Source organism: Phyllobates terribilis, unplaced genomic scaffold (genome assembly GCF_046119375.1).
Source record: "Phyllobates terribilis strain yellow unplaced genomic scaffold, ASM4611937v1 Scaffold_2__4_contigs__length_985480577, whole genome shotgun sequence".
NCBI lineage: Eukaryota > Metazoa > Chordata > Amphibia > Anura > Dendrobatidae > Phyllobates > Phyllobates terribilis.
In genome coordinates this window covers 199,226,103-199,370,281 of record NW_027362762.1, presented here as the reverse complement: position 1 = coordinate 199,370,281, position 144,179 = coordinate 199,226,103, and the positions used below count along the sequence as shown (strand labels likewise).

The window sequence follows — 144,179 nt, the reverse complement described above, 5'->3', positions numbered from 1 at the left end:
CCTTCAGCCGGGTTAGTATCCCTGCGACAGTCTTCCTCCCAGGTGGCCAGGATTTTACTTCCCTTTTGGCTGCCCCGGTTAGTTGGGCCACCAGGATGCTCACTTTTTGCTCTTCTGTGAGGGGGTACACCTGGAAGAGGCTATCCAGCTTTTCTCTAAAGTCATGCAGGGTATGTGACTCCCCTGAGTACTGGGGTAGCCAGGCTGCTCCCGGGATATAGGGCATGGTGAAGGGCATAACTGCAGCAGCGGTAGCGCTGGCGGGGGTTGGGGCAGTGAAGCTCTCCTCCGTATCCGACATCTTCCTCCCCCCTAGTGGACCGTGGCCTACCTTGCGATGATCCTCTTCCGTAGGCCGCGGCTCCGCAGTGGATCGTCAGGGTTGAGGACCTTCCGTCGCGCTCCTGTGACGTCGGCGTCTGCTGGGCTCCTTCCAGGACCTTACGCAACGTCCGGACGTGAGGCGGGGCTTCAGTTCTCGCGCGCTTTCAGAGTCCACGCCCCTCTTCTTCCCGCGCGGCGTCCCCAAGATGGCGTCCAACGGCGGGAAAACTCCACGGATGGCGGGAAGAAGGCCGAAGATGGCGCCGGATGGCGGGAAACTTCACCGATGGCGGGAAGAAGGTAGAAGATGGCGCCGGATGGCGGGAAACCTCCACGGATAGCGGGAATCTTCACCACTGGTAAGTTTGAACAGTCTTTGCTTTTCAGGCACGCAGTACCCGGTGGTTGCGGGCACGAGATCCTGCCGACTACGCCAAAGTTGACGCGCCCCTGGGCCTGTGTCGCGCTGCGTTGCGCATGCGGGAGCCTACCCGGAGCCGGATCAGTAGAGGGTTGTAGTCTCGTGGCGGTGACCCGGTCCGTGCCCAGGGAGTCAAACTAGACGGCAGTCTATTAGTAGTAAATAGTTGATGACTACGCCACCCGTTGAGTGCAGCCAGGGAGCTGCTGCTGCAGGGCAGACCACTGAGGCCGGTGGTAGGATTGTGCAGCGTGATAGTATAACCCCCAACGGGAGGGGTATGGCCTCAGGGCAGCCGACGTGGATGATGGGGGTAGCAGGAACCACTCAGAGACGGTACGGTGTAGTTCAGGGTCTTTACTGGTAACAACGATAGACCCTCCCGGAGTACTTGCTAGCAAACGGGGCCTGGTCAGTCTTTGAGCAGATGGGATCTCCCCTGGCCAGGCGTAGTTGTAGGCCTCACAAACTGACTGTACTCTTCTGGCTACCTTGCTAGAAGCTGATGTAAGTAGCCCACGTCCCTGAGTGTACCGTGTGGTGCTCACCCGTATGGCCGGTGACTCGGGGCCTTCTAATGGCTTCCGCTCCACGATGGCGGTGCTGGTCCCACGCGTGTGACCGTGCCTTCGGGCTTCTGGGCCAGAGGACCTGAAATCCCCTGCCTGACGGATTCTGCTGCTGGGTAGAAGTTAGTCCCCACAGCCTCGGACTCCGGGTCCGGTAAAGAATCTTCTTAGTCAGGGCGAGCGCTGCAGCTGCCAGCCCCTGACTCCTTGGAACTCTGCTGTTTCCTTTGCTGCTTCTTGTCTCCACTCTCCTTGTCTCACTCTCCCTGCCTCAGCCCCGGGTTTATACAGGGGAAGTTCTTCCCCTCCCAAGACTGGGCAGGAGGTGTGGCATGCACAGGATCCCTGACCAAAGGACCTCCCACCTGCTCTCAGACATAACATTACATTACTGTGGAAAACCAGACCCCTGGGGTGCCACACATGCGCAGAGAAATGTGGTGCAGAAAGCGCAGTGGATAAATGTGATTTGATGACACACCAACACAACCGAAGAAGGAAACCTCTGTCTCCCATGTAAAGCTATTTCAACAAATCATCAAAGGTGCAATAACTACAGGACTTCTGGAAATACAACTGTATCAGGGAATTGGCGCACTATAGCAAGCAGAAGTATACAAGTGATTCATCTAATATAGTGTAATGTACACATAGAATATAATTTCTAGAGAGTGCTTTGTTCCAAATTACAATTGTTAGTATCTAGGTAAGAGACACCAGTTAGCTCCAGATGAAATAGCATAGAAAATAAGGCATCAAACTCATGACGAATTACATGCTGTAACCATACATAGCTGCTAAGGAAGACAGGCATCCAAAGCATGTACAGTACCTGTGGAGAATCAGCAGACGTCATAAACCGCTTCCAGCATCTTATTTGCAGCCTCACAGTGTTATCACTTTTTCTAGTTGGTTATGTCTGTTAGAGCTAATAGATGTAAATGTAGCCACCCAGCTTACTAGCCTCTAGCCTTTCACTGACATGTTGTGATGTCTGATAATCTGCATTATTTCTTCTACAGTCATTGGACATTTACATTTTTCTCTCTGTTTTAAGCTTGACAATTTGACTTTTTGATTGCACTTTAAGTTGAACTTCAGTAGTATTGCCCTTAGCAATACCCCTTTTAACAATTATACCTGTCCCTATTGCTATGTGACTTCATAGCCATCACTCGGATATGTCTCAGCTTGCAGTCTGCATCCATGCTGAAGCTGTCAGATGTATCATTTGGAAGCTGCGGCCACTGTATGTGCTGTGGGCCATTTGCCTCATATTTGAGTGGCTGAATTTCATCTTCAAAAGCAATCAGTCTTTTAGCACTTCTAGTCTCTGCTTCAGGCCATTGGATCATCCATTTAAATGCAAAGCCTGGCTCATGCCACCTGTTTAAACTGCAGAAGGATGACAGTCCACGTTATGCATCTGTCCTTTGCTCAGGACTACACTCCACTCCACACAAGTTCAAAAGACTAGCAAAATTTGGTTTCTATCCTTCCTCTACCATAAATAAACATAGGCTGGGTACAGTCGTGAGGACTTATTAAGGATTTACATTTTATATACTTTTATATTTGAAAGTCATGAAATATAAAACGACATACGCCATGAGCCCCCATTGATTCTTTTCTTTATACAATAAAAATAGAAAAAATAATTCTACATATGAAACTTTGAATTTGTTGTGTTTTTATTATTATTGATATATTATAATTGTTTTTTAATCCTCATCTTCCAAAAGCTGCAACTACTTTTTTATTTCTCTACTGTCATAGATATTCCAGGGGTTGTTTTTTGTGGGACAGGTTATATTTTTTAATGGCAAAGCTGAGGAATTTTTTTAGCTTACCATAAGATGTGTTGAAAAACAAGAACAAAATCATAGTTGGGTTTCATTTTTACACCATTCACTGTGCGGTAAATATGACATATCAGTTTCAGTCAATGGAGCTGTGTAGAGGCTTATACGTTTTTATAAGTGTTAATTAGGGTTAACTCCACCCACACCACTGATTGGCAACTTTCTGTTTACACTGTGCATAGCCAGAAAGGAAAGCTGCCAATCAATGGTGGGGGCGGGGTTATACAGAATATGGAGGACTACTTGGCAGCAAGTTTACTAGCCCTCTAGTGATAATCTCCTGCTGATAAAACTGATTTTATCAAAACTACAGAAAGCAGCAGTAAATGACACTACTGGAATCAGCTTCTCTGTCTCTACATTATGCTGCTCTCAGTTTAGGTAGCAAAAACCTGGTGACAGATTCCCTATAAGCAAGATCTGAACAATGAAAAGTTGTCCAGGTGTGCAGATACTTCTGCCCATGGCTTTCTGGTTCTGAGAAGAAGAACAAGGAATAATGAGCAATTGCACTTGGTATCTAGCTCCTAGTCTTCACCTGTATGTTACTATCAAATAGTTTATGTATCATTTTTTATTATGCAATTATTTTCTTTAGGTAGCTAGCCATGGCACCAAAGGTTTACTTTTGGCTCAATCACTTCATCTATCAGGGACAGGGACCATCATAGCCCACAATAGCACTTTTCTGCACCCATCAAATACCACTGTGTATGGTGTGGAAAGTAATACTGTACAGGTATATATCTATTTATTATGCTTTGCTTATATTGCTCCATCATTTTCCGCAGCACTTTAAAGTTGTTATCATCACTGTCCCCATTAGGGCTCACAATCTAGATTCCCTATCAGCATGTCTTTGGAATGTGGGAGGAAACTGGAGAACCTGGAGGAAACCCACACAACACGGGGAGAACATACAAACTCCTTGCAGATGTTGTCCTTGGTGGGATTTGAACCCAGGACCCAGCGCTGTAAAGCTGCAGTGCTAACCACTGAGCCACCATGCTGCCCACATATTGAATATATTCCGGTTTCTTGAGTATATAGCATCTCATAGCTGTAGTTAATATAACCAGCTGCAATGACAGCTTATAATCGTTGCACCAATTACATAGTCCAAATTCCATGAAAACATAATCTGCTTTTGTCACAGGTTAAGACATTTATTCTCCCTCTTCCACTTCTCCTCCACTGTTCCTTTCCACCACCTGTCTTTTTGAAGTCTGGCTATGAAGAGTATACAAACCCTGTATTTGTCATTAATGCTTATCAAGAGCTTTGTTGTTCTGGGCTGAATAATAGACATCAAACAACTGAGAGAATTGTACTTGAGTGAGAAGTCAAGATATATGTATTTCCGATGTGTTTATTTATTTGCTGTGTATACAATTATTATATCATAATCCATTTTCAAAGGCCCTTTGAAATGGTGTAATGCGTACCTGTCATTATAATACTTTTGTATTACGTACATGTGAAACGTTATATTTTATTTGGGGAAAATGGCCACTCCCTCACCCTTTGTAAGTACAAAATATATCTTTAATAATGCTGAAAATGAAGACACAGGGATAAATAGAGAAAGTAAGATGCTGCCCAGCATCTCTCCTTCAGTGTTTGTAAAAGTCATGCAGTTCAAGGGCAGAGAAAGGAGCATGTCACAGTCACAGTCACTTTGCTTTAACATCAACCTCATGCTGCCAGAAGGGAAGGGGACTCAACCTCATGCTGCCAGATGGGAAGGGAACTCAACCTCATGCTGCCAGAAGGTAAGGGGACTCAACCTCATGCTGCCAGAAGGGAAAGGGACACAACCTCATGCTGACAGAAGGGAAGGGGACTCAACCTCATGCTGCTGGAAGGGAAGGGAACTCAACCTCATGCTGCCAGATGGGAAGGGAACTCAACCTCATGCTGCCAGAAGGGAAGGGGACTCAACCTCATGCTGCCAGATGGGAAGGGAACTCAACCTCATGCTGCCAGAAGGGAAAGGGACCCAACCTCATGCTGCCAGAAGGGAAGGGAACTCAACCTCATGCTGCCAGAAGGGAAAGGGACTCAATCTCATGCTGCCAGATGGTAAGGGGACTCAATATCATGCTGCCAGAAGAGAAGGGAACTCAGCCTCATTCTGCCAGAAGGGAAAGGGACTCAACCTCATGCTGCCAGAAGGAAAGAGGAGCAGTAGGAGAAGAGGCAGCTTACAGTCTCAGAGCACACAGCACTGCTCTGACATTTCTGCCTACTTCACAAGTATTTACAGAAACCAAGAAAGTAAAGAAATAAAGTCCAAATTGTGCAGGATACATACATTTCAGACTGCACACCACTTAATATACATCTACAGCTGCCTAATCCATTAGAATATTGCTGGTTATTTTTAACTTTACATTTATCTTTCTTTTTCAGGTAGAAAAGGAATAAAAGTTAAAAAGTGAACCTTCTCCTTATATTCGCTTCAAAGAGTATTCTGAAGGATTGAATAAATTACAAAGCCTAATATGATGGCAATTTCTGATTGATTCATTTACATGGCAATATTGCATCTCCAGATAAGCTGTGTTATTGCATGGTGCCATAGCGCAGAGCACATAGAAACAATCGTATAATGGTGGAATGGAAAGGACCCGCAGGGGCAGTATCCCAGGGTGCCAAATTCTATCTCACTCTGCCCCCACAGTGACCGTGATGACAAAGTGCTTGGTGCAATGAAGTGAGCTTTGTCATCTTGGTCACAGCCTATGCAGTGACAAACTCATCATGACTGCTGTGCTCTGCAAAGCTGTTACAAATCTAAAATTGTACTGTGTACAGTCCACAATACTTGCTTTACCCCACACTTTGCCACTGCATAGAAGTGGCCCTTATTAAAGCTATGTATGTTTTTTTACTTTATATGGAAGAATAAAGAGAGTTATCTCAGATTCATACGGAATCCAACAGAAAAAAAGTCTAATTTTCAAGTGACAATGTATTATAGAGGTATTGTATCCAAGGATAAATGAAAGAACATTAAGATTAAAATGTTCGTGTGATGCACCATCTCCTCACACCCTGTGCAAGCCACAACACATTGGGGGGAATTTATTATTCCCTCTATGCCAGAAACCGAATGACATAAAGTTGCAATACTATTTTTCGCTCTGCTGTGCGGACACTGTCCCTTTTTTCCAAAGTGGAAGGGGCTTTGCAACAGAGAACGATGCCTATACCCATGCAACAAATGTATTATGATGTATGCCATAAAATTTGCATACATTTTAGCTAAAAATCTATGAGAGTTAATAAAATGTTCATTTTCTGTCACACAGACAATCCAAAAATGTGCCAAATTTATTAATACAATTGGCACACCTTACTCCAGCAGGGCTATAAGATCAAGACTGGCATACAAAATATCAGTCTTCGTAATTTCCCCGATTGTTTCACTTTTCCCACAAGTTAAATACCATATATAAGCTTATTTTTACGTTAGTAAGCAGAAGAAAACTTAATAACAATCACTTGCAAATTATTATCATATGGCTGGGCTGATAGGAATTGGAAAAATGTTTGGATAGCTGTAAATCAAAATGTTATCTTTTTGTATTTGAATTTTTCCCTGGAGTTAAGCTTATCTAGTGCTCCTCTATGGAACAGTGCTTGTTCCATTGTATTTAGTTAATATGGAAACTAAAGGAGCAGAAGCAGGATAACCCACCACCACCCCCTTGTTTTTTAATAACTGCTGTTTTTACATTATTCTTTTTTTTCTGTTGTCTATGACAGGTTCTAATCAAATCAGTTTACAGACATAGATCTGTTATTTTTCTTTAGCGTAATATAACCATTTTACAGGGCCGGCGTCAGCACCCGGCGCACCCGGGCAAATGCCGGGGCCCTGAGCAGGCAGAGGGGCCCACTGGCGGTCGCGCACCCCGCTGGGCTATGGGCGGAGGAGAGCGGTGTCAGCGCCCGCCCTTCTCCGCCGCTTGCACAGGGCCCCGGCAGCCCGATACTTACCTCTCCCCGTGCCTCCGCAGATCAGCTGTCTTCCTGCTCTGCGCTCCCTGTGACGTCTCAGGTCAGAGGGCGCGGTGACGTCTTTACACCGCGCCCTCCCCTGAGCCGTCACAGGGAGCGCTGAGCGGGAAGACGCCGACAACGCTGGAGTTCGGAGCCGAGCAGCGAGCGGCGGGCAGCAGGTAGCAGGTGAGGAGAAGGGAGGTGAGTATTTGATTTTTTTTTTTTTTTTTAATGTATGGAGGCATGGGGCATTATAAAGAGGGGAGGGGGGGCATCCTGCATGGGGCATTATAAAGAGGAGGGGTGACAGCCTGCATGGGGCATTATAAGGTGGGGACCAGCCTGCATGGGGCATTATAAGATGGGGAACAGCCTGCACGGGGCATTATAAAGAGAGGGGGGGCATCCTGCATGGGGCATTATAAAGAGGAGGGGTGACAGCCTGCATGGGGCATTATAAGGTGGGGAACAGCCTGCATGGGGCATTATAAAGAGGGGGGGATTCCTGCTTGGGGCATTATAATGAGGAGGGGTGACAGCCTGCATGGGGCATTATAAGGTGGGGACAAGCCTGCATGGGGCATTATAAGGTGGGGAACAGCCTGCACGGGGCATTATAAAGAGAGGGGGGGACATCCTGCATGGGGCATTATAAAGAGGAGGGGTGACAGCCTGCATGGGGCAGTATAAAGAGGAGGGGTGACAGCCTGCATGGGGCATTATAAAGAGGAGGGGTGACAGCCTGCATGGGGCAATATAAAGAGGAGGGGTGACAGCCTGCATGGGGCATTATAAGGTGGGGAACAGCCTGCATGGGGCATTATAAAGAGGGGGGGATTCCTGCTTGGGGCATTATAATGAGGAGGGGTGACAGCCTGCATGGGGCATTAAAAGGTGGGGACCAGCCTGCATGGGGCATTATAAGGTGGGGAACAGCCTGCACGGGGCATTATAAAGAGAGGGGGGGACATCCTGCATGGGGCATTATAAAGAGGAGGGGTGACAGCCTGCATGGGGCAGTATAAAGAGGAGGGGTGACAGCCTGCATGGAGCATTATAAAGAGGAGGGGTGACAGCCTGCATGGGGCATTATAAAGAGGGGGGGGCAGCCTGTATGGGGCATTATGTGGGGGGTAACAGCCTGCATGGAGCATTAAAAGGGGGGGGCCTGTATGGGGCATTATGTGGGGGGGAACAGCCTGCATGGAGCATTATAAGGGGGGGGGCAGCCTATATGGGGCATTATGTGGGGGGTAACAGCCTGCATGGAGCATTAAAAGGGGGGGCCTGTATGGGGCATTATGTGGGGGGGAACAGCCTGCATGGAGCATTATAAGGGGGGGGCAGCCTGTATGGGGCATTATGTGGGGGGTAACAGCCTGCATGGAGCATTAAAAGGGAGGGGCCTGTATGGGGCATTATGTGGGGGGTAACAGCCTGCATGGAGCATTATAAGGGGGGGACAGCCTGTATGGGGCATTATGTGGGGGGTAACAGCCTGCATGCAGCATTATATGGGGACTGGTATCCTGTATGGAGCGTTATATGGGGGCCAGTATCCTGTATGGAGCGTTATATGGGGGCCAGTATTCTGTATGGAGCCTTATATGGGGGCCAGTATTCCGTATGGAGCCTTATATGGAAGCCAGTATTCCGTATGGAGCCTTATATGGGGGCCAGTATTCCCTATGGGGGCCAGTATTCCGTATGGAGCCTTATATGGGGGCCAGTATTCCGTATGGAGCCTTATATGGGGGCCAGTATTCCTTATGGAGCCTTATATGGGGGCCAGTATTCCATATGGAGCCTTATATAGGGGCCAGTATTCCATATGGGGCCTTATATGGGGGCCAGTATTCCGTATGGAGCCTTATATGGGGGCCAGTATTCCGTATGGAGCCTTATATGGGGGCCAGTATTCCGCATGGAGCCTTATATGGGGGTCAGTATTCCGCATGGAGCCTTATATGGGGGTCAGTATTCCGCATGGAGCCTTATATGGGGGTCAGTATTCCGCATGGAGCCTTATATGGGGGTCAGTATTCCGCATGGAGCCTTATATGGGGGTCAGTATTCCGTATGGGGCCTTATATGGGGGCCAGTATTCCGTATGGGGTCTTATATGGGGGCCAGTATTCCGTATGGGGTCTTATATGGGGGCCAGTATTCCGTATGGGGTCTTATATGGGGGCCAGTATTCCGTATGGGGCCTTATATGGGGGCCAGTATTCCGTATGGGGCCTTATATGGGGGCCAGTATTCCGTATGGGGTCTTATATGGGGGTCAGTATTCCGTATGGGGTCTTATATGGGGGCCAGTATTCCGTATGGGGTCTTATATGGGGGCCAGTATTCCGTATGGGGTCTTATATGGGGGCCAGTATTCCGTATGGGGCCTTATATGGGGGCCAGTATTCCGTATGGGGCCTTATATGGGGGCCAGTATTCCGTATGGGGTCTTATATGGGGGCCAGTATTCCGTATGGGGTCTTATATGGGGGCCAGTATTCCGTATGGGGCCTTATATGGGGGCCAGTATTCCGTATGGGGTCTTATATGGGGGCCAGTATTCCGTATGGGGCCTTATATGGGGGCCAGTATTCCGTATGGGGCCTTATATGGGGGCCAGTATTCCGTATGGGGTCTTATATGGGGGCCAGTATTCCGTATGGGGTCTTATATGGGGGCAAGTATTCCGTATGGGGCCTTATATGGGGGCCAGTATTCCGTATGAAGCGTTATATGGGGGCCAGTATTCCGTATGGGCGTTATATGGGGACCAGTATTCCGTATGGAGCCTTATATGGGGGCCACTATTCTGTGTGGAGCGATTCACCGGTTTCTGAGCTATTGTGGAATTTACAATAGATATCACTCATGAAGTGAAATCTTTGCATTGTACTATATATATATATTTCTCCGCCGTATCTCTGCATCATGAATCATGGTATGTGTTAAAGGGGCCCACTGAGACTCTTTCGCCCGGGGCCCAGAAAAACCTGGAGCCGGCCCTGACCATTCATGTGCTCAAGACATACTGGAAGGGTTTGTATGCTGGAAAAAAAAACATTATTTGCTTATACAAAGTTTGGCAAGCTGCTATTTATTCGATTATTTTAATAATATTTTTATTTGGGGCATTTTTTGGATATGAATGAAAATGTTATGTGTTTTTTAATTACAATACCAGCAGATGTAACGCACAGATTGTGGTGTATGAGTACTATACACAACAGACTTGTAGATGAAGCCTAGTTTACAATGTTTCATAAGGAAAAGTAATAACCATTGTGTGTTTTTGCTAAGTATAATTATTTTTGGATTGACTTTGCTTATAGAGAAGAATTGGGAACTATAATTTATGTATTCACTTATTGTTAAAGTTCAAAACTTCTTCTTTTTATAGGATTTCCTTCAGACTTCTGGCAGAAATGTAGCCAATCATAGAGCCGGTAATCAATCAGATGACGGATGGTAGCTGTCTAGCAGCCAATAGGGATGAATAAAGCATTGCATGTTCATGATGCTGTAGATCCAGTGTTGTTAGTTCTGTTACAGAAGTGTTAGGCTATGTGCCCACGATGCAGAAATGCTGCATATTTTTAACGCTTCTCCCTGGCAGGAAAAACGCATGCGGATTTTAAATGCGGTTTTCCCACCAGGTAGAAGCGTTTGTGAAGCGTTCTTCACATGCATTTCTGCAGGCGGGTTATCAAGCGCTTTTCCAAGCGATTTTAGCATCACTTGGAAAAGTGCTTGACAACTTGTTCACACTATATAAATCCATGCAACCGGCATGGATTTATAGTAGTGTGACCAAGTTAGTTAAAATAAAGAATAAGAATGGTGAAAAATAAAAAAAATAAAGTTTATACTCCCCTTCCGATGTCTTCCCGGTGTTTTGTCTGCTCCGTCCGGTGTCTTGCACTGCTTGCGGTAGTGTGAAGGACCTGCGGTGACGTCATTGAGCCATGTGATGGGTCACATGACTCAGTGACGTCATGGCAGGTCCTTCACATCAACCCGAACATTGCAAGACACCGTCCCGGAGCAGACAAAACACCGGGAAGACATCAGAAGGTGAGTATAAACTTTATTTTTTATTTTAAATTCTTTTTTTTACAGTTTTCTATGGTACCCAGGTCTGGATGAGAGTCTTCTCTCCTCCAGACTTGGGTATCATCCGCACATTGAACCGTGTGATATCCGCATGTGCAAATGCAGTGATGCGGATGTCACGCGGTCCAATGCAAGTCAATGGCGGCGATTACGCTGCGTGTCCGCAAAATTAATGGACATGCTGCGGATTTTTGAGCGCAGCATAAACGCTGCGGAAAAATCCGCAACATGGGCATTGAAAGTGTGGCTTGTCATTGGGGACCATGGGGGGCGGATTACCAAGCGTTTCCCAAGCGTTTATGCTGCGGAAATTCTGCAGCATAAACGCTTGTAAAACTCTACGTGGGCACCCAGCCTAAATAACATATCACCACCTGAACTTCAACTCTTACATAGAATGACCATGTACGCCGATTCATTCTCAGTGCTGGAGTAAGGAATTTTTAGAAAAGCACAGGTACAGTTTTTTAATTTTAGAAGGGTGATGGACAGGTCTGGTCTAACATGTTACTCCATCAGCAGCTATTTGGTGGACTGGAGAGCTGTGCAGTGTGAGAGGAAGCAAATACTAACAAGTGCAGGAGGAGAACTGATAATATTTATTAATAATAATACACAAAATCATGTCCCCAACATATTTTCTAAAATAAAGTGGTTAACCCCTTCAATAAATAATGTAGGTAGACACCTCCCATTGCCTTTTGTATAGTTGGTTCTAAAAAAACATATATATAGTATATATGCCTTACACAAATGTTTATCAAATGCAATATTTATCATACAATAAATATTGATAATAAGAGATATCAATAATTTAAACGGGTATTCCCCTCTTGAATGTTTATGCTGAGTGTGTGCTACATGAGGGCCCAACCAAAGGGACCCACATCTATTTCAATGACCAGGCCCCGTTGTATGCTGCTGTCAGTGAAGAGGTTGTCAGAGCCATACAAATGACCAGGAATGTAAACTATCTCTGCACTGACAGTGACATGGCTCAGGATCTCATCTCAGTCTCGAGATAGGTTTGTGGGACCCACAGCTACTACAATGGCATGTAAAAGTTTAGGCGCCCCTGAACATTTCATGGGTAGAGAGAATAATGGATTCAATGAAATTTCAACAAATTCTTGATGCAAACAAAACACTATCTGTAAAAAAGCTGAAGTTGAAAAGAGGATGGCTTCTACGAATGGATAATGATCCAAAACACACGTCAAAATCCACAATAGACTACATCAAAAGGTGCAAGCTAGAAAATCTGTGGCTAGATCTCAAAATAGCAGAGCATGCAAGACGACCCAGGAATCTCACAGAACTGGAAGAATTTTCCAAGGAAGAATGGATGAAAATCCCTCAAACAAGAACTGAAAGACTCTTGGGTGGCTATAAAAAGCATTTACAAGTAAGTTTAAAAAGGGGGTGCTACGAGGTACTAACCATGCAGGTGCCCAAACTTTTGCATTGGCCCATTTTCCTTTTTGTAATTTTTAAAAAGAAAAATATTTAGTTTTTAGGCCTAAAATACAAAGGAAATGTGTCATCTTTAACTTTAGCCCTTTTAGAGATCATTTCACCTTCAACTTGTTTAACTGATCACAATAATAGTAATTTTGACCAGGGGTGGCCAAACTTTTTCCTGACACTGTATACATTTATGGCATATCCTGCGTAGATCAGATAAATGTATAAATGTATGAGATAGGAATACCCATTTAAACGCAAATTTAAAACTTACATTGTCTATGCAACAAAATTATCGTTAATTCTAGAAATAGTAATATGATGTGCTCCATGTTTCATCAGAGTAGCTATATAATTAGACAATGTAAGTTTAAAATTTGCATTTAAATGGGGATTCCTATCTCACACACACTCCCTGATGAAGCAGGGTGAAACACGCATTGGGGCTCAGTCTATGTGGGTCTACACCATTGCAAAGTAAGGTTGGTTAATATGTCCTGATCTCCCTTTTCAATTCTGTGATTTTTTTACTCCATTTAACAATCTAAGATCACTATTATTATTGGAATTTAGAGGACTTATGCACTAGCACTTTATTTTTCTCCTCTATTATACTTTGACAATTGTTATTGTCATACAGCGCTATAGGACTTATGCACAAGCATTTTATACTATGATATCTGTTATTATCATTGGGAGTTTTGAGGATGTATGCACAGGAATCATTTATTTTGCTAACATAGAGACACATCGTGATACATGTGGGATGGTTTTAAGGCTACTATTTGTTATTCACTAAATAAATATATAGAGGGTGGTCCAAAAGTAGGTGGACAGAAAGTGTAATAAGGTTATGAAGGGAGAGATTTATCAAACACTAAATTGCAGCTGTCTGCCTGGATCATCCTCCAATAAACCATGAATTAGACGTGGACGATAAGCTTTCCACCCAATAGTTTTCAGGATTCGCATGATAGAAGCTCGTGAAATTCCCAATTCCAAAGAGGCTCTTCTGGTGGATTTTTTTGAAAAAATGTTTCAGCAACAAGTTGTTTATTATCTTCTGTACAGACTGTTTTGGGTCAACCAGTTTTTGGAGCATTAAGGATTGAGCCAGTGGCATTGAATTTGTCACGAATGCGGTAAATGGTTTGTCTCTTTGGGGCTTGAGTACCAAATGTTTCAACCCAATTTGCTCTAACGGTTTCAGCATTTTGAGATTTCCAATACTCTGTTAAAATCCATTTTCTTTGATCTGTATTTAAATTATTTGCCATTATGTGTTATCTGAATTATCTGAAAAGAAAACAGATTTGGGGGAGATCTATCTGTGAAAACTAGATCTGTGAAACTGGCTCAGTTGCCCTTAGCAACCAATAAGATTCCACCTTTCATTTTCCAAAAAGTCTGTGAGGAATGAAAAGTGGAATCTGATTGGTTGCTAAGGGCAACTGAGCCAGCTTCACTTTACACCATGTTTGATAAATCTCCACCTTCATAACCTTATTACACTTTCTGCCCACCTACTTTTGGACCACCCTGTATATATTTCATTATATGTTCCCTATCATCTATGCCATACATACAAACCTATCTTTATTTATTTTCTAGAGTTGTATTGCACATTATTGGTCTCCTTGGTATTTATTCAATTGGGAGCCCATTCCCCGGTTTCTCAAGGAGCGGATTCTTGTAATGACTACCTCCCCAAACTACAAGCAGGTTGCTGATTTTTTATATATTGTTCTGTTGGAAATGATAGTACCCCCTGGTGTTTTGTGTTTGTCCTGACTACAAGTCTGGGTTCCACTCACTACTGTAATTCTAGAATCCATTCTGAGAATGTGTGTCAGTAACATGAATGAAACTGGTCCTATGCTTTTTTGCTAGTATATTACTTTAAGCCACACATGGAGCCAAATTTCCCATTTTAGAGAACATGATAGAGATTAAACTAGAAATTGCTCTAGACTCTCCCAGAACTCATTTATTACATACATGTAGAAGAGCACACAACATCAAATATGTTTCCGTGCTTCTTCCTTGGTAATGGAAATTGATTTACTTTTCCTCTATACTTTTATGTAATGTTTTATTCCACGTTGTCCTAATTTACTAAGCAGAGGAGTAATGTTACAATTGGCCAGTAAAGAGAACCTTGAACTGACGTCACGTACGGTAGTTATGCACACTTGTGTGTTTCCAATTTTTTTGGGGATCTTGCACACTGCACATGCAACACATATAATTAATAATAATGTTGTTTATGTAAATATCTAATAATTAATTTAAACATTTAAAAACAAAAAGTATGTTTCCAACACATGTTATAGTCTAGTATGTGGATTCATGATTGGTAAAGAAAGCACCAGGAAACTGATGGACATCTCACTTTATCATCCTTATTACCAGCTTTTCACAGGCACAGTAAATTGCATGGTGGAGAATGAAAAACCAGTCACCCACTGGCTAAGCAAAGATCACTGGTGAAAGATATGCAGGTGCATCTCACTAAATTAGAATATCATCAAAAAGTTAATTTATTTCAGTTCTTCAATGCAAAAAGTGAAACTCATATTATATAGAGTCATTACAGAGTGATCTATTTCAAGGGTTTATTTCTGTTAATGCTGATTATTATCGCTTACAGCCAATGAAAACACAGAAGTCATTATCTCAGTAAATTAAAATAATTAACAAAAAACACCTGCAAAGGCTTCCTAAGCATTTAAAAATGCCTCTTAGTCTGTTTCAGTAGGCTCCACAATCATGGGGAAGACTGCTGACTTGACAGATGTCCATAAGGCAGTCATTGACACACTGCACAAGGTCCCAGAGTTCCAATTTTCATTTGGAAATCAAGGTCCCAGAGTCTGGAGGAAGAGTGGAGAGGCCACAATCCAAGCTGCTTGAGGTCTAGTGTGAAGTTTCCCCAATCAGTGATGGTTTGGGGAGCCATGTCATCTGCTGGTGTAGGTCCACTGTGTTTTATCAAGACCAAAGACAGCACAGCCGTCTACCAGGAAATTTCAGAGCACTTCATGCTCCCCTCTGCCGACAAGCTTTTTGGAGATGGAAATTTCATTCTCCAGCAGGACTTGGCACCGGTCCACACTGCCAAAAGTACCAATACCTGGTTTAAAAACAACAGCATCACTGTGCTTGATTGGCCAGCAAACTCACCTGACCTTACCCCACAGAGAATCTATGGGGTATTGTCAAGAGGAAGACGAAAGACACCAGACCCAACAATGCAGATGAGCTGAAGGCTGCTATCAAAGCAACCTGGGCTTCCATAACACCTCAGCAGTGCCACAGGCTGATCGCCTCCATGCCACGCCACATTGATGCAGTAATTGATGCAAAAGGAGCCGCGACCAAGTATTGAGTGCATTTACTGAACATACATTTCAGTAGGCCAACATTTCGGATTTTAAAATCATTTTTCAAGCTGTTGTTATAAAGTATTCTAATTTTCTGAGATAATGACTTTTGTGTTTTAATTGGCTATAAGCCATAACCATCAAGATTAACAGAAATAAACACTTGAAATCGATCACTCTGCTTGTAATGACTCTATATAATATATGAGTTTCACTTTTTGTATTGAAGAACTGAAATAAATGTACTTTTTGATGATATTCTAATTTAGTGAGATGCACCTGTATATCAGAGATACAGTACAGTTCGATTTTTACACATGCTGATTTATTATGGACAGATTTTTGCTAAGATTCTGAAAAAAAAATACAATTCATATTTTATTATGCTTTCTGCAAGTTTATATGACAATATCTATTAGGGCGTATTCAGACGGAAGTACAAATCAATCTGAGATCAGATCGCAATGCACGGACTGTCTGTCTCCCAACCTGAGCGTGACAGCTTCATATATTTCTATGAGGCCATCATGGTTGGGTTGGGAGACCCGCACCCAGTCTGTGCATCGAGGTCCAATCTTGGACCAATTTGTCCAGACATCTGAATGTGCTAATAGAGTATGACGCAATAGTAAGGCTGACAGCACATGGCGAAACCATGCCCACATGCAGAGGAGAATGGTCACACAACTTTACCTTAAATCATGCAGCCATTTGCCACTGAATGTAGTCATGTTTTGGCTGCTTCAGCAACGCAATCTGGTATCACCCATATATCTGCAAATCTAATCAAAGATATACAGTCTTCTAAGATGGCCATTTCCTAGACCAATGTCACTTAAGAAGAAAACTGTCTGTGTTTAAAAGCATGTCACCAGACCTAAGAAACTATCTATTATTGCTTTGGAATGTGTAATATTTCAGCCAGTTTCCCAAACCTAGCTTTCCTTGTTCAGAAAAAAAATCCAGATATCCACAAATGTTTTTGTTCTTTAATTAACATTACATGAACATCCACAATTCAGAATTTCCACGTCTGTATTTAAACACAGGTCTGAGATCAATATAAAATGTTACAAATAGAGATGAGCGGATCGATCCGTGGAGGATCAATTTCCTCAAATTCTCGGTCTCACATGAATTCGAACATTTGCGATTTGCAAAAGGAAAAAAGCTTACCTGGCACCATTATCCCACACTGCGGAAGCATCAGAGAGCAGGCTAATGTCATTTTGCATTGCTACACGGGCTTTCCCATAATGCCCTGCAGCTATGACCTCTTACAGATTATCACACCTTGTACATTGGTGGTCAGTACCTGGGCCATTAGAAGTCATCGGTTACCAGTGGAGCGCAGTTTGTATGGCAGAGTCATTTTCAATCTCCAGAGTCACTGGGAAAGTTTCTACTGTAGAGTGTAACTCATAGGCCAAGTTCACACGTTCAGTATTTGGTTAGTATTTTACATCAGTATTTGTAAGCCAAAACCACAAATGTAACAGAGGAAAAATATAATAGAAACACGTCACCACTTCTGTAATTCTCATCCACTCTTGGTTTTGGCTTACAAATACTGATGTAAAATGCTTACCAAATTCGGAACGTGTGAACATGGCCTTATGATCAGCAGGGTCTTATTTATTTCTTTAAAAAGCTAGGGACCCACTGAGATGTTCACCATGACGTGGCAGTGGGCTTAAACAAGTCTGATTAGAATGTTAATCTATGAACCTCATGTTCAGTTTTGTACGTTTTTGCCTGCAGCATTAGATCAACGTGTAATTTTTGAATCTATGGTCCATGTCTTTTTTCCACAATTCACCAAACCTAAAGTAATTTGCAGATTCGGACACCTTTTCTCTTATGTGCATGGGCACCTTCACCTTAAAATGACAGCCACTCACAGGAACAGGAAACAAAATGTGATCAGTATTTGGTGATTTTTTTTTTAAACTTCCTCCATGGACAGAAGTGAAAAAAGCAAAAATGTAGTGAGTATTACATAGTATACAAAGATAGTAGATAATAATCATTGGTGCACTAAGTGGATAGATGCACTAAAATAATGGAACGCTTTTAGAACATTGCTTAGCTCAAAAAACGGTGGAGAACAGAGCTGTCTATCAAGCAGATCTATGTAGACGCCCCCCACCCCATTTCACCAACTCATGTCTTCACAAACTGTAACTGTGTTTCCGATAATTTTTTTATAGTATTTATTATTTTATTGCAAAAATAGCTCATTAAAAACACTTACTGAATCATTGTTTTAAGTGTGTCCTTCGTTACCTCTAGAGTGAAGAGTTTCTTTGACATAGTTCTTTTAGGCCGGACAGTGAGGTCACAATTTCCTAAAATTTTCCTAAAATTTTCATGATTTATAAACACATACAGTACAGACCAAAAGTTTGGACACACCTTCTCATTTAAAGATTTTTCTGTATTTTCATGACTATGAAAATTGTACATTCACACTGAAGGCATCAAAACTATGAATTAACACATGTGGAATTATATACTTAACAAACCAGTGTGAAACAACTGAAAATATGTCTTATATTCTAGGTTCTTCAAAGTAGCCACCTTTTGCTTTGATGACTGCTTTGCACACTCTTGGCATTCTCTTGATGAGCTTCAAGAGGTAGTCACCGGAAATGGTCTTCCAACAATCTTGAAGGAGTTCCCGGAGATGCTTAGCACTTGTTGGCCCTTTTGCCTTCACTCTGCGGTCCAGCTCACCCCAAACCATCTTGATTGGGTTCAGGTCTGGTGACTGTGGAGGACAGGTCATCTGATGTAGCACCCCATCATTCTCCTTCTTGGTCAAATAGCCCTTACACAGCCTGGAGGTGTGTTTGGGGTCATAGTCCTGTTGAAAAATAAATGATGGTCCAACTAAACGCAAACCGGATGGAATAGCATGCCGCTGCAAAATGCTGTGGTAGCCATGCTGGTTCAGTATGCCTTCAATTTTGAATAAATCCCCAACAGTGTCACCAGCAAAGCACCCCCACACCATCACACCTCCTCCTCCATGCTTCACGGTGGGAACCAGGCATGGTGAGTCCATCCGTTCACCTTTTCTGCGTCGCACAAAGACACGGTGGTTGGAACCAAAGATCTCAAATTTGGACTCATCAGACAAAAGCACAGATTTCCACTGGTCTAATGTCCATTCCTTGTGTTCTTTAGCCAAAACAAGTCTCTTCTGCTTGTTGCCTGTCCTTAGCAGTGGTTTCCTAGCAGCTATTTTACCATGAAGGCCTGCTGCACAAAGTCTCCTCTTAACAGTTGTTGTAGAGATGTGTCTGTTGCTAGAACTCTGTGTGGCATTGACCTGGTCTCTAATCTGAGCTGCTGTTAACCTGCGATTTCTGAGGCTGGTGACTCGGATAAACTTATCCTCAGAAGCAGAGGTGACTCTTGGTTTTCCTTTCCTGGGGCGGTCCTCATGAGAGACAGTTTCTTTGTAGTGCTTGATGGTTTTTGCAACTGCACTTGGGGACACTTTCAAAGTTTTCCAAATTTTTCAGACTGACTGACCTTCATTTCTTAAAGTAATGATGACCACTCGTTTTTCTTTACTTAGCTGTTTTTTTCTTGCCATAATACAAATTCTAACAGTCTATTCAGTAGGACTATTAGCTGTGTATCCACCTAACTTCTGCACAACACAACTGATGGTCCCAACCCCATTTATAAGGCAAGAAATCCCACTTATTAAACCTGACAGCGCACACCTGTGAAGTGAAAACCATTTCTGGTGACTACCTCTTGAAGCTCATCAAGAGAATGCCAAGAGTGTGCAAAGCAGTCATCAAAGCAAAAGGAGGCTACTTTGAAGAACCTAGAATATGCCATATTTTCAGTTGTTTCACACTTTTTTGTTAAGTATATAATTCCACATATGTTAATTCATAGTTTTGATGCCTTCAGTGTGAATGTACAATTTTCATAGTCATGAAAATACAGAAAAATCTTTAAATGAGAAGGTGTGTCCAAACTTTTGGTCTGTACTGTATATATTTTTCAATCTAGAAAGATCTGCAACAAATGCACTTTTGTATATTGATACAGATTTATTATCTTTCAAAGAGCAAAATCTGCTGTTAAAATTCGTAGGATAGATTGACATGATGTGGATTTGAAATCTGCACCACACCCATAATCTAGATGGAAAGTCTGCAGCGTATTAGTTACATGTGAACATACCCTAACAATTTGAAGAAATTACAGATTTATCATTTTACATATATTATGATGCCATGCCACATCATCATACTGGTACAGGATGACTGTGCTATGCTATATTGAAGAATATTGGTTAGGTTTATGGCTTTGATAAAGGAAATTGGGGAATGGAGTGGTTTAATGTAAAAAATTCTAATGGAGGATTATTAGGTAACTTAATAAAAATTTCTGGAAAAGGTGTGCTTGACCTAGCACAAATGAAGGAATGCTGGTTGAAAGTGTAATGAACCATGAAAGTAAGTTCCATGGAATGGTTTCTATACAGGGAAAACTCTTGGAAATGAGCAGGTAATGAGGGAGGAGGACAGGAGGAGGTCATGGGAAGAACAGAGGGATCAAATTGGGAGATATTTGGAAACAAGTGAAGACACGTTCACCGATGCAATGTTGCTAATTGCTTTTTAAGTTAGAGTATTGGATTGGATTTACTATTGAACACACATTTTGGATAATAAATAGCAAAACAAAGAAATTTTGGGTACTTAATTAGCAAGATAGATGGCTAAAAGCCACCATGAAAGACTATTCAAAACTCTAGAGCTGTCCATACACATACAATAGCTGACAGCTAAGTGATCATTCGGCCAACAGCTATCTCTGCCAACTCCTCCATATGCACAAACACATGGGTTGGTCGAGCTTTCATGTGTTTTCAAAGGGAACAAATGAGAAAACTGTTACATGTTTCCAACCCTAGTCCATGGGTTCTCAATCATAACTGGAAAAACCGTCTGGCTAAAAAGGATATCCTTTTTTGCAGTTATGATTAAAAACCTATGAACTATTCACTATTCTTGTGCCATTGAGTTTTAATGAATCTAATAAATGGCAATTTTTTAAACTTTGGAATGAGTACTGTATACATCTTTTCTGAAAATACAAATTCTAGCAGATGTTGGCCTTGTCATACTGTATAAGGGAAGGTCTTAAGTAATTCTTCTATTGTGCAGAGCAGGCTGCTCCTACCTTGCTTTTGCTGCTTGAGAAGAAAAATTAAATGGCACCCAATCCTATCCATGAAAATGCACAGGAATCAAAGGCGGTACCCTACAAGTGGTACTGAAGTCAGGAATCAGATATTACAAGAAGCGGAATGAGACGCTGCTAATCAGAGCGTTCTACAGTTGGATAAGGGAAGGTCATAGAGAGTTTCTTTAGCATCAAGTTTAGGTTATGTTTGATGGTCCATGGTTGATATGTCTAGTTATCGTAATGTAGGATGCATACTCCCACCATTCCCTGCCCAATTTCTTACTTGTAAGTATTTTTAACTTTGAACTAAATCTTTATGTTCTATAGGTAAAGGATAAGATGTTTAAAACGTAAAATGCTTTCCTTCAATGGGCTTCATTACAATTAGCTTTGCATGGTAAAATCCCACACTGCAGATTTTGTTGAAGAAATTTCTGCATCAGCAAATTGGTTCAATTCATTTGGGCTTTTTTGGATGGGACAGTTTCTGAACTATCTTCCAAAACATCCGCAGTGTGTGAGTTCACCCTTACATTGAATTTCAATGGCTGTAGTTATTAAATTGGAGATAATATGGAAACGTCTTGAAGGAGTGCTTTTTATAATGCTGATATATAACACATTGTCAGGTTTATTAGCTGCCATGTAGGATATATGGCTATACTGTTGTGGGCAAATTTTAAAACTGTAAAGGGGCTAATCTTCTTGCACTTGGCTAATATTTTGGGTTCACGCTTCTTTTACGTTACCATTACATCCACTACATTTTTCTATCTAGACTAATTTTGACATTATTTAGTAAAGCAAAATGCTTCTTTTTCATCTTTTTAAGATATTACAATTTAGGATCAGAAGAAATTTTTATATGTTTGTAAATGAGATAAAAACAAAATGAGCAAATAGCCTGTAGTAAGTAAATGAATAAATAATAAATTAATAGGACATGTTAAAACATAGGATATTTACTTAACAACACTATTTTGATTAAAAAAGCATAAAAGATAGTCCACCGCGTCAAGGTGTACCCAATCGGAACGGTACCTAACTCTCGTAATTCTCTTCACTATGTGTCAGCAGACAGCAAAATAGATGAGGACAGAACAGGACCTGGGTCCTGACTGTTTAGACACCTGAATGTGGAATGCTATATAAACAAAATAAAAAGCCAAAAAAGGGGGAGACACGCCCCTGTTTGTTAAAAAAAAAACTAAAACAAAACCAAAAAAAATTAGAGCCGGAGTACATGTTGGTATAAGTGCAATGTGTAGGTGTGCATTCACACTGTGGTCATTTAACAGGGTATATGCTCATTTTGTTCTTAGGTTCTGTTTGTTAAATGGCCACAATGTGAATGCACACCAATGCATTGCACTTATATCAACATATACTCCGGCTCGATTTTTTGTTTATGCATGTATGTGTATATTGTAGGTTATTCTCTGTCTCAGTGAGATATCTTTATGTTTGGTATTGTTCTTACAACATGTTACCAGGCTGTAAAATGATGATATTCAACCACATGAAATTTCGAGAGGGCATTGCCAACAGCGAGTGGCTTTTGTGGTTGTGACCATGTTTGTCCATTGACCGGACAGGTTAGGTAAACAATACTTCTAATATGTAGTGAAATATATAGAATAGATTGTGTAAACTGAGCATCAGTACGAGCTATACAAGAAAAAACAAAAGGATTATCTACATTGTAAGTTTTCTCCTATATTTGAACGTAAGTATACTCTGATCCCCGCACAGCAATGTCTAATTTGTTTGCATGGTTAAATGGTTATATGACTAGTGGCACAAAAGATGCTTTGTAGTGCAAACTGGCCCTCTGAAGTACAATTTTGTTTTTACGGGAAAATATATGTAAAAAAGGACAAACCTTAGGAAAATAAACCCTTCCTTAGCTGACATGTTTACAACCGATTGATAAAGGGCACAAAAGCTAATGCTCACCAATGGCCTCTCTTCCCTAAGGCAATCCAGTAGGCTTATTTACTGAAGTCTATGTAATATAAAGCCAGAGAAAACAAATGACAGGTATTATGACAAAAAAGAACTACAGTAACAAAGCGGTGATTAAAAGAATGACTTTAAGTTTTTGCTAGTGATGTGGATTTTGAATGCAGGTGGCTACATTGGGTTATTTCATTGCTATAAATTTCAGGAGGTGTTTTAAGGGTATATTCACACATGGAATGTTTGTTGCAAAAACGTCTTTGGCTGCTTCATTCATCCGAAAGTGGTTTGCAGAATCCATTTACATACCGCAGAATCAAATCCATCCAGGTGTATGCAACAGCTTTTCAGTCATACAAATTTCTACAACTAATCTGCGGCAGGTGTATTTATTGTAATAAATCACGGTTAATCCTTTCACTCTGTTTGTTCATTTCATAAAAGGGGTGCACAACTTTTTTTTGGTTCTAAAGCCACATAAAACCTATAAAGGGAATCTGTCAGCAGGTTTTTGCTACCTCATCTGAGATCAGCATGAAGTAGGAAAAGAGACCCTGATTCCAGTGATATATCACTTAGTTTACTGGGTGCAAAAGTTGTGACACAATCAGAGTTTTTAGATGTAGCATAAAGCAGAGCTGAGAAAGCTGCCCACATCACTGATTAGCAGCTTACTGTGTACACAGTATATTGATAGTAAGTTGCTAATCAGTGCTGGGGGAGTGGTTGGACCAGGATGCACACAAGCTGTAGTCCGGGCAGTGATAAAAGACTGAATTGAAACAACAGCATACAGCCTAATAAGTGACACATCACTGAAATCAGTGTCTCAGCCCATACCTAATGCTGCCCTCAGATTAAATAGCAAAAAAATGCTGACATATTCCCCTTTTCACCATCTTACAGTAATTGATATATCTCATAAGCTGGGGTTACTTTCTTGAAACTGCTACATTTACAAAGCCAAAGAGTTCTGCTCATTTGGTACCCCAGTAAATAGTTGTTGAGGTGCCCACTCAAAGATATGGTGACTCATTCAGTCATCAGTTTCTGTTTACATACGAGGGAAAAAAAAACAGATAATTTTTTCAACAATGTGCTAGATTTGTTTTTCATTGATTTTTGATCCGTTTGTGGATTATTATTATTATCAGTATGACATCCATTTTTCTTATATGAAAAAAAATCATGCATCTTCCCATTATAGAATTAAATATTATCACTGTAATAACAGATAGATGACATTCATGTACAGTAGGGTGACAATGCGTTCTATAGAAAAAATAAAAATTAGTTTTATTCAAAGTCTCACCCCTATAATTGTTACACATAATAATCAGTAATATCCTTTAAAAAATAGTTTATTTTGGTTGTGTTTAAAAGGTGGCTCAATGTCAGCCTTTGAACACTTAGGCTATGTGCCCACGATGCAGAAATGCTCCGGATTTTTCCTGAGTGTTTCTGCAACTCCCTGGCAGAAAAAACGCATGCGGATTGTACATGCGGATTGTACATGCGGATTGTACATGCGTTTTCCTGCCAGGGACATGCAGATGTGAAGCGTTCTTCACATGCATTTCCGCATGCGGGTTGACAAGCTTGACAACCTGGTCACACAATATAAATCCATGCAAACGGCATGGAATAATATAGTGTGACTTTAAAGAATGGTAAAAAATAAATATATACTTATCTTCTGATGGCCCCCGGTGTCTTTATTCGATCCGTCCTGGCTTGCCGGTAGCTCGTGGTACACTGAAGGACCTGCCGTCACATGACTAAATGACGTCAGCGCAGGTCCTTGAGTCCACCGCGATCTGCGGGCAAGCCAAGACAAGCACACTGGGGGCCATCAGAAGGTAAGTATAATATTTATTTTTTATTTTATTCTTTTTTTTACAGGTACTATGGTACCCGGGTCTAGAGGAGAGTCTCCTCTTCTCCAGACCCGGGTACCATCCGCACATTGAAACGCATGTACAGATCCAGTGATGCGGATTCCATGCATTCCAATGCAAGTCAATGGCGGCGAAAACACAGCACTTCCGCAAAATAATTGGTAGTGCTGCGTTTTTTTCCGCAATCATAATCCGCAGCGGAAATTTCCGCAGCATATGCACAGCAGATGCGGATTATCATTGGGGAACATGGCAGGCCTTCTACCAAGCGTTTTTTGCAGCGTTTTTGCCGCTGCGGAAACGCTTAAAAAACACATCGTGGGCACACAGCCTTACTGTAATAGACGTTAAAATAGGATTTGGGTATTTTTAATATAGAGCAGCAAAAAGGGCCCCACTGCTGCTTGAAACGGCCTCCAATTTACTTATTTGTAATTTGTAAAGAATATTTAATATTACTAGTAGTAGATAAAGTGAAGTTTATGTCATTTGACAAGACCAGTAGTGACACTGATACAAAGTCTGCTACGTGTGTCCTCTTGCAACAGAAACTTCAGAAAGAACTACTGAGTTTGCCATGTAGGAACCAAATTCACAAGACAATTATTGCAAGCGTGTTTGATAAATTGTGGCCGGCATCAACAGGTCCAAATATAAAGTTGTTTGAGAGATTTTCAGCTGCCTGGAATCAACTGGATAAAACCAAGTTTTTGGCTGGCACAATGCCATCCAAGAGATTACGAGGAATGGTTAACACTTACAATCCTGTTCCTTGGTTCGCAGGCAAACGCAAACGTACAAATCAACACTGCAGGTGCCTACCATCTCAATAGATGGACAAAGTTATATACTCTCTGAAGATCTTCGTGTTTCATCACTAATTTCGTTTAACTTTGACAGAGTTAAAAAATCTGCGTCAATTTTGCACTTTTACTGTCCGATTATACTTGAAGGCTTGGTACCTCTGTCAGATCCCAGCCACATCACCGCAAAATGATTTGACATTACTCCAAGAACTCATAGTATACAAAGGAATTAATGCGTCTGTTGCTGAGGCAGCAATAAAAACTTTCAACAGACACCTAAGTGAGATTATGGGGGCTTTGGCTTTTTTTGCACAATGGGGTTCCAACTGCAGAAAACGTTGAGATGGTACTGGCTCTGCAGAAGGAAGGCAACGATGTCTGCTCAACTTGCGTGCAGCTTACCAAAGACAATGTGTCACACAAGAGGCTTCATCACTTCATGTCATCCAACACAAAAAAACTGTTCTTTGAACTGGAAAAAAACTGGAAATAAACCAAGATTTTCTTCATCAAGATCCTTGTCTATGGCACTAATGCAAGTTACATCAATGCATCCTCAAAAGTAGCCAGATTGAAAATCGTGAATGATGCCGCCGAACGCTCAATTGCTCTCATGATTGCATTTAATTTGAGACTGAGCACTCAAGAAGACAAGAAACAGTTTATTCTCCAGTGTGTGGAGAAACATCCTCAAGACTATCCTGAACCAAATAAAGAGTGTTTAGTTAAAAAAAAGTGAAACTGTGAAACTAATGTAAAATTGTACATTTACTTTGCTGCAAGAAGTTTATTACAAATAATTGTTTGTTTTGTGATGCTTGAGCCACCATTAAACACTGTTGCAATGTTATGAAATTTTGAGTATGTTACAATCACACCAAAGGGAATTATTCTCAGGGGTGCATCTAAAAATTTTCACTAAATATTTTTGACTGTCACCCTAATGTACAGCCCATTTTTTATTGATTTGGATGGATGAGTTTGACCTGTGACTTGGATCAAAAACTGACATGTTTTTATTTGTTGTAGGACGCTTGCTCTTCAAAAAAACACATGTGCACAGCCTTAGAATTTAATGGGTATGTGTTCTATCCAAGAATAACAAGGACAGAACAAATTCTTGAAACACAGATGTCTAAATGAGACTTTAAAGGAAACTTGTTGTTACGCTCATGCTCGGACTGTTAAGCGCGAGCGTGGATCGTGCTCCCACTGTGCCTTGGACCGAGTAGAGCCTGGAGGGGCGTAACTAAGTGCCACACCAGGACTGACCTCAGATACATAGCAGCTGATGATACTATGATCCAAGGAGAGCCCGGGAGAGGTGGGACCAGGTGCTTCTCCAGGAACGACTTCGGACGCATGGCAGCTGACCCTTCAGCGGGCATATAGACTGGCAATGTGATATACTGCCAGGCAGGCACTGGCAGATATGACTGGAATACAAGAACGGATAGGACCCAGTTCAGACTGAACGAACAGGAATGGCTTCAGGAAGAACTGGGTCTCTAGTAGGAAATCATAGGTGCGGACAGACAGGGAACCGCAGGTGCAGACAGACAGGAAACCACAGGTGTTGAAAGACAAGGAACCACAGGTGTGGACACACAAGGAACCGCAGACGTGGGAAGACAAGGAACCACAGGTGCGGACAGACAGGGAACCGCTGGTGTGGACAGACAGGGAACCGCCGCTGCAGACAGACAGGGAACCGCCGGTGCAGACAGAACGAACCATGAGCAGGTTCACTTAAAACAGACAGGTCAGGTTCACACAGGTTGAACACAAGGACAGGTACACACAGGACAGGCAGAGCCAACTTCACACAGGGTACTTACAATGAAGTAGCCAGTGTACTCACTAAACACTAATGTTGCACAGCGACAACAAATTAAAGATAGGCACTAGTTCAGACACTGCAGGTTTCTGAGATATGTACAGCTTCAGATACTGCAGGTTTCAGAGATAGGTACAGGTTCAGACACAAGAGGTTTTGGGAAAGATCCAGACACAGATACAAACAGGTTCAAGGTTAGGTCCTAATTCAGACAAGAACAGACACAATTACAGGTTCAGGGTTCAGGCCTGGGTATGCAGCCCCCAGGGTGGCAGAAACAGACTAGATAAGACACAGGTACAGGTTCACGGTTCAGGCCTGGGTACTCAGACCCCAGGGTGGCACAAACAGACAGGCCCTGGCCCTGATAACTAAGCAGTTGCCAACACACAGACTGAAAGAGAATGTTGCTCAGGCACCTCCTAACAGGTGGAGGTGCTTTAAGTACCCAGTGCCTCTCAGCAATAGGCTGGGGACACATTTGGAATGCGTGCACTGTTTATTTAAGAATCAGGAAGTGCACGCGCGGTCGCCCTAAGCATGCAGCCAGGAAACATGCACAGCAAGCAGAGGACAAGGAGCACACTGCACACAGCAAGCAGAGGACAAGGAACACACTGCACAGCCTGGAGTGGTAAGTAAGTCGGTGTCCCTGCATGGTGGGGGATGGGAAGCTATGCAGGGACGCAGGCAATAGTGTTACACTTGTCAGGTGAAATAATGCTATTAACCTGCAGATATAGGGTTAATCTTCAGTTTAATAGTGTTCTTGCACCATGCGACTGCCGCACTGAGAGCCCTGGTGCTGGGAGGGAATGAACTTTATTCTCCTCGGAAGCATTTGGCTTCCGGTCACAGGGATGGCACCAGTGCGGCTTCAGTGTATAGAGAGCGCCAGCTGTATCCTTGCCTCCTGCACCGACTGACAGCTGGCCCCAATACTGAGCGAGCTGTCAGTCAGTGCTTGGGGCATGGTTACCGTCGCCTCTCACTATGCACAGGGTGGTGACTGAAACCTTGCTAGCACTGCCCCTATGATTGGATGCCAAACGCTGCCAGGGGGAATAAAGTTAATTTCCTCCTGGTAGAGGGGCTCTCAGTGCTGGCTCTGCAGTGTCAGAAAGCTATTAACCTGCAGATTAACCCCGTACCTGTAGGTTAATAGTGTTATTTTACATGCCAGGTTCCCTTTAAAGGGAATCTGTCACCACATTTGACCTGTCTAAACTATTAATATGGGCATACAGGTTATAGACTGCTGAAAAAAAGTTATATATATATGTCTCATATGAGATGCCTTGCTGTTGAGACATCATCTTTTATCACTTTATGTAAATGACCTCTTCCAGGCTATGGGGAGGATGTTGCCTGGAAGATAACTCTGCCTCCAAAGATTATATTACATGAAGGAGAGTTTCCAGTTTGATGTGTAATGGTTACCAGTGTTACCAGTGTGATGTGTGATGGCCGCTCTCTGCTCTCCTGATCACTGCAGAGCTGTGTGTGATTATACCTGACACATCTGCAGGTTCCTCTCAGCTTCCATCTCACAGACCGACAGGATTGTAATATAGTAGAGCTGTGAGAGATGCAGCAAATGTGTTTGTAAGGAGACAAAGTACAGTTCTACTATTGTGTGTTAGTTACTAGTGATAAGCGAGTGTGCTCGTTTAACCTTTTCACCGAGTATGCTCGGGTGCTTTCCGAGTATCTTCGGCATGCTCGTATATTATGTTCCAGTCCCTGCGTCTGCATGATTTATAGCTGTTACACAGCCTCAACACATTTTAGGATTCCTTAACAAACTGACAATCCCTGCATGTGTTGAAGCTGTCTAGCAGCCATAAATGCTGACGCAGTGACTCGAACATAATTTACGAGCACGCCGAAGATACTCGGAAAGGACCCGAGCGTGCTCAGTGAAAGGGTTAAACGAGCACACTCACTTATCACTATTAGTTACATGTCTCACACTGGTAACTCCCGTTTGATGTAAAATTATCTCTGGAGGCAGAGTTATCTTCCAGGCAGTGTCCTCCCCATAGTCTGGAAGAGCTAAGTTAGATAAAGTGATAGATGATTTCTCAACAACACGGTATCTGATATTAGACATACAGGTAGGACTTTTTTTCAGCAGTCTATAGCCCGCATGCCCATATTAATAGTTTAGATAGGTCACATGTGGTGACAGATTCCCTTTAAAGGAAGTGTTTTAAATCCCTCATAAACTGCATAAACTATAATGGAGAGTCCATCTATTCATTCATAGTTCATGTACAAATATGTCTACTATCTAGAGTATTTCTGTAGTCTAAAATAGGAGAGTGACAGAGATGGATGGGGCCTCATAGAATAGCACTGTGGGCTACATGTGGGCACAGTTGTCTGGCCACAGGGTGTGCCCTTTCAGTCTATAAAGTATTTATCAATTTCAAAAAGCACTTAGACATTTGTTACTGTTTCCCTGTGGCACTGAGCTATTACTGCAATATGCAGATTGTAATTTACAAATGACTTTTAAGGGGAATCTGTCAGCAGGTTTCTGTTATGTTACCTGAGAGCAGCATGATGTAGGGGCAGAGACCCTAAGTCTAGCAATGTGTCACTTGCTGGACTCACAGAAGGCTGAGCTGTGAATAACTCTGCCCACATCCCTGATTGGCAGCTTACTGTGTTCACTGTACATTGTCAGCAAGCTGCCAATCAGTGGTGGGGGGCTGGGTTACCCAGATTAGCCTGACTGGCCTGCACTCATTATGTAGCTCAGTAGTGATAATCTCCTGCTGATAAAACACTGATTGTATTTAAACTACAGGGTGAGCCATTTATATGGATACACCTAAATTAAATGGGAATGGTTGGCGATATCAACTTCCTGTTTGTGGCACATTAGTATATAGGAGGGGGAAAACTTTTCCAGATGGGTGATGACCATTTTGAAGTTGGCCATTTTGGATCCAACTTTATTTTTTTCAATGGGAAGAGGGTCATGTGACACATCAAACTTATTGAGAATTTCATAAGAAAAACAATGTTGTGTTTGGTTTTAACATAACTTTATTCTTTCATGAGTTTTTTACAAGTTTATGACCACTTATAAAATGTGTTCAAAGTGCTGCCCATTGTGTTGGATTGTCAATGCAACCCTCTTCTCCCACTCTTGAAACACTGATAGCAACACCGCAGAAGAAATGCTAGCACAGGCTTCCAGTATCCGTTGTTTCAGATGCACATCTCATATCTTCACAGCATGGACAATTGCCTTCGGATGACCCCAAAGATAAAAGTCTAAGGGGGTCAGATCGGGAGACCTTGGTGGCCATTCAACTGCCCCATGATGACCAATCCACTTTCCAGGAAACTGTTCATGTAGGAATGCTCGGACCTGACACCTATAATGTGGTGGTGCACCATCTTGTTGGAAAAACTCAGGGAACGTGCCATCTTCAGTGCATAAAGAGGGCAACACATCATCATGTAGCAATTTCAGATATCCAGTGGCATTGAGGTTTCCATTGATGACTGGCTGGCTCCACAATCTTTGTACCCCATATACCACACCATACCATCAAGACACAAGATGTGCAGCATCTGAAACAACGGATACTGGAAGCCTGTGCTAGCATTTCTTCTGCGGTGTTGCTATCAGTGTGTCAAGAGTGGGAGAAGAGGGTTACATTGACAATCCAACACAATGGCAGCACTTTGAACACATTTTATAAGTGGTCATAAACTTGTAAAAAACTCATGAAAGAATAAAGTTACGTTAAAACCAAACACACCATTGTTTTTCTTATGAAATTCTCAATAAGTTTGATGTGTCACATGACCCTCTTCCCATTGAAAAAAATAAAGTTGGATCCAAAATGGCCGACTTCAAAATGGCCACCATAGTCACCACCCATCTGGAAAAGTTTTCCAACCCCCCATATACTAATGTGCCACAAACAGGAAGTTGATATCACCAACCATTCCCATTTAATTTAGGTGTATCCATATAAATGGCCCACCCTGTACAACACACAGCCTAATAAGTGAAATTGCTGGATTCAGGCTCTTAGTCCCTACATTATGCTACTCTTAAATAGCAAAAACCTGCTGAAAGATTCCCTTTAGGCTGGTCATTCACATTATCACAACTATCAGCTAAATGGTTATTCAGCTGCCAACACTCTCTCCTGATTCCCCCATACACAGGAATCCAGTGTTCTCCATGAGACAACCGCTGCCAGACTCATCTGGTTCCAGCTTACCTGCCTTTGAAGAAATGGATCAGGCAATTGAATTCCAAAAACTCTCTCCTTATGTCTCCTAACACAATCTGCCAGGGGAGAGTCGGTAGACCCTCGTACACTTTAACTGGTAGGCCCATCCCACTAAAATCATCGGGGTCGGCTTATTTTATCTAATGTGTATGGGGACCTTTACATTACATGATATATGTACATTATCAGTGACATCAGCAAGAAGAATTTCTTTGTGAAACTGAAAATCACAAATCGTGTTCAATACGAATGAATGTACTGTATAACACAATTTGTAAAGTATAATGACACTTGGCAGAAAAGTCCCATACGTCTGATTGTGGCTTATCTCTGTGCATATCGTAGACTTTTCCAAACACTATTTAGATTTATGGAACAGTCACAGAAATTTCTGCAGTTTGCAACATGTGAATATGTCTTTATGCTACATCGAGAAACCAGCAACATCATAATTATAGGCATCCAAATGATCTGTACCGAGCTAATAAGTCAAGCCAGACACGTCAGTAAATGACAGTAGCATTCGGAGTGTGCAATTTAGCAGAATGTGATGGGGAATCATTTCAAATTGCCTGAGGAAAACTATTTAAACCTTTCCGATTAATTAAAAGGTAACAATAACCATGCAATGACTTTAGATGTAGCAACGTGTACTTTTTGGTTTAGGAATTCCACGCTTCTAATAAGACGTATCCTGTAAAAAGCAATTTTAGTTCTACATGCAATAGCATTCGATCTTTTGTGCTCTTTTTTGCTTGTAGTTTGCCACCTAGAGCTTTGCAAATTGATGTTGAACTTTGCCCTGTGATCCCTCATTCACATGTCCCCCAAAGCAGCAGGGAAAAGGTAGAAGTCTGTTTGAACCCGTTACACCTTACAGATGGAAAACCGAAGACAGAAAGGAGGAGATGATGTGAAAGTTGATGGAAAGAGGTAAATCCTGGATGGATAGAAGGGGAGTGGAAAGTGACTTTCAGGGAGTGGCTGTGCATTCACTATCCAGATCAACTTCAGACACAGAGGAGAGATTCTGCCAGACACATCCCCATGGTGGCTGCTCATGGTGTGTCTGTCCCGATCACATCTGAGATCACTTGTGACCAGGTGACTAGGACAACGTCACTCAAGAGCGACAAGGGTAGCGGAGAAGTAGAAAAGCACCCACAGCATCCCAGTAGTAATGGAAAGCAACAATATATCCCGAGGAAGCATCTTCAGCACATAAAGAAGCAAGCACTGGAGAAGAAGGTAGGACAATAAGGGGCTTAAGGATAATAAAGAAGCTTTACAGAGGAAGGCGAAGTGAGGAGAACTATCTATCCAAACTGCATAAGTCACTGCCAAGTTATTAATTCTTTGTAACAATGTTACCATTATGTGAAAGTACTATAGGATATAAAGTGCTGCCGCTGTCAACACATTGACACCAGGGAAATACACCTGTCAACATAGTATACGTTCATAGCATACTGAGAGAAATGAGCAGAATGTGGCTTATTCTAGGAGCACATGAAGATTATGTATTTTCAGTGATTTTTACACAGATGTCTTGGCTAAATATACAAAATGTAGTAGAGATGACTTTGTCATCTGGAAGAACTCATCGTGATCTAATATGTTGTCTTTGATTTCATTTTCTAGAACTAAAGATTTTTTATATTACCTTGTACAAATAATGCAGCCCCAATGATCTACAGGACAAATTCATCACTGCTACATTTGTAAATGCAGGAGCTGGATGTTGACGTACAGACATGTCTGGAATATATGTCGACTCAGGGTGGCTGGTACGATGCCACTTGGTTAGGATTTGGCCCTTCTCTCGGGATTTGTGTGCCAAAGCTTTCGTCTGCTTTTGCAGCTGCAATATCCAAGACTCGGTAGTTCAGTAAGGGTTAAAAAATAATGACCACAGGTAGGAAATTGAAGGGAAAAGCAGAAAAGATGTTTGGAAAAACAGAGAAGATTTATAGTGGTCTTTTAATGAAGGCTCCCTGCTGCCATAGTAAAGCAGTCACTAGAGCCATGCTGCTGTAGGCCCATAAAAGGTCCATTTCATTCAGGTCAAAAACGTCTTAACAACTGTGCGGCAGGAATTCTTTACACATGATGTCCATGTCCTGACTACAAGTAACCCCCCATATAAAATGTAAGGTGCGGGGAGGAAATATCGGAAACGTAGTGACTACAATGTTTCATACAACGTACACTGTAGCTTGATCCAGAGTCATCCTTTCATATATCCCATTACGGGGCACACCTAAATACCTCCCACAGCTGGCACACAGTGTCAGTAGGTGTGAGAAACTACATTTGTTTTAATTTATTCAGAATGTCTTGAGAGTTATACAATCCCCAATCTATAGCTGCCATTCTCCTCGTCTCATAGGGAAATGTCCAGTTCTTCTGTGTAAAATGATTTTTAGCATGTATTATTGAATCATCAGACATTCCCTCTTCATGCTTGGTAGCTGCCTTGGATAATTGGATCATTCCTTCATCTCATCACTTTTATTAGATTTCAGTATTAAAGTTGGTTAGATAATTGTAGCCTCAGCCTTGAGGGGCATGCCTATATGATATTAGCATTGTGTGAGCCAGGAGGTATTACAGGACCAGGGTTATGGCTCAGCTCTATGTTAGAGGTGGACTACGTAGATTACGTAATATTTCACCTCTAAGTTTCAGTGGAGACAGGAAGGTTTCCATGTATTCCTTACTGCTAATTATTTTCTAGTTTCTGGTGACTAATAAACAGGAATTACAGCATAAATCATACATATAAAAGCTGGTTATTAAGCAGAAGCTAATACACTATACATACAAGTAACAAATTCAATGGAACCTGCTAGAAAAGGACAATTAGTGTGTGTTCAATTAGTGTATATAGGTTTATTCTCTATCAAATACTATTTGTAATGTCCTGCTTTTTATTGCCTATTATGTAAAAATAAATAGACAGATTTTAGATTGAGATAGATAATAGATATAGATGATAGATAGATGTAGAAACATGCTTGTTATTGCCTATTATACAAAAGTAAATACATAGATAGATTGAGGTAGAGATAGATAGATAGATAGATAGATAGATAGATAGATAGATGAAGAAAAATGTTTTATTGCGTATTATCTAAAAATAAATAGAACTATATAGTGATGATTAGAATCATAATAGGAAATGTATAACGAATGAATATACAATATAAGCTGTTATATCTATTGAAATGTACCAATGTTAAGACTATTTAAATAATTCAGTCAAAATGAGCTAGAAGATTGGTTGATCATTGTCTTTGGACATCTTTAAGAGAAACAAGTGTATTCCCAATTCTTTCATGTCACTCTGGTCATTTATGTGGGACAGAGACCAACAGATCAGAATTACCTTGTACTTTTCTACTTAAATATGACTTCTATAGCATGTACACATGACTTCTATAGGATTTACACATTTGTAGTCTATATTTGGTAGATGTATTTCACTCCAATTTATATATAAAAAAGTTACACTTAAGTATTGAAAAATTGTGATAAATCGTGATCACAATAAATGAATGAATGAATGAATGAATCCCCATGAAAAGTGTTTCACTATTTACTATACACCTGCTGACTGCACTGTCCACTAGCTAGATCTAGAGACGATCAATTGTATCTTTATCTGTAATAATTACACTATAAAGCCATCATCTCTACTAAACAAGAGCTCGTGTTAGTCAAGGCAACAAATATAAAATGGCTTTGTTTGACTTTTCAGCAATTTTGTCTATTTTTGCATTTTAATTCAAATGAAAATCAATGACATACATACACTAGAGGTTTCATTATATATATATATATATATATATATATATATATATATATATATATATATATATATATATATAAGCCAATATCTTCAATGTGTACAGCAGACAAATCTACTGGCAGGAACCCTAGAGTTAATAAGAATAGATCAATCACTTCAAATAGGAGAAGATGTGAAGAACATGAAAAATGCGACATGACTTTAACCAGTTAATCACATACAAAGCATATAAAACACATAAACATATGTATGGCTACTCCTCAAGAAGCTCATAGCAGATGTCTTTTGGGGGGGAAACTGTAACCAAACACCTTACAAGAAATGAGTCAGTTTGGAAGCGCTATTCCACTTTTTGTGCACACCCTCCCAGCATCAATGTAAACTTGGAAAACCTTCAGAGATTAGAAGACTTCTCCAAACTGTATATATCAAAGAATAACCATCACACTGGTTTGAAGATACATGATCCTTTGATATTTGTGAAGCAATTATCCAACCCAAAAATTGCTCCACTTTTGCTTTAATACATAATATTAAATGAGCATGTCCTATTACCGAGAACACATAACAAGATTAAACCTGCTCTAATGATACCTGCTGAGGATTACTCAAACCTCCAGCTAACCAGACAAGCAGGGACACCTGCAGAGGGTACTGAACGGCACTGGCTTTTCAGCAGCCCCATGCAGAGTACTTCTAGTGATGCATGCAGGGTACAGTTTACTATTAAGTCTTTCATAGGCTTACTTGGTGGTTAAGCATTACTTAGCTTTATAGTCATGCTGAGCCCTATTTACTTTCACCAGTGAGTCCCACAGAGCATCATTTAAATATATCAGCATGGAAGTGTTTCTCACATTGAAGCTACCACCATGGAAATACAAGTGGACATAGTCGAGCTTCAGATTTTACACTGATAATTGATGTTACACTTGTTAAATATTTTTTGTTCTATAAATCAAATATTTTGTGCTCCATGACATAAACCCAATTTAATTTATTCTAGGGTATTGATGAGAAATATCCAATTATTATTTATTAAAGTCTGTTTTTGGACCTAATAGAGTGCAGAAAATCGAGAAGAAAAAAAGTTAAATAATGAAACACAAACATGAATACATAAGTATGAACATTTCAGCTATGCAAAATTATATTAATTCATTCATATTAGGATGATGCAAATAAGACTTATCGAAAAGGTTTATATAGCTAATAGTGATGAGCGAGTATGGTTTGTTCACCCTTTCGCCGAGTATACTCGGACAAGCACCGAGTATTTACAGCGTGCTCGGGCTTTAAGTTTTCGTCGCACCGTGAACATGATTTGCAACTGTTTGACAGATTTAATACATGTAAGGAATGCTGGAAAAACAGGCATTCCTCACATGTATTAAATCTGTCAAACAGTTGCAAATCATGTTCACGGAGCGACGAAAACTTGAAGCCCGAGCACGCTCTAAATACTCGGTGCTCGGCCGAGTATACTTGGCGAAAGGGTTAACTGAACATACTCGCTCATCACTAATAGCTAAGGAATTGTATGGTCAAGAGAAACATTTAAGAGCAAAATGTGAGATATTTTAAAAGATCAGATCCAATGGGACAAAACAACCTTTGTGCTAAAATAGTATATAGAAGATGACTGAAGCTGCCCTTCATTACCTTTGGTGGCTGTGTGTTCTAAGTTTTGGAGTAAAAGTAAACAGTTGTGCTTGGATCCAAGCTTATACTAATTGTAAACCGTTTAATTTTGTTAAGGAAAATCAGTTTTGTCACCAAGATATTGTTATTTGTAGCCGAAGAACTGGTAATTGAGGTCACAACATATTGTAAATAATCTCAAAATTTTACAAAAGAAAAGGACACAAAAGCAATTCCAGAGACACAAATGTAACATATTGCATGCTTTATGGTAATCAAGGAATGGCAGAACGCTACTAAATACTAAATGTTTGCAAAGGTTTCAAAAAAATTGCCTATTAATGTATTGATGATGTATATTAAGTTAATTGATAGGAGATCAAAATCAGATTAATTCTGCATAGGCAATGGAAGCAATTTATTTATGAGTTTACTATTTATTTTACTGTCTGTCCTACCTGTGGAATGTAATAATTATCATATTCATGAGATTGTATGTGTGGAATAGAAGGGGTCTAGGGGCTTCCATGGATCATACTTTTCTTTTTTAGTCTACCTTTTGCAGGAATGCTAATATGAAACATTTAATTAAGTGTTCCAATATTTGTCTACAAAATTCCAAAATGTAATATCAGGAAATTAATTGGACTGACCAGTATATAGATTTTCAGGATCCCCTTGAAAAGAATAATTGACCATACTACATCAGTCAAGAACACTTTTTGGCATATTTTTGGCTATTAAATTCAATGAGCATTTAGGTGTTTAATGTGTACAGTATGTCAAGAGTCAACATATACCTTAACTCCAATTCCCTGGTATGCGCCAGTTTGGTTTGTCATTATCTTTGCTGGTCACTTTATATTACAGCATGTCAGCAGGACCTCCATAATCTGCTAGTCATAAGGAGACCTTCCTAATTAAAAGAAATGAATTAAGTGAAGAACGCCTATAAATACTCCAACCATTATTCATGCTTTGAAAGATTTTACAGACTTTTAGTAAACACATCTAGAATAACATTGGTGCTTATAAGAAACATTTCACGTAAAAAAAATTTAGTTTTCACATTGTGGTTCATGAAATACAGAGAAAACCAAAGGGAAGGTGACTAGAGCTTAGAAGTTTCATTAATAAACACATACAGGTCTTCTTTACCTGCATAAAATATCTCAGATAAACTGAGCTGCATTCTCAGTTGGCATCACCTCTAATGAAGATTCTGGCTTGAAAAGACATCCTCATTTGCTCACTGTGTTATGCTCTGCCCCTGAGCATCTCAGTTATTCACAATCCCACCCATATCTCCAATATACTTCCCTCAAGGAACCTTGCTCCTCTTCTCTATATGTCTAAGATTGGCTTCGAAAATATATGTGGAACTGACAAAAGTGCTATAATTTCTGTCCTTATGGATACAGTAGTTAAACACGCACTTACTGAGATAATAGTCCAGACTACTTGGGTAATTGAATGAAATGACTTCTTGTTTGAATTTGTTTGCTCCATTGTTACTGTAGTTTACTAGATAGCTATTTATATTATACTGGCAGCTTTTTTTATTACATTTTCCACTTCCTTTAGCATTTTGCATTTTATTCCCTTTGTTCTAGCACAATAATGCTCATGCAACATATTTGTGAGTGTATGCATTACAATTTACATCATTAGTGATAGGTTTACTTAGTGCTAAGTGTTCAGTTTCCTGCCCTGTTTGGGATTTTTTTCAGTTGCTTTATTGACCAGATGGCCCAATAGGGTCCTTCTGTTTGTTGTAACCTTACTATATCTTATTATGGTGGATTTTAGTGTTAGAGTTTATGAAAAATGAAAAAAAAAATACAGACCCACGTCTGCAAGCTGCAGATTACATAATTTAGCTAACCTGAAGAGGTGAACATCATACATCTCTTAATATATTATCCCTGGGAAACAAAGGCTCTAACCATATGTCTACAAAATCCCAGCTATATTATGATATATCAAACTTTGTTGATAACTTAATCCACAGCATAGTATTGGCATTCATGACCTTTTCTGTAAAGGATGAGCAAGCTTCTCATACCAATTGAAGACAACTCCTATATTAATGAGCCCCCTTGTGGCAAATGAGTGCAAAGGTTGGCCCTTCTATCATCAGTTAATTGCCAGTGATTGTGCGTTATATTCCATCCAAAAAGTAGAGCACCTCTGAACACATGGAAAATGTCTTTTTGATGATAAGTTTTTATTATAAGGCTTCATGAACACTGATTGCAAAATCTACAAGGCCATATAGTACCTCCATATAGCACCAGTACCATTCAAAGACATACTGAGGATTTTTTTAGCACATGAAAAAGTGGCATGTTCCATCACACGTCATATTATCACATGAGTCTAGTGGAGAATAGAGTGCAGTATTGAGGCACCATACGCCGGTAAACATAGAGTATACTATCATTTTACAATTCAACATACAGCACTCCTTAGGGATTACTGTGCAATGCTAATCCAGCAACATGTAATAACATTGCATTGTCAGTAATAAAACACAATTTTATCAACCTATTCTGTAGTAACAGTACATCGTCAGTAAAAAGTAACAATATTAAACTGTTCATGTGCAGTTTTTAAAAATTACAAATTATTGATCATGTTCAGTGTCAACATGCCTTAGTGCCAGCATTATTACTTATTTTGTCATTGGCAGGGTATATTGATAAATAGTGTTATTTTCCCCCAAAAAATGATTATTACTGGAAAAGCATGAAATTCAAGTGAATTTGACATAAATAAACAATAAAATGCACCACCCAGAAATATTATATATGTAAAAATTGAACATATTTTTAGAAAACCCTCCTAAAATGAACACCTATATTGACCTGGAATTGGCTAGAAATACCGTATTTTTCGGACTATAAGACGCACTTTTTTCCTCCAAAATTTTGGAGGAAAATGTGGGGTGCGTCTTATAGTCCAAATGTTGGGGGGTGTATATATATATATGGGGTGTGGGGGGAGCGGTAGCGGTGGAGGAGCGGGGCACAGGAGGCAGCAGCCGCCGCTGCAGCCTACACTGTCCCTGCTGCTAGAGAAAATGAATATTCACTGCTCCCCACGCCCATGGGCGTGGGGAGGGGTGAATATTCATGCCCTTTAATGAGCAGGCACATGAGAAAGCAGCGCGGCTATGCTGTGTGCCGGCTATGAAGGACAGTGAAGTCACTGCTCCCCGCGCACACAGTCCCAGCATGGGGAGCAGTGACTTCCGGCATCTGATCACTCCTTGTGAGCCGCGCTTGGTAATGACATCATGCGCGGCTCACATGGAGAGATCAGTGCAGACAGACAGGACGCAGCGCTGGAGGAGAGAAGAGAGGTGAGTAGGAGTGTTTATTTTTTTTTATGTGCAGCATGATGGGGATTAGGGGGACCATGCATACTAGGATAAGGATGAGGGGGCATACATACCAGGATATTGCTGAGGGGGCCATACATACCAGGGTAAGAATGAGGGGGCCATACATACCTGGATAGGGATGAGGGGTGCCATGCATACCAGGATAGGGATGAGGGGTCCCATGCATACCAGGATAGGGATGAGGGGTGCCATGCATACCATGACAGGGATGAGGGGTGCCATGCATATCAGGATAGGGATTAGGGGTGCCATGCATACCAGGATAGGGATTAGGGGTGGCATGCATACTAGGGCAAGGATGAGGGTTGCCATGTATACCAGGATAGGGATGAGGGGTGCCATGCATACCAGGACAGGGATGAGGGGTGCCATGCATATCAGGATAGGGATTAGGGGTGCCATGCATACCAGGATAGGGATGAGGGGTGCCATGCATACCAGGATAGGGATGATGGGTGCCATGCATACCAGGATAGAGGGGTTCCATGCATACCAAAATGGACGGATGCCAGGCATACCAGGATGGGGATGGGGACCATGTATAAAAGGAAGGGGGGGGGGGCATATATACCAGGATGGGGGATATTGTCAGAATTGGGGGGCATTACCCCTATACCAGTGTCAGCAGAAGACCCCCTCCCCCTTAAAAGTGCATCATGGCCACATTTTTTGCTTAAATTTTTTTTTCATTTTCCTCCTCTAAAACCTAGGTGCGTCTTATGGTCCGGTGCGTCTTATAGTCCGAAAAATACGGTAAATAAAAAACAGGAATAGTTTCTAAAAATAAGTATACATCTCTCCTTTAAACTTGACCTCCCTTTAGGAATCAGAGAATACTTTAAAAAAATTACACATAGTTGAAATAACCAAAAATAAGATTGTTTCTAAGAAAGCAGGTTAACACCAGTATGGACTTCATACCAGCTCCTAAAGCAGTTCTCTTCTGTAAAGAATGTTGTGTTTGAACATTCTGCAATAGAACACTAAAAATGTTAACAGATATTACTTATCATTATCTCCTAATTGAAAGGAATGCTAAGCATAGAAAATCAACAAAAAAATTAAATAAAATATGAAAAAAACTGAAAATCTTCCCTGCGTGTCTCAGAGGTTCAGCCATGACCAATCTTCCTATTTGCGATCTTGAGTGTGGCTGTAGGACAACTGGCTACAGCAGAAGCCTCCCCTCGCTGTCTTATCTGCAATTGGACAAAATATCACTAAGCTACACCCATTTATAATAGGGGGTGGCCACCAGCTGAAGATGGTCTGATTCATCCTAATGATCAGGATTTCTACAAATCTGTTTCAGGATCATTAAGTAAAAAGCTGCTAATTAATAATCTACTTATAGACTATTTCTTGTTTTATTTAAACCATCATTTCAAGGTTTAGTATTCCTTTAAAAAATATATAAGCAATTATTGGTTTACTTTAAAACAGTGATCACTACTTTTCTCAATCTTAGCCTGTTTATATGTATAAATGTAAATTTATGCCATGGTGTTCTTATCACAGGACATGTTTAACTTGCTAAACCAGACTTAGATTATAAATCGGTAATTAAAAAATGAATGTCACGTGAACAAATCTTTCCTACTGCATGAGCTGCTCTGAAATGAAATTACAATATGAATGTATAGTTATGTGCGATACCGCAATCAGTTACACAACAGTATAGGAAATCACCTTTCACACAATTCAACATCAACTCACAAAGATCTGTGCAAATTGAAGAAATTGCTGCAACTCTGTAGTTATATCCAGGCCCTGGTGCTTGATCCTCTGTTAGATAAGAAGACACCAATGTTTTAAATGACACATGTTGGGTGGCCGTCCTTTTACACATTTTGCAATAATGCAGGAGTTTTTAAGTGGTACTTCCAGATTTTAGCTATGCAATTTCTTTCATGCCAGTAAAGTTACATCCATACATCCCCCTTCATTATGGGCAGTTGTGTCATGTCCTGCCTGACTACCAGTTCAGAACATGCTCTCCTGAGTAGACAGGAAGTCACTTTCTGACTTCCTGTGAACTACAAGATGACTTCATTCATCACTTGATTGAGATTCAATGAGTATCTAATCAAAGCAAATAGTATGAAATTTGTGGGCCCCTGCGAATTCAAACAATTTGTGATTCAATTCACGCAAATTGCCAAAAATATGCTCGCTACCCACTTACACATTTCAGGAGATTACATTAGTCATAGATTGCTGAAATGTCCTGAGGCATAACTTTGTGGGTTTCTACATAATGTCTTGCAGCTATTACATAATATAGTATAGCACAGCCAATCAGGAAGGACTATCATAGCTTGTACAAAAGTCTAGGCAGGGAAAGCTGCAGCCGTTTTAGGATGATTTTAGGATAGTGAGAGGACATCAGGGGCTCACAATTCAGCAATAGAGAAAACCCTAAATCAGTTAAAGGGGTAACCCTCAAAAAACAATGAGGTGGGGTCCCCCTATTATTACTAGCCAGCAAAGCCTAAGCAAAAAGCTGTAAACTGTTATTAATAGGCTGGGAACAAGCCTTTCAAATTTATTTATTTAATACACACTACACAGCGGGTGCTGACTACAAGTCTCATCCGCATCGCCTGGTCTCGCTGATCATAGGGAGACCAGGCGACAATGATGAGTTTCATTCAGCACCTGGCGCCTGGGAACAGCAATAACTGTACTACTTTTTCCCACGAACCGGTACGTGTCACACTGATGTGAGCCATGTGTAATCAGTGTGCACATGGGAGTAACGTTTTGTAGACCGTGCTGCTGGAAAAAAACAGACATGTCAGAGTGTTTTGTACACGGACACACAGTCCCTAGAAACACATTGACATGTGCACAGACCCATTGATTTGAATGGTTCTACATGTGTAAGTGTCTCCAGTACATGAGACACTGACGTGTGAAGGAGGCCTTACATGGTTTTTTTTTTCATTCATAGTGCACTGGAAAGCAGAAGCAATTTTCCTATATTTTACAAATTTTTGGGAAGTATATCACTCCCTTCGGCCTGAGGTAGCTTTCAGTGCCTTATTTACTTTTTATTTAATTGTGACTGTCTACCTCACAAGGTGTGTGTGTTGCAAACAATTTTTGTTTTTGACAATGTTTGGCTAGTCAAATATTACATACGTACACACCATACAAATGCAGTATCCTATTTCCTGGCTTTTTAGTTGTATATCTACTTTGTATTTATTTTGTCATTTTTTGGGAAGTAGTAATACCGAACGCAGATTGAAATTGACTTACCTCTGGCAATGTATGAAATGTTTGACACCACAGTCTTCTCAGTTATATCAGAATGATGTTACCTCTAACAGCGACACCAACAGTTTGAGTGAGTGTTCTACAAAGAATGGTCTACCTGATCCCAAAAGACTAAGAAGGATAGTTTGGGGACTTTTTGATTTTAAAAATCATGAAAAGTCTGTCAGTGCACTGTGTTATTAAACTGGCTGCTGGTTACCATCCCTTTCTACGGTTCAGTCACTTTGAGATTACTAAGGCTATGTTTGTGTTAATGAGATTTCAAGGTGTTGAATACAGTCTTAGGAGACCTCAGAGTGTTATATAAATCATTTTAGGGCAATTGGAGTACCTGTGATTTATTGCAAATTTATTCACCACAAATCAATATTTGGGAAAAATTTGCCAAACCTGTCAATTTTAAAATTCAAATGATTTGAATCTCTGTTCTTCACCTATCAAATCTCTCCTGGCAGCTCTCAAACTCCTATGTATGTCTCCATGCAGCTAAAGATATCATCCCAGACTCCTCTGAGTCAGACTGCCATTACATTGGAACAAGAGTAACGTGATAAGACTCTGCACTATCTTCAAGGAAAGAGGCATCATGGAAATGTAGTTTTTATTAGGGAACCCATAGAGGGGAGAAGGAACCAGCATTGAAGATGACCCTGAAATGAAACATTAACTAAAACAGATGTCTCCTCTTCCGGTCCTCACATGGTTTCACAGAAATGTAGCACCCTGAGGATTCGGCTGCTACAGGGGTATTACACCTCAAGCCAGAGGTGTGGTATTCCACTCCCGGGTAAGGATGGAGTGTGGAACTGAGCTCAGTTAGCTGCATACACTACATACATCCCATTTCCGAGGGACAGACCGATGGTACTCCCACTAGGTATATGTGCAGGTACGACAGTGTCTGTCCCTGGCTGGAGTGGGAGGGGGGTGGAACATCCCAGTAGTGTAGGGGCAGATAGGGGGAGCAGTCTGGGTAATGCTAGGAGCTCATTGGGTGCTGGTCACCTGAGCTCACACATAGAGGGAGTATATAAGGTGGGAACCATCTTAGATCAGGGTCAGTCTTCTGTAGAGAGTGAGTCAGTCCTGAGAGAGGTCCAGGAGCGCCTGCAGAGAGAAGAGAGAGAGGAGAAGAGAAGGACCCAGAGGGGGAGAAGAAGGAACCCCAAGAACCCAGAATTAGACCAGAAGGGTGAAGGGTTGGCACGCAAGGGAACCGGATCCCAAATTAGTGGAGGAGAGAAACAACCCTCAGCTAAGAACCGGAGGCTGCGACATTTCATGTGGAGCAGCCCCTCACTAAGTCCACTAAGAAGGCACACCAGGCATAGGGTCAGGGAACCCCGGAGAGGTGCACCCACCAAGAGGCCCGAGGGAGCCGGATATAAGTGGACCCCTGGTGAGAAAGGCCAGTAGAGAGGACAGTCAGAAAGGGAGCTCAGGACCACGCTCCAGAATTGCTTGGGGGTTGGCCGAGTCCAGGACCTGGTGGACGCAGCACGGCTCGGGCGGTCACTCAAGGCCAGAGTGACCAACAGAACAGCAGTAAGTAAAAACCCTGAACTGCACAGCCCGACTCTGAGTCTTCTTACCATCCACACTGCACCACCACTACCACCATCCTCTACACCTGACCCCCTGAGGCTATACCCCTCCCGTTGGGGGTTATACTACCCGAAGCTGCACACATACCACCAGCCTCAGCGGACCCTGCTGCAGCGGCGGCCGTATTGACCGCAAATCAACGGGTGGCGTAGTCGACACAAAGAACAACTAATAACATCTGTAAAGACTGCCACACACTGAGCTTGACACCCTGGGCACGGACCGGGTCACCGCCACTCGGAGACTACAACCCCCATCTGATCCGGCTCCGGGTATCCCCCAAACAACACTGGCCCAGGGGGCGCGTCAGAAACACTAAGTGAGAAGCTGCAGCTACATCTCCCTAAAGGCTCAGAGGAAGCGTGACTCTCACGCGAAACGGCTGTCAGCCAATTTTTGTCTCCACAATCTCTGTAATGGAAGCGCAATAAAGCTACATTTTAACATTCAGTGGTGAGTGCCCCTCAGTGCCAATATAAGGTTGTCCTTCATTGCATGTAATATTCTGTGAGATTGTTGCAATAATAGGATTGGTATATAAATATATTGGATAGGGCGGATTTTTTTCTGCAGATGGTTATTCTCATTGACTTTCAAATGGTTATTCCAATTATTGTAATCCAAATGATAGATCAGGCTACAAGTCCCAGTGTCAACATTCTGTATTCTTTTGATGAATATATCAGAATATTTTGTAAAAAAATGTGAAAAATCTCTTGTCTTTGACCAGTATTTGTTGTGTTATAAGCAAAATGTAAGCTGAGATTCAGAGCGTACATATTTTTCCTGCATTAGAATTCATCCGCTTGCTTAGTCATGTTTAGAAATGCAAAGGGCTAGCAGATATACAGCTCCAGGTATCGAAAGTGTCCAGCCAGCAATTTTCAAAGGTTAAACATTCATTCATCAGGGGACTTGGAAAATAAATAGAAATCTCTTAAATCCTCAGAAAACTTCCTTGTGTATTATTTTTTATCATTCGGTGTGCAAGTTTAAAAAACATAGCTTGTCTAAATCATATGTGCTAATCCTTACAAGCTGAGCTAACTTTTTACCATGGGAAGTCAAAATGTTTTTCTGGTTTGCTATTTTTTCCTTATTATTTTTCTATTTTTTTTTAAAAGACAAACCAAGTATCAAATGCGATTTCTGAACATCAAGGAAATGGAATTTTTTTTTTACAGTTAATCCTACAATATCTGACGCGCCCCTGGGCCTGTGTCGCGCTGCGTTGCGCACGCGGGAGCTTACCCGGAGCCGGATCTTTTGAGGGTTGTAGTCTCGTGGCGGTGACCCGGTCCGTGCCCAGGGAGTCAAACTGAGCGGCGATGTAACAGCGGTAGATGTAAGACGACTACGCCACCCGTTGAATGCAGCTATGGAGCTGCCGCTGCAGGACAGTCCGCTGAGGCCGGTGGATGGATGGTGCAGCGTAGATGGTATAACCCCCAACGGGAGGGGTATGGCCTCAGGGCAGCAGATGTGGATGATGGGGGTAGCAGGAACCACTCAGAGACGGTGCGGTGTAATTCAGGGTCTTTACTGGTAACAACGATAGACCCTCCCGGAGTACTTGCTAGTGAACGGGGCCTGGTCAGTCCTTGAGCAGATGGGATCTCCCCTGGCCAGGCGGAGTTGTAGGCCTCCCAAACTGACTGTACTCTTCTGGCTACCTTGCTAGAAGCGGATATAAGTAGCCCACGTCCCTGAGTGTACCGTGTGGTGCTCACCCGTATGGCCGGTGACTCGGGGCCTTCTAATGGCTTCCGCTCCACGATGGCGGTGCTGGTCCCACGCGTGTGACCGTGCCTTCGGGTTTCTGGGCCAGAGGACCTGAAATCCCCTGCCGGTCGGCTTCTGCTGCTGGGTAAGAGTTAGTCCCCACAGCCTCGGACGCCGGGTCCGGTAAGAAAGCTTCTCAGTCAGGGCGAGCTCTGCAGCTGCCAGCCCCTGACTCGTAGTAGTATTGCTTCTGCTGTTTCTTGTCTCTACTCTCCTTGACTGACTAACCCTGCCTCAGCCCAGGGTTTATACAGGGGAAGTTCTTCCCCTCCCAAGACTGGGCAGGAGGTGTGGCATGCACAGGATCCCTGACCAAAGGACCTCCCACCTGCTCTCAGACATAACATTACATTACTGTGGAAAACCAGACCCCTGGGGTGCCACATATCCAAAAAGACCTTTTTAGATCCATTATAAAGTTTGCCAATTTGCGACAGAATCTCTGATTATATTTTGACGCATAGTAGGTAAAATTGACATTTTATGTAACCAGTGAAAGGTGGCGCTTATTAGCTGTGCATTGCAGAGATTACATAATCCACAATATCTCAAACAAGATTTTTTCTCTACATATAAAATGGTAAAGAGTAGACCTTTATCTCCTGATCTATGTTGATGTTTTAAGCAGGAGTTTGAATACAGGTCATGGGAAAACACAACAATATAAACTAATGACAAAATTCACAAACTCTGCTTAGGCAGATGTATATCTAGACTAGATATAATATATTATCTGCATATTTTGGATCTATTTCATTCTTTTTGGATGTCTACAAAGTACATTGTTCTCTTTTTGTATGCAGAGTGGTTGAACATTTTCTGGTGTGATATAAGAGCTCAGTTGTGTGTCAATGCTGTGAGTCAATCAGATGTCTCCTCTTCTGCTCTTTATTCCTTGCCACTCATTAAAACAGTAAGTGAGAAGTTGCAGCTGCATTCCTTTACTCCCCATCTTCTATTAATTCTTATATACTAGTGCATTTTTTATTAAAAAAGGGAAGGGGTTGCTAAAATCTTTACAGGAGTCAGAAGATATGACATTTTTCATTTTTCTTCACTGTCATAACTTTTTTAAATGCTTTTGTGAACATAGCTGTATGGAGGGTTGTTATTTAAAGGGTATTTTCAAGTTCTTAAATTGCTTTAATTAACTGGACACATGAAGATAAGCAAGTTTTCAATTCACTTGCTTTTCCTATTTGCTACCATTCTCCTGCAACAAAAGCTTTTATCTTTCATAATGTACAGCTGGTCTCCATAGAGCTTAGCCTCCAGAACCTTGGCTAAAGTGCACAGGATTTACAATTTAGAAGAGGAGTTAACTCTTAACTTCTCAGTCAGCTCTCTCTAGCCCATTCATTTTTATACAGCAGTTAGCTGCTCACCTCCCTCCCCCCAATCTCTCATTTTCTAAAAGGATGCAGTTATAAATCACGAGCCCCCAGCTTTCAGAGCAGGTCTGCTAATCTTGGCTCCCTTTTCGCATTGTCCAGCGTTGTGTGCTTAGTTTAAATGCCCCGTTATCTCTATATGTGAATATAGTGATAACAGTGCACTCACTCCAGAACAAACCACAGATAGCTGAATGTGTTACAGCAGAACTTGTACTAAGCTTTATAGTTCTAATACTAGAGTTCTACTATTTACCAGAGCTGTCATACAAGGGAGAGCACCCACCATGCCAGAAACCAGGATGTAAGAAAACTGAGGAGAATGCATTGCTCTGAACTGTTCAAGAGACAACTTGAGAATACCCCTTGAAGGGACAAGTTGAATTTGTATGGCACTATTTAATTTACAGTATAATAAATCTTGAAAAACAGAATGGTGGGTGGAATGGAAACAGCAATTCCAGAATCATTTTTTGGATTTCATTTATTATTTTTTTTATGCTTTACAAATAAAATAATTATTTTGTGAGGAGTGCTAGAACTGCATCAATCAAAATTATCTCTGATCTCAGCATTTGAAGGTTGGTTTTGCTCTATAATATAGCGAGAAAATTCCTCAGCCCTGTACATGAATGTAATACGCCAACATGAGTTAAAGGAACAATTGTAATAGGAGGATATTGGAGTGATAAATGTCTGGTAATAGACTGTTTTTTTACATATTCACAGTATATAACATAAATGCTGATAATGTGAGTTCTACCTCTGGGACCCAGAACTATCTCTATAATTGAGGCACCACAACCTTTCTCTTGCCTGGTGAGTAGTGTTGAGCCACCCCCGTAGTGTTCGAGTTCGGTTCGGTTCGTCGAACACCCGTGTGTTCGCCGAACTGTTCGTCGAACACCTTCGAACACCGTTAAAACCAATGGCAGGCAAACAAAAACACATAGAAACACATAGAAAACACCTTCAAAGGTGTCCAAAAGCTGACAAACTGCTCAGAAGACATAACTAACACATGGAAAAGTGACAAGTACATATAGTCATGCGAAAATAAAAGAGGTGGAGGAGTAAAAGGAGGGGGAGACACAGATATAGGCATGTCATGCCCTTCTAAAATCCAAAAAGTGAGAAGCCGACACGGCCAGTCCGCTCCTGCCCGTGCCACCTCCGTGTCGCCGGGTTTGTGCCAGAGCCGCGGTGAACCCTGACGGCCAGCCCCCCTCTCCCAATACTGGTGCCTGTCCGCTGGTGGGTCGAGCGAGCCCCCCTGTGGTGGAGGCAGCTCTAAGTTTTTTAATTTAAATTGTCTCTCTAATTTGAATGAATACACTTTAAATCCATTTACAAGGATCTATTGGAGGGCAAGTCTCATGCCAGCAGCCGCGGTAATTCCAGCTCCAGTAGCGTCCACTAAAGCTGCTGCAGTTAAAAAGCTTTTATAAGGATCGAGCTCGGCTGTCCACCGCAAGGCATCCTACTGCCAGTCCCAGCCCCTATGCCTTGGGGTGCCTCCTGATGCTCTTCACTAAGTATCCCATGGTCCCGAAGCATTTCCTTTGAAAAAATTAAGTGTCTAAACTACAGGTGGTGCAGCTTGCTTAACAGCCGGGATAATCCGCTGACTAGCAGACACTGCTACTAGGCACAAAGTATTTCCTGGGCTAGATGCAGTTAAAAATTTGTAATTAGATACTCTCGTTGGATGCTGAGAAAGCATTCCATAGAGTCTCCTGGCACGCCATATATGATTCTCTTAAAAAGCTTGGGGTAGGGGTCTAGGGGACCCTTTAATAGCCAAAATCACGGCCCTGTATCGCAATACGTCACCTAGGCTGAAGATAAATGGAACTGTAGCACCCTGAGGGCTCGGTTGCTACAGACGTATTGCACCTCACCCAGAGGTGTGATATCTCACTCTCAGGTAAGGATGGAGTGTGGATCAGGACCCGACACCTGCATGCATTACACCACATTGCCGTGGGGCAGGGCGACCAATATGCCCCTGAGATGGGCACGACAGTCCCTGTCCCTGGCTGGAGTGGGGGGAGGGAACACTGAGGAAGGGGAACCCTGTAGTGCAGGAGCAGGGAGGAAGCAGTTCCTGGGTGCATTGAGAAGGGAGTATAAAAGGTGGGCACCATCTTAGTTCAGTGCAGAGAAGTCTGAGCAGAAGTGGCAGGGAGCAGGGGCTCTGCATGAGCTCTGCTCCGGAGGCGGGCCTAGTAACAGAGGCCCAGGCCTGGAAGAGGGAGAAGGAAGGAAGAGGAGCGGAGAAGGCTCCAGGAACGAGGAATGAAGGGATCCCAGGGGTGCGGACGGGCGAGTCGCCACCGCACGCCCGAATCCACCTGCGTGGAGGGGTCAGGCCAAAGGGGGAGACCGGTCCCCGAACTAGTGGAGGCAGGAAACGACCCTCAGCTAGAAACCGGAGGCTCTGACATTTTATGTGGCGCAGCCCCTCGCTACACCCGCTAGGAAGGCACCACATAGGGTCAGGGAAACTGGCGCCAAGTTTACCAAGAGGAGGCCCGAGGCAGCCGGACAGAAGTGTTGGTAAGAAAGGCCAGACAAAGGACACACAAAGGGGGTCCTGTGAAGTGCTCCAAAGTTATCTGGGAGTTGTCTGAGCCCCTCACGTGGTGAGCACAGTACGACGTGGGCAGCCGTTACCTGCAGACGTGGTCTGGATAATAAGAACTGTGAGTAAAGGCCCTGAACTGCATCACTGACTCCGTGTCGTTACTGCTGCTGCCCTGCACCATCACCCCCATCCTCCGCATACACTGCCCTGAGGCTATACTCCTCCCGTGGGGAGTTATGCTACGCTCTGCTGCACCCACAACACCAGCCTCAGCGGTCTGCCCTGTAGCGGCGGTTCACTCTGACCGCAATCCACGGGTGGCGTAGTCGGACATTTAAACATCAAAACCACATAAATAGTTCCGCCACTGGTTTGACCGCCCTGAGCCACGGAACCGGGTCGCCGCCACGAAGACTACAACCACCAGCATCCACCAAAAAGGGTCCGGCTCCGGGTGTCCCAAGGCCCAGGGGGTGCGTCAGAACATTTTCATCACCTTTCACAATCACCAATGGGACAAGGCAGTGATGTCCTCTGTCCCCTCTCTTATACATCCTAGTGACGGAGCACCTGCTCTCATCAATTCGCCATAACCCCAATATTAGGTGGATTGAGGTGGGAGGCACCGAGTACAAGTGCTCTCTATTTGCTGATGATGTCCTAGTATATATCACTCAATCACATATATCCATCCATGCTGTTATGGCTGAAATAGATCACTTTGTTACATGGTAAAATTTTAAAATCAATGCAGCGAAGTCTGAGGCCCTCGATGTCTCCCTCCCCGAATCCATATAGGATTCCATCCAGTCCAACTTTCCCTTTGCCTGGCCCTCACAGGGTATCAAATACTTAGGAATTCCTATTCATAGAGACCTCTCCCATCTATGTTATCTTAATTTTGGGCCCTTTATTGAACAACTCCATACAGACCACGGTTGGCAAGTTAGAACTGTAAGATTCACTACGTGAACCACTGGTGTTTTGTGGAAAAGCACATGTACACTGCGTTCCAAATTATTATGCAAAAAGTGTTTAGGAGTGATAAGGGAAGAATTTGTTTGTTTGTCAGTTAAACTCATTGATGGTGATGTGTGTCAGGGCTCTTTATATCACTGTAAGCAATTGCAGACACTTGTGCTAATTAGTTTGGCAGGTGTGTCCAATGAAAGGCAAGACTACTTAAGAAGGCTCTCTCACATTATTAAGCAGCCTACATTTTCTGCCAAAATGGGAAAGAAAAAGGATGTGTCGGCTGCTGAGAAGCAACAAATTGTGGAGTGTTTAGGTCAAGGCATGACTACAATCAACATTGTGCGATGATCAGGATGAAGTGTCTTGGCAATCAAGAAGTATGTAGCTGATTCACAGTACACACGTGTGCGTGCTGATAAGGGCAAATTGAGGACTCTTTCCTACAGGCAATTACGTCAGGTTGAAAGAGCAGCGGCAAAAAAGCCTTGTCATAGCAGCAGACAAGTTTTTGAAGCTGCTTGTGCCTCCAACGTCCCCCGAACAACAAGATGCAGGGTCCTTCAGAGGTTTGCAGCTGTGCATGCGCCATCCTGTCGACCTCCTCTATCCACTTCACACAAGCAGAAACGGCTCCAGTGGGCCAAACATTACATGAAGACTGATTTCAAAACTGTTTTGTTCACGGATGAGTGCCGTGCAGCGCTCGATGGTCCAGATAGATGGAGTGGAGGATGGCTGGTTGATGGACACCCCACGCAAACACGGCTACAGCGCCAACAAGGAGGAGGTGGAGTAATGTTTTGGGCTGGAATCATGGGGAGAGAGATTGTCGGCCCCTTTAGGATCCCTGAAGGCGCTAAAGATGAACTCCATAATGTATGTGGATTTTCTCAAACAGCACTTCCTGCCATGGTTCAAGAAGAAGAACCGTGTATTTCACAGCAAGATCATTTTTCTGCATGATAATGCACCATCTCATGCTGCACATAAAACATCTGCATCTCTGGCTGATATGGGCATAAAAGGGGACAAACTTATGGTGTGACCCCCATGCTCCCCTGACCTCTACCCCATTCAGAACCTTTGGAGCATCATTAAAAGGAGTGTCTATGATGGCGGGAGGCAGTTCACATCTAAGCAACAGCTCTGGGAGGGTATTCTGTCCTCATGCAAAACAATTGAAGCAGAAACCATCCAAAACCTGACAAATTCAATGGACGAGAGAGTTCAGAAGCTCCTTTCGAACAAGGGGTCCTATGTGAAAATGTAACATCACCTAGAATAAAGTTTTGAGTTGAAAACTGTTTGATTTCAGTTTCTAACAACCTGCTAATGCTTATAATTTCAAAAATGACCATTTTTTTGGTCTTTATTAAAATGAAAAGGTTGATCGAAAAGTTTGGGGGATCTAAGAGTGTGGCAACCCAGTAGTCATGATTACTTCGAATTCTGACAATATGAGGGTCATGCTGCAGGTAGTGCAGCAAGAAGGCACTTATGTGCCTTGCGCATCTCGGAGGCCAAAAATTATTTTCCGGGCTAGATGCAGCTAAAAATTATTTTTAATTTTAAATCTGGTGAAGCTTTAGTATAGATGGCCTAATAGGATCAGTGCTGCACACTGCTACAAAGCCCAAATTATTTTCCAGTCAAGATACAGATAAACATGATTAGTAATTTGAAAGCTTAAAACGGTTGGTAGGGTGATTTTAACCAATCATCAAGCTTTTACTCTCCCCAGGATGACACAGGGGTAGAAAAGACGTTTCGGATCCATGATTTGTTCATCTTTATGAACGTGAGTCTGTCTACATTATCAGTGGAGAGCCGCGTGCGCTTATCTGTCAGCACACCACCAGCAGCGCTGAACACACGTTCAGACAGAACGCTGGCTGCGGGGCATGACAAGATCTCCAAGGCGTAAGTGGCTAGCTCCGGCCATTTATCCAGATTGGAAGCCCAAAAAGAGCAAGGGTCCAGTGACACAGTCGTGGCTTCAATGTTTACTTGGAGATACTCCTGTACCATCGTCTCTAGGCGTTGACTATGTGTCAGACTTCTTGTCTCCTGTGGCCTTGCAAAAGATGGGCTAAAAAAGTGGTGAAATGATTCCGCAAAATTGATGTTACCAGCAGATACTGTGGTTCTGTTACGGTTTGAGTGCTGAACACTTGACGGTCCCACGGTTGGCAAGTTGGAACTGTGAGATTCACTACGTGCACCACTGGTATTTTGTGGAAAAGCACATGTAAGATTCTGCAACAGTCTCTGCTGATACTCCTGCATGCGTGCATCCCTTTCTATGGCAGGAATAATTTCTGCAAATTTACTTTTGTACCGGGGATCTAACAGTGTGGCAACCCAGTAGTCAGGATTATTTCTAATTCTCACAATTCGAGGGTCATGTTGCAGGTAGTGCAGCAAGAAGGCACTCATGTGTGTTGCGCATCCAGGAGCACCAAGTCCCTGTTGTGTTGGTGGCGAGGTAACAATCATGCTTCCTTCCTCTGTCCTCTCCCCCCAACCTCGCACAACAGAAATGTGATCAAGGTCTCCCTCATCTGATGAGTCTTCCATCAGTTCGTCCTCCACTTCTTCCTGGGCTCCTGCACCTTCCTCACTAGTTTGGCTGCTACCATGCGCCCTGGTAAAACCATCTCCCCCACCCTCACATGCCTGCCGCCTTGGTGCTGCCGACCGTCTGGACCTTGCAGATGTTAGCCCTTCCGCATACAACTCCTCCTCCTCTACTTCCTCCACCTCCTCTTGTGCCAACACCTGACTCCGAATTCTGTTTAACATGTGCTCCAGCATGTAAATCACCGGAATAGTCATGCTGATAATGGCATCGTCAGCACTAAACATCTTCGTCGCCATTTCAAAACTGTGCAGAAGGGTGCATAGGTCCCTGATCTGAGACCACTCCTCCAGCGTGATTTGCCCCACCTCTGAATCTCGTTGGCCCAGGCTATACGTCAGAACGTATTGCACCAGGGCTTGTCGGTGCTGCCACAGTCGCTGCAACATGTGCAGAGTTGAATTCCACCGGGTAGGCACATCGCATTTTAGCCGGTGAAGTGGCAGGCCCAACGACTTCTGTAGAGATGTAAGTCGCTGAGCTGCGGGATGCGAACGGCGGAAGTGAGCACACAGCGACCGTGCCCTCTGCAGAAGGCCATCTAGTCTGGGATAGTGGGCTAAAAATTGCTGGACAACCAGGTTCAACACGTGAGCCATACAAGGCACGTGTGTGACATTGCCCCGGAGAAGGGCCGCACCCAGGTTTGCAGCATTGTCGCACACGGCCTTCCCTGGTTTCAGGTCCAGTGGAGACAACCATTCATGAAATTGGTTCTCCAGAGCTGACCACAACTCCTCAGCTGTGTGACTCACATTTCCCAGACATTTCAATGTAAAAACCGCCTGATGACGTTGAGCCCTACTGCCAGCATAGTAAGGAGGTATGCAGGATCCCTTCTGCGCAGTTAGAAAGCTTGTGGCATGACCAGACAGGCTTTGGGTGCAGGTGGAAGACCGAGAGGAGGTTGAGGAGGCAGAAGCAGTGGAGGAACTTTGACATAAAGAGGATTGACGCACAACTCGTGGGGACGGCAAGACTTGGACAGCAGCCCCTTGTCCTGCTGTCACCATAGTTACCCAGTGCCCAGTCAGCGACATGTAACGCCCCTGTCCATGCCTACTCGTCCAAGTGTCTGTGGTGAAATGCACCCTGTCACACACAGAGTTTCTCAAAGAAGCGGTGATGTTATGTGCGACATGCTGGTGGAGCGCAGGCACACCTTTCTTTGAGAAGTAGTGCTGACTGGGCATCTGGTACTGGGGCACTGCGACGGACATAAGGTCTCGAAAATCCTCTGTGTCCACCAGGCGGAAAGGCAGCATTTCTGTAGCCAAGAGCTTGCAGATGGTGAAATTCAACCTCTTAGCTTTCTCATGGCTAGGAGGAAATGGTCTTTTACTTGTCCACATCTGAGGGACCGAGGGCTGGCTATTGTGCTTAGACGGGGTTGATAAGGGTGTCCCCGGCAAACTGCCGGTCTGTGAGGAAGATGCAGGCGGACATGTTAGGTTGCCTTGATCCAAAGGTGGTGCTATCGATGTCGGACAGCGCTCAACACCAGCTGGTGTTACCACCTCCAAAGAAAATGATGACCTGCCAATCACGCTGGCTGTTGCGGGTAAAGAGGTGGCAGGTCTGCGCCCCAAAACAGGTGTGACTGCTGTCCCCCCAGTCACAGAGGATGAAGAGGCCGCGGATGCACAAGATATGGCAGACGGTGGTTGGCCCGGCCGGCTAGGCCGCATTGTAGCACACGGAGCTTCCCACTGCAACTTATGCTTCATGTCCATGTGCCGGTTCATGCATGAAGTACTCAAACTATGTATTTTTTGGCCTCTACTTAGCTTTTGCTGACAAATGTTACAGATAACACGAGTTGGGTCATCTTTATCGATCTGAAAAAATGCCCAGGCTATGCAAGGCTTAGCACCCATGCGACCTGAAGAGCTACCACGACTTGTGGTGAGAGGCAGAGTTGTGTTTGAGGATGCAGTTGTTGACGTGCTTCCAGTACTACGTCTCTGTCCAGGAAGGCGCAACCTGACCTCGTCGTCACTAGCATCTTCCTCCACCTCCTCTGCTGACCTCATCTCTTGGCTGACTGTGGGTTGACAGTAAGTGGGATCTCCGACCTCATCATCATCACCCTGTGCGTTATCACACCCGTCGTCCTCAGAGCCAACCTGTTCCTGCCCTGACAAAAAACTAAAGTTGTCGCTCCAATCAGGTATTTGAGTCTTATCATCGTCTTCCTCATTGTCTCCACCAACAGGAGTTACAGTTTGGGAATGAGGGTCTACATTATGGTCAGAACCTTCTGCGTCTGGTCCTGGATCCGACTCATAAAGATTCTGGGCATCAGTGCAGATCATTTCCTCGTCTGGATTCACAGAAGCGCTGGAGTCGACCTCTGATTCCCAGGCTATAGTATGAGTAAACAGCTCTGCAGACTCAACCATCTGTTCTACCTCATACTCAGACGGGCAGCTGGAGATTTGGGAGCTGTGAGGAAGCAAGTGCGATTTGGGTGACACCTTTGAGGACTGGAGTATTTGTGATGTTGAAGTTGATGTGGAGGAGAGCCCACTTAAAGGAGCACTTGATATCCGTTGAAGCACCTGCTGTTTTTGTGCCTCATCTGGAATTTGTAGCGATTGGCGTGGCCGTAAGAAAGGGATCTTATCACATTGTCCGCTAAAAGAAGTAGACATTTTAGTTTGGCTGGAAGATGGTCTTTCTTCTGCAGATGTTACTGTTGCTTTAACACCTACCCCACGGACACAACCTTTTTTCCCCTTCCCAACACGCCTATTCCCCTTTCCACCAGCAGCAGGCCTTTTTCCACTCATTTTGGTGGTTAACTAATTCACAACTCTGGAGTTGTTTGCACAAAAAAACAATGGATGGTAACCGAGCAGAGCTGAGTGGCCAAACTGTGGTATTAGGCCAAAACTATTGGCTGGGTTAGATGCAGAAAAAAATTATTTTGAATTTGCAACCTGATGGAGGTCAGTATAGATGGATTAATAGAACAAGACCCACACACAGCTAGAAGCCCAATATTTTTTCAGAGGTAGATGCAGGAAAAAAATATATTCAGTTTGCAACCTGATGGAGGTCAGTATAGATGGACTAATACAACAAGTCCCACACACAGCTAGAAGCCCAAATATTTTTTCAGAGGTACTGTAGATGCAGATAAAAATTAGTTTTAATTTGCAACCTGATGGAGGTCAGTATAGATGGACTAATAGAGAAAGTCCGACACACTACTAGAAGGCCAAATATTTTTTCAGAGGTAGATGCAGAAAAAAATATATTCAGTTTGCAACCTGATGGAGGTCAGTATAGATGGACTAATAGAGAAAGTCCGACACACTACTAGAAGGCCAAATATTTTTTCAGAGCTAGATGCAGAACAAAATTATATTCAGTTTGCAACCTGATGGAGGTCAGTATAGATGGATTAATAGAACAAGACCCACACACAGCTAGAAGCCCAATATTTTTTCAGAGGTAGATGCAGAAAAAAATATATTCAGTTTGCAACCTGATGGAGGTCAGTATAGATGGACTAATACAACAAGTCCCACACACAGTTAGAAGCCCAATATTTTTTCAGAGGTAGATGCAGGAAAAAAATATATTCAGTTTGCAACCTGATGGAGGTCAGTATAGATGGACTAATACAACAAGTCCCACACACAGCTAGAAGCCCAAATATTTTTTCAGAGGTACTGTAGATGCAGATAAAAATTAGTTTTAATTTGCAACCTGATGGAGGTCAGTATAGATGGACTAATAGAGAAAGTCCGACACACTACTAGAAGGCCAAATATTTTTTCAGAGCTAGATGCAGAAAAAAATTATATTCAGTTTGCAACCTGATGGAGGTCAGTATAGATGGACTAATAGAGAAAGTCCGACACACTACTAGAAGGCCAAATATTTTTTCAGAGCTAGATGCAGAAAAAAATTATATTCAGTTTGCAACCTGATGGAGGTCAGTATAGATGGATTAATAGAACAAGACCCACACACAGCTAGAAGCCCAATATTTTTTCAGAGGTAGATGCAGAAAAAAATATATTCAGTTTGCAACCTGATGGAGGTCAGTATAGATGGACTAATACAACAAGTCCCACACACAGCTAGAAGCCCAAATATTTTTTCAGAGGTAGATGCAGAAAAAAATTAGTTTTAATTTGCAACCTGATGGAGGTCAGTATAGATGGACTAATAGAGAAAGTCCGACACACTACTAGAAGGCCAAATATTTTTTCAGAGCTAGATGCAGAAAAAAATTATATTCAGTTTGCAACCTGATGGAGGTCAGTATAGATGGACTAATAGAGAAAGTCCGACACACTACTAGAAGGCCAAATATTTTTTCAGAGCTAGATGCAGAAAAAAATTATATTCAGTTTGCAACCTGATGGAGGTCAGTATAGATGGATTAATAGAACAAGACCCACACACAGCTAGAAGCCCAATATTTTTTCAGAGGTAGATGCAGGAAAAAAATATATTCAGTTTGCAACCTGATGGAGGTCAGTATAGATGGACTAATACAACAAGTCCCACACACAGCTAGAAGCCCAAATATTTTTTCAGAGGTACTGTAGATGCAGATAAAAATTAGTTTTAATTTGCAACCTGATGGAGGTCAGTATAGATGGACTAATAGAATGATGCTATGCCCAAAAGATTTTACTTCACTAGGTGCAGTAAAAAAATTGGTATTCTATACACAGGTGGTATATCTTGCAACACAGATAGGCTACTCCACTGACTAACACACTCTGCAATAGGCCAAAAAGGATTAGCTTTGCTAGATTCAGCCAAATGCTGTGAAAAAAACTTGCACAGCACTGGCACAGACCTGCCTGGCAAAAACTGATAGGAACTGATGTAACCTAGTCCTGAAAAGGACTCCAATTACAATTAGTCTTTACTCCCACAACCTATCTATTTAAGAGCACAGACCTCCCTGATAAAAGTCGTAGGAAATACTGTAACCTAGTCCTTAAAAGGACTGCAATCACAACTATTCCCTACTCCCAAGCTATCTGTAGATTTGTGCGAAAATTGGCTTGAAATTAACAAGGTATAGCGCACACAGCAACAGCGGTGCCGTCTAACACGCAGCTGCAGCAGTGAGAAAATGGTGGCGACGGGGAAAATGGCTTGGTCTTATAGGGCAAGGACATGTGACATACACTGCCAATGACACATGCCCTTGCTTGTGTGAAAAAAAGCACTTCGCTCCGTGTGTGCGCTGCTGATAGGCTGACAGATTGCACCTCCCCACTGCAAATGCGGGAAAGAGAAAAAAAAATGGAGATCTTCATTGTTCCTGCAGAGATCCATCCCCTGCCCCTCCCCCCACCCCGCTGTACACTCAAACTGCGTATTAACATTAATTTTCATCATTACTGAGAAAAAATCCAGTTATGATTTTGGTGCACGAACAGTTATCGAACATAACCTCGAACAGCCGAATTTTTCTCAAATTGTTCGTGTTCGCCGAACGGCTCGAACACCGCCCAAAACAGCTCGAATTTGAGATTGGCGAACAGTTCGAGTAGAACAACGCTCATCTCTACTGGTGAGTCTGCTGCTGCACATTGCATCAAGTTGGAAAATTAATAGAGAAGTGGCTGCATATGTGCTTGACTGTCTACATTAACTTCTATGAGAGTTAGCCAAGCGAGCAAGTTTAGCTTTTTCAGAAGATCCCATAGAAGTCTTCCTAGAGGTAAAACCCACATCTCTCTGACATTTATCATATAACCATATAATTTCTATGTGTAATTATTTTGTGGCATTCGCAAGACAAGTATTAATCTTGGAGAATGGTATCTCAGTAGTAGAAATATATTTAAAGGTAATCTGTCAGCAGGTTTTGCTATGTAATCTGAAAGCAGAATGATGTAGGGACAGAGACCATGATTCCAGCAATGTATCACTTAGTTTACTGGGCGCAGCAGTTGTGAATGAATCACCGTTTTCAACTTAGGGAAGCTGACCAGACTGAATGTGTCTTAGAGCTAGAAAGAGAGAGGCAGGACAGAATTCCTCTCTGAGAAGAGTCTGCACAGGCCATGTGCAGAGAACCGCAAGTATCCGTGGTTGCTATGGACAATAGCTGTTTTGTTTGACCGAGCTGGGGTTAGCTCAGCCGTGTAGTCAGGGTCTGTTCTGTTAAGTTAGACAAGGCTAGGGATTTATGTTTAAGAATTTCTTTGGGTGCTGTGTAACCTGTGGAAAGCAATAGAAACTGCATGCGTTTGGACCAAAACTGCATTGCCTGTGTGAATGCTACCTAAGGCTTAATGCCTATCAAAGATAGTGAATCCCTACAATTGGTGGATGAAATGCGGGTGTGAAATTCCAGTGAGCACAGGCGAATTCAGTGTAAAGATTGAATGTCATGGGTTAATGCAGCTACAGCATTGTGAACACAGTCTGAAAACATGGAGTTGATTGTTAAGCAATTAGTCCAGCAGCAGCAGACCCAAAAGTAAACTAACAAACTTCTAATCCAGCAGTGTCAACAGCATCAGCAGGAGTTGTGGTAGCACTTAGTACAACAGCAGCAGCATCAGCAGCAGTTACAGCAGGTTCAGCAGCAGAATCAGCAGAAGATGGCGAACACGGGAGGCCTTGAAGAAAATGACTCTGGAGGATGATGTTGAAGCTTTCCTAACTGTCTTTGAAAGGGTGGCAGACAGGGAGAAACTGCCCTAGAGCAATGGGCAGAGGTTCTTGCTCGATAGCTTACTGGGGAACCGCATAAAATGTACCATGGTCTGGCCCAGCAGGATATCAAAGAGTACAGCGAGCTGAAGGTGGAGATACTGGCATCTTTGAAGTAACCCAGTCCGTCAGGATGCAATATGTTCACCTCTGGCGCCACCAAAGGGACAAGCCTTCCAGGTCCCAGATGTTTGACCTGTTACACCTGGGCCAGAAATGGCTGCAGCCTGAGACCTGCTCTCCAGCGCAAATGGTGGAAAGAGTGGTAGTGGACAGATTTATATACCTACTACTTAACTCTGGATAAAACTGGGTTGCCCAGGGAGATCCCCAGAACGCAAATGACCTAGTGAGAATGGTGGAAAAATACTTGGCTGTGGTGAACTCCCTGAGCAGTCAAGGGAGCCTGAGGTCACCTTTCAGGGACCAAAGATCTCCTCTGAGGGGCGTCCAAATACCCAGGAGGGGTCAAAGCCAGGTTCAAAGCTTAAAACTCGTACCATTATCTGCTGGAGGTGTCAAGTCCCGGGTCATATATCAGCCATTTGTCCCTTTACCTCAGAGCCGATGGACTGCAGCGTAGGCCGGAGCTACTCTTACTTCACCTACCCTGCCTGCAGTGCTGATCCTCATCCTGGCAAGGGGCCTCAGGAATACCAGGTGACTGTGAACGATGTCCAAGTGACAGGACTTCTGCACTCAGGGAGTTTGGTGACCCTTGAAAGGGTCACACTTCTGCATGTGCCAACCCGGGGAAGGTTGTATCTGTGGAGATGCCAAGAAATATCTCATGGCCCAGGTCAACATACGCACAGACTTTGGTTCCGTGTCCCACCAAGTGGGAGGGGTCAAGGACTTGTTGCATGCTATTGTAATCAGTCAAGATTTTCCAATGTTTTGTGACTTATGGGCTAAAGCTGTAGCACCCAGTAGTCCAGTATGTCGCCAGAAGTTGGCTATGGTAACAAAGTCACATGATGTAAACGGTTTATTTCCATTCACTGTACGGGCTAGAAAGGAGGATGAAGAAGCATCCCCTGTAGCCAATGACCCAGAGGAGCACTAGTACAACTTTGGGACTGCCCAGCCCAAAGACTTAACAGTATAAGGTACTCTGGAAAATGTAAATACGGGAGCTGATAGTCAGTTTCAGCAAGGGGCCAGGCATAATGAGCTGTTATGTCGAGGGAACAAAGTAAAGGGACAGGTAAAAGAGCCTCTCCTCAAGGCCCAAGTGGAAAATTTGAGCGGGTATAATCGGTCAGCTTGAGTGAGACAGTTTAAGCCTGGGGATAAGGTACTTGTGTTAGTGCCCACCAGTGAAAGCAAGTTGCTTACCCAGTGGCAGGAACCCTATAGGGTGGTGGAAAAGGTGGAGGAAGTCAACTATAAAGTACACCGACCAGGGAAAAGGAAGCCTTTGCCAATATATTTTGGCAACCTACTAAAACCCTGGAAGGATAGGGACCCGCTCAAAACCGCTGACTTGCTGACACTGTCAGAAGCCAACATGGCGAGTGTTAAAGTGGCAGAAACTCTGCCGCCTTCCTAAAGTCGGCACAGCCGAAAATCGATAGCTGAAAATAGGAGCATGTTTATGAGATACTAGGTCACCCTCGTGTCATCAAGCATGAGTCTCATGTTCGGTTCAATGTAAGGCACTGTAGGCTCTGTGTGTTGGCAGATGGTGCCTAGCCACTGGTTTTGAGCAGAAGGGGTGGCTATGTAGCAAAGCCAGGTAAGCGAGGGCTAATTCTTAGCACTACAGGTTAGTTGTTCTCCTTAAGCAGTCAGCTCAGGGAAGATGACCAGACTGAATGTGTCTTGGAGCTGGAAAGAAAAAGACAGAACAGAATTTCTCTCTCTGAAGAGCCTGCACAGGCCGTGTGCAGAGAACCACAAGTATCCGTGGTTGCTATGGACAATAGCTGTTTTGTTTGACCGAGCTGGGGCTAGCTTAGCCATGTGTGAGTAGTCAGGGTCTGTTCTGTTTAGTTAGCACCTGGGCAAGGCTGGGGATTTATGTTTATGAGTTTATTTTGGTGCCATGCAACCTGTGGAAAGCAATAAAAACTGCATGTGTTTGGACCAAAACTGTCTAATGTCTAATGCCTACCAGAGAGAGTGAATCTCTACAGTGTATACTTCAATTTTGTGTATACTTCAATATTCAACAAGGTAAATATGTTGAAATGAATATTTTCAAATTTCATAAAAATCAATAAATGTGGAGAGAAGCGGGATTTAACAAGCCATAATTGTTTCCTTATGAGTGTGAACTGATAAGCTGATTATACCACTAAAATCTAGTCGTGAGATCACTTCTTTGACTTGGCTTGGCTTGGAGTCCCTTAACCCCTTTCTGACGTATGACCTAATAGTACGTCTTGATAACCTGGGCCGATTGGACCAATGACATACTATTAGGTCATGGTCTTTAATGCGGTCCCCGGGGGTGTCACAGCTTCCCCACACCCACAATCGCTGTGATTGGCTGTTCAATTCTGAACAGCCAATCACAGCATTTTCACTGTTTCCGGCAATCAGATTGCCGGAAACAGTGATGTGCAGCCAAGGATCGGTGCTCCTAAGAGCACCGATCCTAGCCTGTTGCTAGGAGACCCCAGCCCTGACCCCAAAGCGCTATGATCGGTGCGATCGCCGATCACATCGATCGCACCGATCATAGCGGGACCGTGCAGTGACAGGGCGGTCATGGGACGGTGACCGGCTTGTTACCTGCCTGTTACCGCCCCATGACCCCCTGCAATGTGATGAAAGCCCCCAGACTCTTCTGATTTGAGCGATTGATGATGACATCGATCGCTCCAATCAGAGTACCTGAATACAGATGACCGGGCGGTCACAGGGAGGTGTCACCTCCCTGTGACCCCCTGTGGTGCGTGCTCTGCCCCAGCCATGTCTGATTGGTGATAGTGATTGCACCAATCAGATGGCTGGGGCACAGCATGCACCACAGGGGGTCACAGAGAGATGACACCTCCCTGTAACCGCCCGGTCACCTGTATTCAGGTACTCTGATTGGAGCAATCTATGTCATCATCGATTGCTCCAATCAGATTACCTGACCGGGAGGTGACTGGGTGGTGACCTCCACCTGTCACCACCCTATCACCCCCCTGTGACCGCCCTGCAGACCCTCACACTTGGTGAGGATATCTACAGAGCGGTCACATCTGATCTGTCTGTCGCTGGGCCTTGTAGTGCCACAGAATCTTCTGTGACACCACAAGACCGTCTTCTCACCTGCTCCAGTTGCTGCTGCTGCTGCTCTGGTCTCCTAGATCTTCTGCTCCAGCGTCCTGGGACTCCTGCTCCTGACCTGCTGTGGTTACTGCTCCAGAGCCCGCTGATGATCCTGCTGCTGATCCTGCTGAAGAACAGAGAAGACTTTGGTAAGTCCATCTCTGTTCTCCTCTCATCCACCCCAATCCCCCCTCTCCCCTCCCCCCTCTTTTTACCCCCCTTCCCATCATTTTTTTTTTTTTCGTGCATCCTGCAGCGGCCGAGCGCTGACCAGTGACTACGTCACTGATCAACGTCCGTGCTCGCTGCTTTTCAGGATTCTCTTGGTTCTGGTCTCCAGCTCCAGCTTTTGGAACAAAACCCCTCTTCATAATTTTCTAACTGGTCTCCTGTAGATGCAGTAGAAATGATGAAGTTTTGGGGCCTGGTCCTTCATATGGGGATCGTGAAGAAGCCAGAAGTTCGGCAATACTGGAGTGTTGACGTTTTATATAACACTCCAGTGTTCCGAATGGTCATGACCCGGACACGTTTTGAGGCCATCCACAAGTTCTTGCATTACAACGATAATGAAAGGTGTCCTGCATGCGATGACCTGAACCTTGATCGTCTTTTCAAAGTTCGGCCGGTCATCGAACACTTCAACAACAAGTTTGCTGAAGTGTACGTGCCCCAAAGGGACATCTGTGGGGATGAGTCCTTACATTGCTTTTAAGGGGCGGCTTGGATTCCGGCAGTACCTGCCCAGTAAGAGGGCCAGGTACGGAATCAAGCTGTATAAATTTTGTGAGAGTACCTCAGGGTACACTCACAAGTTTAGAGTTTATGAAGGGAAGGACTCCCGGATTTAACCCCCTGAATGCCCCCCTGTTCTGGGAGTGAGTGGGAAAATTGTGTGGGACTTGGTGCACCCACTGCTGGATAAATGTTATCATCTCTACGTGGATAACTTTTATACCAGTGTCCCTCTCTTCAAGTCCCTCTCTGCGCGACGTACCGCAGCCTGCAGTACTGTCCGCAAAAATCAAAAAGGCCTCCCAAAGACGCTAATTGGGTAGATGCTAAGAAGGGGTGAGAGCAGAGTCCAATGTAGCGACCACCTGCTGGTGGTCAAGTACAAGGACAAGAGGGATGTCCTTCTCTTGACCACCATACATGGTGATGGCAGCACCCACAGCACTGTACGAGGTTCCACTACACAGGTCGGCAAACCAGACTGTGTAGTGGGGTGCAACAAGTACATGGGGGGAGTTGATCTCTCTGATCAAGTCCTCCAGCCGTACAGTGCTTTGAGAAAGGCCAAGGTATGCTATAAGAGGTTGGCGGTGCACCTTGTACAGATGGCAATGCGCAACGCTTTCCTTCTGTCACAATGTGCAGGCCAGACTTCTGCGTCGTACCTTCACTTCCAGGAGACAGTTATCAAGGCCCTGATATTTCGCAGCGGTGACGAAGCGGGCCCCAGTACTTCCGGAACTGAAGGACCGAGAATTGTACCAGGCCAGCATTTCCCGGGGCAGATCCCTCAAGTCGCAAAAAAAGGTAAGTCACAAAAGAGGTGCAGAGTGTGTTATAAAAGGGGAATTCGCAAGGACACCATTTATCAATGTGACACCTGCCCCGACAAACCTGGCCTGTGCATGAAAGAATGCTTCAAAAAGTACCATACTTCCATGCACTACTAAATTAATTTCTGACGTATGACAACCTGATGAACACTACACAACTGACGTAGTGTTCGTCAGGTTGTCATACGTCAGTTGTGTAGTGCTCGCCAGGTTGTCCTACACAACTGGCGTATGACACTACATTATAAAGTTCAAAAATCAGCTACCACTTACAAAAAGGGGGCACTTGTTGGGCATTTCCACTGTTTAGGCCCATCAGGGGCTCTGAGAACGTGACATGATGCCCACAGACAATTCCATCAAAGTCTGCATTCCAAAGCGTCACTCCTTCCCTTCCGAGCCCAGACATGCGCCCAAACAGTAGTTTTCTCCAGCACATGGGGTATCAGCATACTCAGGGGAAACTGCACAACAGATTTTGAGGTCCACTTTCCCTTGTTACCCTTGTGAAAATATTTTTTTAACATTTTTGTGGAAAAAATGTTTTTTTTTTATTTTCACAAGTCAACATTATAATTTTCTGTGAGGCACCTGGGGGTTCAAAGTGATCACCACACATCTAAATAAGTTCCTTAAGGGGTCTAGTTTCCAAAATGGGGTCACTTGTGAGGGGGTTTCCACTGTTTAGGCACATCAGGGGCTCTCCAAACGCGACATGTGATCCGCTGTAAATATCAGCGAGTTTGGCATTGAAAACGTGAAAAATGGCACTCCTTCCCTTCCGAGCCCTGCAGTGCGCCCAAACAATGGCTTTCCCCCACATATGAGGTATCAGTATACTCAGGAGAAATTGCACAACTTTTGGGGTCCAATTTCTCCTGGTACCCTCATAAAAATAAAATTATTGCGGCAAAAAGATTGTTTTTGTAGAAAAAAAAATTTTTTTTTTCACGGCTCTACGTCATTCACCTTTGCAAAACACTTAGGGGTTCAAAGTGCTCACCACACATCTAAATAAGTTCCCTGAGGGGTCTAGTTTCCAAAATTGGGTCACTTGTGGGGGGTTTCCACTGTTTAGGCACATCAAGGGCTCTCCAAATGCAACATGGAGTCCGCTGTGAATTCCAACGAGTTTTGCATTGAAAACGTCAAATGGCGCTCTTTCCCTTCCGAGCCCTGCCGTGCGCCCAAACAATGGCTTTCCCCCACATCTGAAGTATCGGCGTACTCAGTAGAAATTGCACACCAACTTTTGAAGTCCAGCTTCTCCTAGTACCCTCGTAAAAATAAAAATATTGCGGCAAAAAGATTGTTTTTGTGGAAAAAAAATGATTTTTTTTTTCACGGCTCTACGTCATAAACCTTTGCAAAACACTTAGGGGTTCAAAGTGCTCACCACACATCTAAATAAGTTCCCTGAGGGGTCTAGTTTCCAAAATGGGGTCACTTGTGGGGGGTTTCCACTGTTTAGGCACATCAAGGGCTCTCTAAACACAACATGGGGTCCGCTGTGAATTCCAACGAGTTTTGCATTGAAAATGTCAAATGGCGCTCTTTCCCTTCCGAGCCCTGCCGTGCGCCCAAACAATGGCTTTCCCCAACATATGAAGTATCAGCGTACTCAGTATAAATTGCACAACAACTTTTGGAGTCCAGTTTCTTCTAGTACCCTTGTGAAAATAAAAATATTGCGGCTAAAAGATCATTTTTGTGGAAAAAAAAAGATTTTGGCTCTACGTCATAAACTTTTGCAAAACACTTGGGGGTTCAAAGTGCTCACCACACATCTAAATAAGTTTCTTAAGGAGTCTAGTTTCCAAAATGGGGCCACTTGTGGGGGTTTCCACTGTTTAGGCACATCAGGGGCTCTCCAAAGGCGGCATGGGGTCCGCTGTCAATTCCAGCGAGTTTTACATTGAAAACGTCAATTGGTGCTCCTTCCCTTCCGGGCCCTGCCGTGCGCCCAAACAATGGCTTTCCCCCACATATGAGATATCGGCGTACTCAGTAGAAATTGCACAACAACTTTTGGGGTCCAATTTCTCCTGGTACACTTGTGAAAATTAAAAAATTGCGGTCTAAAGTAAAATTTTAGTGAAAAAAAGTTAAATGTTCATTTTTCCTTTCACGTTCAATTAATTGGTGTGAAGCAGGTGAAGGATTAATAAACTTCTTGAATGTGGTTTTGAGTACCTTGAGGGGTGCAGTTTTTAGAATGGTGTCACTTTTGGGTATTTTCTGTCATAAAGACCCCTAAAAGTGATTTCAAATGTGATGTGGTCCCTAAAAAAAATGGTTTTGTAAATTTTGTTGGAAAAATTAGAAATCGCTGGTCAACTTTTAACCCTTATAGCTCCCTAATAAAAAAAAAATTTGGTTCCAAAATTGTGCTGATATAAAGTAGACATGTGGGAAATGTTATTTATTAACTATTTTGTGTGACATATCTCTCTGACTTAAGGGCATAAAAATTCAAATTTTGAAAATTGCAAAATTTTCCAAATTTTCACCAAATTTCCATTTTTTTCACAAATAAACGCAAGTGATATCGAAGAAATTTTACCACTGTCATGAAGTACAATATGTCACGAAAAACCATCTCAGAATCAGCGGGATCCATTGAAGCCAGAGTAGTTACCTCATAAAGTGACAGTGGTTAGAATTGTAAAAATTGGCCCGGCCATTAACATGCAAACTACTCTCGGGGGTAAAGGGGTTAAATTTATCAATAATGCATTTTCTATATTTTTAAACTGTGCAGTTTATCGTCCTATAGTAGAATTGTGTGTCAGTTGTGTGTACTTTTTTGTTTACTGGCAATTTGTAATATACTGTACAGTCATGGCCAAAAGTATTGAGAATGAGACAAATAGTAATTTTTCCAAAGTTTACTGCTTCATTTTTTGTAATGGCAATTTGCATATACTCCTGAATGTCAAAGAGTGATCAGCTTAACAGCAATTACTGTACTTGCAAAGTCAATATTTGCCCAGAAAATGAACTTTAACCCCCAAAACACATTTCAACATCATTGCAGTCCTGCCTTAAAAGGAGCAGCTAACATCGTGTTAGTGATTGATGTATTAACACAGGTGTGGGTGTTGATGAGGACAGGGCTGGCGATCAATCAGTCATGATTAAGTAAGAATGACATCACTGGACACTTTAAAAGGAGGCTGGTTCTTGGTATCATTGTTTCTCTTCAGTTAACCATGGTTATCTCTAAAGAAACACGTGCAGCCATGATTGCACTGCACAAAAATGGCCTAACAGGGAAGAGTATCGCAGCTACAAAGATTGCACCTCAGTCAACAATCTATCGCATCATCAAGAACTTCAAGGAGAGAGCTTCCATTGTTGTCAAAAAGGCTCCAGGGCGCCCAAGAAAGACCAGCAAGCGCCAGGACCGTATCTTAAAACTGTTTCAGCTGCGGGATCGGACTACCAGCAGTGCCGAGCTTGCTCAGGAATGGCAGCAGGCTGGTGCGAGTGCTTCTGCACGCACTGTGAGGCGGAGACTCTTTGAGCAAGGGCTGGTTTCAAGGAGGGCAGCAAAGAAGCCACTTTTCTCCAGAAAAAACATCAGGGACCGACTGATATTCTGCAAAAGGTACAGGGAGTGGACTGCTGAGGACTGGGGCAAAGTCATTTTCTCTGATGAATCCCCTTTTCGATTGTTTGGGACATCTGGAAAACAGCTTATTCGGAGAAGAAGAGGTGAGCGCTACCACCAGTCTTGTCTCATGCCAACTGTAAAGCATCCTGAAACCATTCATGTGTGGGGTTGCTTCTCAGCCAAGGGAATCGGCTCACTCACAGTCTTGCCTAAAAACACAGCCATGAATAAAGAATGGTACCAGAATGTCCTCCAAGAGCAACTTCTCCCAACCGTCCAAGAGCAGTTTGGCGCCCAAAAATGCCTTTTCCAGCATGATGGAGCACCATGCCATAAAGCAAAGGTGATAACTAAATGGCTCATGGAACAAAACATAGAGATTTTGGGTCCATGGCCTGGAAACTCCCCAGATCTTAATCCCATTGAGAACTTGTGGTCAATCATCAAGAGACGGGTGGACAAACAAAAACCAACAAATTCTGGCAAAATGCAAGCATTGATTATGCAAGAATGGACTGCTATCAGTCACGATTTGGTCCAAAAGTTGATTGTTAGCATGCCAGGGAGAATTACAGAGGTCTTGAAGAAGAAGGGGCAACACTGCAAATATTGACTTGCTGCATTAACTCATTCTAACTGTCAATATAACCTATTGGTACTCATAATATGATTGCAATTATATTTCTGTATGTGATATAAACATCAGACAAACACTAATAAAAACCAGAGGCCAGCAGATCATGTGAAAATATAATTTTGGTGTCATTCTCAAAACTTTTGGCCATGACTGTAGTATCTAAACATGTTACATTACTACCATACTGACACTGTTCTGTCTTTTATAGGCTCAGTAAGACTGGAGAAGAGGGAGCCTCTGGGCCAGGAGATGAAGAAAGAGCCTCACTGTCTGACACAGCTGTCCAATGAAAGGTCAGAGGATGGCCTGGGACATTCACACAGGGACTTGGCCCTGGATTCTTACCATTTCCATATGGCTCTGCAGCCGGTAATTTTCTCATTTTTATCTTGCAGAACTACTATTTTATTAAAGAAGTTGTCCACTACTTTTAATAGGGCATCAATGTCTGATTGTCCGGGTTCTCGCACCCAGAACCCCGCCAATCAGCTGTTATCTGTGCTGGCGGCTGCCGTCCGGAAGTACTTACTCGTGGTACTTCGCCGTCTTGCAGTAGTGGCCGCCGCGGTGTACTGTACATCTGGCTCCCATTGAATAGGAGGCGGATGTGTAGTACCCCATGGCGGCCACTACAGGTAGATGGCCAAGCACCGTAAGTATGTACTGTAAAATAATAATTGTTAAACCTCTTTTCTTAGAATCGTGCATTGTGCTGTTCCGCTATTATTGTAACTGACAACTGGGTGTTGCCATTCCCCTGTCAAAGGGGTGTATCTCTACTCAGGCTGTGTCAACACTGATTGGACAATATGACGGTATGTGGGGACATGCACCAAACTGGTCAAACCCAAGTGTGAACGTATTCAAAAATTTCTAAGAGGAATAACATAGGAACAACACAATTGACAAGAAAAAATGCTACAGGATTGTTATTTTAAGGGGTGTACATTTACTAAAAAACAAATATAAGGAGAATCCCCCAGGTCTAAATTTTCCTTATGATCATCTTGTGTCTTATTTTTTCACCTGATATTCTATGTCTGAATATTATATTTTATAAACTTAGTTTTTATTAGAATAAAAATATTTTACACGGGTAAAGCATTAAATGGCACATAACTGATTTACATAGTTACTGAAACAATAAGAGAAGAAAAGACAGAGAGAGAGAGAAGAGAGGGAAAAAACAAACAATAAAAAGGTGGGGTATGTATTTTTTTTTTAAATTTCATAAAGCATTCAAGGCAGCCCATGTTTGCATGAGGGTGACACCCTTCTAGAAAAGTAGATTATAGCTACAGTGCCTACAAGTAGTATTCAACCCCCTGCAGATTTAGCTGGTTTGATAAGATGCAAATAAGTTAGAGCCTTCAAACTGCAAACGAGAGTAGGTTTTATGAACAGAAGCATAAATCTTACAAACCAAAAAGTTATGTTGCTCAGTTGAATTTTATTAAATTTTAAACATAAAAGTGTGGGTCAATTATTATACAACCCCTATGTTTAATATTTTGTGGAATAACCCTTGTTTGCAATTACAGCTAATAATCGTCTTTTATAAGACCTGATCAGGCCGGCACAGGTCTGTGGAGTTATCTTGGCCCACTCCTCCATGCAGATCTTCTCCAAGTTATCTAGGTTCTTTGGGTGTCTCATGTGGACTTTATTCTTGAGCTCCTTCCACAAGTTTTCAATTGGGTTAAGGTCAGGAGACTGACTAGGCCACTCCAACACCTTGACTTTTTCCCTCTTGAACCAGGCCTTGGTTTTCTTGGCTGTGTGCTTTGGGTCGTTGTCTTGTTGGAAGATGAAATTATGACCCATCTTAAGATCCTTGATGGAGGAGCGGAGGTTCTTGGCCAAAATCTCCAGGTAGGCCGTGCTATCCATCTTCCCATGGATGCGGACCAGATGGCCAGGCCCCTTGGCAGAGAAACAGCCCCACAGCATGATGCTGCCACCACCATGCTTGACTGTAGGGATGGTATTCTTGGGGTCGTATGCAGTGCCATCCAGTCTCCAAACGTCACGTGTGTGGTTGGCACCAAAGATCTCGATCTTGGTCTCATCAGACCATAGAACCTTGAACCAGTCTGTCTCAGAGTCCTCCAAGTGATCATGAGCAAACTGTAGACGAGCCTTGACATGACGCTTTGAAAGTAAAGGTACCTTACGGGCTCGTCTGGAACGGAGACCATTGCGGTGGAGTACGTTACTTATGGTATTGACTGAAACCAATGTCCCCACTGCCATGAGATCTTCCCGGAGCTCCTTCCTTGTTGTCCTTGGGTTAGCCTTGACTCTTCGGACAAGCCTGGCCTCGGCACGGGAGGACACTTTCAAAGGCTGTCCTGGCCGTGGAAGGCTAACAGTAGTTCCATAAGACTTCCACTTACGGATGATGCTCCCAACAGTGGAGACAGGTAGGCCCAACTCCTTGGAAAGGGTTTTGTACCCCTTGCCAGCCTTGTGACCCTCCACGATCTTGTCTCTGATGGCCTTGGAATGCTCCTTTGTCTTTCCCATGTTGACCATGTCTGAGTGCTGTTCACAAGTTTGGGGAGGGTCTTAAATAGTCAGAAAAGGCTGGCAAAAGAGATCTTTAATCCACACATGTGAAGCTCATTATTCTTGGTGCCTAAACTACTTCTTAATACTTTTGGGGGACCAAACAGAATTCTTGTGGTTTGAGGGGTTGAATAATAAATGACACTCTGAATTAACTTTTAACGTTTTTTAAAAAAAAAAAAAAAAATTTGTACAAATGTCACAATGCCGAGTTAATTCCGCATGTGTCAACCAGCTAAATCTGCAGGGGGTTGAATACTACTTGTAGGCACTGTATATAGTATATTTTCTCTCTCTTTTTCTCCAATAATTGCATTCTGGTCTCGTGTTCATTTTCTTTTTTGTTCTCCGCTATTAATATATTTATATGCCTTTTAAAGAATAAATAAATCCATTGCCAAATATATACATTTATAGATTTCCAGCTGAAATATTCACAAAATTAACTACCTGTCTCAAATAAATTTAAAACGTCAGGGTGGCCTGCATTTTACTCTGTAATGATGTTCTAAAACATCACTGCATATTATAGCAGCTGCACAAGATCATGCAGCTGCAGGAACAAGGAACCGGATGTCAGACACAGACGGATTCCCCAAAGAGAAGGCAGAAATAGTTTATTACCATCTCTGTCTTTCCGGTCAATGTATACACAACACTTAAAGGGAATCTGTCAGCAGGTTTTTGCTATATAATCTGAGGGAAGCATTAGGTAGGGTCTGAGACACTGGTTTCAGCAATGTGTCACTTATTAGGCTTTGTGCTGTTATTCAATACAATGAGTGTTTTATCTGCAGGAGATTATCACTGCCAGACTAGCTCCCGCACGCATCCTGGTCCAACCATGCCCCAAGCACTGATTATCAGTTTACTGTCAATATACAGTGTACACATTTGCTAATCAGGGGTGTGGGTGGAGTCAGCTTTCTGAACTATGCTACATGCTACATCTAAAAACAGTGATCGTATCACAACTGCTGCACCTAGTAAACTAAGTGATACACTGCTGGTCGTTAGTGGTCATAAAAAAGTGAAAAACATATACACATATTCTACGCCCTACCCTGATTTTGCCTAATATCGTCAAAAAATAAATAAAAGAATATGAAAATAACATAAAAATTTGGCAAATTTTATATCACAAAAAAAGCTGCAAACATTATTTGAATATCCGAACGAGAAAATTTTTAGACCTCTTAAAGCCGAATGTGAGCAAAAAAAACTAAAATGTACCTGGTCAGTAATGGGGGAAAATGGCCTAGTCTTGAACTGGTATGCACTAAACTTTAGGTGTATGTCAATTTATGTTCCATCTGTCATCACAGAAGACCCACCACACCCACTCGAATGAGAAGTGCAGACTGACCTTCGTGCCTTCTCTGCTAATATTTGGCACTTGTGAATTATGTCCTGGTTTAGACTACCCATGGTGAAAAAGATGGGTATAATAATCTTTAAAGGTTTTGTCCACTACTTGGGCAACCCCTTCTCATTTCTCCTGTTTGGCCCCATTAAAATAAGAAATCTAATACTCACCTCCAGAGCTGGCACTGTTCCAGTGGTGTCGGCACTCGCGTTTCCATGGCTTACTTAAGGTTGTTAAGTCAGGCAAGCCCTGAGCCCAATCTGTGCCGGCATCACTGTCTCCACCTTCAGATGTATAAGTAATTAATAGGAGGTGAGTGGCCAACCGCACCTCTCACCGCTGGAAAGGTGCTAGCACCGGAGGTGAGTATAAGCTTTATTATTTTAACGAGGCCAAACATGGGGGATGAAAAAGGGTTGTCCAAGTAGTGGACAACCGCTTTAAGGACTACATATAATGTCTGTGTAATATGCATGCCCTTGATTTTGGTAGTCATTCTACAAAGAAACATAGTTTTCAATACATAGCAGCTCATAGAAACAAAACTGTGTTTTCTGATTTTGTTAGGCGTGAGAAAGAGTGAGGTTGTAAAGATGACATATTCTGGTTAAATTGGATTTTCTACACATGATGTGGGTTTAGATTTAGTTTAATGAGATAGAATGTTAGGCATTGGGCATTTGCTGGATCTGAAATGGATTCAGAGCCATCTGAGGATTCTGTGGTCTCCCACTCAGGTCCAGCCAGGGCTTATGTTGCACAGCATTTCCTTCAGTCCCAACACATAGCTAATGCACAAGATACTCAGGTTGTATCTCAGGTGTTTGTGCCTAGTACTATGAAGTATAGGTTGCGGACGGAGTTGGGGCTCCGGCAGCCTAAGTCCGAGATGGGCCGCACTGAGCATGTCCATGACATGGCGGACCGTGATTGGTGGTTCAGGAAGCAGCTGATCCGGTGACCTGGCACCGCCTGATTGGTCACTCGTGTCGTCACCAATGGTGCGACAGTGGGGCAGGGCTTAATCTTTAAAAGGCCCGCCCACAAACATGGCGGCACGCTCAGATCATTTGAGCTAGTTGTTTGGTTGTGCACGCATATCTCCAGAGCTCCTCTAAGAGCCATATTGAGCAGGTCGGCTCAGTCCAGTAGCATGCCGGCTGAGTGCACGAGTACCTGGCGGAAATCACTCCCGCACACTAACGTCTTCTCCTTACCGTAGCGCCTGTATCGCAGACAGGGCTACTGCTCCTAGTCCGGTCACACGTCTCCCTGCGGTTCTTGGAGATTGTGCGAACCGTCTTACCCTTTCCGTGTGCATTAACACGAAGGGCTAAGATTGTTGATAGGTGCGTCGCCGGTCGCTCTCCCTCCGTGCAGTTAACGGAGATAGAGCGTACCGCTTTACCCGTTCCTGTGTGAAGAAACACGGAAGGGTTTAACATCTAAGTTGTCGCTTGCCTTTCCACCCAGAAAGTGTTCGGCAGCAGTCCTCCAGGCTGCATCGCGGACCCCGGGGTCGGTTGCATTCCATTTAAATTAAGTTGTCTGCAACCGCCCTCCTAACAGTATCTGAGCGCCAGGGTCTTGCCGAACATGGCCGACAATCAGAAACTGCAGTGCTATATACAGCAACTTGAGGCCAGACTTGAGTCTCTGGAGCAAGCTGCCCCGGTCGCTGATATTACTGCAGTAGCTACCCAGGCGGCTTCTCTAGCAGCCAATATGATTAACTCGGCCGCAGTGAATGCTGCGACCACTGCAAATGCCCCATTACCCCGTTTTGCTCTCCCGGAAAATTTTTCTGGGGACAGTAAAGCCTGCAGGGGTTTTATTAATTTATGCTCCATTCACTTGGAGATGATGGAGGCACGGTTCCCCTCCGAAAGAGCCAAAGTGGGTTATGTCATCTCTTTACTCACCCACAGGGCTCTGGAGTGGGCTACTCCACTGTGGGAGCGGAATGACCCGGTAGTAACTAATGCGGGTTTTTTCCTTAAAGCCCTAAAGGGTGTTTTCCTGGGGCCTCAGGTCACACATGATACGGCCCTTAAACTGCTTGCGTTGATCCAGGGTTCGGCCACCGCCAGTCACTATGCCATCCAGTTCAGAACCTTAGCGGCTGAACTGGATTGGTCTGAGCGGTCGCTTATTCCTGTGTTTTGGAGGGGGCTGGCTGGGCATGTCAAAAATGCTCTATCTACCAGGGAGATTCCAACCTCCCTGGAGGAGTTAATCTCCCTAGCTAACCGAATAGATTTGCGTCATGCAGAACATAAGTTAGAGCTGGAGGTCCCTGGACCACAGTATCGGTTGGCACCATCATTTTCCAGACCCATTTCCAAACCCGCGGCTCCCGACCCGGAGCCTGAGGCTATGGACATATCCCGGACTGTCTCTAGCCCCTCTCGTCCCCGACCTGTACATCTCTTGGAGTGCCCCATTAATAAGGGTTCCGAGCAGTCGGGAGAACGAGTGGATTTAACCACCGTTGGAGTAGGTGCGTTAGATTCTGGGGCGCTTTCCTCTAAATTATTATGTAAGGTGACATTGTCCTTCGGCACAGCCACGGTTGCTGCCAAGGCCGGGGTGGATTCTGGTGCCGACGACAATTTTTTGTCACTCACATTTGCCCAGAGGCATGCCATCCCTATGGAGTCTCTGCCAAAGGCCATGGACATCAGGGTGGTCAACAGTTCTCGGCTGGACACACAGATTACTCATCAGTCAGTTCCCCTCACCATGTCGTTCCCTCAGGGTCACCTGGAGGTTATCTCCTTCCTTATTATCCCCGGGGGATTAGATGAGGTGCTATTGGGTCTTCTATGGCTACGTACTCATGCTCCACACATTGATTGGAGTACGGGGAGGATTTCTTCCTGGGGAAAGAATTGTGTGCCCCAATGTATGGTACCAGTCTCCCGGAGGGTAGCCCCTGAGCCTTCTACTAATTTGACCCCTGGCACAGATTCATTGTCTGTCCCCGAGACTCAGGTCTTGTCAGTTTATGTCGAAAAGAATCCCCGGATAGACCTTTTGTCCCAGTCCATGAATATGGCTAGGGACGATGACGAGCCCAGTCTTACTCTTCCCCCTGGGAGGATGTTCGTTCCTCTTAATCTACAAAAGGAGGTGCTCTCCTGGGCTCATGCCCCTAAGATCGGAGGTCATTTTGGGGTCAAACGTACCACTAAGTTCCTTCAACGGTCGTATTGGTGGTCCCGGTGGCACCAGGACGTTAAGGAAAATATTCTATCGTGTGCCATCTGTGCGAGAGATAGATCTTTCTGTCAAAGTCCGGCTGGACGTTGCCACTCGTTATCCGTGGCGGACTCCACAGATAGTGTGTCGGTTGACACTTCTTGTCATACCGCTCCCGTGTTCTATCCGGGCGACAGAGTGTGGCTCACGGCTCGCAAAAATAAAGTACGCAAGGAACCTGCCAACTTTGCCCCCCACTCTACTGGTCTATTTTAGCCTGAGGAGAGTGTCAAGTGGAGGAGGATGTTAAAGGGGGGAATAATGTTAGGCGTTGGGCGTTTGCTGGATCTGAAATGGGTTCAGAGCCATCATAAGGATTCTGTGGTCTCCCATTCAGGTCCAGCCAGGGCTTATGTTGCACAGCATTTCCTTCAGTCCCAACACCTAGCTAGTGCACGAGATACTTGGGTTATATCTTGGGTGTTTGTGCCTAGTACTATGAAGTATAGGTTGCGGGGGGAGTCGGGGCTCCGGCAGCCTAAGTCCGAGATGGGCCGCACTGAGCATGTCCGTGACATGGCGGACCGTGATTGGTGGTTCAGGAACCAGCTGATCCGGTGACCTGGCACCGCCTGATTGGTCACTCGTGTCGTCACCAATGGTGCGACAGTGGGGCAGGGCTTAATCTTTAAAAGGCCCGCCCACAAACATGGCGGTGCGCTCAGATCATTTGAGCTAGTTGTTTGGTTGTGCACGCATATCTCCAGAGCTCCTCTAAGAGCCATATTGAGCAGGTCGGCTCAGTCGGGTAGCACGCCGGCTGAGTGCACGAGTACCTGGCGGAAATCACTCCCGCACACTAGCGTCTTCTCCTTAGCGTAGCGCCTGTATTGCAGACAGGGCTACTGCTCCTAGTCCGGTCACACGTCTCCCTGCGGTTCTTGGAGATTGTGTGAACTGCTTTAGCGCCATTCCACATAGCGTAGCGCCTGTATCAAAGACAGGGCTACTGCTTCTCCCACGGTCGCACGTCTCCCTGCGGTTCTTGGAGATTGTGCGAACCGTCTTACCCTTTCCGTGTGCATTAACACGAAGGGCTAAGATTGTTGATAGGTGCGTTGCCGGTCGCTCTCAATCCGTGCAGTTAACGGAGATAGAGCGTACCGCTTTACCCGTTCCTGTGTGAAGAAACACGGAAGGGTTTAACATCTAAGTTGTCACTTGCCTTTCCACCCGGAAAGTGTTCGGCAGCAGTCCTCCAGGCTGCATCGCGGACTCCGGGGTCGGTTGTGTTCCATTTAAATTAAGTTGTCTGCAACCGCCCTCCTAACATAGAATGATATTATTTATTATAATATTATATCTATAGTCAATTACAACTAGATCCTGCCTTCTGTGTTGATATCACTAATACCTAAATCCTATAGATTCATGGTATCTGCCTTTTTGAATGTCAACCACTTGTACCCTACGGCAATGAACCGTTTAAGCACCTGAACTTCAGGAACACTGTCATGGTAGGATTTATGAAAGTCATGCACCTTGACCTCAGTGAGTTAATGAGGATTTATCTTCCAACACTAAGTGCTAAGCTTCTTTTAAGCAAAAGTGAAAATGAGGACATATGGTGCAAAAAGGGTGTTTCACGGTTTCATTGCTCACAGTGTAATGAAATAATGATAGCGATGATGATAATATAAGATTACTTGCTGCAGCTATCTGAATTACTCATATTGCTTTATTTATGTTTATTTATGAGATTTATCTCTGTTTTTGTATTAGCCAGCTGTATATCGAAACCTATAAATGTTTCATACACATTGATTGGGGTACCTAAGTGCAGTCCCCATTTTGTTGACCAGCATTTTGACTCTTTGTCTGTTTGCAAATATTAAATTCTTTGTTTATTTTAAACAAAAAAGAAGACATATAATATTGAAACATGCAATATTAAGCTGTACATATATATATATACAGCACAGACCAAAAGTTTGGACACACCTTCTCATTTAAAGCTGTTTCTGTATTTTCATGACTTTGGAAATTGTACATTCACACTGAAGGCATCAAAACTATGGATTAACACATGTGGAATTGTATACTTAACAAAAAAGTGTGAAACAACTGAAAATATGTCTTATATTCTTGGTTCTTCAAAGTAGCCACCTTTTGCTTTGATGACTGCTTTGCACACTCTTGGCATTCTCTTGATGAGCTTCAAGAGGTAGTCACTGGAAATCGTTTTCACTTCACAGGTGTGTCCTGTCAGGTTTAATAAGTGGGATTTCTTGCCTTATAAATGGGGTTGGTACCATCAGTTGTGTTGTGCAGAAGTCAGGTGGATACACAGCTGATAGTCCTACTGAATAGACTGTTAGAATTTGTATTATGGCAAGAAAAAAGCAGCTAAGTAAAGAAAAACGAGTTGCCATCATTACTTTAAGAAATGAAGGTCAGTCAGTCCAAAAAATTGGGAAAACTTTGAAAGTGTCCCCAAGTGCAGTTGCAAAAACCATCAAGCACTACAAAGAAACTGACTCACATGAGGACCGCCCCAGGAAAGGAAGACCAAGAGTCACCTCTGCTTCTGAGGATAAGTTTATCTGAGTCACCAGCCTCAGAAATCGCAGGTTAACAGCAGCTCAGATTAGAGACTAGGTCAATGCCACACAGAGTTCTAGCAGCAGACACATCTCTACAACAACTGTTAAGAGGAGACTTTGTGCAGCAGGCCTTCATGGTAAAATAGCTGCTAGGAAACACTGCTAAGGACAGGCAACAAGCAGAAGAGTGGAAATCTGTGCTTTGGTCTGATGAGTCCAAATTTGAGATCTTTGGTTCCAACCACCGTGTCTTTGTGCGACACAGAAAAAGGGAACGGATGGACTCTACATGCCTGGTTCCCACCGTGAGGCATGGAGGAGGAGGTGTGATGGTGTGGGGGTGCTTTGCTGATGCCACTGTTGGGGATGTGTTCAAAATTGAAGGCATACTGAACCAGCATGGCTACCACAGCATCTTGCAGCAGCATGCTATTCCATCCGGTTTGCGTTTAGTTGGACCATCATTTATTTTTCAACAGGACAATGACGCCAAACACACCTCCAGGCTGTGTAAGAGCTATTTGACCAAGAAGGAGAGTGATGGGGTGCTACGCCAGATGACCTGGCCTCCACAGTCACCAGACCTGAACCCAATCGAGATGGTTTGGGGTGAGCTGGACCGCAGAGTGAAGGCAAAAGGGCCAACAAGTGCTAAGCGTCTCTGGGAACTCCTTCAAGATTGTTGGAAGACCATTTCCGGTGACTACCTCTTGAAGCTCATCAAGAGAATGCCAAGAGTGTGCAAAGCAGTCATCAAAGCAAAAGGTGGCTACTTTGAAGAACCTAGAATATAAGACATATTTTCAGTTGTTTCACACTTTTTTGCTAAGTATATAATTCCACATGTGTTAATTCACAGTTTTGATGCCTTCGGTGTGAATGTATAAGTTTCATAGTCATGAAAATACAGAAAAATCTTTAAATAAGAAGGTGTGTCCAAACTTTTGGTCTGTACTGTATATATATATATATATACAGTACAGACCAAAAGTTTGGACACACCTCATTTAAAGGTTTTTCTGTATTTTCATGTCTATGAAAATTGTACATTCACACTGAAGGCATCAAAACTATGAATTAATACATGTGGAATTATATACTTAACAAAAAAGTGTGAAACAACTGAAAGTATGTCTTATATTCTAGGTTCTTCAAAGTAGCCACCTTTTGCTTTGATGACTGCTTTGCACACTCTTGGCATTCTCTTGATGAGCTTCAAGAGGTAGTCACCGGAAATGGTCTTCCAACAATCTTGAAGGAGTTCCCAGAGATGCTTAGCACTTGTTGGCCCTTTTGCCTTCACTCTGCGGTCCAGCTCACCCCAAACCATCTCGATTGGGTTCAGGTCTGGTGACTGTGGAGGCCAGGTCATCTGGCGTAGCACCCCATCACTCTCCTTCTTGGTCAAATAGCCCTTACACAGCCTGGAGGTGTGTTTGGGGCCATTGTCCTTTTGAAAAATAAATGATGGTCCAACTAAACTTAAACCAGATAGAATAGCATGCCGCTACAAGATGCTGTGGTAGCCATGCTGGTTCAGTATGCCTTCAATTTTGAATAAATCCCCAACAGTGTCACCAGCAAAGCACCCCCACACCATCATGCCTCCTCCTCCATGCTTCACGGTGGGAACCAGGCATGTAGAGTCCATCCGTTCACCTTTTCTGCATCGCACAAAGACATGGTGATTGGAACCAAAGATCTCAAATTTGGACTCATCACACCAAAGCACAGATTTGCACTGGTCTAATGTCCATTCCTTGTGTTCTTTAGCCTAAACAAGTCTCTTCTGCTTGTTGCCTGTCCTTAGTAGTGGTTTCCTAGCAGCTATTTTACCATGAAGGCCTGCTGCACAAAGTCTCCTCTTAACAGTTGTTGAAGAGATGTGTCTGCTGCTAGAACTCTGTGTGGCATTGACCTGGTCTCTAATCTGAGCTGCTGTTAACCTGCGATTTCTGAGGCTGGTGACTCGGATAAACTTATCCTTAGAAGCAGAGGTGACTCTTGGTCTTCCTTTCCTGGGGCTGTCCTCATGTGAGCCAGTTTCTTTGTAGCGCTTGATGGTTTTTGCAACTGCACTTGGGGACACTTTCAAAGTTTGCCCAATTTTTCGGACTGACTGACCTTCATTTCTTAAAGTAATGATGGCCACTCGTTTTTCTTTACTTAGCTGCTTTTTTCTTGCCATAATACAAATTCTAACAGTCTATTCAGTAGGACTATCAGCTGTGTATCCACCTGACTTCTGCACAACACAACTGATGGTCCCAACCCCATTTATAAGGCAAGAAATCCCACTTGTTAAACCTGACAGGGCACACCTGTGAAATGAAAACCATTTCCGGTGACTACCTCTTGAAGCTCATCAAGAGAATGCCAAGAGTGTGCAAAGCAGTCATCAAAGCAAAAGGTGGCTACTTTGAAGAACCTAGAATATAAGACATATTTTCAGTTTTTTCACTTTTTTGTTAAGTATATAATTCCACATGTGTTAATTCATAGTTTTGATGCCTTCAGTGTGAATGTACAATTTTCTTAGTCATGAAAATACAGAAAAATCTTTAAATGAGACGGTGTGTCCAAACTTTTGGTCTGTACTGTATATATATAAACACAATACTGTACAAAAGTTTCAGAAGAAGTGGAAAAGAATGCTGCAAAGTAAGAATTCTTCTAGGTACACTTGCCCACAGATTTTGAGGGAACTCAGCAGATCGGTTGTTCCAAACATCTCAGCGAAGTGACTACTGAATTGTTGATGTGGGTTTGTGAAAATCCTTCTATATCTTCTTGTAATTCCAGACAGACTCAATGATGCTGAGATCAGGGCTGTGATGGGGCAAATGATCACTTCCAGGACTCATTGTTCTTCTTTATGCTAAAGATGGTCCTTATTGACATTGGCTGTATATTTGGGATCATTGTCCTGCTGCAGACACCTCCCTGATGGTATTGCATGATGGATAGCTATCTGGCTATATTTCTCAGTGTTGAGGTCACCAATAAATGATTAATATTGAGCAGCGTAGACACTATGCGCTGCTAAGGAGGCTTAGTGCAGCAGGTAAAAAGCACATCCAGTGCTGCCAAGTTCATTAAGAGTCACATGACAATTAATAAATTCTAAGTCTCTTCTTCAGTGGTGTTTGCCTCTGTGCACTGTGCCAAAAATGCTACTCCAGTCAGGAATTGGAATAGCATTTCTGCCATACAAAACGCTAGCACTTTTGATGTCCTGCCACAGCTCCTCACCAGCTCTAGCAATTTCGGTGGAGCTGATTCAAACTGGCATGGAAAAGCCAAAAGTTGAAAAATTGATGCCCCACACCTCGTTGCGCAAAAATTAAGCAACTTTTCAAAGCTTTCATGCCAGTTTTCAGGCGTAACAGCTCTGATGAATCCACCCCATCATGCTAACTCCTCCTAAAATCTCCAATAGTGCTATCAGGTCAAAATTGGCAGCAACCAGGGGTACCCAGCTACAGCCTTGTACTATTTGGAGAAATCAAACCTGAAGTGATGTTCAGAAAGAAGTATTGTAGCCAAAAACTATACCTTTGACATGAAAGTAAGGTCAAGTGACTCAATTATGCAGAAAAGCATAGGACCTGGGGTGCAGAAAAAAAGCAGCATGTGCTCTGGACTGATGAATTAAAAGGTGAAATATTATTCTGCAACAAAAGGCAGTTTGTTTGCTAAAGGGCTGGAGAATGCCACAATAATGAGTGTCTGCAAGCAACAGTGAAGAATGGTTGAAGATTCCTTGAAAGTTTGTGGCTGCATTTCAGCAAATGTAGTTGGGGATTTGGTCAAGATTAATGGTGTCGTCAATGCTTGGAAATACAGGCAGATTCTTATTCATCATACAACACCATCATTGAGCGTCTGATTGGCTCCAAATGTATTCTGTAGCAGATCAACAACCATAAACATATAGCCAATGTCATTAGGAACTATCTTTATCAAAAAGAATAACAAGAAGTCCTAGAAGTGATTATATGGCCTCCATAGAACCTTGATTTCAACATCATCAAGTCTGATCTGGGATTGCATAAATATATAAAAGGATTTGCACAAGTCTACATCTACAGAAGATACGTGGTTAGTTCTCCAAGATGTTGGGTCAACCTCCCTGCCAAGTTTCTTCAAAAACTGTGTACCTAGAAGAAATAATGCTTTGATGCTCTTTTAAAGGTAAAGGGTGGAAATTTAACATTTTTTTCGAACACGTATTTCATAGTGTATGCATAATTATTACCAATATTTTGTAGTTCACAAATGATGAAAGTAGTATTTAATGTCCAAAATCTAGTGATCAGAGACCAGGCTACTAATACAATATGAGGGATAGTGATTGAAAGATGGTATAAGATGAGGGGCATTTCCAGAAAGCATAAGGCTTAATCAGGGGCGTACATAGAAATCATGGTGCCCCATAGCAGAAGCTCTAATTGGGCCACCCCCCGCCCAAAAAAAATAAACAAATATTTGTCTGTGTCACAGAAGAGCAGATCTCACAACTTTCCAGCCTTTACTTAGTCATTTTCCTCCTGCTGAAGTCCTAGATTCCTCTTTCATTGCCCCATAAAGTATGATGCCAATAAAAGTTCCCCCCCTAAACACAGTATGATACCCCTATGGTGCTTTCCTCCACATTAGCCTCCACATGCACAGTATAATGACCCTATTGAACCCCACTTCAACTCCCAAGGCAAAGTATGGTGACCACAACACAGTATGATCCCCCAACTGTGACTCCCACACAGCTCTCCACACAGTATAATGGCCCGCACTAGCCCTCCAAACAGTATGATGGACCCCACACAAACCTTCACACCGTATAATTACTTTCATACAGTATAATGGCCCCCCACATAGCCCTCAAAATATTATAATGGCCCCACATAGCCTTCGATATAGTATAATACGCCACCCATAATCCTCCATATAGTATAATGCGCCACCCATAATCCTCCAAATAGTATAATGCGCCCCCCATAATCCTCCATATAGTATAATGAACTTCCCATGGTCCTCCATAGAATATAATGCACTCCCCATAGTCCTCTATACAGTATATTACACACCCCATAGGGTAAAATGCAGCCCCCATATAGTATAATGCACCCCACAGTCCTGCAGTATTATGGGCACCACGTACTCACTGATTTTAAAATACAGTATATTTTAAATAAACTGACCTGAGTATAAGCTGAGGCAACTAGTTTTACCACAAACAACTTGGAAAACGTATTGACTCTAGTATAAGCCTAGGGTGGGAAATGCAGCAGCTACTGATAAATTTCCCCATCCTGGCATGTATGGCACCCCTCATCCCCCAATCCTGGTACATATGGCACCCCTCATCCCCCAATCCTGGTACGTATGGCACCCCTCATCTCCCAATCCTTGTACGCATGACACCCCTCATACCTCAATCCTGGTACATATGACACCCCTCATCCCCCAATCCTGGTACGCATGTCCTCCTCATCACCTAATCCTGGTATGCATGGCCCCCTCATCCCCAATCCTGGTATGCATGGCCTCCATCATCCCCCAATCCTGGTATGTATGACCTCCTCATCCCCCAATCCTGGTATGCGTGGCCCTCCTCATCCCCCATTCCTGGTATGCATGGCCCCCATCATCCCCCAATCCTGGTATGTATGGCCTCCTCATTCCCCAATCCTGATATGCATGGCCCCCCTCATCCCCCGATCCTGGTATGCATGGCTCCCCTTCAGGGCCGGCGTCAGCACCCGGCGCACCCGGGCAAATGCCGGGGCCCTGAGCAGGCAGAGGGGCCCACTGGCGGTCGCGCACCCCGCTGGGCTATGGGCGGAGGAGAGCGGTGTCAGCGCCCGCCCTTCTCCGCCGCTTGCTCAGGGCCCCGGCAGCTGGATACTTACCTCTCCCCGTGCCTCCGCAGATCAGCTGTCTTCCTGCTCTGCGCTCCCTGTGACGTCTCAGGTCAGAGGGCGCGGTGACGTCTTTACACCGCGCCCTCCCCTGAGCCGTCACAGGGAGCGCTGAGCGGGAAGACGCTGACAACGCTGGAGTTCGGACCCGAGCAGCGGGCAGCGGGCAGCAGGTAGCAGGTGAGGAGAAGGGAGGTGAGTATTTGATTTTTTTTTTTTTTATGTATGGAGGCATGGGGCAGTATAAAGAGAAGGGGGGGGAGGGGGTGGCATCCTCCATGGAGCATTATAAAGAGAGGGGGGGGCATCCTGCATGAGGCATTATAAAGAGGGGGGGTGACATCCTGCATGGGGCATTATAAAGAGGGGGGGTGACATCCTGCATGGGGCATTATAAAGAGGGGGGGGACAGCCTGTATGGGGCATTATAAGGTGGGGAACAGCCTGCATAGTGCATCATAAGGGGGGGGGCAGCCTGTATGGGGCATTATGTGGGGGGTAACAGCCTGCATGGAGCATTATAAGGGGGGGACAGCCTGTATGGGGCATTATGTGGGGGGTAACAGCCTGCATGCAGCATTATATGGGGGCCAGTATCCTGTATGGAGCGTTAAAAGGGGACCGGTATCCTGTATGGAGCGTTATAAGGGGACCGGTATCCTGTATGGAGCTTTATATGGGGGCCAGTATCCTGTATGGAGTTTTATAAGGGGACCAGTATCCTGTATGGAGCGTTATATGGGGACCGGTATCCTGTATGGAGCATTATATGGGGGCCAGTATCCTGTATGGAGTTTTATAAGGGGACCAGTATCCTGTATGGAGCGTTATATGGGGGCCAGTATTCTGTACGGAGCCTTATATGGGGGCCAGTATTCCGTATGGAGCCTTATATGGGGGCCAGTATTCCGTATGGAGCCTTATATGGGGGCCAGTATTCCGCATGGAGCCTTATATGGGGGCCAGTATTCTGCATGGAGCCTTATATGGGGGCCAGTATTCCGCATGGAGCCTTATATGGGGGCCAGTATTCCGCATGGAGCCTTATATGGGGGTCAGTATTCCGCATGGAGCCTTATATGGGGGCCAGTATTCCGTATGGGGCCTTATATGGGGGCCAGTATTCCTTATGGGGCCTTTTATGGGGGCCAGTATTCCGTATGGGGCCTTATATGGGGGCCAGTATTCCATATGGGGCCTTATATGGGGGCCAGTATTCCGTATGGGGCCTTATATGGGGGCCAGTATTCTGTATGGAGCGTTATATGGGGGACAGTATTCTGTGTGGAGCGATTCACCGGTTTCTGAGCTATTGTGGAATTTACAATAGATATCACTCATGTAATGTAAGAAGTGAAATCTTTGCATTGTACTATATATATATATTTCTCCGCCGTATCTCTGCATCATGAATCATGGTATGTGTTAAAGGGGCCCACTGAGACTCTTTCGCCCGGGGCCCAGAAAAATCTGGAGCCGGCCCTGCTCCCCTTATCCTCCAATCCTGGTATGTATGGCCCCCCTTATCCCCAAATCCTGGTATGTGTGGGCCTCCTCACCTCCCAATCCTGGTATGTGTGGGCACCCTCATCCCCCAATTCTGGTATGCATGGCCCCCCTCATCCCCCAATCCTGGTATGAGTTGCCCCCTCCTCCCCCAATCCTAGTATGTGTCGGCCCCCTCATCCCCCAATCCTGGTATGTGTGGCCCCCTTATTTCCCAATCCTAGTATGTGTCGGCCCCCTCTTCCCCGAATCCTGGTATGTGTGGCCCCCTTATCTCCCAATCCTGGTATGTGTTGCCCCCTCATCCCCCAATCCTGGAATGTGTGGCCCCCCTCATCCCCCAATCCTGGTATGCGTGCCCCCCCTCATCCCCCAATACTGGTATGCATGTCCCCCATCATCCCCCAATCCTGTTATGTATGGCCCCCCTTATCCCCCAATCCTGGTATGTGTTGCCCCCTCCTCCCCCAATCCTAGTATGTGTCAGCCCCCTCATCCCCCAATCCTGGTATGTGTGGCCCCCTTATCTCCCAATCCTGGTATGTGTCTCCCCCTCTTCCCCCAATCCTGGTATGTGTGGCCCCCCTCATCCCCCAATCCTGGTATGCATGGCCCCTCTCATCCTCCAATCCTGGTATGTATGGCCCCCTTATCCCCCAATCCTGGTATGTGTGTGCCTTCTCATCCCCCAATCCTGGTATGCATGGCCACCCTCATCCCCCAATCCTGGTATGTGTTGCCCCCTCATCCCCCAATCCTAGTATGTGTCGGCCCCTTCAACCCCCAATCCTGGTATGCATGGCTTCCTCATCCCCCAATCCTGGTATGTGTGTCCCCCCTCATCCTCCATTTCTGGTATGTGTGGCCTCCTCATCCCCCAATCCTGGTATACATGGCCTCCTTATCCCCCAATCCTGGTATGTATGGCCTCCTCATCGCCCAATCCTGGTATGTGTGGCACCCCTCATCCCCCAATCCTGGTATGTATGGCCTCTTCATCCCCCAATCCTGGTATGCATGGCCCCCCTCATCCCCCAATACTGGTATGCATGTCCCCCATCATCCCCCAATCCTGGTATGTATGGCCCCCTCTTCCCCCAATCCTGGTATGTGTGGCCCCCCTCATCCCCCAATCCTGGTATGCATGGCCCCTCTCATCCTCCAATCCTGGTATGTATGGCCCCCCTTACCAACCAATCCTGGTATGTGTGGGCCACCTCACCTCCCAATACTGGTATGTTTGGGCCCCCTCATCCCCCAATCCTGGTATGCATGGCCACCCTCATCCCCTAATCCTGGTATGTGTTGCCACCCTCATCCCCCAATCCTAGTATGTGTCGGCCCCCTCATCCCCCAATCCTGGTATGTGTGGCCCCCTCATCCCCCAATCCTGGTATGTGTGGCTCCCCTCATCCCCCAATCCTGGTATGTATGGCCCCCTCTTCCCCAATCCTGGTATGCGTGGCCTCCTCATCCCCCAATCCTGGTATGTGTGTCCCCCCTCATCCCCCATTCCTGGTATGTGGTCTCCTCATTCCCCAATCCTGGTATGCATGGCCTCCTCATTCCCCAATCCTGGTATGTGTCCCCCCTCATCCCCCATTCCTGGTATGTGTGGCCTCCTCATCCCCCAATCCTGGCATGCATGGCCTCCTCATCCCCCAATCCTGGTATGTATGGCCTCCTCATCCCCCAATCCTGGTATGTGTGGCACCCCTCATCCCCTAATCCTAGTATGTATGGCCTCTTCATCCCCCACTCCTGGTATGTGTGTCCCAATCACTTTACACATAAAAAAAATAAACACTTATACTCACCTTCCTTACCTTTGCTCCAGCACTGCTTTGTCCTGTCCAGTATAGCTGTCTAAAATGTATTTTGCTTTCTAAAAAATTAAACAGCAAAAAATAGAGAAAAGGTCAGCTCAACTTACTCAGACATCAGATGCACGCAACAGCTGGCAGTGCCCCGGGAAAATAGCAAGAGAACAAAGGAATAGTCCAGCATCAAAACGTCTTCTTAAAATCAATGAGTCCTTTATTGGAAAAATAATTAAAAAAACGTACATATAAGTCACAACCCCATGGGGGGGAGGTAGTAAACAGACGCGTTTCAGACCTTCAGGTTCTTAATCATTGCATGAGTGTCCAGTCCAAACTGGTGGGTATATATACTGTGCCTAGCTTGGACACGTGCTCACAATGAGACCAATCGCAGACAAACAATGCAACAATGGAGGATTTATTTATTGGAAACCAGGGCACCACAAGGTATGAACGATAGACACGACTTAATTTATCATTACAATTAATTATTTATGCAGTAATTTTTTACAGCATTATATATGTCAGTATGCATATATATATATATATATTGTTTTCTTATCGCATTAGAATTACCCTTTTGTATACCATATCTGCATTTTTGTGCTCTTTCGTTACAATTGCACCAGTTCTTCTGTTATAAGTTGCAACGCCCATCTTGGTGTGGAGATTGTTGGTTTTAATTATGCTAATTTGTTTGTTTTTAATTGTTTGTCTGTGATTGGTCTCATTGTGAGCACACAATGGCGTCTGTTTACTACCTTCCCCCGTGGGGTTGTGACTTATATGTACATGTTTTTAATTATTTTTTCCAATTAAGCACTCATTGATTTTAAGAAGACGTTTTGATGCTGGACTATTCCCTTGCTCTCTTAATAAATTAAACAGGTTCTTCAGTTTCAATAAGCAAGTTTTATTTAACTCAATGCTGTAAATTTGCAGTAGAAAATTTGCTTTCAAAATTCAGAAATAATGGAATATCACTATAATATTTTAGGTAATACATGTAAGTCTATAAACTTCAATGGTAAAAATGTACTAAAACATGTGCCAGAATTCTGGCACAAATTGTGTAAAAAGGTGTCTGTATGTGGTGTCCATCAAACTGTATTGTGTGTTTTAGGCTATGTGCCCACGTTGCGGAAATTAAGCGGAAAATTTGCGCTTCATTTCCGCATGTCCTTTCCCGGAAAAACGCATGCGGTATTTCGCAAGCGTTTATAGCGCGTTTTTCGCACGTTTTCGCCATGCGAAATTGCCTTGCGGTTTTTAATGCATTGAAAAGGCAATTCTGCTTGCGGAAATGCAAAATGAATTGACATGCTGCGGATTTTTGTGCGCATCAAAAACGCTGCGGAAAAATCCACAGCATGGGCATAGAACTTGTGGATTCTCATTGGGGACCATGGGGTGCGGAATAACAAGCCTTTTACAAGCGTTTCCGCTGCGGAAATTCCGCATCAAATGCGGTTGTAAAACGCTACTTGGGCACATACCCTTAGAGACTTTGTAGATCTTTTTTGAAAAGTGTTTAGAATAGGGGAATGGCTGGGAGTTGTAAAATATATAAAAGGGTATAGGAAAAAGTCGTAAAATGAAGGGGGTCGACTTGTTCTGCAAAAAACAAGCCCTCACTGAAATCTGCCAACAGTGGAAAAAATGTTATAGCTCTCAGACTATGGTGATTCAATAATTATTATATGCAAAAAAAAGTGTTCTAAATGCAGAAGTAGCAAAACATAAAAAACTATATCAATCTAGTACCACTGTAATAATACTGACCTGAGGAATAAAGTTCTTATCACTTTTACTATACAGAGAACGGTGTAAAAAATAAAGAAGGAAAAGCAATTTCTGAAGTGCTGTTTTTTGTTCATTTTGCCTTCCAATATCAAAATAAAAAGCAATCAAATGACATTATGTACCCAAAAATGACACCAATAAAAATGTCAACTCATCCTGCAAAAAAAGCCCTCATACAGGTTTGTCAGCAGAAGAAAATCCCAAAATTTTAATTCTCAGAATATGGCAATGCAAGATCAAATAATTATTTGTAAAAAAGTGTTTGTAATAAGCAAGGAAAAACATAAAACCTACATAGATCTGGTATCACTGTAATAGTAGTGTCCCAAAAATAACACCATTTTATCACTTTACTGCTCAGTGAAAAAATGTGAAAATAACAATGATTTCAGAATTGCGGTTTATTTATATTGACTCCCAAAAATTGAATAAAAATGGATCAGAATATGTAATTTAACCCAAATAGTAGCAAGGTGTTACGCTCGCGCCCGGACTGACTGGCGTGAGCGTGATTAGTGATCCCACTGTACCATGAACCGAGGAGTGCCTGGAGGGTCCTAACTAAGTATCAACCCGATCCGACCAAGGTCGCACGGCGGCTTAGTCGACTCCGTGGACCAAGGAGGAACCGAGCAGAGGGACCAGGTGCGACTCCAGGTCAGACCCCGGTCACAGCTGTTTACCCACACCGGGGAATGCAGGAACAGGCAGGTTAGACTGGCATACAGGCAGGTGGGTATTGGCAAGTACGGCTGGTATGCAGACAGGTGGGTACTGGCAAGTACGGCTGGTATTCAGACAGGTGGGCACTGGCAAGCACGGCTGGTATGCAGACAGGTGGGCACTGGCAAGCACGGCTGGTTTGCAGACAGGGAGATACTGGCAAGCACGGCTGGAGTGCAGACAGGGAGGTACTAGCAGGTTGGAGCGCAGGCTGGATAAGGTCCAGTACAGACTGGGAGACAGGTACAGAGCCGCAGATGCGGTAGACAAGCAGAGTAAAGCGAAACCGCCGGAGCGGAGGACAAGGCGGAGCGGAGGACAAGGCAGAGCAGAGAGGAACTGCTGGTGTGGTGAGCAAGCAGAGTGGAGCGAAAACCGCAGGTGCGGTGGGCAAGGCAGAGCAGAGAGAAGCCGCCGAAGCGGTGGGCAAGGCAGAGCAGAGAGAAACCGCAGGTACGGTGGACAAGGCAGAGCAGAGCGGAACCGCCGGATTGGTGGGCAAGGCAGAGCAGAGAGAAGCTGCCGGAGTAGTGGACAAGTCAGAGCAGAGAAAAGCCGCCGGAGCGGTGGGTAAGTCAGAGCAGAGAGAAACTGCCGGTGCGGTGAGCAAGGCAGAGCAGAGAGAAGCCGTCGGAGTGGTGGGCAAGTCAGAGCAGAGAGAAACCGCCGAAGCGGTGAGCAAGGCAGAGTAGAGAGAAACCGCCGGAGCGGTGGGCAAGTCAGAGCAGAGAGAAACCGCCGGAGCGGTGGGTAAGGCAGAGCAGAGGGAAGCCGCCGGAGCGGTGGGCAAGTAGAGCCGAACAGGGCTGAAGGTGCAGGCAGAGAGAACAGGGCTCTGTTCACATGGAACACACTGGAAAATACAGGAGGATGGTTAGAACACAGGAGGAAGATACAGAGGAAGGGAAAAGGGACAAGCTGAACCAGATACACACACGGTACTTCATATGAAGTAGCGAGTGAACACAAAAACTCACAAACAGAAGTACAGAGACAACGAGTTGGAGTTAGGTGCAGGTTCAGATACTGCAGGAAAAGGGAAGGTACGGACATAGAGACAAACAGGTAACAGGCTAGGATACAGTTCAGACAGGAACTGCTACTGCAATGAGATACAAGAATGAGCCTGGGTATACAGCCCCCAGAGTGGTGGAAACAGACTAGAAGTCACAGGTAACAGGCTTGGGTATACAGCCCCCAGAGTGGCGGAAACAGACTAGAAGTCACAGGTAACAGGTCTGGGTATGCAGCTCCCAGAGTGGCGGAAACAGACTAGAAACAGGACAGGACCTGGCAATTCAGTAGCAAAGACTAACTGAGTGAAGGTGTTGCTCAGGCCCCTCCTACTGGGTGGAGGGGGTTTAAATATCCAGTGACTCACAGCAATAGGCTGGAGACGCATTAGGGGTGCGCCAACAGCAGCTATAAGAATCAGGAAGTAACCGGGCCGCCGCCCTAAGCAGTCAGTCAAGAGACATATGACGCGCCCCCTGGGCCTGTGCTGTGCAGGGGGATACCCGCAGCCGGATCGCTGGGGGTTGTAGTCCTCCGTGGCGGTGACCCGGTCCGTGCCCAGGGCGGTCAAACCAGTGGCAGTCTATTGGTGTTATAATAAGTGTCCGACTACGCCACCCATGGATTGCGGTCAGTGGGGACCGCCGCTGCGCTGCAGACCGCTGAGGCTGATGTAGTTTGCGCAGCCGAGTATGGGATAACTCCCCACGGGAGAAGTATTGCCTCAGGGCAGTTAGTGTGGATGATGGGAGTGATGGTGTGAGCGTCCCAGTACTAATGGTGCTGGTGCGGCGATGAAACACAGAGACGTGTGGTTGCAGTTTCCAATGCTTTACTCACAGTTCTTTACTGGTCCTAGTCACCTCGGTACCGGCGGTGACTGCCCAAGCTGTGCTGCGTCCACCAGGCAAGGGGCTCGACCAACTCCCAGGCAATTCCAGAGCGTGGCACAGGACTCCCTTCCTTTCCTTTCTCTGGCCGTCCCCACCAGTGACCCACCTTTGTCCAGCTTCCTCGGGCCTTCTGTTGGCGAAACCCCTCTCCGGTTTTCCTGACCCTATGTGGTATGCTTTCCTGGTGGATGTAGTGAGGGGTCGCACCAAGATGTGGTCACAACCTCCGGTCTTTGGCTGAGGAATCTGTTGCCTCCACCAATTTGGGTTCCGGTACCCTGTTCTGCCAACCCTTCACCCTGTGTCTCCTGGGCATATGGGGTTCCTTCTGTCCTCGTGTCTCTGGGCCTTTCTCTGTGTTCCTGTTCCTTGTTTCCTTTCTTACTGTCCTTTCTGTTCCTTCTCCTTTCTCTCTCTCTCAGGCTCCAGCTTCCTGACAAGGCCTGCCTGCAGAGCAGAGCCCATGCAGGGGCTCTGCTTCCTGTCTTCTCCTCTCACTCTTAGCTTCTTCTCTGCACTGCACTGAACACTGTTCTAAGATGGTGCCCACCTTTTATACCTCCTTCTAACACCCGAGCCCAGGTGACTAGCAACCAATGGGCTCCTACCTATGCCCAGAGACCCACCCCTATCTGCTCCTACACCACTGGGTTTTCCTCCCCCTCCCCACTCCAGCCAGGAACAGATGCTGTCGTGCCTGCACTTCTGTCTAGTGGGAGCACCGTTGAGCTGTCCCTCGGAAATGGGGTGTGTGTGGTGCATGCAGCTTACTGAGTCCTAGTCCACACTCCATCCTTACCCGGGAGTGGAATACCACACCTCTGGTTCGAGGTGCAATACCCCTGTAGCAGCCGAGCCCTCGGGGTGCTACACATACACACAGCATGAACTGGAGCATGGTTTGTAGGCTGGACTGACAGGTAAGATTGCGGTCTTGCATAGTGGGAGGTGGTACACTATGCAAGCACGCCGCCAGGGATGTTACACAATGAAACCATGACCACATTCTGTGAAAAAATAAAACTCAAGCAGGTCCGTCAACTCTCAATGGAAATATAAGGGGGTTTTCACGTTACTGGTGGTGCAAAGGCTCTGGAAAAGCAATATGGCTCCCAAAATCCAATCTTGGAAAATTCTTGCTCCTAAAGCCAAATGCCTTACCTCTTCCCTTCTGAGTCACCCAATGGGCCCATTCCACAGTTAGCATCCATATATACAGTAAGATATGATGTATTGGCGAGAGCCTACATTACAATTAATGAGGTGCTCGTCTCCAGGAACATAAGGTGGATACTATGTATTGGGCACTAAAATGTCATATTTGCAATTTTCACTGTGCAACATCTAATGTGTGCTTATTTCTGGAGAACACATGTGAGTTCAAAATAGTCACTACAGGCATAGATGAATTCCCAAAGAGGTATGAATTCCAAAATGGGGTCACTTTCGTTTTTTCTCTGCTGTCCTGGAATATTAGGGGCTCTGCAAACGGTGACCGTAATTATTCCACGTAATCTGCTCTACAACAGCTAAATGGCATTTCCCTACCAAAGCCTGTCATGTGACCAAACAATAATGTGTGACCAGATATAAGGTATTGCTGCACTCGAGAGAAATTGCATACCAACCTCTGGGTTCATTTTCTACTTTTATCCCTTTAGAAAAGAAAAAAGCGTGGGGCTAAAACAACATTTCAGTGGAAAAATTTAGTTTTTACTTTTCATGGCCCAATATTATAAAATTCTATGAAACACTTGTGTGTTCAAAATGCTGAACACATCTCCAGATTAATTCATTGAGGGGTGTTGTTTTATTTGTTGGGGGTTTTTTTTTGCTGTTTTTGGAACCTTAGGGACTCTGCAAATGCAGCGTGGCATCCGCAATCTATTCCAGCGAAATATGCCCTCCAAAAGTCTTAAAGCGCTCCTTCCCTTCCAAGCACTGCCATCTGCTCAAACCGCAGTTTACCGACAACATACAGTATGCATTTGGTCACAATCGCGCAATAAATTTTGGGATTCATTTTATACTAATATTCCTTGTGAAAATGAAAAAATTTGGAACTAAAATTGACATTTTAGTCAAATAGAATTCAACTAAATTAATTTTTTTTTAATTTTTTTCATTATATTTTGCATTAATTACTGTAAAGAGTTAACAAACTTCCTGAATATTATTTTGAATACTTTAAGGGGTACGTTGTTTATAGTGGGGTCACTTTTTACAAATTTTTACTGAATATGTCCCTAAAAATACAGGTTTTCAAAATTTCCTGAAAAATATAAAAAAATTGCTGTTAAAATTTTTCTAAAATTCTAAAAAAAATTAAAAACATTCCACAAATGATGGCAAGATAAAGTACACATAAATGCTATTTATTAACTACTGTCTGTTTTACGGCATAAAAAGTCAAAGTTTAAAATTTTTTCTAAATATTTGGCAAATGTTGATGTTTTTATAAATATAAAACATATTGATGTGTCACAAAAAAACACAATCCAAGAATCACTGGCATATATAGAAGTATTCCAAAGTTATTTCCACATAAAGTGGTACACGTCAGATTTAAAAAATGGGACATGGTCACGGAAGCCCAAATTGACTGCCAATGGGAGGGATTAAAGGGGTTGGCCATTTTATCTTTATTTTAACAAAATTACTGAGGATATGATTTCATGGCACTTACTAATATATACTGTAAGTAATGCACTTCTTAGTGCAGGTTTCCTAACAGGCTCGAAATGCACTTTGACGTTTTTTGAAAAAGTACTGCAGGGAATATAGTAAGGCCCTGAATCATCAAAGCGATTACTCCAGAAATGTGTAAAATGCTTTGTGTTGTGCAAAAGCTTTGCAGCTTTTCAGAGTTGCACAAAAATGTTGAGAGTTTTGGAATTTTCATGCCACTTTTGACAGCTCCGACAATATGGGTGGAGCTGAGTTGAAACGGGGTGGGACAGGGCAGGTGACACCTGCTCTTCTAATTCATGATGAGCTATGGCATACTTTACACCACAAATCTCACCACAGACCCTGACTGGAGTAAGAGTTTTGGAGTAGCGCATGGAGGCGCATATTTCATTAGGAGATGTGCGCCTCTTAATGAATCAAGCGGTTCTCGCTCCGACATGCCCTGTCTTCAAGAACGGCATGAATAATGCTGGACTTTATGAATTGGTGGCCAATGTTTTTACTGCTCTAAGGTCTTTTGATGCATTTTATAGTTCTCATGTATCACGGAGGGTGAAATAAATACAATTATATGGTATCCTCTCTGTAATCAAAAATAATATTGCGCAAACTTCTTAACTTAAGATCTACATAGAACATGTTTTAACAGAGGGAAAGTCTCACATAGATCTGCAGATAAGACTCATGTGCTGGCACTTGTTTGACATACCTTGTATATGTCTGCCAGGCAGCACATACAGACAGTGGTTGATTCTCTGTGCACATATGCCTAGAGTGGCCTCATCCTGTTAATATGTAGAATGACATATATTATTTTTGTGAACTGAAGTGATTAACTTGGAAACCCAATGTCACTATATGGTCACAGGTATTGATACCTATTTTGAGAAAGCTTTGGTCCACCAGTCTATACACAACATGTCAGGAATTTATATACCTTCCTAAACAGAGCAATGGTGCCCCAACTGAACCATTATAGATATTTTGTCATGAGCCACGTAAAATTATTAACATATTATTTCTATTGAAAAACTGTCCTGAATTAAAACTAACAGATAAATTAAAGTTACTTGTTCACCATCTTTCATCATCATGTTTACTGACCGAAAAACTCAGATCAACACAAAACTAGTTCTCTGTTAATGTCAACACATAGGATCTAAGGAGTAACGTCTCTCCTTGTGAAGAGTGACATGTCTGGCCTTGCATGTCAGTGTAAGGAGGCTTGTAGGTCATGCTCCTCTGGGAAATTAAATATTCTAATTTCCTCTTCAGGGAGGAAGAGGACTTGAACTTTATTGCCACCTACTGAAAGCAGCAATCCTAAAAGTCAATATTGACTCTTTAATGAGCGTTGCCATATGAAGAGCAAAAAAAGTCAAACCAGAATTTCAGTTTAGAGACATTGTGTTTTGGGGCGTTGCCCCTCTTCAGTGCAAAGCATGAGATCTGATTTGGCTGTATGAGGAGAAAGGAGATACATTACTACTTAGATCACAGTCAGAAGACACTCCTACAGCCATATCAGATCTTATGCTTTGCACTGATGAGGGGCAACACACTGAAAAACATTGTCTGTAAATTGAGATTCTGGTTTGGCTTTTATCCCAAGTCATATGACAAGGCTCGTTAAAGAGTCGATATTGACTTTTAGGATTACTACTTCCAATAGATGGCACTAGAATTCAAGTCCTCTTCCTCTCTAAAGAGGCAGTTTGCACATCAATACCTAGCAATGGATAAAATTACTCATACTAAATGTGACGCGCCCCCTAGGCTGTGGGGTACCCGGTGCCGGGCCGGTAGATGCCGGGGGATATGTCACAGTGGCGGTGACCCGGTCCGTGACCCAGGGCGGTCATTCAATAGGGAATTATTTACAAGGGAATTATGTACAATGTTCGTGACGCCACCTGTGGTATGCGGCTAAGGGAGCCGCCGCTGCGGAGCAGGTCCTCTGGAGCTGATGTTACTGCAGCAGGGATGGTATGGCTCTCCACAGGTAGAGCTTAGCTCCAGGGCAGTGTAGATGTAATAGGTTGTGCTGGACGTTGTAGTGCAGGGTTTGATGGCGCAGCAATAATCACAGAGACAATGAAGTGCAGTCCTCAGGGTCTTTACTCACGGTTGTTGCAGTCCAAGTTACAGGCGCCAAAGTAACTTCCCTCGTCGTGCTGCGCTTACTCAGGGAGGGGCTCGGTCCACCCTCAGGTATCTCTGGAGTACTTAGCAGGACCCCCTTCTGTGTCCTCTCTCTGGCCGTCTCCCTGCACCTCATACCAAGTGTTCCAATCCGGTACCTGCGGGCCTTGTCGGGCGACGTCTGTTTCGTCCCCTGGGTCCTCTATAGCTACCTTCTTGGTGAGACTGATATGGACTGTTGGCTGCAGGACTTGAATTACTGCAGCCTCTGGTTTCTAGTTGAGTCATAAAGTTCTCTGCTAGTTGAGGGACCGGTCCCCTTTGTGTGGCCTGACCCCTCCACCTCCCTGTGGATTCGGGCGTATGGGTGGCTTCCAGCACTGCCCGTACCCCTGGGGTCCCTTCTTCCGTTCCTGGAGCCCTTCCTGCTCCCTCTCCTCTTTCTTCAGTCCTGGGCCTCTCCTCAGGCCCTCTGCCTGAGCAGAGCTCCTGCAGAGCCCTGCTCCACTCCTCTCACTGTAGACTGTTCTCTCTCTCTGCTCACTGTTCTGATCTCACTAAACAAGATGGCTTCTCTATTTATACCTTCCTCTCATGTGCTCCCCTAAGCTACTTCCTCCACCCACACCCACTACATAGTTCCTGCCCCCCAGCTAGGGACCCGGGACTGTGCTCTCCCTTAGGAGCAATCTCGCCCTACCCCCACTGCGGGTATGTGTTGGATGCAGGTGTTAGGGTCCTGAGCTGTACTCCTTCCTTACCTGAGAGTGAGATACCACACCTCTGGTTGAGATGCAGTACCTCTGTGGCGACCGAACCCTCAGGGGTGCCACAAATGCACTTACCTGTTATAGATATGACGCGCCCCCTGGGCCATGTTTGTGTAGCGTTGCGCACGCGGGGAATACCCGGAGCCAGATCAGATAGGGGTAGTAATCCTCGTGGCGGTGACCCGGTCCGTGCCCAGGGTGGTCAAACTAAGTGGCGCTATTGATTTGATGGTATTAGTGTCCGACTACGCCACCCGTTGAATGCGGCTATGAAGCCGCCGCTGCAGGGCAGTCCGCTGAGGCCGGTGGTTCGGATGTGCAGCGTGGATGGTATAACCCCCAACGGGAGGGGTATGGCCTCAGGGCAGCTATGTTAGAGATGACAATGGGAGTGATGGTGCGGGTGTCCCAGTACTGATGGTGCAGGTGCGACGACGAAACACGGAGGCTTGAAGTGCAGTTTCAAAAGCTTTACTCACAGTTCTTTACCAGGTCGCCCGTGCACAGTAGGACCACCCGAGTCGTGCTGCGTCCACCAGGTCAGGGACTCGGCCAACTCCCAGGCAGTTCCAGAGCGTGGTCCTGAGCTCCCCTCTCTTCCTTCCTACTGGCCGTCCCCACCAGGGATCCACCTTTGTCCAGCTCCCTCGGGCCTTCTGGTGGTGAAACCTTTCCCGGCTTCCCTGACCCTATACATGGTATGCCTTCCTGGTGGATATGGCGAGGGGTCGCGCCAAAACTTGTCCACGACCTCCGGTTCCTGGCTAAGGATAATTGGCCTCCACCAGTTTGGGATCCGGTACCCTGTTCTGCCAACCCTTCACCCGTTTCCGTTCTCTCGTGGGATCTCAGGGTTCCCTCTATGCTTTCGTCTCTGGGCCTTTCCTTGCGTCTCTCTTCTTCCTCCTTTTTCCTTCTCTCTCTCTCTGCTTCAGGCCTGGCTCTGGAGCTGGGCCCAGACGGAGCCACAGCTCCCTGTCAGCCCTCTCTGGCTGAGCTCCTCTCTGCACAGACTCTCCTCTGAACAGGACCCTGTCCTCAGATGGTGCCCACCTTATATACTCCCTCTGACACCTGAGCCCAGGTGACAAGCACCCAATGGGCTCCTACCTATGCCCAGAGTCCCTCCCCTGTCTGCTCCTACACCACTGGGATGTTCCTCCCCCCTCCCCACTCCAGCCAGGGACAGAAGCTGTCGTACCTGCACATCTATCTGGTGGGAGTACCGTTGATCTGGGGTGAGTGTAGTGCATGCAGCTATCTGAGCCCAGTTCCACACTCCATCCTTACCCGGGAGTGGAATACCACACCTCTGGTCTGAGGTGCAATACCCCTGTAGCAGCCGAGTCCTCGGGGTTCTACAGATATGTTATATGATATGCATTCATTCTCATTTTGTCTCCAACCAACTGGCACTTTTGCATGACAATGCAACTACATCATTTATGAGTTGCTGGTGGGAGAACGCTTAAACAATGATGGATTATCCTGTAGTTACATTTGCAATGAGCATCCCTGATGTCACCCATCAGTTTAAAAGTAAACAGATTTTGGAAGATTCTTTTTTTCCACTTAATGCTTGGAATATAACCCTTTGATGGAGTTGTATTCAGACATACATTGGTTTATAAAGCACCTTTCACTTTGTGTTATGGATCATTTTGTCTGCATTTGTTAACATTCACATTCATTATGTATCTCTTTGTATGTTTTAAAACATCTTCACTTCCTAATTTGAGAAAAGTTGCTTTTATTACTATGGTTATAAAACATGAATTATTTTCCCTTCAGCATGGGCATGTTTTGATCTGTCATTTGGTCCCTTGGCTCGGAGTTCTGTTTTCCTGCCCCTCCTACAGCACAAGAGAAATTGCTGATCCCTAGTTCCAAAGTGAAGACAAATATATTCCCACCCTGCAGGGAGCGTCCCGCAGAGCTTCTGACAGCGGTCGACTCTTCTGTCCCCACCCAGGGCAAGATGAGCAGGCCATGTGTTAACCATTTTACAGCCACGTCCCTGTGAATGTAGGGGCACCTGTTGCTACCTCTTCCCTTAAACATTTGGTTTCTAAACAGAATTTAAAACATCTCATACAATGCCAAGTGACCTTCACACCTCTCTTTACTTGCATATGCCTGGGCCCAAACAGTAGCAAATAAAACAAGTGCCTAGAGAAATGGAAAAGAACATTCAGTGGAATGTAATTTTCTTCAGGGCTTGCATTTTTATTTTTATTTATTGCCAATGCATTTGACAGGTTCTATCCTGCACTTAATGGTTTCTTGTGTATCTGTTAAAACTCAAATCTGAATTAATCTTTTAATCGCTTCTAAAATTACATATAACTGATTGCCAAGGTAGGATATGTTCTTTTGAAAATTATAGGTGTATGTCTAATCACATAAGTTTCTTCTATAGACTCTATAGTGAAAGAGCAATGACACATATAAAGGGAGCTTACAGTTCACAAAAAAATGGTGCTGGATCCCCAATCATCTAATATTGATTACCTATCTTGAGGAAGGTCATCAATATCACAGTAAAATCAAAGTAATGGACAAACCCTTCATTTCTGTATGCAAAAAAATGTAAAATTAAAATATTTGGCGGGGTCACAGAAGAGCTTATCTCACATCTTTGCAGTCCTAATAAAGTATTTTTGCTCCAATTGAGACCCTATGTGATCCACACACTTAGATACCCGCTTCATGGCCCCCATTAAGAATGATGCCAATAAAAGTGCCCCCCAATGATACCCCACAGTGAATTCCTCCACACGCACAGTATGATGACCCTACAATAACCCCCCCACAAAGTAAGATGCCCCTTCAATGACACCAACACAGGATGATGCCCCCACAGTGACTCCAACACAGTATGATAGCCCCCACTGACACCCACACACAACATGATGGCCCTGACATCGCCCTCCACACAATATGATGGCCCCCACACAGCCCTCCATACAATATAATGGCCTGCACTCAGCTCTCCATACAATATAATGGCCCAAACACCTTTCCAGACAACCCTTCACACAGTATGATCGCACCTACACAGCCCTCTACATAGTAAGATGGTACCGACACAGCCCTCCACACTGCATAATGGCTCCCACAATATATATTGCTCCCCACACAGTATAATGGCTCACACATCGCCCTCCAAACACTATAATGGCCCCCAACATAGCCCTTCAAACAGTATAATGACCACACACATAGCCCTCCAAACAGTTTAATGGCCCCCTACATAGACCTACAAACAGTATAATGGCCCCCACAGAGGCCTTCAAACTGTAGAATGGCCCCGACACAGCATGATTGCCCCAATGAGTACAATGTACTCATTGATTTAAACAAAAAAGTAAACTGCTCACCTCTCCCCATTCCCTGCTGCTCCGGTCTCTGCAGTGGATGTTCTGAAACTCCACACAGGGGGTGCGATGTAGTGACATCATCACGATTGCTGCGTTGAAACAGGGATGCAGATATAGTTAAAAGTGTGATGCCAGGAGGGGGGTACCTGTGTCAGCACTGGGTCACCCCCCCACCCTCGGCCCCCATATTGGCCGTGTTGTCTGCCACTATTAGCGGTATACCACTGGTTACAGCATATTTATCGGTGCTCTGTCTTATAATGAGCTGTGAACCCATATGATAATTTTTCCTCTAATATAAGTAATCAATCAAGGTTCCTATTAAAAGACAGCAAGCAGAGGTATTGAAAACCGTAAGGAATTTTTTTTAAACTTATTACAGCTCTATTGTGATCGACCTAGTTATTTTAACTTAAAGCCGTTGGCCAATTTAACTTTATTTTTCAAATATGTTGGGGATATACAGTACAGACCAAAAGTTTGGACACACCTTCTCATTTAAAGATTTTTCTGTATTTTCATGACTATGAAAATTGTACATTCACACTGAAGCCATCAAAACTATGAATTAACACATGTGGAATTATATACTTAACAAAAAAGTGTGAAACAACTGAAAATATGTCTTATATTCTAGGTTCTTCAAAGTAGCCACCTTTTGCTTTGATGACTGCTTTGCACACTCTTGGCATTCTCTTGATGAGCTTCAAGAGCTAGTCACCGGAAATGGTTTTCTCTTCACAGGTGTGCCCTGTCAGGTTTAATAAGTGGGATTTCTTGCCTTATAAATGGGGTTGGGATCATCAGTTGTGTTGTGCAGAAATCTGGTGGATACACAGCTGATAGTCCTACTGAATAGACTGTTAGAATTTGTATTATGGCAAGAAAATAGCAGCTAAGTAAAGAAAAGCGAGTGGCCATCATTACTTTAAGAAATGAAGATCAGTTAGTCTGAAAAATTGGGCAAACTTTGAAAGTGTCCCCAAGTGCAGTTGCAAAAACCATCAAGCGCTACAAAGAAACTGGCTCACATGAGTACCGCCCCAGGAAAGGAAGACCAAGAGTCACCTCTGCTTCTGAGGATAAGTTTATCCGAGTCACCAGCCTCAAAAATCGCAGGTTAACAGCAGCTCAGATTAGAGACCAGGTCAATGCCACATAGAGTTCTAGCAGCAGACACATCTCTTCAACAACTATTAAGAGGAGACTTTGTGCAGCAGGCCTTCATGGTAAAATAGCTGCTAGGAGGCCACTGCTAAGGACAGGCAACAAGCAGAAGAGACTTGTTTGGGCTAAAGAACACAAGGAATGGACATTAGACCACTGGAAATCTGTGCTTTGGTCTGATGAGTCCAAATTTGAGATCTTTGGTTCCAACCATCGTGTCTTTGTGCGATGCAGAAAAGGTGAACGGATGGACTCTACATGCCTGGTTCCCACAGTGAAGCATGGAGGAGGAGGTGTGATGGTGTCGGGGTGCTTTGCTGGAGACACTGTTGGGGATTTATTCAAAATTGAAGGCATACTGAACCAGCATGGCTACCACAGCATCTTGCAGCTGCATGCTATTCCATCCAGTTTGAGTTTAGTTGGACCATCATTTATTTTTCAACAGGACAATGACCCCAAACACACCTCCAGGCTGTGTAAGGGCTATTTGACCAAGAAGGAGAGTGATGGGGTGCTACGCCAGATGACCTGGCCTCCACAGTCACCAGACCTGAACCCAATCGAGATGGTTTGGGGTGAGCTGGACCGCAGAGTGAAGGCAAAAGGGCCAACAAGTGCTAAGCATCTCTGGGAACTCCTTCAAGATTGTTGGAAGACCATTTCCGGTGACTACCTCTTGAAGCTCATCAAGAGAATGCCAAGAGTGTGCAAAGCAGTCATCAAAGCAAAAGGTGGCTACTTTGAAGAACCTAGAATATAAGACATATTTTCAGTTGTTTCACACTTTTTTGTTAAGTATATAATTCCACATGTGTTAATTCATAGTTTTGATGCCTTCAGTGTGAATGTACAATTTTCATAGTCAAGAAAATACAGAAAAATCTTTAAATGAGAAGGTGTGTCCAAACTTTTGGTCTGTACTGTAACTTTGTTTTCTTATATAACCATCACCTGACCATCAGTCTCCTACAATTGAAAAACACTGCACATGATTAGACTGTTTAAAATTGGAGGAGGCTAAAGACTATTTTGAGAACATGAGAGCTGTGCAGTCTGTGAGAAAGACAGGATCAACAATATATATAATATTATATAATAGTAATATGTTAGTAAGCACCACAAAATCTTGTTCCCAACACACTTGTTAAAGTAAAGATAAAGTAGCCAACCTCTTTAAATGTACACAAAGTTAAAGAGACAATCCATTTTTTAAAGGTTATCACCTATCCATAGGATAGATGATTATTGGATCAGTGGTTGTCTGACCAATAAGAGCCCCGCTGATCACTTGAAAGGGGAAATTGTGTTCTCAGTTTGAATAAAGTGGTGGTTGTGTATGTGCGCTGACACTATTTAATCTCTATTGGAGTTCTAGAAATAGATAAACGCTATCGTTGTTAGTCCTGTAGATTTTTGATAGAGTGTCAGGGGGCATGTAACCCATTCAATCAGTAGGCACAAGTTTCCCATGGGGATATCATCATTGGACACCCAACAATCCAGCAGTTATCTTTTAACCTGTGGATAGATACAGTAAGTTGGTATAATACCAAAAGTCTGTAAGAGGGGTTTTCTGAGAATATAAAAAATGAACTTATAACTAATTGAAATGTATTTTTATATAAATGAAAAAGAAAAGGGAAATCCACCGGCACATCCAACAGGAAATAATTAGAAATTGTTCTTTATTGGAAAAAAAAAACCCTAAAACATGCTAAAATGAAACCTCAGAAACCTATCCTATTTGTATATAGTTATAAATAAATATCTAAATACCTATAGCTTTCAAATCACACATTTCATCTACAGAGGTAATCACCATGTAATTAATATGGTCATCATCTTGTTACACTGACAAAAACATGTCCTAAATTATTAGGAGAGGTGCCTGTTGGGAAAAGCAGTGCCCTCCTTTCATATGTAGGAAGACGTGATCGGATGGATATTATGATCTAATATTGGAGTTACCAGGAGTAGTGAGGTAACGAGAGGCTGCTCACACTGCTGTCCACACTGCCTTTCTGAACTAATAAGGGACTTACCATTGATGCAGAGAATAAGAAGAGGCAGTTCACATTGTTGTCCACCTGTCCATTGTATCTATCACTGGAGAAACCAGCGGTGCTTCACACTACTGTCCACCATTTGTATCCTATCTAATACTGGAGATAAAAGGGGTGCTGAGGTAAGAAGAAGCTGCTCACACTGCTGTACACATTGTGTATCTAACCTAAAACTGGAGATACCAGAGGAGCTAGGTAAGAAGAAACTGTTCATACTGCTGTCTGCCCTGTTGATACCAGGAGTGCAGAGGTAAGAAGAAGCTGCACACACTGCTGTCCACTCTGTTGATACCAGGAGTGGTAAGAAGAAGCTGCTCACGCTGTGATCCATCCTGTCTATAAGAGGAGTGCTGAAGTAAGGAGAAGCTGCTCACACTGTGGTCCACCCTGTCTATAAGAAGAGCGCTGAAGTAAGGAGAAGCTTCTCACACTGTGGTCCACCCTGTCTACATGCTGAGAGGCTGCTGTGACTTGTAGATAGCTTGAGCGGAAATGGTATAGGTTATCTCCGTGTCTCAGGATCAGATCTTTCTACTACACATATTTACAGGCACCTGAAAGGTTTTTATTAGTGTAACAAAACAGTGGTCATTTTAATGTCCTACTGTAAAAAATGTTATCTCCGTAGACAAAATGGTTGTGATTTACTAATTAAAAGTATTTAGGAATGTATTTATAGTTATGTTTTCTTTAGTTATTTTTTATATTCCAGTAGAACCTCTTTACATTTTGGTCATCATATTGTTACAGCCAGTTCAATACAATCTATACTCCGGATTTCATAAAGCTTAAAGGGTTTGTCCAGGACTATTATATATTTTTTACTATGGGCCTAAAAACTAACAGACAGCTGCTAACAGGGGCAGCTACCTGCCTGTTCTACCCAGGGTCGGCTCAGAGCGGTCGCTCACCGCTCCTGTCGGCAATTCAGCTGCTTTACATCAACAGAGCAGCTCTTCTTCTTCTGGGCCGCTCTGTCGAGGGGGCGTGCCGCTGAATCGCTGGTAGGAGTGGTCTGTGACCGCTCTGTGCTAGCAGACATCGGAGCTGGGCACAACGACCTGCCTGCTAGTTCTTAGGCCCGTAGTAAAAAAAAAATTATACAATATAATCTTGGATAACCCATTAAACCTAATCACAGAATATAGGTAGAAAAATATTTAATAATAACAGAGTTTGTAAAATTTCTGACTATTTGCATAAAATCTTACTACATGTTCATCATATTCTATGCTGTTATGTTAAAATCTACTATAGATTGATCATTATTGGAGAGTTGCATTTTTTTGCTCTCCACTACTTCTTGTATATCCTTCTTACCATGCAATCTTTGACTTCTATTTTCTCTTTCCAGAGGACTGTGCAATGATATTTTGGGTTTAAAGTTGCCCAATGATCCCATCCTGACTCCAAACACTGTCTGTTTGACATTACCTGGCTTAAGTAAACGCCAGCTTGGACTTTGTGTGCGCAGCCCTGATGTGACAGCTTCAGCTCTACAGGGAATTCAAATAGCTATCCATGAATGTCAGCACCAGTTGAAAGGACAGCGCTGGAATTGTTCCACTTTGGAGACCGGGGGCAAAGTACCACACGACAGTGCTATCCTGAAAAGAGGTATGGTCAATGTCAAAAAATACTTGGCTCAACTACGACTTACAATTCAGTTTTACAACATATTTAAAGGTAATCTGTCAGCAGGTTTTTGCTACCTCATCTGAGAGCAGTATAATGTAGGAAAAGAGACCCTGAATCCAACGATTTATCACTCAGTGTGCTGGGTGCAGCCGTTCTGACACAATCAGAGCTTTTGAATGTAGAATGAGGAAAAAATTGAGGCGCAAAAACAACACAATAGGGTCTGATCCGAGAGAAAAATAAAAAGCGTTAAGGTTATGCTATCCTGGTATAGTTGTGTATATACAACATTTTTAAGGCATAGAAATCCAGCTGCTGCAGGTCCAACGTGTCCTCAGGCCAAAAAACCACAGGAGGGGAAGATTGTGGATAATCCGCACTGCTGGTAATCGATGTGATGAATCCAGGTCTACACAAGTGGTATTTGCGGTTTCTTTATTTAGTCAACGCGTTTCAAAGTACTACAGACTTCTTCATCAGGACAAAAAAACATAGCATGCAGCACAATACAGATACATTTAAAGCATTAAGAACTCAAATATTGGCACCAATTGGACACATGATGTGTCAAAGTTCATGACAGTTGATGAGATGACAATTACTACAAACCAAGAGTAAACTCTAGGTTCTTAACTGGAAAAAACAGGAATATTTAGAAACATATTAAGTTTATGTTTAAAACATTTCTGTCATAATATATATTCCCAAAAATTAATTAAAAGTTGTATCAATAAAAATGAAAAGAAAAGGAAAAAATAAAGAATAAAATAAAGTGTATGAGATGGATTATAACTATACGATAAGTATGCTGTACCATTCCTAGGGCATCACGGTGCGAGATGGTGATCCAGATAAAAAATGTCTCGGTGAAAGAGATGAAAAATGATTAAACATATGACTTTTATATTCAATAAATGATATATGTGTGTCTAATTTAATCTAAATATTCCTATTTTGTTCCATTTCAAAACCTAGAGTTTACTCTTGGTTTGTAGTAATCGTCATCTGGTCAACTGTGATGAACTTTAACATATCATGTTCCAATTGGTGCCAATATTTGAATTCTTACTGCTATAAATGTATCTGTATTGTGCTGCATGCTATGGTTTTTGTACTAATGAAGAAATCTGTAGTAGTTCAAAATGCGTTGGCTAAATAAAGAAACCGCAAATAACACTTGTTTAGACCTGGATTCATCACATTGATTACCAGCAGCGCGGATTATCCACAGTCTTCCCTTTCTGTGTTTAGATGTAGAATGAAGCAGAGCTAAGAAAGCTAACCCCACTCACACTAGGCTCTCCCTGTACAACGCCTATTAACAGTGAGTTGCTTATCAAATGTAAAACCTTCACAGTAAATAAACAACAGAACACAGCTTGACAAGTGACACATCCCTGAATTCTGTGTTTCAACCTCTATATTCTGCTGTCCGAGATTACATAGCAAAAGCCTGCTGACAGATTCCATTTAAAAAATAAATGTATTTACATAGCAACTTGGTAAGATTATATAGTAGAAGTGGTAATGTCTGTAAAGTGCTGTGGAATTAATGAGTAAAATAAATTAATAAATAAAAAATAAAGTGGCATAAAATCATTGCAAAACTCAGCATTCACAAACTCCAAAAGTTCACCAAAAGTATATGTCTACTAAACTACAAAATTATTCAGTCTCACTTAAAGAATAGGTATATTATTAGTACCTTACAATAATACAGTATATTAAAGAAACCATCATATAAATCATATTATTCTCTGTAAAAGTATAATGAACATATATATATATATATATATATATATATATATATATATATATATACTGCTCAAAAAAATAAAGGGAACACTTAAACAACAGAATATAACTCCAAGTAAATCAAACTTCTGTGAAATCAAACTGTCCACTTAGGAAGCAACACTGATTGACAATCAATTTCACATGCTGTTGTGCAAATGGAATAGACAATAGATGGAAATTATTGGCAATTATCAAGACACACTCAATAAAGGAGTGGTTCTGCAGGTGGGGACCACAGACCACATCTCAGTACCAATGCTTTCTGGCTGATGTTTTGGTCACTTTTGAATGTTGGTTGTGCTTTCACACTCGTGGTAGCATGAGACGGACTCTACAACCCACAGAAGTTGCTCAGGTAGTGAAGCTCATCCAGGATGGCACATCAATACAAGCTGTGGCAAGAAGGTTTGCTGTGTCTGTCAGCGTAGTGTCCAGAGGCTGGAAGCGCTACCAGGAGACAGGCCAGTACACCAGGAGACGTGGAGGGGGCCGTAGGAGGGCAACAACCTAGCAGCAGGACCGCTACCTCCGCCTTTGTGCAAGGAGAAACAGGAGGAACACTGCCAAAGCCCTGCAAAATGACCTCCAGCAGGCCACAAATGTGCATTTGTCTGCACAAATGGTTAGACACCGACTCCATGAGGGTGGTATGAGGGCCCGACGTCCACAGATGGGGGTTGTGCTCACATCCCAACACCGTGCTCCAAATTTATTCTACAGCAGGACAGCAATCCCAAACATGCAGCCAATGTCATTAAGAACTATCTTCCGCATAAAGAACAACAAAAAGTTTTGGAAGTTATTATATAGCCTCCACTGAGCCCTGATCTCAACATCATTGAGTTTGTCTGGGATTATGTGAAAAGACTAAAGGATTTGGCAAGCTTGCATCCACAAAAGATCTGTGGTTAGATCTCCTAGATGGCAACAACCACTCTGCTGAGCTCCATCAAAAACTGTGTGCAAGTATACTTAGATTCTGTTTTGAAGTCAAAGGGTCACACCAAATATTGAATTTATTTAGATCATCGTTGATGTGTTGAAAGTCGGCTCCTGGGACACTTTGGAGAAATGGCCATACCACTGGTTCGCTTAGTCTAAATCATTGTAACGCTGGGCTGTTAGTGTACATGGAATGAAGACTAGTGGGGTCCGACTTCCATACATTATGCCACCCCACACCATAATCCTAAAAGTAGGACTAGTGTGAATTCCTTTGTGAATGCCTCTTCATGGTGTTGCTCACGTGGTCTCTTTAGAAGTGTGTACTGATCTACTCTGTACTGCAAGTGAAATTAAAACGTCACATACCAAGCATAAGGTGTCACATTGTGTCTACCTAAACCATCAGAAAGTCTTTGTACGACATTGGGCTATGAGTCAGATGTCTAGACACAAGTATTTCATTGACCTCACACCACCTCAAAGACCATCATGGTGCAGAGCAAGACAGCAATGGAAGCCTTTCCTCTACAACAATGAGTCCTACTTTTGGATACAATGATAGCCAGAGATTGGTCGGGACACCATGTGGGCCACACCGTGAAGAGGCATTCACAAGGGAATGTGAAAGTGTCCCAGGAACCGTTTTCAACATGAGAATGTGAGGCCTCTTGTTGCTGTGCTACTGTGAGCAGCCTGTGTGGCTTAAACATACTACCTTAGCCTCCAGCAGTTCCAGAATTGTCTCCCACCAAGCACATCTGTGACATCATTTATTGGCAATTGGAAAGGAAGCTGCGAGCAGTGGAACTTGATGATTTGTGTGCCCAAGTTCAGAATGGCAGAACATTCCTCAAACAGCCATTAATAACCTCATTGATAGCATGCCATGCCATGTAAGTGCGTGTACTTCTGCAGGTGGCACTCATAATTAATACAGAATAAATTGAGATGTTTTCAAAATTTTGCTTCCATCTTTTCATCATTTGCATATTATTAACATTGTCTATCAATCTTGTAATTTCCACAACTCCATGACTTTTCCTTCTTAGTGTTGCAGTTTTAATGTTGAGAAGTGTATATATACAGTACAGACCAAAACTTTGGACACACCTTCTCATTTAAAGATTTTTCTGTATTTTCATGACTATGAAAATTGTACATTCACACTGAAGGCATCAAAACTATGAATTAACACATGTGGAATTATATACTTAACAAAAAAGTGTGAAACAACTGAAAATATGTCTTATATTCTAGGTTCTTCAAAGTAGCCCCCTTTTGCTTTGATGACTGCTTTGCACACTCTTGGCATTCTCTTGATGAGCTTCAAGAGGTAGTCACCGGAAATGGTCTTCCAACAATCTTGAAGGAGTTCCCAGAGATGCTTAGCACTTGTTGGCCCTTTTGCCTTCACTCTGCAGTCCAGCTCACCCCAAACCATCCCAATTGGGTTCAGGTCTGGTGACTGTGGAGGCCAGGTCATCTGGCGTAGCACCCCATCACTCTCCTTCTTGGTTAAATAGCCCTTACACAGCCTGGAGGTGTGTTTGGGGTCATTGTCCTGTTGAAAAATAAATGATGGTCCAACTAAACGCAAACCGGATGGAATAGCATGCCGCTGCAAGATGCTGTGGTAGCCATGCTGGTTCAGTATGCCTTCAATTTTGAATAAATCCCCAACAGTATCACCAGCAATGCACCCCCACACCATCACACCTCCTCCTCCATGCTTAACCGTGGGAACCAGGCATGTAGAGTCCATCCGTTCACCTTTTCTGCATCGCACAAAGACTCGGTGGTTGGAACCAGAGATCTCAAATTTGGACTCATCAGACCAAAGCACAGATTTCCACTAATGTCCATTCCTTGTGTTCTTTAGCCCAAACAAGTCTCTTCTGCTTGTTGCCTGTCCTTAGCAGTGGTTTCCTAGCAGCTATTTTACCATGAAGGCCTGCTGCACAAAGTCTCCTCATAACAGTTGTTGAAGAGATGTGTCTGCTGCTAGAACTCTGTGTGGCATTGACCTGGTCTCTAATCTGAGCTGCTGTTAACCTGCGATTTCTGAGGCTGGTGACTCGGATAAACTTATCCTCAGAAGCAGAGGTGACTCTTGGTCTTCCTTTCCTGGGGCGGTCCTCATGTGAGCCAGTTTCTTTGTAGCGCTTGATGGTTTTTGCAACTGCACTTGGGGACATTTTCAAAGTTTGCCCAATTTTTCGGACTGACTGACCTTCATTTCTTAAAGTAATGATGGCCACTCGTTTTTCTTTACTTAGCTGCTTTTTTCTTGCCATAATACAAATGCTAGCAGTCTATTCAGTAGGACTATCAGCTGTGTATCCCCCAGACTTCTGCACAACACAACTAATGGTCCCAACCCCATTTATAAGGCAAGAAATCCCACTTATTAAACCTGACAGGGCACACCTGTGAAGTGAAAACCATTTCCGGTGACTACCTCTTGAAGCTCATCAAGAGAATGCCAAGAGTGTGCAAAGCAGTCATCAAAGCAAAAGGTGGCTACTTTGAAGAACCTAGAATATAAGACATATTTTCAGTTGTTTCACACTTTTTTGTTAAGTATATAATTCCACATGTGTTAATTCATAGTTTTGATGGCTTCAGTGTGAATGTACAATTTTCATAGTCATGAAAATACAGAAAAATCTTTAAATGAGAAGGTGTGTCCAAACTTTTGGTCTGTACTGTACCAATGCATTCCCTCTAATTACAGTATGGATTATATACGAGCATTTCCAGACTCCTGGACTATTCCAATTTGTAATATAAGCAATTTAATAAAAAGACTATGGCCCGGATTCATCAAAGCAATTACACCACAATTCTGGCATAAATCGCTTCGAAAAATTGTAAAATTTTTGCACAACATGGAGATGTACAAAAAATTTGCAACTTTGGTATTGTCACATCCGTTTTTGCAGAGCCGAGTCGGGGGCGTGACACCACAGTTTGCCAAATTCATGATGAGCTGTGGCAGAAATCTTACTCCAGCACCTGACTGGAGTAAGATTTGTAGCAAATTGCACAGAGGAGCACAACACTTTTGAGACACATGATTCAGACATGTGCCTCTGAAATGAATCAGGAGTGTCTGACTTCAACATTACCCTTCATCAATACTGACGTGAACAACGCCGGTCTTAATGAATCGGGGCCTATTTTGGGAGAATGCTTTAAATGTAAAACTGGTACATGAGTAATACTAGGGTTCCACGAATAATGAATTCCCTCGCAGCTGCTATACAAATTAGACTATACCTATATAAGGAACCACTAATGTACAGAAGGCAATAGTAGGAAAAGTAATAATTCTACTCCAAAATTAAATAAGTTTAAGGCTGCGTTCCCATGATCCGTAATAGCAGCGTGTTCTACATTAGAAGCACAGGGATGGGATTTATAGAAATCCCCTGGCTGCTGTGCTTCATTTGACACTGCGTAAACTCACCGGCAGCGCGGCTTTATGAGCTGCAGCATGTCAATTTCTGTTGCGGAGACACATTTTCTCCATTTTATTATCCAAGTTTGTATAGCTGGTTATTGAAAGAGCAGTCTTAGTTTCCAGTTATGCCTATGGGAGACATATAATACTGTAGGATTTTTTAGCTTTATTTCTAACATCTTTGAGTGTCTTGACAATGTATTAAATTAGAGAGAATATCATAGACATTTAATATTGGGATTAGAAAAGCTGTAAAGCATTAAATATTCTATTTGGAAAGTGATGAATCCTCAAGAATTAGGTGGATTATTCTAAGCTTTACATTGATGTCTATGTTTGATATCGACATTATTTTTGCATTTTAGAAATCTTAGATTGTCCTGATACTTTAGAAATTATTTTTCTTGAAAATATATTTTAGTTATCTGTCGGCAATTATGTTTCATCACATCTACCACTGGATAGTGTGTTACTTTGGCAATTGTAAAAATTCATAAATACTAAAAGGAAATACTTAAACATTAGGAAAAAAAATATTATAACTCAGGCTGCGTGCCCACGTTGCGGATTACAAGCGTTTTTGATGCGGAATTTCCGCAGCGGAAACGCTTGTAAAACGCTAGGTAATCCGCTCCCCATGGTCCCCAAGGGGATTCCGCAAGTTCTATGCACATGCTGCGGATTTTTCCGCAGCGTTTATGCTGCGTTCAAAAATCCGCAGCATGTCAATTAATTTTGCGTTTCCGCAAGCGGAATTGCCTTGAGCAATGCATAAAAAACGTAAGGCAATTCCGCATGTGGAAAACGCGCGATAAACGCGCGAAAAACGCGTGCGGAATTCCACATGCGTTTTTCCGGGAGAGGACTTGCAGAAATTAAGCAGAAATTTTCTGCTTCATTTCTGCAACGTGGGCACATAGCCTAAGTGTGAAAAACATTACTACATTAAAGGCGAATTTACCCTGGTACCTTTGGAATAACTTCAAACTTCTCTGTCATCAGTAAGCAGCCTAAAAGCATATTGAACCATGGCCAATGAGGATTGAGTTATGAAGGCGAAGTATATAAAATAGAATAGAAGCTTACTATTTACAGCTGCTTCTGCTGGGAAATTCCCAAGTGCAAGTAGCAACTTCACAATTTGTAGAGGTCTGATTCTTATGATGAGAGTTTTGGGGATCTGTGTTCCTGTTAGAGTAATGATCGGGACTAATATTCAGTCTTAACTAGTGATGAGCGAGCGCGCTCGTTTAACCCTTTCGCCGAGCATGCTCGGGTGCTTTCCGAGTATCTTCGGCGTGCTCGTATATTAAGGTCCAGTCCCTGCAGTCTGCATGATTTATGACTGTTAGTCAGCCTCAACACATGCAGAGATTGACTGTTTGTTAAGGAATCCTCACATGTGTTGAGGCTGACTAACAGTCATAAATCATGCAGACGCAGGGACTGGACCTTAATTTACGAGCACGCCGAAGATACTCGGAAAGAACCAGATCATGCTCGGTGAAAGGGTTAAACGAGTACGCTCGCTCATCACTAGTCTTAACTCTTTCTTGTAGTATGAACCACAGACCTGATCTGCGAGGTAACTGTCTCGCAGAAATGTACTAGAATTTCTATCAAAGATTTGAATTGATCAATTGAGACTACATCCTATAGTAGCAAGAAATTCTGTATGAGACTTGTAGATAGAAGATCATATGTGCAAGAAAATAATGAGCAAATGAAACATCTCGACAGAGTTATCTTGGCAAATTCATTGGGTGTTAGTCCACTAAGTTGATGTCAGCAAAAGATTTACAGGACCATGGTCCAGCGATCACATCAGTATTCCGAGGTCTCTGAATCATAGCCCTACATTCCTCCTCCTATATGTCAGCAATTCCAGTGCCTCTTCTGATTAGTAGGCCTAGAGTGATGTCACCATTGCTGCGCAATACACACATAATGTTGTGCCGGCCTACTAAGAAGGGATGTCAGCAGTTAGGAGCAGATTGCAGGACTCTGGTGACCACTGGACCATGGTCCTGCAAACTTTTTGCTATACTCTACCACTAAAGTATCAAACCTAAAACATTTTTGCTAATATTTAAAATGTTTCTTTTTAGACAATTTCCTATAATTCTAACATGAACCTCAGTGCAAACAGTAAAGAAAAGTTGGAGTGCTTTAGAATAGTCTCCCAAGACCTTGACATTTTTGGTGGATCTAAACTCTATTGTTGAGGGAGGGCAATAACCCTTCACGGTTGACCAAGTGAGTGTCAAATTATTATGTTGATTGCAATCCACAGAAAACCAAACGGAAACAATGTTCTGTATTGGGAGGATTCAAACAATCTCTGATCCCCTTTATTTTGCTTAGCATTTTATATTGTTTTGAGTATTTTAATAGCCAATCAACTCTGCAGCCATACTACAGTACTATAGGCTAACTAATGTTAGTACAATTATTACGGAAACACATATATAAGGTCAAACCTGGCCTACACAAGTTAGATAACAGAGTGTCTGACAAAATGTTCTCTTGAGAAAAAGTTAGTGTGAGAGAAGTTCCATGGGAAGAGAAAGAAAGAATGTATGTTATGCAAGGAGTGATAATAACATGATTTTAAAGCAAGCAGACAAAATGGAGTTGCTCTAGCATGAGTATCAATATGTCCTTTACACTATGACTGGCTTTACGATAAAAACGTTGACCTCAGTTCATTAGGAATGGCTTTTCCAGTCATTATAAGAGCTGTGCAGAAATGAGATGTGCTGAATTTATTATGAGGTGCAGGCTACTCAATGAATTCATCAGATTTTATTACTAATGCGGTCCGCCTCACCAGAAATGTTGCTCAAATCAGTTTGCACTGTTGATGAATTTGATGGGCGGGCGTAGCAATGCCTTGTTTGCTCCAACTCTGCCCATTTGGGCTGAGCTGCTTCAAACAGGCTTGAAATTGGCAAAAGTAGCAAAATGATTGCACAACTCCGCTTTACACAAATGTTTGAGACTTTTCAAAGTATTTTATGACAGTTTTCTGCCGAAAACACTTTCATGAATCGCCCCCATTTTTTCCTCTTTTCTCTGCCCAGTTAAAAAGGACCTGCAAACTGTTTTTCTTGGTCCCTGACAACTTTAATAGAAGACTGTTCATGGGGCAGATCACTTGTTATGTACAGACACATGTTTTTCATAATGTTAGGTCAACTGATGTCAACAAGAACATTTCCATCTCTTATAACCTCTCAACAGTCTCAGTCTACATGATTTTTGTTAATTTTTTGTTTTCTCCACTAGGTTTTCGGGAGAGCGCCTTTGCCTTCTCTTTGCTAGCAGCTGGAGTTATGCATTCAGTAGCCACAGCTTGCAGTCTGGGCAAACTGCAAGGTTGTGGATGTGAATGGAAACGGAAGGGAACTGAGGAGAAGATACGTTTAAAGTTGAACCAGCTGCAGCTTCAAGCTTTATCTAAGGTAAGGGGTCTCCCCAGAGACTTGACTCCACTGCTTAGGGAGACCCCTGAGCCCAGCCCCCAGGATACTTGGGAATGGGGAGGCTGCAAGCATGAGCTGGAATTTGGAGAGAAATTTTCCAGGGATTTTCTTGACTCCAGGGAGTCACCAAGGGATATTCAAGCACGAATGAGGATACATAATAACCGTGTGGGCAGACAGGTAATGAATAATAAATTACTATTCATGTACTGTATACAAATATTCACTAATTCACTATAAAGACAAAAGTTTGGGGTTACCTACACATTACACAGGAACTTTTAGAACATCCCATTCTAAAATCATAGGTAATTATATTAAGTTGTTCCCCCTCCTACAGCTTCCACTCATCTGGGAAGGCTGTCTAGAAAAAGGAGAATATTTGTGAAGTCAGACACTGATGTTGGACGCGAGACCCTGGCTTACAATCTTTATTGTAGTTCACCCTAGAGGTGTTTGATGGGTTTGAGGTCAGGGCTCTATGCAAGCAAGTCAATTTTTTCCTCACTGTAGTCATCCAATTATGCCTTCATGGATCTTGCTTTGCGCATAGGGGCACATCCATGCTGGAACAGAAAAAGACTTGGCCCAAACTTTTTCACAAACTTGGAAGCTACAATTGTTCAAAACGTGAAAAAAGTCATTACGATTGCCCTTCACTAGAACTAAGGGGCATAGACCAACCGTTGAAAAATAACCCCATCGTGTGGGCAAATCCACCAAACGTTACAGTTGGCACAGTGCAGTCAGGCAAGTAATGTTTTCCTGGGCAAACCCAGTCTCATCCATCAGACCACCAGACAGAGAACGCATTTCCACTTCTCCAGAGTGTGGCGGCTTTATATCACTCCATTCAACGCTTGGCATTGTGCTTGGTGATTTAAGGCTTGGATGCAGCTGCTCGTCCATAGAAACCCATGCCATGCAGCTCCTGATGCAAAAGTTTTTTTGCTGATGTTAAATCCAGAGAAGGTTTGAAACTCAGCAGAGACCACAGAGCGCTGGCGAACTTTATGCACTATGCACCTCAGTACTCGGTGATACCACTGGGTAACTTCACATGGTCTTCCATTTCTTGACTAAGTTGTTCTAGTTCCTAAATGCTTCTACTATGTAATAATTACACTTAAAACTTAGATTTGCATACAGAGCACAAAAAGGAAGAGTAGGTATTACGGGTCCGGGTGGTGGAACCTGTGTGCTTTGGTGCAAGGTGGGACCAGAGGGGCGTAACTAAGTGCCTACTCGGACCGACCCAGGTCACACGGCGGCTTAGTCGACTCCGTGAACCAGGGAGGGACCGGGCAGGTGAAACAGGTGCCACTCTGGGACCGACCTTGTGTGAGAGCAGGTGACTCCCACGGGTCAGATGACAGGAGCTGACCGGTACAGCGGATGAGCATGGCAGGAAGGCTGGCGGGTGGTCCGGGTAGATAAGCAGGCAGGTACCGCAGATATCCAGACAGGTGCTCCGGGTAGGCAAGCTGGCGGGCACAGCAGGTAACTGGCAGGTGCTCCAGGTAGGCAGGCTGGCGGGCACGGCAGGTTACTGGCAGGAGCTCCAGGTAGGCAAGCTGAGGGGCACAGCAGGTAACTGGCAGGTGCTCCAGGTAGGTAGGCTGGCGGGCATGGTAGGTAACTGGCAGGTGCTCCAGGTAGGCAGGCTGGCGGGCATGGCTAGACAGACTGGCAGGCTGGACTGTTAGACAGACTGGCAGGCTGGACTGTAAGACAGGTTGGCTGGCTGGACTGTTAGACAGACTGGCGGGCAGGACTGACAGGCAGCGGGACTTGAGGGCTGGGGAAAGTGTTAGCTCACAAACCAACAACCTTGCACAGGCACCTCCATTTTGGAGGAGGTGCCTTATATAGGAGAAGTCCTCCGGCCATTGGCCGGGGACTCTTTAGGACGGCGCGCGCGGCCTCTTTAAGAGGGAGGGAGTGCACGCGCGCCCTAAGCCCAGTGCCCGGGAAGCTGTGCGTGCCACAGCAGCAGCTGGGGAGCAGGAAGACGCCGGACCGAGACCGCGGCGGTGAGGGGAACGGCATCTCTGCCCAGCAGGAGGCAGAGACGCCGATGCTACAGTAGGCATGACAGATATGTACATCATGCTCATTGCACAGTACAGCTTCTGTACTGATACGATCAGCTGCATGAGCAAAAATGATATACCCAGCCAGGTTTCTGCTATAATTGCTAGGAATGATGGTCTCAGTGATCCTAGCAGTTTATCCTCTCATATGCTACTGAAAAAAATAACAGTAACACATGAAGAGATAGGATAGTGACAGGATAGTGTAATGCACAGCACAACTGAGGTAGTGCTGTATATTACTAAAGCAATCATATGTTCGCATAATCAATTCTCCTTGATGAACTAATAGATAATGGAAAAAAATGGAAATGTTTAAACTCAAAAGAGTAAAAACACCTTTCCCAAAATCCCAGTTTTTCCAATAAAAAAAATGTTTTAATCTTGAAACCAAATAAATGCAGCTTAAAAATGTCTCATAGTTATCACCGGATCTGTAACAACATGTACCATAACACTGTATCATTTTGGGGATTTCTACTGTTTTGGAAGCTTAGGGGCTCTAGAATTGGTCCCCACAAATTACTCAAGTAAACATTGCTCCCTAAAAACGAAATGGCACTTCCGAGCCCTACGGTATGCCCAAAGAGACGTGTATCAACACATATAGGGTATTGCCATACTTAGAAGAAATAGTATAATAATTTACGTGCTTTTTTTTCTATTGCCATGGTAAAGATTAAACATTTTGATCTAAATCTAATTATTGTTACAAATGTAACTTTTAATTTTCTCACATCCTAATGGTAAAGAAATTGGTAATACACTTATGGGATAAAAATATTCATTTCACACTCAGATGAATTCCTAGAGGAGTGTAGTTTCCAAAATAGGGTCAGGTGATGGGGCTTTCTCCTGTTCTGGCTCTTTGGGCGCTCTACAAGTGGCGCCCATGAGCTATTTCTGCTAAATTTGTGCTCCAAAAACAATTATTCCTTTCTGAACCCTACCGTGTGCACAAATAGTAGTTTCCAACCGCATAGTGGGTATTGCTGCAATCCGAAGAAATTGCTTTACAAATGTTTGGGTTCCTCCTATGTTTGTTTACTCCTATTATTCCTTCTGAAAATTAAACATTTGGGGCTAAAATTATATTTTTGTGGAAAAAACTTAATTTTTCATCTTCATGTCCCAATGTTATAAAATTATGCAAAGCACCTGTGGGTTAAATATGATGACCACACCCTTACATGAATTCTTTGAGTGGTGTCGTTTCCAAAATTGGGTCATTTGTGTGGGGTTATTGCTCTTCTGGCAGTACAAGGGATCTACAAATGCGCCATGTTGCCTGGGAACCATACAAGCATAGTCTGCTTTCCAAAATGGCACGCCTTTCTTTTAGAACTTTATTGTGTGCCCGAACAGTAGCTTTACCCCACAAAAAAAAACTTGTGGAAAAAATAATAATTTTTCATTATTTTTTTATTCCACTTTGCTATTATTCTTGTTAAGCACCTGAAGGGTTAACAAACTTCCTGAATGCAGTTTTAAATACTGTTAACGGTGCCGTTTTTAAAATGGGGTCTTGTTTGGGGGTTTTCTGAAATATAAGACCCTCAAAATCACTGCAAAAGTGAAGTGGTCCCTAAAAAATAGGATTTGTAAATTTCCTTGGAAAAATGAAAAATTACTGCTGAAATGTTAACCCTTTTAAATTCCTGACAAAAAAATAGACTTCAAAATTGATGATGACATAAAGTAGACATTTGGTAAATGTTATTTATTAATTATTTTGTATGGTATGACTATTTGTTTTGAGGGTATAAAAATTCAAAGTGTCAAATTTTGTGTCAAATTTTGGATATTTTCATACATAAATTCAGAGCATATCGACCTAAATTTACTATCCTGAAGTGCAATGCATCACGAAAAAAAAACAATCTCAGAATCACTGGGATATGTTGAAGCAGAGTTATCACCACATAAAGTGACCCTGATCAGAATTGAAAAATTTGGCCTGGCCAGAAAGGTGAAAACAGGCTTCGTTGTGAAGCGGTTAAGCAAAAACGAAAATCCAGAATTATTATTTCTCCACCTCCAAAAAGGTGTAATAAAAAAGTAATCAAAAAGTTATATGTAACCAGGGCCATATTTGGCATTCATGCCGCCCTAGGCACTTTAAGTGGTCATGCCCCCTAGTGATCAGTCAGACTAAGGGTATGTGCACACAGCTTCTTTTTCAGGCAGATCCACTCAGTAACTCGACTGAAAAAAGTGCTAAATATATGCTAAAACCAATGAACTCATACACTCGCTGTTCATATGCTCCGTCTTTTGAGTTTTTTTTAACCGCTTCAGGTTTCCTATGATATGAAGCAGATAAAAGAAGTGACTGGTCCATTATATGGGCAGCTTACTAGTGTATTAAAAAAAAAATGAAACAAAACAGATGAAACTAAAAGATGTCGGAAAAGTCGACCAAAAAGAAATAAAAAATGTTGCTTCAGGACAAAATGACGACTAAGTGTCTTGAAGCGTCTCCTGTCTGAAAAACTCCAGGGATTCGCAGACGTCTAAAAGAAGTTGTGTGCACATACCTGGAAGTGCCCATAACCCTTCAGATAGTAGTTAAAACTCCCATACACATTAGACTAAATTTGGCCAAACCTGACGATATTAAGAGGTTCTGCTGACACTCCAATGTGTATGGGGGTCTCTGACTGATGATTGTCAGGGGAGATAAGAATCCAGCATGTCCGATTTCTGACCGCATATCCTTTTGTTCTCATAAGCTCATAAGTCATAAGCTGCTGCCAGAGATGTCTAACAGCGGCTCTCATAGAGAACACAGGAACGCTCAACAAAGTGAGCGATCCTGTATATGTGAGAGTTGAGTGAGATAGCTGCTAGCCGAAAGATCGGACAGCTGTCTATAGTATGTTGGGTATTAGTCAATTTCTTGTTCAGCTGACAGACATTCAGACAGCTGTATTTTTAGTCCAGCACCCTGACCTTATAATGTTTTAGTATCAAGTGTGATAAATTAAATATTACAACAACTACATGACTACATCACCAGAACCACCATCAGTACATTAATAAATCACTAGACCTATCGTCACTACAGTAAAACATCTCCAGAACCACCGTCAATACAATAAAACATGACCAAAACCACCGTGAGTGCAGTAAAACATGACCAGAACCACCGGCAATACAGTAATACATTACCAGAACTCCAATCAGTACAGTAAACCATCACAAGAACTACCGTCACTGCTGTAAAACATCACCAGAACCACCGTCAATGCAGTATACATCCCCAGAACCATCATCAGTATAGCAATACATCACCAGAACTTCCATCAGTACATGAATACATTGCCAAACTTAGTACAGCAATCAATTGTAGTGTCTGGTCAGCGGCATACAATTGTATCGCATTAACCTACAACTCCCAGTATGTCCTTAGCAATGATAAGGAGATGCTTGAAGTTGCTCTTACCAGTCATCATAAAACTGCGAACCATGCAAGAACCACAGTACTGCTTAGTCCTAGGCAGGAGTTTTATTAAACATTTAAAGAGTAACTTAACTTTTAGAAGATATCTTATATGTTTTAGGTCCATTAATTCTCAGCAGATTGGTGTGGGTGTGAAGTTGGTTCAGAATGGGGAAGGGGCATCATGGGGTGGGACCTGAGACTCCTACCGATTGCTCAAAAGACCTCTTAGAAGTGCACAGCTCAGGAGACAGGACTATGACTTTCTACTCGCTGGATCCACTCTATGCTGTATTAATGCTCTCCTGTGTCCTGAGCTGTGGTCTTCTAGCAGGTCTTTGTTTAGCGACTGGTGGAGACCTCAAAATTGGATGACCCACTAATGGGCATAAAACATAAAAATATCCCAAAAGTTTAGATACTCTTTAAAGCGGATATATCAAGTTTGAAAGTTATTCCCTATTCATGTGATAGGGAATAGCTTCCTGATTACTGGGGGTCCAACCGTCGTGGTTCCCATTGATCCTGAGAACCGGGGATCTGAAAAACCCCGGTTGAATGGAGCAGAAGCATCCGCAATACTGCTACATTCATTCTAATGGGAATGCCAAAGATCAGCAAAGCTCTGCGCTCGGTAATCTCCAGCACACCCATTAAGAATGAATGGAGCGGTAGTACGGATGGTCGACCTCTGCTCCAGATCATGGAAACGCTGGGGATCTGACCACATGTGAATAAGGGATAACTTTTCAACTTGAAACAACTCCTTTAAGGAGCATTAAAGGGGTTGTCCAGTCTAACACTACAAATCTGCAGTCACTCTATGTCATTCTATGTGACTGCAGAGTTGTGAATCCTCCCAGTGCACACATTGCTTGCTGTGAGGATTTTCCGATGTCAGTGACGGGAACCAGGGCCGGCTCCAGGTTTTTGTGGGCCCCGGGCGAAAGAGTCTCTGTGGGCCCCTTTAACACATACCACGCTTCATGATGCACAGATACAGCAGAGAAATATATATATATATATAGTGCAAGGCCAAAGATTTCACTTCTTACATTACATGACCGATATCTATTGTCAATTCCACAACAGCTCAGAAACCGGTGAATCGCTCCATACAGAATAATGGCCCCCATAAAATGCTCCATAAAGAATACTGGCCCCCAAATAATGCTTCATGCAGGATACTGACCCCATACTACGCTCTGTACAGAACACTGGCCCCCTTATAATGCTCCATACAGAATACTGGCCCCAAAATAATGCCCCATGCAGGATACTGGCCCCCATATTACGCTCAGTACAGGATACTGGCCCCCTTATAATGCTCCATACAGAATACTGGCCCCAAAATAATGCCCCATGCAGGATACTGGCCCCCATATTACGCTCTGTAAAGGATACTGTCCCCCTTATAATGCTCCATACAGAATACTGGCCCCAAAATAATGCTCCATGCAGGATACTTGCCCCCATATTATGCTCTGTACAGGATACTGGCCCCCTTATAATGCTCCATACAGAATACTGGCCCCAAATAATGCTCCATGCAGGATGCTGACCCCCATATTACGCTCTGTACAAAATACTGGCCCCCTTATAATGCTCCATACAGAATACTGGCCCCCAAATAATTCTCCATGCAGGATACTGGCCCCCATATTACGCTCTGCACAGGATACTGGCCCCTTTTTTAATGCTCCATACAGAATACTGGCCCCAAAATAATGCCCCATGCAGGCTGTTCCCCCCACATAATGCCCCATGCAGTCTGTTCCCCTACATAATGCCCCATGCAGGCTGTTCCCCCCACATAATGCCCCATACAGGATGTCACCTTTCCCCTCCCTTATAATTCCCCATGCAGGATGTCACCCCCTTATAATGCCCCATGCAGGATGTCACCCCCCTTATAATGCCCCATGCAGGATGTCACCCCCCCCTTATAATGCCCCATGCAGGATGTCACCCCCCCTTATAATTCCCCATGCAAGATGTCACCCCTCTTATAATGCCCCATGCAGGATGTCTTCCCTCATTTAATGCCCCATGCAGGATGTCGCCCCTCATATAATGCCCCATGCAGGATGTCACTCCTCATATAATGCCCCATGCAGGATATCACCTCTCCCCCCATATAATGCCCCATGCAGGATGTCACCCCCCCATATAATGCCCCATGCATGATGTCACCTCTCCCCCCATATAATGCCCCATGCAGGATGTCACCCCCTCTTATAATACCCCATGCAGGATGTCACCCCCTCTTATAATACCTCATTCAGGGTGTCACCCCCTCTTATAATGCCCCATACAGGATGTCACCCCCTCTTATAATACCCCATGCAGGATGTCACCCCCCTCTTATAATGCCCCATGCAGGATGTCACCACCTCTTATAATGCCCCATGCAGGATGTCTTCCCTCATTTAATGCCCCATGCAGGATGTCACCCCTCATATAATGCCCCATGCAGGATGTCACCCCTCATATAATGCCCCATGCAGGATGTCACTTCTCCCCCTATATAATGCCCCATGCAGGATGTCACACCCTCTTATAATACCCCATGCAAGATGTCACCCCCTCTTATAATGCCCCATGCAGGATGTCATCTCTCCCCCCCTTATAATGCCCCATGCAGGATGTCATCTCTCCCCCCCTTATAATGCCCCATGCAGGATGTCATCTCTTCCCTCCTTATAATGCCCCACACCTCCATATACTGTATTAAAAAAAAAAAATCAAATACTCACCTCACTTCTCACCTGCTGCCGCTGCTCAGGACTCCTCACCCGCGCTGGTGTCTTCCCGCTCTGCGCTATTATGGCTCAGGGAAGGGCGCGGTGTAAAGACGTCACCACACCCTTTGACCTGAGATGTCACAGTGCAGCAGCCGCGGAAGAGACCGGAGCTGCTGCAGAGGCACGGGGAGAGGTAAGTATTGTGCCGGGGCCCTGAGCAAGCGGGGGGGAGCGGGCGCTGGCACGGCACCGCTCACGGGTCTCATAGCTTGCAGGGGTCCCCGACAAGCAGTGCATGATGTGAGGATTCACAAATCTGCAGTCACAGAGAGTGACTACAGATTAGCAGTTTTAGGCTAAGTTCCCACGATGCAGAAATGCTGCAGATTTTTTTTTGCATCTCCCTGGCAGGAAAAACGCATGCGGATTTTACATGCGTTTTTCCTGCCAGGTAGAAGCGTTTGTCAAGTGTTTTTGCAAGCATTTCTGCATGCGCGTTATCAAGCGCTTTTCCAAGCGATTTTAGCATCACTTGAAACCGCATGGATTTATATAGTGTGACCAAGATAATAGTTAAAAAAAGAATAAAGATGGTAAAAATTTAAAAAAAAAACACATTATACTCACCTTCTGATGGCCCCCGGTCTTCTTTCCGGTGCGTCGGGTCTCTTGTACGGCTCACGGTGGTGTAAAAGGACCTTCCATGACGTAATTTAGTCATGTGACAGGTCACGGGACTGCCGACGTCAGCGGTCGCGTGACCTGTCACATGACTAAATGACGTCATGGCAGGTCCTTTTACACCATCGCGAGTCACCGGGGAGCCAGGATGCCCCGTACAGGAGACCGGGGGCCATCAGAAGGTAAGTATAATGTATATTTTTTATTTTAAATTCTTTTCTTAAACAGGTACTATGGTACCTGGGTCTGGAGGAGAGTCTCCACTTCTCCAGACCCGGGTACCATCCGCACATTGAATCACTTAATATCCGCATGTGCACATGTAGTCATGCGGATATTAAGCAATTCAATGCAAGTCAATGGCGGCAATTACGCCGCGTGTCCACAAAAATAATGGACATGCTGCGGATTTTTCCGCAATGATTATCATTGGGGACCATGGGGCACGTATTACCAAGCGTTTTTTAAGCGTTTTTGCTGCGGAAATTCCACAGCAAAAATGCTTGAAGAACGCATAGTGGGCACGCAGCCTTAGACCAGGCAACCCCTTTAATACTGCAGCTGATAATGGGAAATTGATTATCGATCTAAACAGGTTATCAATTACCTAATGCACAAGCAAAACGTTCATTCATTGGGTGAAATTAATTTTAAGCTTACTGAAAGGGAGTTTGTCACCCCAAAATGACAATTAGACTGCATAAAGATTTATATAGGGGACGTAGCCTCTATTAAAATAATACCAGGCATATACAGTTAAGCGTAATATTTACTGAAAAAGTTATATTTATTTAATATGCAAATAAAGACACTTCTGTGCACCCTTTGCGTTGCCTAAGCCTTGGTGCACTGTTATGACCTGGCATTTAAAAATTCAAGGGAGCCTCTCACCAGCTTTTCCCCATATAAAGTACGGCCAGCACCTATAAGCCCCGATATACAGTATTCTGGTATGCTGTATGTATGTCCCCAATCCCCTATGCAAGGCAAAAAAAGAGCTTTTATTATACTCACAGACGGTGCGGTCCGGTCTGATGGGCTTCTCTGGTCTTGATCCGGCGCCTCTTCTATTCTTACAATTGTAGCCCTCCTTCTCTGCTTCATGTGGATGACGCATCCAACGTCATCATCACAGTATTCCCCAATCGCGCTCCTGTGCAGGTACACTTCTCTCTGCCATGCCAAGGGCAGAGCAAAGTAGTGTAGTGTGCATGAGCCAAGAAAGGCAAAAGAGAGCTGATGACACGTAGATAAAGCCGGCATATGCGCACTACCAAACTTTGCTTTGCCTTTGGCAGGGCAGAAAGAAGTGCAACTGTACAAAAGCGCGATAGGCGACACCGTGTGGATGACGTGGGACGCGTCATCCACTCGAAGCAGGGAAGGAGAATGGCAAATGTAAGAAGAGAGAAGGTGCCGGATCAAGACCAGAGACGCAAATCGGACCGGACACGCCATCTGTGGGTATAATAAAAGCTAATAATAATTTCCCCTACGCAAAAAAATTACCACACACTGTCTCGTTTACGGTATACGGTCTCCACACTATAAAATATTCCCACCTCACTGTCTTCCCTAGTGAAAGCCACATCACCCTCTCAAACAAAAGCCACCACACTGTCCTTCCCATTATGAATTATACCCAACACACCTTCCTCACTTATGAACTATGATCTCTGATTGTCCCCACTCCATGCAGCCACCTCTTGACTGTCCCCTCATGTTGTCCACACACCATACTGAGTCCCCTGATGCTACCCATTCCCATACTGAGCTTCCTATTTTCCATTCTAAACCCCCCATTCTCCATACTAAGCCCTCCTATTTTCTATACTGAGCCCCCTATTCTCCATGCTGAGCCCCTCCATGCTACCCTATTGTCCATACCGAGCCCCTCCCATGCTACCCCATTCTCCATACTGAGCCCTTGTCATGTTCTCGATACCGAGTCCCCCCATGTTCTCCATACCGAGTCCCCCTTATGTTCTCCATACCAGTTCACCCCATGTTCTCCATACCGGGTCCCCTTTCCATGTTCACCATACAGAACCCTGCTTAAGTTCTCTATTCCGAGTCCCCCCCATTTTTCTCCATACTGAGCTCCCCCATGTTCTCCATACTCAGTCCACCCTCATGTTCTTCAAACTGGTCCCCCTCCGTGTTCCCCATACCAACCTCCCCCTATGTTCTGCATACTGCCCCCCCCCATTTTCTCCATACTGGGTCCATCTCATGTTCTCCATACCAAGCCCCCCATGTTTTCCTTACGGAGCTCCCCCATGTTCTCCATACAGAGCCCCCCATGTTCTCCATACCAAGTACCCCCCATGTTCTCCATATTGAGCCACCACTCCATGTTCTTCATACAGGGTCCCCCCTCCATGTTCTCTATACAGAGCCTCCCCCATGTTCTCCATCCTGAACTCCGCTCATGTTCTCCATACTGAGCTCCCCCCATATTCTCGATACCGAGTCCCCCCTCTATGTTCTCCATACAGAGCCGCCCCATGTTATCCATACCGAGCTGCCCTCATGTTCTCCATACTGAGCTCCCCCATGTTCTCCATACTGAGTCCACCCTCATGTTCTTCAAACTGGTCCCCCTCCATGTTCCCCATACTAACCTCCCCCTATGTTCTGCATACTGCCCCCACCATTTCTCCATACTGGGTCCATCCCATGTTCTCCATACAAAGGGCCCCCCATGTTCTCCATACCAAGCCCCCCATGTTCTCCTTACGGAGCTCCCCCATGTTCTCCATACAGAGCCCCCATGTTCTCCATACCAAGTACCCCCCATGTTCTCCATATCGAGCCACCACTCCATGTTCTTCATACAGGGTCCCCCCTCCATGTTCTCCATACAGAGCCTCCCCCATGTTCTCCATCCTGAACTCCTCTCATGTTCTCCATACTGAGCTCCCCCCATATTCTCCATACCGAGTTCCCCTCTATATTCTCTATACAGAGCCGCCCCATGTTATCCATACCGAGCTCCCCTCATGTCCTCCATACTGAGTCTCCCAGATGTTCTCCATACAGAGCCCCCAATGTTCTCCACACAGAGCCACCCTCATGTTTTGTATACCGAGTCTCCCTCCATGTTCTCCATACTAAACTCCCCCACCTCATGTTCTTCATACTGGGTCCCTCCCATGTTCTTCATTCCGAGCTCCCTCCCATGTTCTCCATATCGGGTTGCCCTCCATGTTCCCCACATCGAGCCCCCCATGTTCTCCATACAGAGCCCCCCATGTTCTCTATACCGAGCATCCCCCAAGTTCTCCATACAGAGCCCCTCCATGTTCTCCATACCGAGCCCCTCCATGTTCTCCATACAGAGCCCCCATGTTCTCCATACAGAGCTCCCCATCATGTGCTCCATACCAAGCCGCCTACCATGTTCTTCTACAGAGTCCCCCCCATATTCTCCATACCGGGTCCCCTCCTTGTTCTCCATACCAAGACACCCCTCCATGTTCTTCATACCGGGTCTCCCATTCATGTTCTCCGTACCGGCTCCCCTTCCATGCTTTCCTTACAGAGCCACTCCATTTTCTCCATTCTGAGCTCCCGTCATGTTCTCCTAACTGTGTCCGCCACCTCATGTTCTTCATACCGGATCCACCTCATGTTCTTCATACCGAGCTCACCCCAATGTTCTCCAGACCAGGTCCTCCCCATGTTCTCCATATTGGATCTCCCACATGTTCTCCATATAGAAGTCCCCCATGTTCCCCATACTGAGCCCCCCATGCTCTCCATACAGAGCTCCCCCCATGTCCTCCATACAGAGCCCCATGTCCTCCATACAGAGCCCCCCCCCATGTTCTCCATACCAAGTCTCCGTCCATGTTCTCTATACTAAACTCCCCCCCATGTTCTCCATACTGAGTCCCCCACCTCATGTTCTTCATACCGGCCCCCCCCCCATGTTCTTCATTCCGAGTTCCCTCCCATGTTCTCCATACTGGGTTGCCCCCCATTCCGAGCTCCCCATGTTCTCCAAACAGAGCCCCCCCATGTTCTCTATACCGACACCCCCCATGTTCTCCATACAGAGCCCTTTCATGTTCTCCATACCGAGCCCCTCCATATTCTCCATACAGAGCCCCCATGTTCTCCATACAGAGCTCCCCCATGTTCTCCATACAGAGCCCCCCATCATGTTGTCCATACCAAGCCCCTATCATGTTCTTCTTCAGAGTCCCCCCCATGTTCTTCATACTGGGTCCCCTCCATGTTCTCCATACCGAGTCACCCCTCCATATTCTTCATACCGGGTCTCCCATTCATGTTCTCCATACCGGCTTCCCCCTCCATGTTTTCCATACAGAGCCACCCCATTTTCTCCATTCTGAGCTCCCCTCATGTTCTCCTTTTCAAGTCCCCACCGTTTTCTCAAAACAGAACCCCCCTCATGTTCCCCATACTGTGTCCGCCACCTCATGTTCTTCAGACCGGGTCCCCCCCATGTTCTCCATACCGAACTCACCCCAATGTTCTCCATATCGGGTCCTCCCCATGTTCTCCATATCGGATCTCCCACCTGTTCTCCATATAGAAGTCCCCATGTTCCCCATACTGAGCTCCCTATTCTCTCCATACAGAGCTCCCCCCATGTTCTCCATACAGAGCCCCCCATGTTCTACATACAGAGCCCCCCTCATGTTCGCCATACTAAGCTCCCCCCATAATCTCCAAACAGAGCCCCTCCATGTTCTCCGTACAGAGCCCCCCATGTTCTCCATACAGATATCCCCATGTTCTCCATACAGAGCCCCCCATGTTCTCCATACTGAGCCCCCTGCCATGTTCTCCATACAGAACTCCCCCCCCCAGAGCTGTATTTTTTTAGACTTGAAAAAGGCCAATTGTGGCCAAAAATGTTGCCTGCTTTGTCTTCCTGTTTTAACTAATATAGAATAAAATTCATGTTTTTACCAAGAACCTACGGTTTTGGTGCCTCAGTTTCTTTGAATTTTCCACGTTGTTTTTGGACCTGGTGGGAGGCCTTGACGAGCTAAGCACAAGTTTGGTCAATCTACTATATGAATCTACTATTGGACTGTGTTAGTTCAGAGTGCCCCCATGTTGTCTATACCGAGCTCCCCCACATATTCTCCATACAGAGCCCACCAAACCCCCATGTTCTCCATACAGGGCCCCCCACATGTTCTCCATACCAATCCCCCCTCATGTTCTCCATACAGTGCCCCCCGTCCGCATCTTCATCTCTGTAAGTGCTTACCTGCTCCAGGCTCTGGCTTGTCCAACGTGCCATTCTACATTGATAGAATTGCTGATTGGACCTCCACTGACCCCAGAAGCATAGAGGTTCATTTGTATTTGTGAATAGATTTTGCAGAAAGATGACGGTTTTGTTAAAGAGTCAGGAGAAGGCGGGAGATATAAAAAAAAAAATCTTTAATTTTGACCCAGGCACTGCCACCCTGCAACCTGCCACCCTAAGCACCAGACCTCTAGTGCTTAGTGGCAAGTACGGGCCTGTATGTAACAGAAAATGGTAGCACTGAAATCGACACCATCACACAAAATAAATCCCTGGTACAGCCCCGTTGATGGAAAATTGTGAAATATATGGCTCTCAGAATATGGTGGCACAAAAAGAAATTATTTTTTTTCAGTGTAGAGATTTTTACCTAGTCTAAATTCAAATGTTCTGCCGAATCTTGTGTTTTTAGTTTGTTCTTGCTCTTGTTCTCATTTCCTCAGATATGGCTTCTTTTTCTATTCCTAAAATATACCCTCACAGAGAAAAGTTTGGGATCCTACCTCTTTGGCTAAAAGAACCTTAAATTTACGTTCAGGGTGCAAAAAGGAAGAGGAGGCACAGAAATAAAATAAAAACATGCCAGATACAGGAGAACAAAGTAATTTAAAACCAACTCTCTATCCTTCGTACTGTATGATAATGCTGTTTGGTAAGCCTACTTATTATTACTTCTTCCTAACATCTACTTTTTGTCTTATCTTTCTAGGCAGTGACAGAAAACATGAAACGAAGGTGTAAGTGTCATGGAACATCAGGAAGTTGCCAGTTTAAAACTTGTTGGCATGTAACTCCTGATTTTCGGACTGTTAGCACGTTACTTCGTGAAAAATTACAACGCGCTGTTTTTGTGAACTCCCGTAATAAGAACAGTGGGGCCTTCCATCCCCGTCTCAACAAGAAGCGACTGGCTCGTGAGCTGGTCTACTTTGAAAAGTCCCCTGACTTCTGTGAGAGAGACCCTTTTGTAGACTCCCCTGGTACTCAAGGAAGGGTATGCAATAAGACAAGCCATCAGATGGACAGCTGTGCCAGTCTTTGCTGTGGACGAGGTCATAATATTTTAATGCAGACACGCCGGGAACGATGCAACTGTCGCTTTCACTGGTGTTGCTATGTTATGTGTGAGGAGTGCCGAGTCACACAGTGGGTCAATGTGTGCAAATGAGGAGTTCTGCAACTTGTTCATATCTTCTCTTCATTGCAATTAATTTATTCCTTCTTAGCACTGACTATGTACAGAATGTATATTTCTGTTTGGGGATCACATAAAACTTGCTATGTGATTCAAAGTAATCTAACATACAGGGGAATACTACCCAAACTGGCACCCCCTGAAGACAATGTCTTACATGCTCTAGACTTCTATACATTCCAGGACACATGCCAGGTGGACAAACAATATAAGTGGATTTTTCATACAGTGATTTAAGGAGACCAGCAAATCCAATGAATCCTTGGATGAAACACTGTGACATCTCATGGACTAGTGGAATTGCAGCATATAGTCATATACTTTCTATAAAAGGAAGAGTAAATAATGAAAGATGTTCTTTTACCAAAAGGTCCAGTTTTGGATTTCTGGATTGTGTAAGTGGTGTGCACTTACTCATATGTCTAACACAGAGACCTCCGGGGGGTTTTATATCATTTGATGGGGTTAGCAAAGGACAGTGAGAGAGGATAAATAATGAGGAGGTTTATTTATTGGAGTTTGTGTTCATCTCTTAAATTAAAGTGTACTTTAGCTTACCTTCGATTCACTGTTTACATCATTACTATAGATTAATGTGATAAAGATGAAAATTGAAAAATAGTATGAAATTGACCAGTGCAGATTATATAGATTATTGGGGACTGAAACAGGGATTCAGCTGATCAGAGTTCTGCTGGGGAAGGTGGGCTGTACATGATATGAAGCAGTCAAAAATCAATGCATTGCTATGTGCAAGCTGCTTATAGTGCTGTAGTATGTGCCAAGATATGATCCCTTCCAAAAAGGCCCCTGGAAAAGGACAATATTTGGGCACTTTGCAGTCCAATAGCTCATCATAATGCACAATTCTTTGGAGGTAGAAATGGGCCCCCCTTATCAGGGGCATAAGGACTGCAACCGGGTCTGTGCGGGTGGGGGCCATGAGGGTGAGCCATCCTCTGATGCAATCAGAAACTTCAACTGAATTTGCATCTTTGGGCACACATCCAGTTGAAGTGTATTGTGGCGCACAGACCCATTGGGTCTGTGAGCGGCAATACACGCTGCCGGCAAATCAGAGGCCAGCAGCTGACGTCGGCGAGCACGTGACATCATGCGCTCCTGTCGCTTACACGCTGAAGTCAGCTGCCGGCTTCAGACGAAGACGCCGCTTGGCGGGAGAGGATGGGAGGTTAGTATAATTGTTTATTTTCTACTACGCATTTATTAACAGCGGCAGAACGGTGAACATATACCAGTATAGGGCCCAGGATAAGGGACATATACCAGGATAAGGGACATATTACCAGCATAGGGCCCAGAATATGGGACATATACCAGGATAAGGGACATATTACCAGCATAGGGCCCAGAATATGGGACATATACCAGGATAAGGGACATATTACCAGCATGGGGCCCAGGATAAGGGACATATACCAGGATAAGGGACATATTACCAGTATAGGACCCAGAATAAGGGACATATACCAGGATAAGGGACATATTACCAGCATGGGGCCCAGGATAAGGGACATATACCAGGATAAGGGCCATATTACCAGTATAGGACCAGAATAAGGGACATATACCAGGATAAGGGACATATTACCAGCATGGGGCCCAGGATAAGGGACATATTACCAGTATAGGGCCCAGGATAAGGGACATATACCAGGATAAGGGACATATTACCAGCAAGGACATATACTAGGATAAGGGACATATTACCAGCATGGGGCCCAGGATAAGGGACATATACCAGGATAAGGGACATAGTACCAGCATGGGGCCCAGGATAAGGGACAATACCAGGATAATGGACATATTACCAGCATGGGGCCCAGGATAAGGGACATATACCAGGATAAGGGACATATTACCAGCATGGGGCCCAGGATAAGGGACATATACCAGGATAATGGACATATTACCAGCATGGGGCCCAGGATAAGGGACATATACCAGGATCAGGGACATATTACCAGCATGGGGCCCAGAATAAGGGACATATACCAGGATAAGGGACATATTACCAGCATGGGGCCCAGGATAAGGGACATAAACCAGGATAAGGGGCATATTACCAGCATGGGGCCCAGGATAATGGACATATACCAGGATAAGGGACATATTACCAGAATAGGGCCCAGGATAAGGGACATATACCAGGATAAGGGACATATTACCAGCATGGGGCCCAGAATAAGGGACATATACCAGGATAAGGGATATATTACCAGCAAGGACATATACCAGGATAATGGACATATTACCAGCATGGGGCCCAGGATAAGGGACATATACCAGGATAAGGGACATATTACCAGCATGGGGCCCAGGATAAGGGACATATACCAGGATAAGGGACATATTACCAGCATGGGGCCCAGGATAAGGGACATATACCAGGATAAGGGACATATTACCAGCATGGGGCCCAGGATAAGGGACATATACCAGGATAATGGACATATTACCAGCATGGGGCCCAGGATAAGGGACATATACCAAGATGAGGGACATATTACCAGCATGGGGCCCAGGATAAGGGACATATACCAGGATAAGGGACATATTACCAGTATGGGGCCCAGGATAAGGGACATATACCAGGATAAGGGGCATATTACCAGCATGGTTCCCAGGATAATGGACATTTACCAGGATAAGGGACATATTACCAGCATGGGGCCTAGGATAAGGGACATATTACCAGGATAAGGGAAATATTGCCAGGATGGGCCCCAGGATTAGGGACATACAGTATCTACCAGGATGGGGGATATATATACCAGGATGGATCCCATGATAAGGGGCATACAGTATATACCTACAAATCTTGCACAGGGCCCATCGGATTCTAGTAACACCACTGTCCCTTATGACTTGGCCCCTGTGTGGCTGCACAGCTTGCACCAATTGTATGTACACCCCTGTCCCCTTCAGTGATAATGAAGGAGAAAATGGTTTGCATTATCAATTTAAATGTTAGAGAAAAAAGCAACAGGGGATTGTCCATCCAATAGCTATCATGCTAAATGAAGGGAATGGTGGGCCATGCTTTCACCAATAAGAATTCTTGCAGGTCATGCTAATAGGTCTCAAAGAGATAAACTTTGGCCTTAGTTATACTTCAATATTTTATCTTATTTTTAATTAATAGAAACGAATAACAAATATAACTTTTCTTTTTCTTAAATTTACTCATGGCCTTGGCTTTAAAAAAAATTAAAAAGAAAGATCAGCTTTCTTCATTACACACCAGACAGCACCACCTTCTTCTTCTTGATACAAAGCTCGGCGGTCCATGTTTGGCTGACTGAGGGTAGAGTAATGAAGAAAGCTTACATATTCCTAATGCATCTAGACATCCCTAAAGTACTTCAAGTCTTATTAGCATATACTTTAAAGGGGTTGTCTGAAACCTAACTTGATTCACTATATATTTAATTTAAAAAATGAAGCACTTTTCTAATATACATCAAGCAGGGACAGTATACTGAGCATGCATTGGAATTGACAACTGGCATATCCTCAGTATAGCAGAGAATAGCCCTGCTCCAAAAAGGGTCATCCCTGATGACTGTCTGTTTTAGGGTGGGGACAGCAACTGTGGCAGTGACAGCAGAGCCATCCCCTGGTGATGTCTCGTTTGAGAATCTCCAGTGCATGCTGGAAGACTCAGACAAAATGTCATCGGATGTAAGAAGAAAAAAACAATGAAGACTCAGTTACTCATTAAAGAAAATTTATGGAGTTGTAGGTAGAACCATCAAAAGTACTGCATAATTGATAACATATTTCTGTACTTTGAAGGGGTATAGCAGCAAAAAGAATTTACCACTTATCTACTGGATGCTTGATAAATGTTAGATAAGTAGGATCAGACCTTTATAAGTGATTGCTACAGAAGTAGACCCAAGTTCTCTGCCGCCTACTTTATCCCAAGCTGAAATTCAACTCATCCCCAATCTGATCCAGCTTTTTCCTTTTCCAGGGCTAAAGTCTCTTGCAACCCAACTCTTCTTGGCTCCCCACTTAGGACACCCTCCCACAGGGATTAAGCCACTCACAATCCACACAGACCTCTAAGAGCTGACCTCCCTAAGGTTGAAGATGCTGTCAGACGACAATACCTGGATGACTCTTCCTCTTACAGGGCTGAAGGTACTCTGAGCCTTCATCACTTCAGTGACAAAACTCCAGCTTTGTTTCATGGCACCATACGTGCACCTAAACTTTGGAATCCTAATAAAGCTCTAGGAACACCACTGTGTAGTGTTTTCTTATACACACCATCACTGGCTCCAGCTATCTGCCCGCAAACAAACTCTCCAAGATGGACAAGGTGCTCAAGCATTCAGCCCACCAACAGGATGGAAAAGCTCAAGCCTAACCAATGCCATAAACAGGTTTTCCAGTCACCACATTCAATCCAACTAAATTCTCTTTTTTGGTACCAAACCTCTGCTATAAGCTCACAGATCTTTACACCACACGGCTGAAATGCACTGCAATCAGTCACATCACATGCCTCTAGGGTCTCAAGAGAAATAATATTTGCTAACTTGTTAAAAGACTAGAGTTCTGAATGCCCTATTTAACAGAGTGAACAGTCAATCTCACAAATCGTAGCCCATTGTACTTATTATCTCTTGCCTCCCTTGCCAAAGTCTCAAAGTCTCCTCAGGTGTCCTGCATGGGAGCTAAGCTTGAGATCACAAACATTTCACAATTAGGATTCTTTTGACAGGTGCTTTTAAGATTCCTCTTCCAACAGGACCGTCTATGGAATCACTATGTTTTAGGATTAACTGTCTCTAACTGGGTACATGTACCTCCCATAGCTTTAGTCATACTCTGGCCCTATTTCCTATAGCAGACCCTTATCTTCTGGTTCCTGCTACATCAGTCATATTATGGTAACAATAAATAATATAGTATAGTCTTTATGCTGTTGAAAAATATACGTCACTTCAGTGGTGTGCTGCGTTGCTCAAGTATGGATGTTGCAGTGAAAATAGAGTTTGTTTATTTGGCAATCACTTGGTTAAACCTTTTCAGTCCCACAATTTGGACCTTCGTCACAACTGATTGCCTCTAGTAACTGGGTGTTGCAGAGTGTAGCGCTTGGACATGCGACCCACGCCGCTGCTGTATCGCGCTGTATCGTGCTGTATTGCGCGATACAGCAGCAAAGTGCGTCTTATATCAATGCAGATATCCAGCAGGCACTCTGGTAAAACTGTCTCTTATGAGAATTGCTCCAGGAAAGTAAGTGGAAGAATTAGCTCTGCTGCAGAGGATAAGTTCTTAACAGTTACCAGCTTCAGAAACTGCAACTTGACAGGACCTCAGATAACAGAGCTCATAAATGATGTACAGACATCAAGTAGCAGACATATCTCAAAATCAAGTGTCCAGAGGAGATACGAGAAGCAGGCTATTATGGTAAAAGTCATATTCATGGAAATAACAGCTAACCACAGACCAGTAATAAACCTAATGCCTTTTTACATGAGGACAGAACAAACATTTTGTCTAACTATTTTCTCCTTATAGAAACCATTTTTTCAGATATATATCAAAATTGTATAATTGAAAACCTTGCCTTGTTGCCCATAGTCTCCAATCACAGTGTAGTTTTTTTGTGTTCCAGAGCAATTTTAGAAAAAAAAACTGAGTTCCGATTGGTTGTTATGGGTAACAAATGTACCGTAAATTTTTTATTGCAAAGTTTTGATAAATAAGGGTCCAAACTTTCCAGAACATAAAGGATAAAATTCTGACCTTTCCTTATGTACTTTCTGTATTAATTCCTAATGATCTCAAGGTTTAGTCTTAGAATGGGAACTCTAAAATGTAACGGGTCTGGGAGGTGGAACCTCTGAGCAACGATACAAAGGGGCAGTCCTTGTAAGGAAGCGGGTGGCTCCCAGGGTAGGCGGGCAGGTAGTCACGGCAAGTGACGGGGACAGTCTCTGGGTAGAAGGGCAGGAGGTCACGGCAAGTGACGGGGACAGTCTCTGGGTAGAAGAGCAGGAGGTCACGGCAAGTGACGGGGACAGTCTCTTGACAGGCGGGTGGTCACGGCAAGTGACGGCTAAGCCTCCAGATAGGCTAGCAGGCGGGTAGCAGGTAGACGCTCCCAGGTGAGCGGGCAAGAGTCTCTGGACAGGCAGGTGGTCACAGCAAGTGATGGCTAAGCCTCCAGGTAGACTAGCAGGCAGGTAGCAGGTGGATGCTCCCAGGTGAGCGGGCAAGAGTCTCTGGACAGGCAGGTGGTCACAGCAGGTGACGGCAGAGCCTCCAGGTAGGCTAGCAGGCAGGTAGCAGGTGGACGCTCCCAGGTGGGCGGGTAAGAGTCTCTGGACAGGCAGGTGGTCACAGCACGTGACGGCAGAGCCTCCAGGTAGGCTAGCAGGCAGGTAGCAGGCGGACGCTCCCAGGTGAGCGGGTAAGAGTCTCTGGACAGGCAAGTGGTCACAGCACGTGACGGCAGAGCCTCCAGGTAGGCTAGCAGGCAGGTAGCAGATGAGCGATCCCAGGTGAGCGGGTAAGAGTCTCTGGACAGGCAGGTGGTCACAGCACGTGACGGCAGAGCCTCCAGGTAGGCTAGCAGGCAGGTAGCAGATGAGCGCTCCCAGGTGAGCGGGCAATCAGATCCATAGACAGACTGGCAGGACTGGTAGGCAGACTGTCGGACCGCAGGAATGCAAGTAGATAGACAAGTAACAGGCAGGTATCAAGCAGGATTCTGGCAGGTAACTGGCAGGTATCTGGTAACGGGACCTGAGGGCTGAAGCAGAGTGATAGGCTATGCAACAACATTGCTCGGGCACCTCCATTTTGGAGGAGGTGCCTTATATATGGTGAGGTCCTCCGGCCATTGGCCGGGGACTCCTTAGGACGGCGCGTGCGGCCCCTTTAAGAGAGGGGGAGCGCGCGCGCGCGCGCCCTAAGCACAGTGGCCGGGAAGCAGCGCGCGCTGCCAGCAGAGCGGGAGGAAGACACCGGGCACGGAGCGGAGAGGTGAGGGGAACAGCGTCCCTGCCTAGCAGGAGGCAGGGACGCCGACGCTACAGTACCCCCCCCCCCCTTTAGGCCCCCCATTTTTTAGGCCAGACAGAAATTTATCAAGGATGAGAGGGGCATGGATGTTCTCCCGGGGCTCCCATGTTCTCTCCTCAGGACCAAACCCCTTCCAATCCACTAGAAAAAAGGTCTTTCCTCTTACCCTTTTGGTGGCCAGAATGTTCTCTACCTCAAACTCGTTTTCAGCGGAAACCGGAGCAGGAGGTGTACCTGTAGACTTGGAAAAAGAGTTAAGTACCACATGGAAGGAGTTAGGGATCCGCAAGTTGGTCGGGAGTTTCAATTTATAGGCCACTGGGTTGATTTGTTTGATAACTTCCAGTGGGCCGATGAACCGAGGCCCTAACTTGTAGGAAGGAATCTTGAGCCGGACATACTTGGACGAGAGCCAGACTTTATCTCCAGGACGGAATTGTGGAGAATCCAGGCGTTTTTTGTCAGCGTGTCTTTTCATCCGCTCGGACGACTGAAGGAGTGCGGATCGGGTACTCTCCCAAATGGAGGAGAATTCGCTAACGAGAGATTCCACAGCCGGTTTGTCCACCGAGGTGGAGACGGGAAATGGGATCCGAGGATGCTGACCGAAGACTACAAAAAACGGGGATTTGGAGGAAGATTCGCTCTCGTGATTATTGTAGGAGAACTCGGCCCATGGTAGGAGATCCACCCAGTCCGAATTGTGGGCATTAACGAAGTGCCGGAGGTAACTGGTCAGGATCTGATTGATCCGCTCCACTTGACCATTGGACTGTGGGTGGTAGGCGGAGGAAAAGTCCAGGGTGACGTCCAGCAGCTTACATGTGGCTCTCCAGAAGCGTGAGGTGAACTGAACCCCACGATCCGACACGATGTGGAGGGGCAGGCCATGGAGACGGAAGATGTGGCGGATAAAGTCTTTAGCCAGCTCGGGTGCAGACGGGAGGCCCGGCAGGGGAATGAAGTGAGCCATCTTGGAAAAGGGGTCAGCGACCACCCAAATAACCGTACAACCGGCAGAGACAGGGAGATCCGTTATAAAGTCCATAGCTATATGCTGCCACGGGGCAGCAGGTACTGGAAGAGGAAGGAGGCGACCGGCTGGCAGATGTCTCGGAACCTTGTTGCGGGCGCAGGACACACAGGCTGAAACAAAGTCTATTACGTCCTTGTGCAGGGTAGGCCAACAGTAATGTCGGGTAATAAGCTGGAGGGTCTTTTTCTGACTGGCGTGGCCAGCTAGCTTAGACGAGTGACCCCAGTGTAGGATCTTCTGACGATCAGGTACTGTTACGAACGTCTTACCGGGAGGGAGACGATTTAGATTCACGGGGCCACCTGCATTACTCTGGCGGGATCAATGATGTGCTTAGGCTCCTCCTCTAGATCAGACACCAGGAAGGATCGGGACAAGGAGTCAGCTTTGATGTTTTTGTCTGCCGGGCGAGAATGAAGAACGAAATCAAAGCGGGCAAAAAACAAGGACCACCGGGCTTGGCGCGGGTTAAGTCTCTGGGCGCTTTGGAGGTAAGCCAAGTTCTTGTGGTCCGTGTAAATAATTACCGGGTGAAGAGCCCCCTCGAGCAGGTAACGCCACTCCTCCAGTGCCAGCTTAATGGCCAATAACTCTTGGTCTCCTATAGAATAATTGCGCTCAGAAGGGGAGAAGAGTTTGGAGAAGAAGCCGCAAGTTACCATTCTTCCGGAAGACGACTTTTGGGTAAGTACCGCTCCGGCTCCAGAGGAGGAGGCGTCCACTTCCAGGAAGAATTTTTTGTTGCCGTCCGGACGATGCAGCACCGGGGCGGAAGAGAAAGCCTGTTTTAAGGAAAGAAAGGCTTCCTCTGCTTCGGGCGGCCATTCTCTGGGATTAGTGCCCTTACGGGTGAGCGCAGAGATTGGGGCAGTCCGGGAAGAGAAGTGTGGTATGAAGAGGCGATAGTAGTTGGCGAAGCCCAGGAACCGCTGAATAGCCTTCAACCCCTCTGGTCGGGGCCACTTCTGGATGGCAGACAGTTTCTCAGGATCCATTCGTAGGCCGGTCTGAGAGATTATGTAGCCCAGAAACGGAAGCGAGGTCTGCTCAAAGAGGCACTTCTCATATTTAGCGTAGAGGTGGTTCTGCCTGAGCCTGAGCAGGACCTGACGAACGTCCCTCCGGTGAGTGAGAAGATCCGGAGAGAAGACCAAGATGTCGTCCTGGTACACCACCACGCAGGAGTAGAGAAGGTCACGGAAGAGGTCATTGACCAACTCTTGAAAGACGGCGGGAGCGTTACAGAGACCGAAGGGCATTACCGGGTATTCATAGTGGCCGTCCCGGGTGTTGAATGCCATCTTCCATTCATCCCCCTGACGGATACGGACCAGGTTATACGCCCCACGGAGGTCCAGCTTGGTGAAGATTCTAGCCCCCCTCAGACGGTCAAATAATTCCGGAATGAGTGGAAGGGGGTATTTATTCTTCACCGTGATCTGGTTAAGGCCTCTATAGTCTATACAGGGACGGAGTGAGCCGTCCTTCTTTTTGACGAAGAAGAAGCCTGCTCCCGCCGGGGAGGTCGATTTCCGGATAAATCCCCGAGCCAGATTCTCCTCAATATATTCAGACATGGACCGGGTCTCAGCAGCGGACAAAGGGTAAATACGCCCACGGGGAGGAGTAGCGCCGGGCATCAGGTCGATTGGGCAGTCATATGGTCTATGAGGGGGTAATGTCTCTGCCTCCTTTTTATTAAAGACGTCCGCATAAGACCAATAGGGAACCGGAAGACCAGGTAGATTGTCTGGGGTAGGAGAAGGACGGACAGGATGGACGGGAACTAAACAAGTCTTATGGCAGTCCTGTCCCCAGCGAAGGACTTCTCCGGTCTGCCAATCAAGCACGGGTGCATGTTTCTGAAGCCAAGGTAGGCCTAGCAAGAGGGCGTGAGAGAGTCCAGGCAGAACATGAAAGAAGATGCTCTCTGAGTGCAGCATTCCCACCTGCAGGGTTATGGATTCGGTGATGAGTTGGATGGGATGTGGTAAGAGGCCCCCATCTACGGCAGCGACAGACAAGGGTACAGCTAGAGGTTTGGTGGGAATGCGGTATTTCTCTACCAGGGACTGAGAAATGAGATTTCCGGCAGCTCCAGAGTCAAGTTGGGCTAGTTCAAAATAACGGTTCTCCCCGCAGATGATAGAGACCGACAGCAACAGAGATGGAGAGGGTTTACTCTTTCTTGGACGACCTCTCTGAGCGATCCTAGACACAGGCGTTTCCCGACCTCTCCGGGCTGGAAAGGATCCGGTGCTCCTTACTGCCACAGTAGAAGCAGTTCCCCTCGGCTCGGCGTAACTCTTGACGGGTCTTGACCATCTTGGTCTGGTCGACCTGCAAAGGCTCGGGTGAGTGCGCCTGGGGAGTAACGGGAGAAGTGACGGGTTTCTGGAAGGTAGGGGCTAAACGTGGAAACCTCCTCTCACGGGTGACCTCTTTGGCGCGCTCCTGGAACCGGATGTCTATCCGGGTGGCAAGAGTTATTAAGTCGTCGAGAGTGGTAGGAATGTCCCGACCGGCGAGTTCATCTTTAATACGGCCGGAGAGACCCTCCCAAAAGACAGACACCAGGGCGTCGTTATCCCAGGCCAGCTCCGAAGCAAGGGT

The 144,179-nt window shown here is 44.1% G+C and overlaps 1 protein-coding gene across 1 annotated transcript; it reads left to right on the top strand.

Annotated features, from left to right (window-relative positions):
• The first annotated feature begins 33,122 nt into the window (after positions 1 to 33,122).
• Positions 33,123 to 137,730, top strand: WNT10B (Wnt family member 10B). Its single transcript, XM_073663788.1, has 5 exons — positions 33,123 to 33,383; positions 71,252 to 71,412; positions 108,035 to 108,297; positions 117,812 to 118,188; positions 132,971 to 137,730. Exons 2-5 carry the CDS (start codon positions 71,330 to 71,332, stop codon positions 133,427 to 133,429), a joined length of 1,182 nt encoding a protein of 393 aa, XP_073519889.1. The 5' UTR covers positions 33,123 to 33,383; positions 71,252 to 71,329; the 3' UTR covers positions 133,430 to 137,730.
• Positions 137,731 to 144,179: the final 6,449 nt, after the last annotated feature.

Excerpts from the sequence above, each read along its gene's own strand:
- WNT10B (XM_073663788.1), top strand. The coding sequence starts at position 71,330 with ATGAAAGGTCAGAGGATGGCCTGGGACATTCACACAGGGACTTGGCCC. Across the intron at positions 71,413-108,034 it reads TCCATATGGCTCTGCAGCCG|AGGACTGTGCAATGATATTT; the intron begins GTAATTTTCTCA and ends TTCTCTTTCCAG. Across the intron at positions 118,189-132,970 it reads ATAACCGTGTGGGCAGACAG|GCAGTGACAGAAAACATGAA; the intron begins GTAATGAATAAT and ends TTATCTTTCTAG.